This window comes from Bos grunniens, chromosome 13, assembly GCF_055505025.1.
Source record: "Bos grunniens cultivar Pamir isolate PY7600 chromosome 13, Bosgru_T2T1.0, whole genome shotgun sequence".
Taxonomy (NCBI): Eukaryota; Metazoa; Chordata; class Mammalia; order Artiodactyla; family Bovidae; genus Bos; species Bos grunniens.
The window spans coordinates 70,134,885-70,279,063 of NC_141177.1; the positions used below are offsets into that span (position 1 = coordinate 70,134,885).

The window sequence follows — 144,179 nt, forward strand, 5'->3', positions numbered from 1 at the left end:
CTCTGATGCTGGGAGGGATTGGGGGCAGGAGGAGAAGGGGACAACAGAGGATGAGATGGCTGGATGGCATCACTGACTTGATGGATGTGAGTCTGAGTGAACTCCGGGAGTTGGTGATAGACAGGGAGGCCTGGCGTGCTGCGATTCATGGGATCACAAAGAGTTGGACACGACTGAGCGACTGAACTGAACTGAGAGGAAACTACTAGACCATTCAGGCATGACCTAAATCAAATTCCTTATGATTATAAAGTCGAAGTGAGAAATAGATTTAAGGGACTAGATCTGATAGAGTGCCTGATGAACTATGGACAGAGGTTCCTGACATTGTACAGGAGACAGGGATCAAGACCATCCCCATGGAAAAGAAATGCAAAAAAGCAAAATGGCTGTCTGGGGAGGCCTTACAAATAGCTGTGAAAGGAAGAGAAGTGAAAAGCAAAGGAGAAAAGGAAAGATATAAGCATCTGAATGCAGAATTCCAAAGAATAGCAAGGAGAGATAAGAAAGCCTTCCTCAGTGATCAATGCAACGAAATAGAGGAAAACAATAGAATGGGAAAGACTAGAGATCTGTTCAAGAAAATTAGAGATACCAAGGGGACATTTCACGCGAAGATGGGCTCGATAAAGGACACAAATGGTATGGACCTAACAGGAGCAGAAGATATTAAGAAGAGGTGGCAAGAATACACAGAAGAACTGTACAAAAAAGATCTTCACAACCAAGATAATCAAGATGGTGTAATCACTCAACTAGAGCCAGACATCCTGGAATGTGAAGGCAAGTGGTCCTTAAAAAGCATCACTACGAACAAAGCTAGTGGAGGTGATGGAATTCCAGTTGAGCTCTTTCAAATCCTGAAAGATCATGCTGTGTAAGTGCTGCACTCAATATGCCAGCAAATTTGGAAAACTCAGCAGTGGCCACAGGACTGGAAAAGGTCAGATTTCATTCCAATCCCAAAGAAAGGCAATGCCAAAGAATGCTCAAACTACCGCACAATTGCACTCATCTCACACGCTAGTAACGTAATGCTCAAAATTCTCCAAGCCAGGCTTCAGCAATATGTGAACTGTGAATTTCCAGATGTTCAAGCTTGTTTTAGAAAAGGCAGAGTAACCTGAAATCAAATTGCCAACATCCACTGGATCATTGAAAAAGCAAGAGAGTTCCAGAAAAACATCTGTTTCTGTTTTAATGACTATGCCAAAGCCTTTGACTGTGTGGATCACAATAAACTGTGGAAAATTCTGTAAGAGATGGGAATACCAGACCACCTGACCTGCCTCTTGAGAAACCTATATGCGGGTCAGGAGGCAACAGTTAGAACTGGACATGGAGCAACAGACTGGTTCCAAATAGGAAAAGGAGTATGTCAAGGCTGTCTATTGTCACCCTGCTTATTTAACGTATATGCAGAGTACATCATGAGAAACACTGGGCTGGATAAAGCACAAGGTGGAATCAAGATCGCCAGGAGAAATATCAGTAACCTCAGATATGCAGAACGCAACCCTTATGGCAGAAAGTGAAGAGGAACTAAAAAAGCCTCTTGAGGAAAGTGAGAGTGAAAAAGTTGGCTTAAAGTTCAACATTCAGAAAACAAAGATCATGGCATCTGGTCCCATCACTTCATGGGAAATAGATGGGGAAACTGTGGAAACAGTGTCAGACTTTATTTTGGGGGGCTCCAAAATCACTGCAGATGGTGATTGCAGCCATGAAATTAAAAGACGCTTACTTCTTGGAAGGAAAGTTATGACCAACCTAGATAGCATGTTGAAAAGCAGAGACATTACTTTGCCAACAAAGGTCTGTCTAGTCAAGGTTATGGTTTTTCCAGTGGTCATGTATGGATGTGAGAGTTGGACTGTGAAGAAAGCAGAGCACCGAAGAATTGATGCTTTTGAACTGTGGTATTGGAGAAGACCTTGAGATTCCCTTGGACTGCAAGGAGATCCAACCAGTCCATTCTAAAGGAGATCAGTCCTGGGTGTTCTTTGGAAGTACTGATGCTAAAGCTGAAACTCCAATACTTTGGCCACCTCATGCAAAGAGTTGACTCATTGGAAAAGACTCTGATGCTGGAAGGGATTGGGGTCAGGAGGAGAAGGGGATGACAGAGGATGACTGGCTGGATGACATCACCAACTTGATGGACATGAGTTTGGGTGAACTCTGGGTGTTGGTGATAGACAGGGAGGCCTGGCGTGCTGCAGTTCCTAGGGTGACAAAGAGTAGGACACAAAGAGCCACTGAACTGAACTGACTGAACTGAAGTCAGTCAGTTGTGTTTGACTCTTTGAGACCCTATGGACCATAGCCTGTCAGGCTCCATTGTCCATGGGATTCTGCCAGCAAGAATACTGGAGTGGGTTACCATTTCCTCCTCCAGGGTATTGTTAAATAGGTACACAGCTTCAGTTTTACAAGATGACATGAGTTATGGAGATGGGTGGTGGTGATGGTTGCAGAACATTATAAATGTATATTGTACCAGGAACTGTATACTTAGAAAATAGTTAAAATAGTTTTATATATTGTGTATTTTACCACAGTAAAAACGTTAAAACAATATTCAAAGATACTAACAATAAAATATTAAAATCTCAAAAAAAATTTAAAAATAAACGTGTCAATTTCTCTTCACTCAGTGTCACATGAAACAAATTTATACTACTTTAGCCTAGTCATTTAGATATACATCATTGGTAAAGCAGATTTAATTTAAAATTCCTGATCTTTCATTTCAATTACATCATGATATTGTGAGGGTTCAGTTCAGTTCAGTCGCTCAGTTGTGTCCAAATCTTTGAGACCCCATGGACTGCAGCACACCAGGCCTCCCTGTCCATCACCAACTCCCAGAGCTTGCTCAAACTCATGTCCATCGAGTTGGTGACGCCATCCAACCATCTCATCTTCTGTCATCCTCTTTGCCTCCTGCCTTCAATCTATCCTAGCAGCAGGATCTTTTCCGATGAGTCAGTTCTTCACATCAGGCAGCAAAAGTATTGTGAGGGTAGCCTCCTGCATATTTCAGAAACAATGAGGCCAAGAGTTTGGTCATTATTAGAGAAATGTACACTGATTGAGACATCTTTGTCCCTTTCAATAATATAATTTTAATATAATGCATAATTTTTTTAAGAATTATGAAATCTGTGACCTGTACCCCAGCTAGTTTTTGCAGAACTGGTTATGTTCCACCTGCCAGTCACCTCAGGAAGTTACTACAATGGTTTGCTTTACTGTGTGTCTGTTATTAGGGTTGACAAGGCTAATATCCCACCATGGGTTCTTTCCCTGACCATGAGAGATTATAAAATAATCTGCAGCAGATTTCACATCTTAATATGCTGGTATTGTTATTTTCTTTCCCAGTCACACAGTTGACTGGATAAAAATTCCCAAAACCCTACTCAGGTTCCTACAAGGCAGTGAAATGGAATTTGTGCTCCCTCCACCCCATCTAATGTTCTTCTTCTTTTTAATCGTGAAACTATCCTGGGTACTGTTTCTCTATTTATAGCTCAGACAATTCAACTCCAGGCAGGTGGTTCTACTGAAAGATAAACAGACTTGTAACAAACCCCCACTGGTTCATAAATGGTCAGCTGTGCTGACATCCAGGCTGCAGGTGACTAAACCCATCTGGGAATGTTTGTCATTTACCACACAGTGCTGGGAATCCCACAGTGTCTTGGCCAAAGGACAGCTGATTCTCAGCATTTTTATCTCTAAGAAAAAAAAATCAAAATCAGTGGTCATATAAACTGGTTAAAAGTATCAGGTATGTATCAGTAGAATCTAATATACGAAATCCAAAAATTAACCTCATTACTACCTTTTCCTAAAGTGCTTGTTGATTGTGGAAGATATTTTAGAGGATCTTGTTAAACATTCTTGCCTTTGAAAATGTGGTTTGGTCCAGCTGGAGTAGCCTTAGGCATCCTTCCAGCCTTCTTCCTTACATTTTTTTTTTTTTCTGTCTTTCCCCATGCATGGAGTGAGATCTCATACACTGTTACATGAAGAGAGTAGATAAAGAATGACAGGAATTTCCCTTTCAGGAGTGTATTTCTGCATGGTGGTAGTTTAGTCGCTAAATCGTGTCTGACTCTTGCGACCCCATGGAGTGTTGCCCACCAGGTTCTTCTGTCAATGGGATTTTCCAGGCAAGAATACTGGAGAGGGTTGCTATTTCCTTCTCCAGGGGATCTTCCCGACCCAGAGATTGAACTCAGGTCTCCTGCACTGCAGGCAGATTCTTTACTGACTGAGCTATGTCAGCTCTCTATTTAGGGATTTCTGTATACCCTCTTTCAATTTCCCATTCCCACCACGGTCTCCTTGGATTTTATGCCATCCAGTTAATGAATTCATGTTGTATCTTCTTACCTCCTAGCTAATTAAATCTACCATGATAGTATGAGCTATTCTTTTGGTCACAAATGCATTCTTCTCTCTATATGTAATTGACACGCAACATTAGTTTCAGGTGTACAGCATAGTGATTCAGTATTTGTATATATTGAGCAGTGTTCACAATAAATCTAGTTAACATCTGCCACCATAGATAGTTACCCAACAAAATTTTTGGTGTGATGAAATTAAAAGATGCTTACTCCTTGGAAGGAAAGTTATGACCAACCTAGATAGCATATTCAAAAGCAGAGATATTACTTTGCCAACAAAGGTCCATCTAGTCAAGGCTATGGTTTTTCCTGTGATCATGTATGGATGTGAGAGTTGGACTGTGAAGAAGGCTGAGCGCCGAAGAATTGATGCTTTTGAACTGTGGTGTTGGAGAAGACTCTTGAGAGTCCCTTGGACTGCAAGGAGATCCAACCAGTCCATTTTGAAGGAGATCAGCCCTGGGATTTCTTTGGAGGGAATGATGCTAACGCTGAAACTCCAGTACTTTGGCCACCTCATGCAAAGAGTTGACTTATTGGAAAGGACTCTGATGCTGGGAGGGATTGAGGGCAGGAGGAGAAGGGGACGACAGAGGATGCGATGGCTGGATGGCATCACTGACTTGATGGACGTGAGTCTGGGTGAACTCCGGAAGTTGGTGGTGAACAGGGAGGCCTGGCGTGCTGCAATTCATGGGGTTGCAAAGAGTCGGATACAACTGAGCGACTGAACTGAACTGAACTGAGGCCACTTCAGATCTATTTTGTTAGTGACTTTCACATTAAAAATACTGTCTTATTAACTATAGTCACCATGCTGTATGTTACATCCCTGAGTTATCGTATATCAGGAAGTCTGTACCTTTTGACTACCTTCATCTATTTCCAACCCCTACCACCCCCTGCCTCTAGCAACCACCAGTCTGTCACTCTGTTCTCTTTATCTGTGTGCTTGCTATTTTTTTTTTTTTGTAAGATTCCATATATAAGTGAGATCATATGGTATTTGTCTGTCTTTGTCTATCTTATTGCACTTGGATAATGCTCTCAGGGTACATCCATGATGCAAGTGCCAGATTTCATGCTTTCTTATGGCTGAGTAATATTCCATTGATTACATAATATTACATTCTCTTTATCCATTCATCCAGCAATGGACACTTGCATTGTTTCTTTGTCTTGGCTGTTGTGAATGATGCTGAAACAAATATGTGTGTGCAAATATCATTTCAAGTTAGTGTTTTTGTCTTCAAATCATACCCAGAAGTGGAATTGCTGGATCAGATGGTAGTGCTATTTTTAATTTTTAAGGTACCTCCACAGAGTTTTCCATAGTGACTGCACCTTACATTCCCATCAGGATGAATAGCCACACAGCAAGTTCTAAAGGCTGTATTTATCCATCCTGGAAAAAATACATTTGACATGGCAACTTTTTTGGATAAGTATGATTGGTTAATTTTATGTGATCATACACAATGGTTTATGGTAGGGCAATATCAGTGAATTAAATTTTTGTGATGGGGAACACCATCCCTACATACTTTGACTGTAAGGGTGTTGCTGTTGTTCAGTCGCCCAATCATGTCCAACTCTTTGTGACCCCATGGACTACAGCACACCAGGCCTCCCTGTCTGTCACCATCTCCCGAAGTTTGCCCAAGTTCATGTCCATTGCATTGGTGATGCCATCCAGCCATCTCATTTTCTGATGCTCTCTTCTCCTTCTGCCCTCAGTCTTTCCCAGCATCAGGGTCTTTTCCAATGAGTCAGCTGTTTGCATTAGACGACCAGAATACTGGAGCTTCTGTATCAGTCCTTCCGATGGGTATTCAGGGTTGATTTCCCTTAAGATTGACTGGTTTGATCTCCCTGTTGTCCAAGGGACTTTCAGGAGTCTTCTCCAGCACCACAGTTCCAAGGTATCAATTCTTTGATGTTCTGCATTCTTTACACTCCAACTCACACAACTGTATATGACCACTGGGAAGACCATAGCCTTGACTGTATGGACCTTTGTCAGCAGAGTAATGTCTCTTTTTTTCAACACACTGTCTAGGTTTGTCATAGCTTTCTTTCCAAGAAGCAAACATCTTCTGATCTCATGGCTGCAGTCACCCTCTGCATTGATTTTAGAGCCCAAGAAGAGGAAATCTGTCACTACTTCCACCTTTTCCTCTGCTATTTGCCATGAAGTGATGGGTCCTGATGCCATTATCTTAGTTTTAATATTTAGTTTTAAGCCAGCTCTTTCACTCTCCTTGTTCATCCTCACTGAGAAGCTCTTTAGTTCCTCTTTTCTTTCTGCCATTGAGTGGTATCATCAGCATATATGAGGCTGTTAATGTTTCTCCTGCCTATCTTGATTCCAGCTTGTAACTCATCCAATCCGGCATTTCTCATGAGGAGGACCATGATGACATTTTGTATCGGTGTCATTTCAGATCATCTATCCAACAAGGCTCAAATGATCTTGGTTATCCCCCTTTCCTGGGTATATGCTATTAAATGGCCTTAGAAGACTGAGAAATGTGCACCTGTAACCATGTATACTTTCTGTGACATTTCAGAAATGTGGCACTTCTGTTGGGGGCCAGATTCACTTTCAATAGATGGGCTCTGGGTCTGTGAATTTGCTTAGGTCTGGAACGGAAGGAAGGCGTCGTGATTTTTCCATAGCAGCAGTTGACACCTGCCTTCTGTTTCCTTGCTCTTGATCTCTTGTCAATGTTATAATCAAGTCATATCCTTGCTGCTGGCCTAGTTATCTCACACCATAGGTCTTTGCAAGTCAAGACCCCCTGGTTGTCAATCTAGTTTTGCTCTATATTACAGTGTTTATATCCAACTTACTTCCAATGGTTAAATGCTGTTACTTGGGTCTGAATATTCTAGAATCCTCTTACCTCAAAAGCACAAGGAAACCCAGTTTCAAAGCAGCTTCTTCCACTGTCAAGATGGACTTACAGACGATAGTCCCCATTAAACTTTCTCCACATGTAAAATGAGATTGGCAATCAAAAGAGGCTGATGTTTGTTTTACAAAAATAAGAGTGAAACACTTGACAGCCTAAGGAGAAAGCGATTCATTGTCCATTACAAAACGAGTTGGAGCGCTTCTAATCCATGTCTGGCATAATGAAGAGAAAGGGTCTTAACATATGCTCCCTACTGAAACCGTGAAGAAGTTACTTCTTACTCTCTTCATTTGCTAGCTGAAGAATCCCATTTTCCTTCCCAAGTAGCATCTAACTGGTAGCGTATATGGTGATAAAATTGGTTTGGTATGGAGCGTGAATGCAGTTTTAGTACTGAATTTATTTAAACTAGGACATTTCTTCTTGTACATGTAAGTGTAACTTAAACAAATCAATTCCATCTGATTAAACTCACTTTACATGGTTAATGTACCGTGGACACTCTTTCTCCTCTGGTGCTTTTCCCAAAGATCACAGGAAGAACATTTAGATGTTCGTTTTGCATGTCACCCCAATGCATATAAAATCCAATAGATTCAAAAGGAAACATTGCATTAAATTAATTTGGTTTCAAGTTCAAAGACTCATCATGTATGATAAACAAAACCAAAGGAAATGATGAGATGCAGTGTCACATTTCATTTAATATCTAAATCCACTCAGAACAAGGTAGTATTTAATTCACTGTAGCCTCACTGTGTACTCATATGGCACAGCTCCTTAGGGAAAGAAAAACGCTCCAGGAACTCAGAGTTGGCAAATATAATGTGAAGTTATAAATGATTTAGAGCAGCAGTTCTCAACATTGGTTGTACATTAGAATCACTAGGGGAGCTAGTACAATTCCCAATTCTCTGGCCTCACCTTGGACTAATTAATTCAGGACTTCTGTGGTTAAGACCCAGGCAACAATATTTTTTAAACCTCCCCAGATAATCCCAATGTGTAAGTAAGCCTGAGATCCTCTGATTTGGAAAATGGTTCTCAAAGGTTGACATGGCTCAAATCATGTAAAAGTCTTATTAAGACTCAGATTCCTGGGCCATACCAAGAGTTTCTCAATCAGTAGGTCTAGAATTTGCATTTCCAACAAGTTAAGGAAATGACAACCCACTCCAGTATTCTTGCCTAGAGAATTCCATGGACAAAGGAGCCTGGTGGGCTGAAGTCCATGGGATCACAAAGAGTCAGACACGACTGAGTGATTTCACTTTCTTTCTTTCTCAGTTTATGTTCTTGCCATTGGTCTAGGAACCACACTTTGAGAACCACAACTAGGTGCTGTTTTCCTGTGTTATCTTCTGGGAGCTTTATAGATTTGTGTTTTACATTTAGGTCTATGATCTAGTTTATGTTCATTTTGTGAAGACTGTAGTGTCTTTGTCTAGATTCATTGTCTACCTGTCCTAGTACCATTTGTGAAAAGCATCACCTTTGCTTTATAGTATTGCCTTTGCTCCTTTATCAAGCAGCTGTGTTCATTTGGTCTTTGTGTAAACTCTCTCTTCTGTTCCCTTGATCTGTTTGTTTCTTCCTTTGCATATGCCACAGTCTCGATTACTGTAACTTTTATAGAAAGTCTTGTAGTCAAGTGGTGTCTGTTCCCTAACTTGGTTCTTTTCCTTCAACATTATATTTAGTATTCTGTCTTTTGCCTAACCATATAAACTTTAGAATCAGTTCATCAATATCCACAAAATAATGGGATTTTTATTGGGAGTGAATTGAGACTATAGATCAAGTTGGGGAGAACTGACATCTTGAAAATATTGTCTTTTTATCCACTAACATGGATTTTTTTTTATTGTGGTTAGATATTTTGTTCACATTTTTGTAGTTTTCCTCATATAGATCATACTTTGTTAGGTTTATACCAAAATATTCCCAGGTGGCACAGTGGTAACGAACCCACTTACCAGTGCTTGAGACACAATCCCTTGGTTGGGAAGATCCCTTGAAGTAGGAAATTGCAACCCACTTTTGTATTCTTGCCTGGAAAATTCCATGGACAGAGAAGCCTGGCAGGCTACACTTCACAGGGTCCCAAAGAGTCACACATGACTGAGCACACAGATATTTCATTTTTTGAGGGTTGCTAGTATAATTGGCAATGTGTTTCTAATTTTAACATATACATGTTCATTACTTGTATACAGAAAAACAATTGACTTTTGCATTTTAATCTTGCAAACTTGCTAAAATTGTAAATTAGTTACAAATTTTGTCAGTTCTTTTTTATTTTCCATATAGATGATCATGTAATATGTGAACAAAGACGGTTTTAGTCTTCTCAATTTGTATACCTTTTATTTCCTATTCTTGTCTTAATGCATTAGCTAGGACTTCCAGTATGAGGTTGAAAAGCAGTGGTAAAAGGAAAAATCCTTGCCTTGTTCCTAATCTTAGTAGGGAAGCTTCAAATTTCTCACCATTAAGTCTAATAGTTACTTTGTCTAAGCTCTTACTGCTTGCTGCACAACAGGCCAATAAATCAAGAAATGGCTTACTGGGGCGATTCATGATGCCAGCAAACCCAGAAGATGGTGGACTCTTATCCCCAAAGAGCCATCTTGCCTGAGTTAGAATGCCAGCTTCTTTTATACTAAAAGAGGAGAGTGTGAAGTCAAGCATTTCTGTTTTTGGTCAGCCTCCAGAGGGGATGTGTTCATTTCTTCCTCCCTGCAGTCATTCACAGGTGGGGCTGGCCTCTACATTTTCTCTGAGCTTAAAAGGTATTTTAGCTTCACACTCATTGCCTGGGAGGCAGGGTTCCCACTGATGGGCCATTATGTGTAATTTAAGCTTATAGACAACATCCCTTTAGTGACTGAATTGTTTTTTTTTTTTTTTTTCACATGTTTTAATGACATTCTCCCAAATCTTCCCACCCTCTCCCACAGAGTCCATAAGACTGTTCTATACATCAGTGTCTCTTTTGCTGTCTCGTACACAGGGTTATCGTTACCATCTTTCTAAATTCCATATACATGCGTTAGTATACTGTATTTATGTTTTTCCTTCTGGCTTACTTCACTCTGTATAATAGTCTCCAGTTTCATCCACCTCATTAGAACTGATTCAAATGTATTCTTTTTAATGGCTGAGTAATACTCCATTGTGTATATGTACCACAGCTTTCTTATCCATTCATCTGCTGATGGACATCTAGGTTGCTTCCATGTCCTGGCTATTATAAACAGTGCTGCAATGAACATTGGGGTACACGTGTCTCTTTCCCTTCTGGTTTCCTCAGTGTGTATGCCCAGCAGTGGGATTGCTGGATCATAAGGCAGTTCTATTTCCAGTTTTTTAAGGAATCTCCACACTGTTCTCCATAGTGGCTGTACTAATTTGCATTCCCACCAACAGTGTAAGAGGGTTCCCTTTTCTCCACACCCTCTCCAGCATTTATTATTTGTAGACTTTTGGATCGCAGCCATTCTGACTGGTGTGAGATGGTACCTCATAGTGGTTTTGATTTGCACTGAATTGTTTTATAATAGAATACAAAAGGTTGTTCCCCATTACAGATCCCCACTTTTAATGCCCATTCTACAGTCTTATGAGAAAAGGGATAAGACCACTCTGGCTGGCTACTCCCTGATTAAAAGAGGTGATGACTATTCCTCAGAATCTTTAATCAGACCTTTTTTATCTACAACTATTTGAACCCAGTTCCAACTATTTGAAACCTCCTAGCACTTTGCTGTCTAATTCGTAACTAAACTTGAGGTTTTTGTTTCAGTTGCCAATACATATACTAAATTCCTGTGCTTTTTTTTGGACAAAATTAAACAAATCAGTTGACCCTTCTGAGGCTACAGTGGAGTTACTTCAGTTGGATAGGCAGCCCTGTTGTAGGCAAACCCATGTTCAAAGATTAGTATAGTGCCCAAGTGTCTTTCCAAGGTGGAGACAGTGGTGAAGAAACTGCCTGACAACGCAGGAGACATAAGAGACGTGGGCACAATCCTTGGGTCTGGAAGATTCCCTGGAGAAGGAAATGGCAATCCACTCCAGTATTATTTCCTGGAGAATCTCATGGACAGAGGAACCTGGTAGGCAACAGTACATAGGGTCAAAAGAGTTAGACAAGACTGAAGCAACATGCACACATTCATGCATAGTGCCCAAAGATTTAATGTAATTTGGCATCTGCTAGGTCTTTTTGCATTTATACATTCTCCTGCCTGGGAAGACACCTGTAATGGCTTTTACCATTACAACATTTTAAAGGGGCCTAATTGAATCCTGCTTCTGGGAGCCACTGATCTGTAGCAGGCCAATTGGCAAGGTCTTATCCCAAGTTAAATTAATCTCTTAATATTTTAGTGACATTCCTTTTGAAGGTGTGAGTCCTTCTAGGTGAATGTAGATGAATGTAATTTTAATGTCTTCATCCAAATCAGAGGATGATTTCCCTAATGGAGGGCTTTAACTGCATCAGAAAGTTTCTGTCCAGGTAGGATTTGTTTCCACTCATCCTGAAAATACTTTGGCCACCTGAATAGAAGAGTTGACTCATTGGAAAAGACCCTGATGCTGGGAAGGTTTGAGGGTGGGAAGAGAAGGAGACAACAGAGGATGAGATGGTTGGATGGCATCACCAACTCAATGGACATGAGTTTGAGCAAATTCTTGGAGATAGTGAAGGACAGGGAAGCCTGGTGTGCCGCAGTCCATGGGGTCACAAAGAGTCAGCCATGACTGAGCAACTGAACAACAAAAACACCCTGAAAAAGTGTCAGCACAAACATTAGCAGGTTATCTGAAATTTCTTGCAGGTCAAGGCATTTGAATAGAGTCTGTTTTTCAATCCTCAATAGGGCAGGTTCCTCTGTGTTGACACCCCATCTGGGGAGGTCTGATGTGGTCTTTGGGTTATTCTTAAGACCTTGTGGGAAAGAGCTGGGTCTTCTTTTCTGGGGTTTGCAGGAGAGCCATCTGAGGCTTAAAGCATGTTCTTGTGGGCCTCTGTTATCAAGCTGTTCTGGTGTAAAATTTCAGGGGGAGATCTGTCCGAACTTAATCAGTTCACTCTCCACTGTCAGTTTTACTCAGGGCTCTTGTCAGGAATTGGGCATCTCATGTCCAAGGGAGTCCCTGGACCTCCTCAAAGTATTCCTCTTTCTACCATATTAGAGGCTCTATTCTTCAGTCTCAGAGGGCAACCCGTTTTCCAATGTTCCTCCTCCTTACAGTAAGTGTGTTGTTCCTTTCCCAATGGTGACTTAGCTGTTTTCAAGTTACTTGCCTTCCAGGAAGCCAATGCCAAATAAATGACACTTTTCTTTGCATCTTCTTTTTTCTGCTATTGCTCCCTGTTGAATACTTTAAAAGAAACATCTACCAATTGAGAAAAGGTCATTCCAAATATACTGTCTAATTCTTTGCAACTTTCTCCTGATTCTGAGGTACTTGGCCTGAAAGTCAAATTCACCATTTTAATATTGTCAGGAACCTTAAGATCTGCATTGGTACGATGTGTGTAGGCCTGATAAATCCTTTCCAGAAATTCAGAAAGGTCTTCATTTGTTTTGCTGGATTTCTTGAATACTGTTCAGACTTTCTTGCTTCGGTTTCCCTTTTCAAAGTTCTGCCAAGATGCCCCAATAAGCAGTGCTCTAATAGGGCCTTCTTCCCTCACTGGGGTCCCCATTTAATTCCAACCTTTCCAATTAAACAAATCTGAGAAACCCAACCAGTGATTTGTTTGCATTTAGGTGGCATCTGATATAATGGTGGAAGGGAACTTGCCTTGACCTGGAAGAGGCTCCTGACCCAAACTGGGTGCCCCGTCAGGCTTCAAATTGCAATATTAGGCCAAGTCCCTGTGCCCTAGAGCTAACAGAGGATTTTCTAATTGAGTTCTGTAAGGAGGGGAAGTCCAGAACCCAGGGTCCAAAACTGGGGCAGAATAAGAACAGAAGGTGGTAGAGGGGATGCACATACTGGCATAAGTGTCCAGAGAGTCTGGGGCAGCTTGCTCAGCCAGAGTTTTTAAGGTTTGAAGCCACATAGTCTCACTTTCATTCCCTTCCTTTTCTTATCTCCCTGATAGTAATACAAATGCTTGCATAATAACATATTATCATTCTTCCTTGCTTCTTCACAAAATAGTTAGAGTATTCAAAAGCCACCATAAAACCATACATAGCAGTGAATCATCTAATCATTGTAAGGATGCCTTTTTGCTTTGCTATCAACCAACTGGGATTACAATGCAATTGAACAGAAACTTGATTACTGTTGTAACAATTTAAGATAATTACTAAAATCATGACTGATATAATTTACAAGGATATATCAGAATTTTAGGAGTTCCATATAATTTATAAAATGTGTATTAATGACATTTACCATATGATAGCATCTAAGTTTTATCACCACTTATTTGACAAAGCCTCCCATAAAATTCAATATGACAAATGAGCCCAGTTAGTTTAATAGTCCCCTCTCTGTGATGGAGAAAAACAAATAATTTGGGGGGTTTCAGGGACCCTTGCCTGGCAAATCCCATGGACGGAGGAGCTTGGTGGGCTGCACTCCATGGGGTCGCTAGGAGTTGGACATGACTGATCGACTTCACTTTCACTTTTCACTTTCATGCCTTGGAGAAGGAAATGGCAACCCACTCCAGTGTTCTTGCCTGGTGAATCCCAGGGACGGGGGAGCCTGGTGGGCTGCCGTCTCTGGGGTTGCACAGAGTCGGACATGACTGAAGGGACTTAGCAGCAGCAGCAGCGACAGGTACCCTTCAGAGCCAATGAAATAAAGCTCTTGTACAGACTAATCTTGGCAATGCCACTCATGTATAACACATGTACAAACACAGAAACAGGGACCTCATAGTTCCCATTCAGAAATTTTAGCCATGAAGCAGGTACAACAATATAAAACCCATCAGTTACAAGAGGTTGTATTCAAGTGGGAGTTTCTGGCAGGTGGGACAAATCAAGGTCACCTGTCTAGATAGCTAACCCCTTTTTGCTAATATTTATGGAAAAAACATACTTCTATTTCTCTTTGTAGCTTTTGATGATTTTGGGACTAAATGGAACTTTTATCTTCTTCCTCAGAATGTCCCACTCTTGGGCAAGAACAGACAGGTTTTGTTCCGATTCCTTTTTTCCATTTGACATCAGTAAATGTTTCAAGTATCACAAAGCTAATTTGGCTATAAATGGAGAAACAGCACCAAAGAAAATGAAACAAAAACTCAAAAGAGCAAACAGAACATCCAAGCATTCAAGTTTGGTCTTGAGTTTTTACATATACCAAAGACACAGGAGACCTTAAACAACATAATTAACACAAGATAGCAATCTATGGGTTTTGGGGTCCTGAGATAACCTTGCCTAACCCCCCGGGGAGATCCTAACAGGTACTGTGGTCACACCTTGCTACAATAAAATAGTTTCTTCCTCTTACCCAGGGGTTCATAGATGTAATCAGATCCCTCATCCAAACTGTGTGGCAGAAGACTTTCTTTAGGGCTGGTTGAAACATGCCCCATTTTTAAAGACATAAATTCAAGACAAACACACAAATGACACATACAAATGCTGACATCATTTGGTTCACAAGTTGAGTAGAAGTCCAATAACACTTGGCTCTCTCCAACAAGGTGCCCTACTCAAATGCAAAACAGATTGGCTTATTCTCAAGAAAAAGCTCCAAATGGAGAGGAAATAAAGTTTCCAGCTATACACACTGAGTGAGCGACTTACCCTACTGCATGGTAGCTCCCAAATGGAGATTCTTTGCTCCAACTGGCAAGCTCTGGGGCAACGGGTGCTGCTTCTGGGAAGTTTGAAGGGAAGGTCCTCAGGACAAATAATCCCAGCAGCTTGCTAGGGCTTTGTGTGAAAATTCCTCAACCGGAGCCTGTTGGCCATGAGCAGTAAGACTCCTGGATGGCTTCCCAAAACCTGTTGCTGAGTCCAAGCTCATACAACTCGCCACATGACAGGCCAATAATCAAGTGAGGAATTGTTGGGGCAAAAAATAGTGACTTTATTTGGAAAGCCAGAAAACTGATAAAATAGTAGGCTTAGACCGCAAAGAACCATTGCTTGAGTTAGAATTCAGGCTTTTTTATACTAAAAGGGGTGGGGCTAAAGTCAAAGTTTTCCTGTTTCCCGTCAGCCCCTGAAGGAGAGGTGTTAATTGCTTCCCCCTTGTAGTCATTCACAGATGGGCCAGGTCAGGATGTTTCCTGCGAGCTAAGCAAAGGTATTTTAACTTAATGCTCATTACCTGGGAGGCAGGGTTCCCAGAGAGGGCCATAACTCGTAAGAGAATACAAAATATTCTTCCCTGTTGCATAATATTACCTGTTGTTTTTTTTCAAGATGTTCTTTAGTGAGGAGGGCATGTCAACCCACTCCAGTTTTCTTGCCTGGAGAATTCGCATAGACAGAGGAGCCTGGCAGGCTGCAGTCCATTGAGTCTCAGAGAGTTGGACATGACTGAGCAACTAAGCATAAAGCAAGTTGAGTAAGTCCCCTCCATTTCAGCTTACTGAGAGTTTTTACCATGAATAGGTGTTGGATTTTGTCAATTGCTTTTTCTGAATCTCTTGATATGATCATGTGATTTTGTATTCTTTATCCCGTTGATGTGATGGGTTACATTGTTGTTTAACCAGCCTTGCATACCTGGAATAAGACTCATTTGGTCATAAAAAATATATGATGCTCCTTATACATGGTGTTACATTCCATTTGCTAATGTTTTTAAAGGATTTTTGCATCTGTGTTCTTGAGAGATACTGGTCTGTAGTTTTCTTTTATTGCAATGTCTTTGCCTTGTTCTGGTATTACAGTGATGCTGATCTCATGGAATGAGTTAGGGAGTATTCCTTCTTCTCTTTTCTGAAAATTAGTATAATTTCTTTCTTAAATGACTGGTAAAATTTACTTGTGAACCCATCTAGGACTGATGATCTATGTTTTGGAAGGTTATTATACTTATTGATTTATTTTCTATCATTGCTATTGTCTATTCAGATTGTTTTCTTCTTGGGTGAGTTTTGATAGATTTTGTCTTTCAAAGAATCGATGCATTTCATCTAGGTCACCAAATTTGTGGGCACTGAATTGTTCATAGTATTCTTTTATTACCGTTTTAAAAAGTGTCAGCAGTATCTATACTGATATACCCTGTTTTATTTTTGGTAGCATTAATTAATGTCCTTTCCCTTTTTCTCTTAAGCAGCATGGCTAGAGGCTTATCAATTTTATTGATCTTTTTAATAAGCAATGTTTGCTTCCATTGATTTTTTTCTATCAATTTCCTTGATTCCTACTCCATTATTTCTTTGCTTCTTGCTTTGAATTTTCTAGCAAAAAAAAATTTCTCTTTTTCTAGTTTCCTGAGGCAGAAACTTAGATTATTTTTAGGTAATATATTCTAATATACACATCCAAGACTATAAATTTCCCTCTTAGCACTGCTTTTTACTGCATCTTACAAATTTTGACAAGTGTTTTTGCTTTCAATTAATTCAAAGTATTTTTGAATTTCTATAGAAAATTTTTTAAATTATATGTTATTTAGAAGTGTGATATTTAATCTCCATGAATGTGGGTGGTTTTCAGTTATCTTTCTACTCTTGATTTCTAGCTTGAGTTCAGAGTGCTCTGAGAACATTGTATGATCTCTAATATTTTGCATTTTTTAAGGTGCATTTTATGGCTCAGAATGTGGTCTATCTTGGTGAATGTTCCATGTGAACTTGAGAAGAATGTGCAGTCATACCTCAGAGATATTGCACATTTGGTTCTAGACCATCACAACAAAGCAAAAATTGCAGAAGCAGTAAAGCAAGTTGCATAATTTTTTTATTCCCAATACATTTAAGTTATATTTATACTACACTGTAGTCTATTAAGAATGCCATAACATTAGATCTTAAAAAAACAATGTACATACCTTAATTAAAAATACTTATTACTAAAAAATGCTAACCATCATCTGAGCTTTCAGAAAGTAATCATCTTTATCATAGTGACATTAAAGAGGACTGATCACAGATCACCATAACAGATGTAATAATAGTGAAAAAGTTTGAAATCTTGTGAGAATTACCAAAATATGATATAGAGACATGAAATGAGAAAAATCCTGTTCAACACAGGATTGCCAAAAGCGTTTAATTTATAATAAATGTGAAATGCAGTAATGTGAACCATAATAAAACAAAGTATGCGTGCATGTTCTGTTGTTTGGGATGATGTAGTCTATTGATGTGTTATATCCAGTTGATTGGTGTTGGTATTGGGTTCAGCTGCATTCTTGCTGATTCTGTGCCTGCTGGATCTGTCCATTTCTGAAAGAAGTGTAGTGAAATCTCCACAGTGACAGCAGATTTATCTATTTCTCTTTGCTAGTCTATCGGTTTTTGCCTCCTGCACACATGTTATTTTTGGGCACATAGACATTAAGGATTGTTACGTCTTCCTTGAGTTTTGACCCCTTAATCATGATATAATGGCCCTTTTAATCCTTGATAACTTTTCTTATCTTGAAGTCTACTCTTTAGTTAAAATAGCTACACCTGCTTTTTAAAATTAATATTATTGTGGAATATTTTTCTTCACTTATTTTTACTCTATTTGTGTTTTTTTAAAGCAGCATATATTTATATCTTGTTTATTGATTGACACTGACATATCTTTTAATTCATAAATTTGGACCATTGACTTTAAAGTAACTATATTTTGGAATTATTGAGTTAATGTGTATAATATTTGTGACTGCTTTCTCTTGATGGCTCTTGTGTTTTGTTTCTAATTTGTCTTCCACTTTTTTCTGTCTTTTTTGTTTTTAATTGAGCATTTCATATGATTTTATTTTCTCTCCTTTCTTAGTATATAAGTTTCTTTTTTTTTTTTTTATTTTACTTTTTTCAGTGGTTACATAAAAGTCTGTATAATACATTTTCAGCCAATTCAGGTCTACTTTCAAATAACTGTACAGCATGTCATGAGTAATGTGAGTACTTTATAATAACAAAATAATGAAAATTCTTCCCAATTGTCTTTTGTATCATTTTGTCCCTCATTTTACTATATAAATATAACATACGTTTTATATTTCTGATGCTTGCTCTATTGCTTCAGTTTGTCTTTTTTGCTTTTTGTATGTCTTGTAACTTTTTATTGATAGTTGGATATGATGCACTGGGTAAAAGGAACTGTTGTAAATAGGGCTTCAGTAATGTGGTGGTGAAGTGTGAATGGAGGGGAAGTGTTCTGTGTCTTATTGTTAGGTCTCAGTCTGTTAGTGATCCAATACCTCTGGACTATGGACTTTATTAGGGCTTCTCAGAGTTTTCTCTCCCCTCTTAGGTAGAACAGGATGACTAGAGTGGGCTGCTGCTGCTGCTAAGTCACTTCAGTCATGTCCGACTCTGTGTGATCCCATAGACGGCAGCCCACCAGGCTCCGCCGTCCCTGGGATTCTCCAGGCAAGAGTACTGGAGTGGGTAGAGTGGGCTAGAGTTGGGCATCTCCTTTCTCCCACATGAAAGGCTGGAGGGGCCTGGGTTTAGGTGCTTCCCTTCCCCCCAGGCTCATTAGGCCCTGATAATTGCCCAGCAGGTTGGCTCTGGTTAACTAATTTTCCCTGACAGCAGGCCTTGTTGAGAAGGACACATTCTGTAATCCAAAGTTGTTCTTTTCTACCCACTCCCATAGAAGAATGAGGGAAATTTTGTCCAATATTTATTGTGAGAACCTGGTTAAGCTCCTAGAGGTAAATCTCAGGATTTCAGGGGTGCCTCTATGACGAGGTCCTCCTGGATTATTTTTTAACTCCTAGACTTGTCCACACTAAACCTCTAGTAATTTTTCAGTTGAGGTTGCCATTAAGGTTTTCCTACACCAGCCTGGTCCCCACAGTAGTTTTTGCTTATCAAGCACTACTTGGTAAGCCACAGTCACTTGTCTGTCTCTCTAATACTGGGAGCCATGGTTTGCCTGTGCTCTTCCCCATCTAATGGATTCAAGAAGGGATGTTGATTTTTCAGTCAGTTCAGCTTTTTACTTGTTAGTGGGACACAGTGGTGACTTTCAAGCTCCTTACTTGCAAAACTAGAAACTAGTAACTGGGCCATGTCTTTTCTTTACTCCTTCCTTCTTCTAATAATGCAGATATGATGTCTTGATCATGAGTAGTTAACCAAGACCATGAAACAAAAACCATATAGAAGATGGGGGGAGATACAACAGATAGAAAGAAACTTGGTTCCCAATACCATGGAGGCCATTCTAGCCTGCATTTCCTGATTCCAGACTTCTAGAACATGAGAAAAAAACAAACTTTATTTGCATTCAGCTACTGTTTATCTTCAGGTTTTGCATCACTCAGAACTGAACCATATCTTAAATGTTATACCAAGGAGGAAGAAAGTCTGTATTTCAAATCTTGATTTCTAGGAGATGTTGATGATATGAACATGATATACAAAGTTATCACAACTAGAATATGGCTTCAGGAAGAGAAAATAGACATCTTATGGTAATTTCTGAAGTCCTGGCAGGACTTTGAGGATTTTATTACTGTTTAGTTTACAAGGAAAACAAAATTCCTGCTGATATCATGACAGGAGAAGTTGGAAAGACTTCTTTTGAAGCTGTCTTCCAGATGCAGAAAGTGAATCACACTTCTCTGTTCATTAAACAAGTTGTATTAACTTCCTAAAAGACCAGAAAATTAATACAGAATGGAGGAAACTACCTCCCAGTGAAAAGACATTTGATTAATAGACATTTAAAAGTAACTTTCCTAGCTTTAGTTTTTCAATTTAGAGCTTTTCTGAACTGCCATTACATCACCAACAAGAATGTACAGAAAATCAATAAACTCAAAAGTTCAATGTAGTGTAATATGATTAAACTTGAAAATATTGTGCAATATGGTATTATCATGAGTTAATCGTACCAGATTTTTTTCTTGTTACTAGAATCCCTTTTAATGCATCATAGTCCTCAGATAATGTACTTTTTATTTTTAAGTTAAGTCATTTCTGTACAGTGAGGAGTGATCCCTTGAGAGTTCTTTTTTTTAAAAGCAAAATGAATGTCAGGTAAAGTTTCTAGATAACCCCTGAAAATTCAGAACTTATCCACGGTAAATTCTCAGTGTGCAAAATCAAGAATTAGGGAAAGCATGGAACAAAAATACGGTGGGGTTTTTTTCAGATTAGCAAACAGGTTATACAATGCTAGTGCAATTGTGAAGTACAGCAATGTGTAAATTTCCCATTTCTTTGGGGGAAAAAAAGAGATATGATCTTAAATTTGGGGTGAATGGTATTTTTAAAATTTTTTTAATTTGGGAACTATCAAATTTAACTGGCTTCTAATCATGTTCTGAATTTTAACTCATGAATTACTCTTCAAATAACTGGACATACAAATATTCTCAGTTCTAAGCCATTTTCTTCTTGCTTCTCATTATCAACATAACCCCCTTCCAAAATATTGAGAAAAATTTTAACTACTCTATTTAAAATGCTCAACTTTATTTTTGCAAATTAGCCCAGCTGCTCATAGTCCATGGTATCTCAGGTGTGTCCAGAGCTCCTCCATATTATGCCCCTGGGTATGAGGTGGGCAGAGAATGTGGAGTTTCCTAGACTCACCTAGTAGGGTGAGTTAGGAACTAAATTGGCTGTTTTCCCCTTTTGGAACTGACAGCAGAGAAGCCAGGAGGGCAAAATGCATAATGCATGGTAGACAGTTGCCTCAGGACATGGTCATTATTGGAGTCTTTAAGTCAGCAAGCAGAAACATCTGGAAGCTGGGTTCTAGCAAAGAAAACCAGAAGATTAAGTGTGCCTAATACAAAGTGTGCAGCTCTTCAGAATCATGATCTTTGCTGGAAGCATTCAGAAGCATGACTCATGTGTTTGAGGCTGAGTTAGTTTTCCAGGGCCTGGAAAGTGGAGAGAACAGGAGAGCCAAGGCATAGGAGACAGGAGTTTTTAGGCAGCTATCAAGCAAGTGCTCTGTAACAAGGACAAAGACAGTTCCTCATTTGAACTCAAGTTGAAGAAATCTGCTCCAGAAACCCCAATATCATAGTTGAGGTTCACTTTGGCTGGAAAGCAGGGAAGAACATATATGGAAACTGAATCATGAGATGTAGAAATAAATATAGATATTAGTGGATTTAAAAACAATGTAAAGAAGGAAAAGGTAGAAAAAGAGAAGGAAGAGGACAGAGTCAGAGGAGAGAAAACAGAAATAGAAGGAGAAATGTTGAATGATCTTTTATTCTGTGCAAGGAACTGTTGTAGGCATTTTACCTGTATTCACTCACTGAATCCCCACAGGCCCATTCTAGCGGATTGAGTAGATGCCTCTGAAAAGATACATCATGTCCTAATCCCCAGAACCTGTGAATGTTACCCTATTTGGGCAAAAGAAAGGTCTTTGCAGATGTAATTAAGCATCTTACTATGAGGTCTTCCTGGATGATCCAGTGGACCCTATATCCAATGACTTTTGTCCTTTCAATAGACATACAGAGGAGGTGCTGTAACAGTGGAGGCAGAGATTGGAGTGGAGTGATACAGACAGCCATCAAGGATGCCAGTAACCCCCATAAATTGAAGGTATTAAGGAACAGAAGCTCCCTTAGAGTGCCTGGAGGAAGTTCTGACACCTGAAATTTAGCTTCTGGCCTTCAGAACTGTTAGCATAAATTTCTGTTGTTTGATGCCACCAAGTCTGTGGTGATTTCTTATGAAATCATAAGAAAGCCAATATACCCATGAAGTAGATGCCATCATTATTCACATTCTACAGATGAGGAAGCTAAGCCTCAGGAAGGTTGAGAGAGACATACAAGGTTGTCTTATCAGTGGCAGGGCAAGGATTGGAATCCGAGCCATCTACCTTCATAGTCCACACCCTCACCCCTACATAACATCATTGATTCAATTGCTTAGTATATAATTATGTATGTATCAGGAAGCTGAAGTTGCTCTCCCAAAAGTTCAGATAACAGTGCAGGCTGCAACTTATAAGTTCCCAATGACTTTAGCTGTGTATACTGGGGAGGTAGATGAGAAATGTTGTAGGAGTGAACCCAACAGCTGCAATAACTTAACATCTCTTGCACTGTGGGAGACCTGGACTTGATCCCTGGGTGGGGAAGATCCCCTGGAGAAGGGAATGGTAACCCAATCCAGTATTCTTGTCTGGAGAATTCCATGGACAGAGGAGCCTGGTGGGCTACAATCCATGGGATCACAAAGAGTAGGACATGACTGAGTGACTAACACTTTTAAAAAAAGAGCTCTTATATTATCTGAGTTGGCTAACAGTCAACAAAGATTATACCAGTAAGCATGATTTTAGGCGTGTAATATAAGGTTAGAAAATGATAAAAAAAATAAATCTATGAGAAAGTTTTTAAAATACCATAAAAATAATGTAGTTACAGAGATTTATCATTTCCTTTGTCAAAAATATAGTGTGTCTGAGCATCACTGAATTGACTCAGGAAGGGATGAAAATAATGTGTTATTTCATTTCCAAAATAGAAGTCAAATTTAGAAATGTGACATTTCAGTAGAATCTGGACTTGTATTTATGTGACACTAAGAGCACAGACTTCTAATTGTGTATCCAGTATTCAGGTGCTGTGGACGAAAGTGCAGAGTGAGGTCATGAAATTCACATGTAACTTAGACTCTATCCAGGGGTTCCCTGGCACCTTGAGATTTTTATTCCTCCTGTAATCTCTCCCCCAACACGTCCTGGGCTGTCTAACTTAACCCCTAGTCTCTTGAAATTCTGAGGGTTGGGGAGTGGTTCCTGGTAAACACTTAACCATCAGACTTTCCTCAAAAATGTCCAGATTATAACATTTGCCAGTGTCCGTGATGTCCACATTCAGACCAGCTCTGGACACTGCAAAGGAACTGTATTGTCCAGCTTCAGTGATACATTTAAGTGTTAGTAAGGTCCATCTAGTCAAGGCTGTGGTTTTTCCGGTAGTCATGTATGGATGTGAGAGTTGGACTATAAAAAAGCTGAGCGCAGAAGAATTGATGCTTTTGAACCGTGGTGTTGGAGAAGACTCTTGAGAGTCCCTTGGACTGCAAGGAGACCCAACCAGTCCATCCTAAAGGAAATCAGTCCTGGGTGTTCATTGGAAGGAGTGATGTTGAAGCTGAAACTCCAATATTTTGGCCACCTGATGCGAAGAGCTGATTCATTTGAAAAGACCCTGATACTGGGAAAGATTGAGGGCAGGAGGAGAAGGGGATGACAGAGGATGAGATGGTTGGATGGCATCACCGACTCAATGGACATGAGTTTCGATAAACTCCGGGAGTTGGTGATGGACAGGGAGGTCTGGCATGCTGTGATTCATGGGGTTGCAAAGAGTCAGACACGACTGAATGACTGAACTGAACTGAACTGAATGTGAATGGCAACCCCAGGCATGGCGCCATTCATCATATTAAAATATTATAAAATAAAAAATTAGCATCATATGTCATTTTATTGCCCTTACTGTTATATATAACTGTCTCTGTTATCATAAATGATAACAATATCTCTGATGTCAGAGAACATAAGTCTAGAGTAATTCTACACTAAATTAAGTAGCTGATCACTTATATTTCAGCCCAAATTCTTGTTTTCCATGATACAATTTCAACTACACGCATCTTGTGTCACTGAGTGCAAATGAGTGCATGTTGTCTTGTCCAACTCTTTTGTGACCTCGCAGATTATAGTCTGCCAGCCTCATATGTCCAGGGAATTTTCCAGGCAAAAATACTGGAATGGGTTGGCATTTCCTACTCCAGGGGAGCTTCCTGACCCAGGGATCGAACACTCGTCTCTTGTGTCTCCTGTATTGGCAGGCAGATTCTTTACCCAGTCACCTGAAAAGCCACATGTCATTGAGATAGCATCAATTTTTTATAAAAATAAATTAGTAATTCTTAAGATGTGTATGTACGTTTCTGTAATCACAAAGACTATTACAGAATATAAGCATACTTCCGACTTCTGTGAAAATAATCCTGTCTTATTGTATTTCATATAACAGAAGAACAAGCTATATTAGACATGGCATAATAGGCATATTAGCTTGAAATCCATTTCAGGTAAAATTTCTATTTTACCAAGCTTGGTTGGGTATCGAAATTGCTACAGGGTAGTCAAACATCATCAAAATAAGAGTTTATTTCTAATGCACACACAGGGGAGACTATTGTTTATTGAGTCTTTTCTTATTTGTTTACAAAAAGCAGATGTTTAATGCACATTCTTTTTACAAACAATAACACCTCTCTACCTCTGTTTGGCTCTTTACACAAAGAGGAGCATATTGTGGACTTAAAAACTATATGCCCTAGGAGTAAAAATATATTTGTGCCTGTGTGGATTTAATTTTCTCGCTTGTATTTGAGTGAGGTATGAGAGAGTCTTGATGAGATTTAATATTATCCAAAATGTGCTCTTGGTACGTCTTCTTTTATAATGAGCCCATTATTTGAATTCATTCTTATAAAGCAGGCTTTTCATATTTGACCCTAGGTTGTGAGCTTTTTGAGGGCAGAAATACATACGATTTCCCTTTGTATCCAAGCAGATCTAGACATTTAATAGATGTTCTTAAATGTTTGTTGAATAAGCAGGATTGCAATGAGTCTAACCTTGGGCCCAAATGTCAAAGCTATTTAGTAGAAAACTGAAATAACTGGTAGGGCTATAAGGTCAAAATCCAAGACCATTGGTAGAGGCAAGAAGAATAAGGGTATGTAGCAGTGGGCTTTGGATAGAAAATCTCGAAGCCAAAGTGGTGCCAAGTGGAGCATGTATTAGAAGGTGCAGCTCCCAGTTAGAGAAGTCATGTGGACCAGGAGGAGGCCATAAGAGACGAGACTTCTCCCTACCAGTTTCTTGAAGATTTAGCCTTACTCCAGAGCTGGCTTCTCGTAATTCTGTTTCTCCTCAGACCTGCTAGTCACATTCTTATGTGCTTGGAGAATTTTATCCTCAGTCTTGTGGATCCCCATGTCTCTGCCTCCCTCGTTTATGTCCTCCCACTCATATCTTCCTGACTTATAACACCCTAAGACCACAAGCTCACACAGATGATTAGTCAAGTGAAAACAGAAGTATCACTAGCCTGTGAAACAACAGATTCTCTTCCCATAGCTAGTACTTTTATTCAAAAGAAAAGATGGAGGGCGGAAGGAAAGAGGGGCATGAAGAAGAAAAATATGTTTATTTCCTCCTCCTAAACAACAGTTTGGGTAAAAATGTAGATGCAAAGAATTTTCAGTATCTTATAGTGAGAACGCTTATAAGTTTATATATAGAAATGATGTAGGAAAAGAAAACCTTCAACTTGTTTTCTGCTTAATGACCAGAGATTTGTAAACACATTAATTAAACAGAATTTTCATTGTATCATATGACACATGTCACCTCTTTAGAAGTCTGATATTATTGATTTTCTTTCAGACACAATTTTATTTTAAAATTCAGTGGCACTTAAATTGTCAAGTCTAAATAAATTATCATGCATTCTTAAAAACAAGGGCAATTAAGCATAGCATTTTTAAATTCCCAAAATACATTGCCCACCTTAAATGTTAGCAAACGTACTTTATATCTTCAATTGCATAGTGCTGAATTTTTTAATTATAATTATTACTGATTATGGGGTATATTCAGTCATTTTTAATTATGAAACTAAAATGATAGATCATGTCAGTTCTCTTGAAACTTCAATTAAATATCACTTTTCATCCATATTATTTAATTCATTCATTAAACATATATTGAAGTTTAAGTTCCTGGCAGTGAGCTCAGCATGAGAGTTACAGAGATAAATGACGTAGTTCCTGCCTGGGATGAACCTACAGTCTAATGAGGAAAACAAAAAAGCAAAAGACAGAGCTCACAGCCTGAAGGAGTCACGGAACATTTCCTGGGAAGAGATGATGTTGGAACGACCTCTTGTGTGTGTAGAGGGGAGCAGTAGTGGTTCAAGCCCAGTGGCTAAGCTATCATGAAGAATCTTGCACATTCTGTTGTGAAGTTATAACCATTGGTCATGTTTCAAGAGGGAATTACTGTTTTACGCTTGCTCTTTAGAAAGATGACTATGGTGCCATGATAGAGTATGGGTTTGAAATGAGCAAAAACGGAGTCAAGTTTTGTATCATCTGAGTGAAAATCATGGGTTTCTGAATCAACTTAGCATTGCCTGTGCATTGCTTTATTTCAGACAGTAGGAGCTTTACAAGTTCAAGTGCAAAGTTATTGTATATTCTGAATGAAATACTGTATCTATTGATGGGATATTAACTACAACTGTATTTTGTGTTTAGAGTGTGTTTGCCTCTAGTTCATCCTACATGTAATTTCAGATCAATACAGGCTGCTTAATTAGCAGCTAGGTCAACTAGTAGAATTACTTTGCAATTCCACTTTGATAGTTGTAACACTGTAATAAAATTTCCTACAACTGGCCCATAGAAATAACTGATAGTATCTGTCTCAACTTTCCACCCAATGCAAAAATTAATTGGCAAATGGCCATTCAACTTCCAGCTGACCACAGTGAAGGGGACTTCACTATCTGATGAGGTCTTACGGTTTGACAGCTCAATGTTCTAGACTGTCATACAGCATTTAAATACGCAAAATTCAGCAGATTTCTTGGCCATTAACTCTTACAGCAAAGATAAAATAATTGGTAGCATTAAAGTGACAATAATTTATATTAACTTAAGAGACTTGTAGGAAATGCATGTTCAATCTCTGGGTTGGGAATGTGCCCTGGAGAAGAAAATGGCAACTCACTCCAGTATTCTTGCCAGGGAAATCCCATGGACAGAGAAGCCTGGTGGGCTACAGTCCATGGGGTCGGAAAGAGTTGGACACTACCGAGCACACACGCACACACAGTTCCCTTTCCATGTAGAGTGAATTTTACAAGAGAGAACATAAGCCATATAAACAAAGGTTATTCTGTTTTTCTCATTGAGAATGAAAAGGGCTCAGTTATTAATCTGAGTATTAAAACCAATAAGCACTGCTCTCTCTAGGGTATTTCAAGGGTGTGTGCTTAAATCCCAATACTTCCAGCCTTTAACTGCTTATATCCTTGTCCCTAAACATTCAGATGTTCAGTTCAGTTCAGTCACTCAGTCATGTCTAATTCTTTGTGACCCCATGGACTGAAGCACGCCAGGCTTCCCTGTCCATCACCAACTCCCAGAGCTTGCTCAAACTCATGTTCATCGAGTTGGTGATGCTATCCTCTGGTGATGCCAACCATCTCATCCTCTGTCATCCCCTTCTCCTCCTCTGTCATCCCCTTCTCCTCCTGTCTTCAATCTTTCCCAGCATCAGGGTCTTTTTCCAATGAGTCAGTTCTTCATATCAGGTTCAGCTTTAGCATCAGTCTTTCCAGTGAATATTCAGGACTGATTTCCTTTAGGATTGACTGATTTGATCTCCTTGCTGTCCAAGGGACTCTCAAGAGTCTTCTCCAACACCACAGTTCAAAAGCATCAATTCTTCGGTGCTCAGCTTTCTTTATGGTCCAACTCTCACATCCATACATGACTACTGGAAAAACCATAGCTTTGACTAGATGAACCTTTGTCAGCAAAGTAATTTCTTTCTCTGCTTTTTAATATGCTGTCTACATTGGTCATAACTTTTCTTCCAAGGAGCGTCTTTTAATTTCATGGCTGCAATCACCATCTGCAGTGATTTTGGAGCCCAAGAAAATAAAGTCTGTCACTGTTTCCATTGTTTCCCCATCTGTTTGCCATCAAGTGATAGGACTGGACACCATGATCTTTATTATTTGAATGTTGAGTTTTAAGCCTGCTTCACTCTCCTCTTTCACTCTCATCAAGAGGCTCCTTAGTTCCTCTTTGCTTTCTGCCATAAGGGTGCCATCACCTGCATATCTGAGGTTATTGATATTTCTCCCAGCAATCTTGATTCTAGCTTGCACTTCATCCAGTTCAGCATTTCATATGATGTACTCTGCATATAAGTTAAATAAGCAAGATGACAACGTACAGCCTTGATGTACTCCTTTCCCAATTTGGAACCATTCTATTGTTCTAAGTCTGTTTCTAACTCATGCTTCTTGACTTGCATTCAGATTTCTCAGGAGTCAATAACTCAAATGTTATTTGCCACTATTATTCATGATAAACTGAATTGCCTCACCCCTTAATCTTTGTTCCCAGTTTGGTGGCATGACCCCTTCTGGATTGTTCTTTTTCAGTATTCAAATTTGCCATCCTTGGCATTATAATGTATTCTAGTTTTAATTGACTCAACTCCTGGTTTTACATGAGAGACAGGCCTTTTTCTGACCATGCTTGTAAGCAGCCTATTACTGATTTTACAAACAGAGAAAATCCTTCATCCAGCAAGGATATTTAGAGCAACACAAGGAGAAGGACAGAGAAGGTACATCAGCTGATCAGCCTCGTGGACCATGAGTAAAAGATGAGTGGTGATAGAGAGCCAGTCTCACTGTTTTCGTTGAAATTTGCCCCCTTTCTCCTTAAATGAGCCAACTTTAGATTAGAATTGTGTAGAAGGAAAAGCAGTATGTGTGGAAGATGATGTGTGCTTCTCATGCTAATTCCATGCCCTTCATCTCTCTTAGCTGGAACTTCAGTTTCAGAAATAAAGATCAAGCATGCAGCACCTTGCATCAAGTCCCACTGAGGCATGGGCGGCCCTGGAGCAGGTGGGTGTCTCAGGAGATCATTATCTGGCTAGAAGTAGGTGAAGAAGAATGTCTGTGGCAGAGATCTAAGGAACTCACAGAATTCAAAGCCAAGTGTTTGGATCTCTATTCGAAAAATTTTGACAAATGCCGCAAGGTGCAGAGGCAAGAATTACAAAGATCCCATTTCTCAGCTTCTCCTTCTCCCCTGCAGAGCTCCCATTGATTTCAAAGACACACCAGGCTTGGATCAGCTCTGTGGGGCCTGGACCCAGGTGAGGAATGGACCAAAGATAGGAAGAAAGAAAGGCTAAATAGGGGAAAAGGAAAGTTCTGTGGATGAATTTTAGTACAAAAGAGTACCCTTTTCTTCTGACCCACATGAATGCTCATTCAGCTGATATAAGCCTCCATCATGTATTTATAAAATATATTTCTAATGGAAACTAAATTATATATAAGATTCAGGTACACATGATTATGTACCATATACAGAATAGATAAAATAGAAATGCTCTTTTTTCAGAAAAAAAGCCTGAGTGAAACATGGATAGCAGAAGTAAGTCAGTCACTAGAGAATGCCACCATAAATCCTAGCTGTTGGTTTTTTTCTTACCAATTAATCATTGATCACTGTTTTTCATCAGAAAGACCATCGTAAGGGATACTATTTTATTCAAATCAATTTCGAGACTGAGCAATGAAAGTTCAGAGAGTGAGAGATTTTTCTGGAGAAAAGGTATTCATATGAAGATTTTAGAAAATAGTTAATGTCTATTTCTCCTGTAGGTCTTGAATTTTAATATTTTACATTTAGGCTTTTTATCCATGTGGCATTTATGCTTGTGAATGCTGTGGTATGATAATCTATTTTAAAGTATTTTAGAGTAACTTTATGTAGGTGACTATCCCAAATCTTTTATGAAATGACTCCATTTTCCTGGTAATGTACAGTAGCTGCTGCTGCTGCTGCTGCTAAGTCACTTCAGTCGTGTCCTACTCTGTGCGACCCCATAGACGGCAGCCCACCAGGCTGCCCCGTCCCTGGGATTCTCCAGGCAAGAACACTGGAGTGGGTTGCCATTTCCTTCTCCAATGCATGAAAGTGAAAAGTGAAAGTGAAGTCGCTCAGTCGTGTCCAACTCTTCGCAACCCTATGGACTGCAGCCCACCGGGCTCCTCTGTCCGTGGGATTTTCCAGGCAAGAGTACTGGAGTGGGGTGCCATCGCCTTCTCCAAATGTACAGTAGTACCTGGAGCTTATTAAGTTCCTGTGTAAGCTCAGGTCCATTTTCCCATCAGGGGTCATTTGTCTGTCCATGCCTACGTGCATACCCAACTGTCTTAATTGCTATGGCATTAAAATAAATGTTGTTACATGGTAGTAAAACACACACACTCACATACCTCTCTGTTCAAAATTGGTTGGTATTTGTTTTGTCAAGTAAATTTAAAATCAGATGGTCAAATTCCACTAAAACTCAATAAGGATTTTACCTTAAATTACATTTTAATTATAGACTAATTTTGAGTGAGCTTACATCTACACAGTGTTTAGTTTTCCTACCTGTTAAATGGGCCTCCCTGGTGGCTCAGATGGTAAAGAATCCACCTGCAATGCCGGAGACCTGGGTTCAGTCCCTAGTTTGGGAAGACCCCTGGACAAGAGAAGACTACCAATTCCAGTATTCTGGCCTAGAGAATTCTATGGACAGAGTAGCCTGAGAGCCTACAGTGCATGGAGTCCCAAAGAGTAGGACACAACTGAGTGACTTTCACTTTTACCTGTTAATATAGAATCAGAAGAGAATTTACATAGATTCCAGACAACATATCTATTCACTACTGATGTCTGCCTCAGTTTACTCTTTGTGCTGCTGTCAGTGAGCTATCCATGCTCCCATCTGAAGTCAATCCTGATGATTTTTTACTCTTTTTATCTCATCAAGCACATCCCTCTAGTAATTCTGTCCTTTTCCCTTACATTCCTACCAGATTATTCCCTCCAGTGTATAAATATAATGCTATTTCTGCTATCTTAAAGAAGTATCTTCTCTTGACCTCATTTCTCTCTCCATTTACCCTTTATTCCTACACCACAAAATTATTCAAAAGCACTTTTTAGCTCAGTTCCTCTCCTTCTAACCTCCCTTAAATGCCTTTGAATCAAGATTTCTTCTTGTTGTTACTTAGTCACTAAGTCGTGTCTGACTCTTTTGTGACCCCATGAACTGTAGCTTGCCAGGCTCCTCTGTCTGCTGGATTTCCCAGCCAAGAATACTGGAATGGGTTGCCATTTCCTTCTCCAAAGGATCTTCCTGACCCAGAGATCCAACCCGCCTCTCCAGCATTGGCAGATGGATTCTTTACCTTCTGAGCTACCAGGGAAGCTCCAAGATATCTTACCAATCCACTAAATCTGCTCTTATCTGCATAACTAATGATATATTCAATGCTACATCCATTTGGAGCTCTATTTTTCTAGGAAACAGTCCAATTCACCTGATTTTCAAATCTATTGGCAAATAATTATGTATCATGTAATCTTATAATCTTTTCAATGTTCCCAATATCTATAGAGGAAGGTGTCATCTTTTATTTCCACCTTGTCCCTTCTGTTTTTTCCCACAAATAATTAGTATTTGTTGTTGTTGTTGTTGTTGACTTCTTTTATCAGTTTCTACGCTTGCTTCAATATTTTTGTCTAAACTTTCTTTGGACTCATTTTTCTATTCTTTTCCTACCTTCTTGAGTTTGAAACTTAGATCTTTTTTCATCTTTCTTTTTTTTTTCTAATGAAAATGTTTATGCTTCTAAAACCATTACATGTGGCATTTTATCACTGTTAATTTCAAAATATTTTCTAATTTTCAGTGTTATTTTTTATGACTCATGATTTACTTAGACACGTGTCTTGCAATTTCCAAACATAATTTTTGTTACCCTTTAGAACTTTACTTAATTGCATCCAGATCAGAAAAATGCTCTATCTTATTTAATTCCTTTAAATTCATTGAGACTTGGTTTGTAACCTAGCATATGATCAGTTCCCTTACATCTTTCATGTGAACTTGAAAGACATGTATTAATATATTCTGCTTTTTCTATGTACAGAACTCCATGTAGTCATAGATCAGGTTTGACAATTATGATATTCACATTTTCTGTATTTCTGCTTATTTTTGTCTACTTGTTCTGTCAATTACTGAGAGTTGTATTAAAATTTCCAATTGTGTCTGTGAATCTCTCTTTTTATCCTTGTAGTCCTGCCTTGTTTTTGTCACATATTTAGAGTCTGTGTATTAGAGGCTTATAAATTTAAAGTTATAGTTTTCTGGTAAATTAGGCTTTTTACCATTATGAACTAACCCTTTTATGCCTAATAATGCCTTTGCCTACAACTAGCTTCTTTTCAGAAGAGTTAATCTTGTATGTCTTTCTCTACCCTTTTAATTCAACCTTTTTGTGTATTTTAGATACATCTCTGGTAAAGCATATGTAGTCAGATCTTATTTATTGCTGTTTTGTTTTTCAGCCTAAAGTATCTTTGATTTTCTTTAATTAAAGCACTCAATCCATTGCCATTTAATATAATTAATGATATTTTTGGATTTGTGCTTAGTTTTCTTTCCCCACCTGTTCAGTATTTGCTCTTTATTTCTCCTTTTCTGCTTTCTTTTTAAGAGCTTTTTTTTTTTCTCTTTTTTCTGTTTATTAATGCCTATTAGATTGGAATTTTATACTTTGTTTTTAAGGAACTTACTTTTTCCGTTGGTTTAGTGTTATAGGTAGAGTCCTCAGATGATCTCAGTGACTTATGCCTTTGGGTAACCCTCTCCCCTTCACGGTGAGCAGAATTTATGACTATGATGAGGCATCATTCACATGACTGTAGTACTTAGTATGGCAAAAGAGAGTTTGCAGATGTCATGAGAGTCCCTAGTCATTTGACTTTGAGTTGCTCAGAGGGTAGATTATCACAAAGGGAAGGGAGATGCTGATGTAATGAGGTGAGCCCTTAAAAGAGAAAAGAAGCAGCAACACAAAAAAGAACATGTGTTAATAGGAAAAGAATTTAAAAGGCAGATTACTGGCTGACTTCACAACAGCAACAATGAAAATCAGAAGTTAGTGGATTCCTGTCTTCAATGGCTGGGAAAAAAAATCCATCTAGAATTCCATACTAGATTTTTAAAAAACTTTCAACAATGAGAGGATGAAAGAAATGAAATTTTTCCAGGCAAGCAAAAACTGAGTTTTTCACTAAATGAAGTCATGAAAAAAATTATAAATACAGATCAGAAGTGATATGTTCCAGGCAAATAGTATGAGATGTAAGAATATATAAAGAACAAAGAAAATGATAAGTTTGCAAGTAACCCTGAATGAGCACTGGTGGTATAAACCGTGAAAACCATATCTTATGGCACACTAGAAGTGTAGCAAAATAGATTCAAAATGTATTAAAATACTACATTTTATTATTAATAAAAATCTACAAATGAAATGTTAGGATTTATAAGTGAAATTCATGAGGTTATCAGATATGAGGACCATATACAAAACAATTTTTTATATAGAAGCAGCCAAATAATTTTTTAAGATTCAATTTATAGCAGCTACAAAAACATTAAATAAACATAAAACATGTGCAAAAATTCTCCACTAAAATTGGAAAACATGGCTGAGTACATTTAAAGAAAATCTAAATAAATACCTTCAGTACTATGTTTGTGGATTGGCAGACTAAATATCTCAAATTCTTCCCTAATTTATCTACAGATGTAATGAAATCCTGATCAGCACCAGAATATTTCTTTTATTTATCTTTCTTTTTTTTCATAATGTGAAAACTGATAAGTGTATTCTAAAATTCACATGCAAATGCAAAGAGCAAAGAATTTCAAAGAAGATCTTAAAGAAGAAAGACAAATTCGAAAGTGTTATGCTAATAGCTGCCAAAACTGATTTTTAAACTACAGAATTTAAATTATAGTGTACTACTGGGGCGAGGACACGTACCTAGACACATGAAAGGCAAATATACAGTTAATTAACTTGTGGCAAATCGTCACCATAGTGTGATAGGGAAGGATAATCTTTACCATGAGTGTATGGATCAGTTGGATATTTCCCATCCGGGAAGAATATTATGATCCCTGCTTCCTACCATAAACAAAAAAATAAGTTCCAGATAGATTATATATCCAAATGTGAAAGAGAAAAATATTACAGTACTAGAAGAAAATATGGGAGAATCTCTTCATCATCCTGAGGTTGACCATGAGTTCTTAAGACATAAAACATGAACCATGAAAGGGAAAAACTTGATAAGAAGGAATATATTAAAATTAATAGTTTCTGTTCTAAAGAAAACAATAAGTAAAATAGCAAACTATAGAATGAGTATGTGCGTGTGGGTGTGTGTTCAGTTGCTCAGTTGGGTCTGACTCTTTGTGACCCTGTGGACTGTAGCCTGCCAGTATTCTCTGCCCATGGAATTTTTCAGGCGATAATGCTGGAGCTGGTTGCCATTCCTACTCTAGGGGATATTCCTGACCCAGGGATCAAATTTGCGTCTCTTGTTTCTTCTGCATTTACCACAAATGCACCTGTGAAGCCCCAGGTGGGTTCTTTATCACTTGTGCCACTGGGGAAGGCCACAGAATGAATAAAGTACACTTTATCCTCATTGTTCATGGATTTCACCTTTGTGTATTTGTTTCACACTAAAAAAGTGCAGAATAGCAGAAAACTTGAGTCACCTGAGGTGGGGATGTTTCCCGCTGAGGTCAAAGTGACACTGGCCTTCTTGTTTCAGCTCTTATGCTCTAAATGAGAATACTTTTTGCAGTATAGTACTACAAAAGTACTTCATTAATGGTACTAATTCTTTGCACTTTGAGCTTTTGAGGGTTATTTCACTGTTTCACATGGTGCCCAAGCATAGTGTTGAAGTGTTGTTAAGATATCAATATATCTAAACGTGAGACATCTAAACGTGAGAAGGCTGTTTTGTGCCTTGCAGAGAAAATACGTCTGTTAGAGAAGCTTCAGAGGCATGAGTTACAGGACTATCAGCTGTGAGTTTAATGTTAATGAGTCAGTGGTGTACATCAGATGGGTGTCTTTTTTATTTTTTGAGTTGAAGAACAGTTGACTGACATGTTATACTAGTTTCAGGTGTACAACATAGTGATGCAACAGTTTTACAGATTATACTCCATTTAAAGTTATCATAAATTTATTGACTGTATTCCCTGTGTGTACATTGCATCCTTGTATCTTATTTATTTTATACCCAACACTTTGTGCCTCTTAATCTCCTTTCCCTATTTTTCTCTTACGTCTACCCCTATCCCCACTGGTAACCACTAGTTCAGTCTCTGTATCTGTTTTTTTTAATATTAAATCATTTGCTTTATTTTTACATTCCACATATAAATGAAAACATACAGTATTTGTCTTTCTCTTTAGCACTTATTACTAAGCATAATACTCTCCAGGCTCATTTATGTTGTTGCAAATGGCAAAATTTTATTCTTTTACATGGTTGAGTAATATTCCATTGTGTGTGTATACATATATATGTGTGTGTGTGTGTATGTGTGTATATATATATATATATATGTATATATATATATATATATATATATCAGATTTCTTTATTCATCAAATCAGGTATATTTAAATAGAAAATGCATAAAATAAATTGATGTACTAATCATTTGAAAAAAATATGACCAGAAGCCTACAGGAAACTAACCCTGCATTTCTCCTAGGATAAGTGGTTCAGTGTTCATTAATCTAGTGTTCACAGTGATTTTATAGAACATAGTTATTACAACTAAGAAGAATTGACAGTACTTGCAATACATGTGCTTTATAAAGGACTCATGTACAGATTATACAAAGAAATCTTATAAAACAATAAGAAAATGATAGAAACCTAGTATAAAATATGGCCAAAGGACCAGGATAATAAAGTCCTACAGAAACTTCATGTAGGATACCCTAATAATCAATAAACTTATGGAATGGTAGACTGGGCTGTGGATGCCTTCTCTCTGCTCTGTCCCTCAATTTCACTCACAAAGATAATAGCCTAAATTTCCATAGTATAGTTATTTTTAAATTATGTGATTTTAGTTTGGTGGACTCCTAATGCCAAAATATTGTGTTGTCATTCTGGTAGTTTCCTTTATAAGCAGTAGGAAATCATGTCTAATAAAGTCTCAACTCACATGGCAAAAAAATAAATATATTATTTTAATCATCTGCTGCTGCTGCTACTGCTGCTGCTGCTGCTAAGTTGCTTCAGTCGTGTCCAACTCTGTGTGACCCCATAGACAGCAGCCCACCAGGCTCCTCTGTCCCTGGGATTCTCCAGGCAAGAATACTGGAGTGGGTTGCCATAATGCCAATCAAATATCACATGGTTTGCAGACCTCAACATTTTGAAAATAATATTTGCTGAGATTCATAATATATAGGGGTCTAACTGAGTGTCTCAGTATTTTCTCAGAAAACAGTGAAAATGATAAATTCTTGTGCAGAAATCACATAAAGAAACAAAAAAAAACTGGAAGATTTTAAGATTATAAAATTCTACCCAGACAATTTTGTCAAGATCTCTTTAAATCTGCTATTAACTTTGCCACTACTGGGTCTTCTTGCTTATGCATTTCCCTGTAGGGCTCTGCCCATTGCAATGTATGCTTAGTTATGTCTGACTCTTTGCAACCCTTTGGACTGTAACCAGCCAGACTCCTCTGTCCATGGGATTTTTCAGGCAAGAATACTGGAGTTCATTGCCATTTCCTCCTTCAGGGGATCTTCCCAACCCAGGGCTCAAACCCGTGTCTTCTATGTCTCCTGCATTGCAGGCAGATTCTTTACCCACTGAGCCATTGGGGAAGCCTGCCCATTGCAATACCAGCCACAATTCACTGCCCAGCTAACAATGTTCTCACTCCTTTTGAAGTCCTTTTTTGTTTTTTCCTCTAGGAGTAATCTCTCTGCTTCTGAGCTTCCACTGTACTTTTAATACCTTCAGCTCTTTCCTATCTGCTTGGCAATGTAGTTGTGTATGTGTATATTCTATGTTCCACCCTAGATTATAAATCCCATTCAGGATAGAGACAATGCATACTACCAGTTTGGGTCCACATAGCACTGATCTCACACAGCAGCTTAAAAGCTTGAGATGCAGTCAATAAATGCTTAATCATTTGAAGAAAATGTACTTATTCTATAAAGTAAGTTTTAATTGTCATTTTCTAAAGAATGAAAAATAAGAAGGTAGGAAATAAGTAGGGCAAAAACAAACAAAAATCCAAACAGCAACATAAAATATAGTTGACAAAAGTAGTTAAGGACAGAGAGTGACCAGGCAAATTCATTATACCTTTTTATTCTATTTCCAGTTCTTCCCATCTCTCCTGTGTTTCTGGTTTGCCTGTTTAGCTTCCAGTTTTCATTTTGTCTTTGACTGCTGAGTTCTGCTCTCTCCACTCCTCACTGCCCCACCTGGTTTAGGCTGATGCATGACTGTGGCCGTGGCCTGACCTTTGAATATTTGTGTTTCCATCCTTCTCTCAGCCACAAAATTTACAACCATGTTAGTTCCTTGAGTGCCCAACCACTGTGCCACGAGACAAGACATTTCCTGACTACCTTCATAGAGACATCCTTTTTAATTTTGGTTGCCAGTTGCCTGAAAAAACAATTCAGGGTGTCATATTACCACGTGTGTGTGTGTGTGTGTGTGTGTGCGTGCATGTGCTCAGTTGTGTTTGACTTTGCAGCCCAATGGTCTGTAGCCCACCAGGCTCCTCTCTCTATGGAATTTTCCAGACAAGAATTCTGGAGTGTGTTGCCATTTCCTATTCCAGGGGATCTTCCCAACCCAGGAATCAAACCCTCATCTCCTGCAGTCCCTGCACTGGCAGGTGGGTTCTTTACTACTGCCCCACCTGGGAAGCCCATAGGCTCTCTGAAATATCGCTGGGCATTCAGAGAAATCTGAATCAATTTTCTTATCTTTATCCCAGCAGATTAATAGTCTTATGTTCAGCACATATTCTTGAAAGTGTTACATTTTGAACTGTATGGGTCACTGGTTTGCTGGAATAGAGAAAAATAAATAAATACATAACACAGCACCTGGTAGAATGCCTGAAGCAGAGGATGATTAATGTTAGTGGATGATGATGTTTAAAGCAATGTGTTTCTTTTTCCTGAATCGTGAGAAAACATACCATCCCAACACTCTGGAGACAGCTGTTTTTCTCATGGCAACAGCTGTAGTGACGGTACCCTGTGGGCAACATCAGATCATGTTGTGGACTCTGGGTTTCCCCGGAGACACTAGTTAGAGCCTTCTCTACAAGCAAAGGACACATCAAAGGAAATGACAAAATAGAGAGAGCAAATAATTTAATGGAGCCATCCAAATTGTTTTAAGTCCAACCTCAGAAAAAATTCACTCTTACCTAAACTGTGTCATACGCTGATAAAGTACACATCTGATTAAAGATTCATCATCATTAGCACCATAATTACGACCATCATCAAAGAGCTGGAATGAATAGATGCAGTGCCAGGGCCAGGTGGTAAGCTTGGCGACACACAGAGGAAGAGACACACGCCAGCCTTCTTCCTGGAGGTCTAGAATCGACACTTCTGATGGCCTCCTGGGCAGTTGCCTCAAATTATCCCAGGAGCAGGAACATGCAGAACTTCAAAAGTCCCAAACAAGCTTCTTATTTTCCTTTCCATAGAGCTCTCTACCTTCCATTTCATCCTTTTCCTTGTGAGCAGCACCAGCATTCACTAAGGTAGACACTTAGGAATGATTCAGACGTCTGAGCATCCCCATCCCCCTCATTCATCGAATTCTTTAGCTTATGGCACTGAGATAGTTCTGTATGCCCAATTGCTGCCTCCTTCAACATTTCATATTGTTTTCTGCAAGTATGTACTGTCTTAACCTATTCAGGCTGCTATAACTAAACCACTGTAGACTGAGTGGCAGTTCTTGAGCTGAGAAGCTTAAGACCAAGGTGCTAGCAGTTTCTGTGTCTCATGAGGACACACCTCCTGGTTCACAGACATATTCTTGCTATATTGTCATCTGGTAGAAGGGGCAAGAGAGCTTCCCTGAGGTCATCACCATCCACTAACATTAATCATCCTCTGCTTCAGGCATTCTACCAGCGGCTGTGTTATGTATTGGAGAAGGCGATGGCACCCCACTCCAGTACTCTTGGCTGGAAAATCCCATGGATGGAGGAGCCAGGTGGGCTGCAGTCCATGGGGTCTCTAAGAGTCGGAAATGACTGCGCGACTTCACTTTCACTTTTCACTTTCTTGCATTGGAGAAGGAAATGGCAACCCACTCCAGTGTTCCTGCCTGAAGAATCCTGGGGACGGGGGAGCCTGGTGGGCTGCCGTCTATGGGGTCGCACAGAGTCGGACACGACTGAAGCAACTTAGCAGCAGCAGCAGTGTTATGTATTTATTTTTCTCTCTATTCCAGCAAACCAGTGACCCACACAGTGCAAAGTGTAGCACTTTAAAGAATATGTTTATTGACCTAATCACATGTGTCTTTTTATAAAGGCATCAATCCTATTCATGAGGGCCCAACCTCCTAATAGCACCTAATCCTCTTGGGGGTTAAGATTTCAACATACAAATTTGGGGGGGACAATACAAATTTGGGAGGACATAAAATTTCACTCTACAGTATATACCTTTAATTCATCCTCCTCCGATCCATTCTCCACAGTTTATCAAAAACTAATAATTTCTGTTGCTAGCCTATATAAACCATTGCTTAACTTCCTTTGGCCTTAGGATGACATCCAAGCTATTTTTTATATTTTTATTTTACATTGGAGTATAATTGATTAACAACTTTATGTTGGTTTCAAGTGTACAATACAGTGATTCAGTTACGCATACACATGTATCTATTCTTTTTCAAATTCTTTTCCCAATTAGGTTGTTGTAGAATATTGAGCAGAGTTCCCTGTGCTATACTGTAGGTCCTTGTTGGTTATCCATTTTATATGTAATGTAGCAGTGTGGACACGTCAATCTCAAATTCCCTAACTATCCCTCCCCACAACCATTTCCCCCTGGTAACCACAAGTTCATTCTCTGAGTCTGTGAGTCTGTTTCTATCTTGTAAACAAGTTTGTTGTATCATTGTTTCAGTTTCCTCATATAAGTGATATCATATGATATTTCTCCTTTTTGGTCTGACTTACTTCAATCAGTATGACCATCTCTAGGTACATCCATGTTGCTGCAAATGGCATTATTTCACTCTTATTAATGACTGAATAATATTCCATTGTATATATGTACGGCATCTTCTTTATCCATTCCTCCGTCAGTGGACAATTAGGTTGTTTCTGTGTCTTGGCTGTTGTAAACACTGGTGCAATTAATATTAGGGTGCATGTATCCTTTTGGACCATGTTTTCTCTGAGTTTATGCCCAGGAGTGAGACTGCAGGATCGTGTGGTAGCTCTATTTTTAGTTTCTTAAGGAACCTCCATGCTGTTCTTCACAGTGGCAGCACCAGATAGCATTCCCATCAGCAGTGTAGGAGGGTTCCCTTCTCTCCACACCCTCGTTAGTTGAGGGCGGATTAGTTCTTTGTGGATTTGTTGATGATAGCCATTTTGACTAGAGTGAAGTGCTATCTCATTGTAGTTTTGATGTGCATTTCTCTGATAATTAGTGATGTTGAACATCTTTTCATAAGCCTCTTGGCCATCTGTATTTCTTTGAAGGAATGTCTGTTTAGGTCTTCTGCCCATTTTTTTGATTGGATTGTTTGTTTTGATGATATTAAGCCACATGGGCCGTTTGTAAATTTTGGAGACAAACCCTTTGTCGGTCACATCATTTGCAAATATTTTCTCCCATTCTTGAGTTGCCTTTTCATTTTGTTTATGGTTTCCTTTGCTGTGCACATCTTTAGCATAGTACAGGAAGCCTTTAATCATCTGAGACCAAGTATCATCTGCTGATCTCCACTAATTGAAACGTTATGCTCTTTTGGTGCTGAACTACTTTCATTGCCCCAAATGTTACGTGCTCTAGTCCTTTGCACATGCATCCCTTCGGCCAAAAATACGTTTTTCCTTATGTTTCCCTTGCCTGAGGAACATCAGCTCATCTCTGAACCCATCACAGTTGTCACATCTCACAGGACCGCTTCCTGACATCTCTCCTTCAGTCCTGTGCCTTCCTGTCCTCTACCCGTGACTTGGCCACACTCTGTGCTTGCACTTACCCCCCTCTACTCAGGTTATGTGCCAGCCTCCTCATCTATACACTAAACTGTTTACCGGGGTATTTGTCACCAGCATCTCCAATAGTCCCTGATGTGTACTAGGTACAGAATAGATATTTTAAACTGAATGGGATTGGATTGAGCAGAATTACAATCTAGATGTTAAGGGAGTGCAGACAAATAAAAAGATTCAAATGCCAAGTGCAAGATGAGGGCTGAGAGCTGTTCAGAAGAGAGAGTGATTATTCCAGGCTGGGGAGATGTGGATGAGGCAGCACATTTGATAATATCATTTGTATTTCATGGGCACATATGTTCATTTCAGTCTCTCAGAGATGCAGTAAATGTGGAAGTGGTTGATTCAGAAGTGTTGGGATAGTATCAGGCACACTTCTGGTACATAATGTGTTCCTTAAAGCGCTTGAAAAGTCAAACAGTAGAGGTGTCCATGGATGCTTCTGTTGTTCAGTTGCTCAGTCGTGTCCAACTCTTTGCAACCCCATGGACTATAGCCTACCAGGCTCCTCTGTCCATGGGATTCTCCAGGCAAGAATACTGGAGTGGGTTGCCATTTCCTTCTCCAGGGGATCTTCCTGACCCAGGAATTAAACCTGCATCTCCTGCATTGGCATGCGGGTTCTTTACCACAGAGCCACCAGGGAAGTGAATACTTATGGGGGAGGGAAAGGTAGAAAACTAGATATTCTCACAATAATTTCTCTTCTGTTGCAATAACCATGGTTCCATCTCCACCATGGACCACAGTCTTGCTCAGATTAAACACAAACAAACTCCACTGGGGGGCACAGAGTTGCCTAGTCAGTGGTCATGTAGATCTCTAAAGAGTAATACAGGGTGAGATATGAGTAACATATAATATTAATGCACATGTGTATTATTCTATATACATATATAGCCCTCCGAGTTCAGGCTGCTATAGCAAAGTACCATAGACTGGGTAACTTATAAACAATGGAGACACATTTCTCACATCTCTGAAGGCTGGAGCATCTGGGAGCCAGCACCATCACATCTGCTGAGGACCTACTTCTGAGTTACAGACGGTTGTATTCTCATTGTGCCTTTACAGGGTAGAAAGAGGGTGAAGGAAAGTCTTTCATAAGGACACTAATCCATTCATGAGAGCTCCAACCTCATGATGTAATCACCTCCCAAAGATCCCCGCCTCCTAATACCACCACCTTTGGAGTTGGGATTTCAACATATAAATTTGGGGGGGATGCAATCAGTCCATAGACTTCCTGGTGGCTCAGACTGTAAAGAATCTGCCTGCAAAGCAGGAGACCTGGATTCAGTCCCTGGGTTGAGAAGAGCCCCTGGTGAAGGAAATGGCAACCCACTCCAGTATTCTTGCCTAGGAAATCCCATGGACAGAGGAGCCTGGTTGATTACAGTGCAAAGGGTTGAAAAGAGTCAGATTTGACTGAGCAACTAAAACTTTCACTTTTCTTTTACAATCAGTGCATAACAAGAGTGATTTATATTTTTTAGCTACAGAAGCTATATTTCGTTTATTACCTTCTACCAAGCATTAGAAGGGGCTCATACAGGGTTAGGTTTTTTAAGAAAGGTGCCCTCTTCTTAGGTCCATGGAAGGATGTGCCTAAATGCTCCTCCTCTCCACCAAGACCCTTTCTCCCTCCACCCCTCAGGTGTCTGCTTTATGGACCTGAGTTCTCCTTTGTGCTCTCCAGGTCTCACTGCAGCAAGCCTAGTGCTCGTTAACTCCTTAGCTGACCTACGGAGCCAGTGTACACCTCAGCAAAGCCAGTGATGTATTTCTCCAGAGACAGCACAGCCCGGTCTCACTTGAGACAAGTCTATCCCTCCTGTTAGCATGACACAGAAAGTACAACAGCATAATGCTAAGGAGTATTGATTCTTTTCTGGGCCTGCTTTACTTCAAAGAACCACCACGTACTTGTCAGTAGCTTTTCCCTTGACATTGGGACTGGGGGGATGAGCTCTGATCAGATTATTTTTATTTCATATATGACTCACTCGCATCCCATCCATCTCCAGTTGAAGGGGAGTGTCTAGATTATTTCACCACATTGATTTAGCACAGAAATATACTATTAAAAATACGTCTAAAGAATATATGCAGGCAGTGACTATATTTGAGATTGCATGCATGAGTCATGTAATGATTAGCATTTTCATCTTGTTCAAAAGCCATGTAATACTAGGAATTTTAGCTAAGGCTCCTACCCAGGGTAGAATGTTGTATTCCCATAGTCATGAATATGTGGACAGGTTAATTTAAATCAATAAAAATGGAGAGTCTGTAAGGTGAGATATGTCCAGTGCCCAAGGGGAGAAGTGACCTGAAGATCAGGACATGAGGAACACTATCGTCATTTAGTCATTAATGTCATTTAAAAGTTAAGAAACTTAACCCTTAGGTAACTACACTATGAATAAGAGGATAATCTAATAGGAAGGAATGTGTTAAGACTATTTTCTTTGGATGACTAAATGCATAGTAAGAAAAGGTTATTTAGTTAGTTATCGGCACACAAACCACTGCCTTGCTAAGAAAATGGTGCTTTTGCAGGGTACTGTATAGATGTTTTCTCATCTGTAAAGTATCACTTTGAGGAAGCAAGAGCATGAGTTTTATTTATTTTATTTTCTCCAAGTTTGGGGAAAAAAACAAAAACAGATCCTCCAAAGTTGAATATTTTGAACTGCAGATATTGCGCAGAACTCATGGTTATAAAAGTTGACCTTAGTATCTTAGGGGATAAAATTATTTTACCATAGAATCTTGACAAAATCTAGCCACTCTCAGATATATTCCATGAAATTCTGCAGCTGTTTTACTGCCAATTGGTCCAATGTCAACTTTGATTTCCAGTTATTTATTGTTGGATATTTTATGTTACTTTTATCCAAGAGCAAATAAATACACAAATAAATAAAGAGATTAGAGCTTTTTAAGCTGCTTCCCTAATTCTTCATTTATTCATTGGTTTAATAGACATTCACTGAATGTCTTTAAAGTTCCAGGTCTATATCAGAGCACCAAGAGAAGGCTAAAGGGTAAAAAAGGAAGAAAAAAGGAAAGAAGAAAGGCACTATTCCTGTTTGCAAGGCTCCTGCAATGTAGTACAGAGAATTAGAGGAGAAAAATAAAGAGTTAAAATGAGACAGAATGTCACACATGTTATGTGAAAGGTGCACACAGAATGCTATGGGGTTTAGTGAATGGGTCATTCATGTCCAGTTAGTGACAGTGAAGAAGACAGTGGAGGGTGTCATGTTTGAATTCGATCTCAAAAAGCAACCTGAGGTATATTGGAAAATGTAGATCACAGAATGGTCTGAAAAAAACATGTTAAGGGCAGAAGGTATAGGGTAATTCCATGCATTATCAGAGGGGCCACACACCCATCCCATAAAATTCTGTACATAGTTCTTCTGTGGAAAGATCCCCACTTTTCATCAAAATCTTATAAAGGGTTCATATTTTTAAAATGCTTAGGAGCTCGCTGGTTATATCATGTCAAGGGAATAGCAAGAAATTCGAGTTAATATGCAATACACATTTTATCTTATAAACAACAAACCAAAAAGAAAGCAGTTTAAATCAAGGAAATGGGACTCAGAGAGGTGATGGGTCTTGATAGAAGTTAGAATGAATTTTAGAAGCACTCCTTAAATATATGTGAAGAGTAGGCTGTATTTACTAGACAGATAAGAGTCATTGAATTGCTTTTGGACACGGGACACATATGGAAGTTATGTAGAACAGAGGTTGTTGTTACTGGAGAGGGCAGAGTCCAATTCCACAAGGCCAATTGGAAAGGTATCACTGTGGCTCAAATCATAACTATAGATAGTTGAAAATAGAGTGGTAGTAGAGGGAATTAAAAGGAGATGATAGAATCAAAAAGCTTAATAAAGGTGAAATCCATAGACTTTGGAATGGAGCAGGTATAAATAGTAAAGGAGAAGTGGATGTCTAATCTGTCTCAGAATTCACTCTTTTGAACTGGGAGATGCTATTGAAATACAACACATAACATGCAGGGAGAGCAAGTTTTGGGAGGTAGGTAATACTTGTTTGGACTATGAATGGTTTGATTAATGAAATAAATTATGCCAATGTCCTAACAAAATTTATGGCTATACAGTTAGTGTTCAAAAGAGAATTGGCATTAACCTAACAACAATTTCATGGTAAGAGCAGACATCCATTTATTGTCCTGATATTGACTTCCTACTAAGATATACACATCATGTGAAAGTAATAATAATACAGTCAATTGAGCCTGTTTTGTGGCCATTACATGGAATAGTAGGTGTAGAAAAAGTCAGAATAATTCTTATCCTGCCCATTTGTGTGTGCATGCATGTTAAGTTGCTTCAGTCATGTCCAACTCTTTTTGCGACCCCATGGACCGCACCCCACCAGGCTCCTCTGTCCTAGGATTCTCCAGGCAAGTATACTAAAGTGAGTTGCCATGCCCTCCTCCAGAGGATTTCCCCTGCGTCTCCTGCATTGCAGGAGGATTCTTTACTGCTGAGCCACTGGGGAGGCCCCATCCTGCCTGAAGGTTTATGAATATTGATTACCATAGTTGCATCAATCCCCATCACTTATAAAAATGATGCTATTGTTGTTCAGTCACTCAGTCATGTCTGACTTTTTGGTGTTCTATGGACTGCAGCACGCCAGGCCTCCCTTTCCCTCACGATCTTCTGGAGCTTGGCCTAGTTCATGTCCATTGCATTAATGATGCCATATAGCCCTCTCGTCTTCTGATGCCCTCTTTTGCTTCTGCCCTCAATCTTTCTCAGCATCAGGGACTTTTCCAGTGAGTCAGCTATTCACATCAGGTGTCCAAAATACTGGAGGTTCAGCATCAGTCCTTCCGATGAGCGTTCCTTCCAGTGAGTACGCTGGGGTGGTTTGTCATTCCCTCCTCCAGTGGACCACGTCTTGTCAGAGGTCTCCACTATGATCTGTCTGTCTTGGGTGGCCCTACATGGAAGACTCATAGCTTCATTGAGTTATGCAAGTACCTTTGCCATGACAAGACAGTGATCCATGAAGGGGGAAAATGATGCTACTGACTCAATTTAGTAAGTATTAAATGACATGTAATAGGAATGATATGTGACTGGCTGTTATAGGGACTTTTAAAGGTGAGGGAGGGGTTGCAAAAAAAAAAAAAAGAATATTGTCCTGAAGGTAAGCAACTGATAGTTTGGTTAGACTTGTCAGGAAAAACACAATCACTGGTTTCCCATTGACAGCGCATTCGTATCTAAACCTAAAGTGCTTGAGGGCTTCCCTGATGGCTCAGCAGGTAAAGAATCTGCCTGCCAATGAAGGAGTTGCAAGAGATGCAGGTTATACCCCTCAGTCTGGAAGATCCCCAGAGGAGGAAATGGCAACCCACTCCAGTATTATTGCCTGGAAAATTCCACGAACAGAGGAGCATGGTGGGCTACAGTCCATGGAGTCACAGAGAGTTGGACACGACAGAGCACACCTGCAAAGGGCTAGGAGCCTCATAAGATATGCATATCCCTTTTGCTTTTTCCTTGCAAATAGTTTTACTCTGGTAGAATTTGTAGGCAGATAAATTGTAGGATTTGTAAATTGTAGATAAATTGTAGAATTTGTAGGATCAGTTAAAAAGTCAAAAAACAAAACTTGTCACTATAGAATAGGAAGAAACACTTGCAAACTTAAATACTTACCTCCATGAAGTTGATGGTAGCCTTTGGATGCCAGAGTCAAAAAAATAATATTTCAAACTTCTGGGCATATCTTCAGAGTTTAAGCAGAAATCCACTGTGAACTGTTCTAGCCTCTGATTATTGTAGGTCTGAATCTGCCAAACACAGAAAACCTGACAAGTTCTCTCTACCTTAAACTCTAATTTCTGTTCTGTGTGTAAGGCACACTGCTTCAATATTCTTGAGTTTCTACTTCGTATGCTTCAATATTCTTGAATTTTCATTTTGGTTTGTCTCTCTCAGACATTTGTAACTTCCTGTCCTGTTGGCAATACAAGTTTTACTTTTCTTTCAGTTAGACTTTTGTTAAGGACACAGCGAAAATAAATGATTCACAGTGAAAAGACAAAGCCAGGACGCGTGCCAGTTACTGAGGGCTCTCCTCCCACCGTGCCTGTCATCCTCCTGCAAGCTGCTGGCTTCTCTGAAGAGGTTCCAGCCTTTGTTTGAGACCCTAGAGCTCTGGACCAGCAGCTGGCATATGTCATAATTAGTTTAGAGTTGGACGGTTCTGTGAGTGTTGAGAAATAATGAGATTTGCCAGAAAAATTATTAGCAGAACATCTTAAAGATTTAGATCAAGGTTTGCCTCTCCTTATTCTCAAGTGTTAAATATGTGAATGGCATGGCCTGCCATAAAAAGAGAATACTCTTCCTGCCAGTGTGAATGGCCCAGAAATAGACGACTGGAAGTAAGAGCATCTGAGCTGTGAACATATGTGGTGCCATTACCAGCAAGTGGAGTTGGATGGAAAGAGAAAAGGACCAGCCCCTGATAGCTGAACTGAGAATAGCAGGGCATCTCTCAGGGGCCTCCATGGCTTCAGAAGTCAGTCATTCCTAAAGCTGTATAGATCAGCCCCTACGTTTAAATCCCCCCATCTTCTTGAGGTTTTCTAGTGAAGTTATAGATTATGAAGGTTTTCCTTCATAGGAGCTGTAAGATCTAGTAGAAACAGCTTGGCCCATCTGAAGGCAGTGGAATACGGTAAAAAAAACATAGTGTTCTGAAGTGAGATGAATTGAACCTGAATCAAACTTCACTTGTCCCCTACTATCTGTGTGACCTTTCCTTGGAGTAAGTTAATTTACAATGTTGTGTTAATTTCAGGCATGTAGTAAAAGGAAGCATATATATATATATGATCATATATATGACATATATATGATCATATATATATATGATATATATAATTTAATATATGTATTAATATACAATAGTATATATGTATATATACATATAATTATATATATGTGTATTTTCAGATTCATGTCTCACATAGGTTATTACAGAATAGTGAGTAGAGTTCTCTGTGCTATACAGTAGGTCCTTGTTAGTTATCTATTTTATATATAGTAGTGTATGTATGGGAGACGGCAATGGCACCCCACTCCAGTACTCTTGTCTGGAAAATCCCATGGACAGAGGAGCCTGGTAGGCTGCAGTCCATGGGGTTGCTACAAGTCAGACATGACTGAGCAACTTCACTTTCTCTTTTCACTTTCATGCATTGGAGGAGGAAATGGCAACCCATTCAAATATTCTTGCCTGGAGAATCCCAGGGGTGGGGGAGCCTGGTGGGCTGCCATCTCTGGGGTCACACAGAGTCGGACACAACTGAAGCGACTTAGCAGCAGCAACAGCAACCCCACGTTTATCCTTTGATTTCAGTTCAGTTCAGTTCAGTTGCTCAGTGGTGTCCAACTCTTTGTGACCCCATGTACTGCAGCACCAGGCTTCCCTGCCCATCACCAACTCCTGGAGTTTGCTCAAACTCATGTCCATTGAGTCAGTGATACCATCCAACCATTTCATCCTCTGTCATCCCCTTCTCCTGCCTTCAATCTTTCCCAGCATCATGGTCTTTTCCAATGAGTCACTTCTTCACATCAGGTGACCAAATTATTGTAGTTTCAGCTTCAGCATCAGTCCTTCCAATGAACATTAAGGACTGATTTCCTTTAGGATGGACTGGTTGGATCTCCTTGCAGTCCAAGGGACTCTCAAGAGTCTTCTCCAACACCGTGGTTCAAAAGCATCAATTCTTTGATGCTCAGCCTTCTTTATTGTCCAACTCTTACATCCATACATGACTACTGGTAAAACCATAGCTTTGACTAGACAGACCTTTGTCAGCAAAGTAATGTCTCTGCTTTTTAATATGCTGTCTAGTTTGCCATAGCTTTTCTTCCAAGGAGCAAGCGTCTTTTAATTTCATGGCTGCAGTCACCATCTGCAGTGATTTTGGAGCCCAAGAAAATAAAGTTTCTCACTATTTCCATTGTTTCCCCATCTATTTTTCATGAAGTGATGGGACCAGATGCCATGATCTTCGTTTTTTGAATGTTGAGTTTTAAACCAGCTTTTTCACTCCTCTTTCACTTTCATCAGAGGCTCTTCAGTTCCTCTTTACTTTCTGACATAATGGTGGTGTCATCTGCATATCTCAGGTTATTGATATTTCTCCTGGCAATCTTGATTCCAGCTTGTGCTTCATCTGGCCTGGCATTTCACATGATGTTCCCAACCGTTTTGCATTTCCTATGGTCTTCCCAACCCAGGGATTTAGCCCAGATCTCCCATATTGCAGGCAGATTCTTTACCAGCTGAGCCACAAGGGAAGCCCCAAAATACTGGAGTGAGTAGCCTATCCCTTCTCCAGTGCATCTTCCCAACCCAGGAATCGAACCGGAGTCTCCTGCACTGCAGATAGATTCTTTACCAACTGAGCTATGAGGGAAGCCCATCCTTGGTTTATCCATGGTTTTCCTTTGGTAACCATCAGTTTGATTTCAAAATTTGTGAGTCTGTTTCTGTTTTGTAAAAAAGTTCACTGTGCCATTTTTTAAAAATTTCATATATAAGTAATATCATATGATATTTGTCCTTTCTCTTTCTGACTTCACATACTATAATTATCTCTAGATGTATCCATGTTGCTGCAAATGGCATTATTTTATTCCTTTTTTATGGCTGATTAAAATTCCACTGTATGCATGTACCACCCTTTCTTTATGCATTTTTTTGCCAATGGACATTTAGGTTGCTCCCATGTCTTGGCTATTGTAAATAGCGCTTCAGTGAACATTGGGGTGCATGTATCTTTTTGAATTATGGTTTTATCCAGATATATGCCCAGAAGTGTTGTGTGACTTAAGCATTACCTAATGGAGTCATTTAAGCCATGTTGTACTTATCTTCAAGGTAAGAGTAAGGATCAGTCCTGCTTTATAAATATTTGTCATGATAAAATGATAATACATTTGAATTGCTGAGCAGAGTGCCTGGCCCTTTGTAAGAGCTCAGCAATGTTGCTATTATTGTTATGATATATCCTCAGTTTTTTATAGGGTGTTCAGCCATCTCTCCATGAAATGTTTCCCCTCGTGACTCAGCTCAATAAGCTCTTCACACATCGATGAATCTTCCTTCTTCAAGAACCTGCACTTGTGTGTCCATCCTATCATCCTCTGGCCCTCCTCTCACTCCTTCCTGAATCCTGCTGCCATGACTGTGGGACATGTGATTTGTAATAAACCTATGGGCTCACCTTCTTCTCTGTTTCCAAGAGTCAGTTGTGTTTTTCTTGGAGCAGTGTCTCCTGTATCTCGTCCAACATCACCTTCTCACAAAGAATCATATGCATTCATGTTTTCCCTTACCAACAGGAATGATTCTATTCTGTCACCTTCCTCCTTTATTAAGTTAAAACTGACTAAAGAAATATAGTTACTTTAAGAAATATAATTAGAAGAGGAAACCTACAAAGACAGTGCATTGGAACATTTTTTTTTTTAATGTAAGGGCATAATTTATTATTTAGACTTACAGGGGAAAAAATCCCATTTTACTGATTCCTACTTTTAAAAAGGGGTATGATCAAGTCAATTTAGATCCCTGGGTGGGTCATTATCCAGAAAGTTGGATCATGAAAATTACAGTTCATTAATATGTTTACAAATATGGATTTCATGTTAAGCATATATTTTAGTAGAAGAAATCATGTATGTGTACATATTACATAAGGTAAAAAAATTAATCTTGTGGCTTAAATAAGTGCTATGAAAGCTCAGAGGAGAAAAAGTAAATTTCCCAATGAAGAATCAGGGTAAGTTTCTTAGTGAGAGAAGAGCTGAATTTTGAACGATTTAGGTGTGTGATTGTGGCTTTCTTGTTTGATGAATACACTGCAGAAGAGAGGCATAGGCAGGCAGCGTGTTTGCTTGTAGTTAACTGTTAGGCTCCCTTGTACCCTGTCATGTGGTATCTATTTTCTTCTTTGTACCCCAAATATTACTAAATCAACTGATGATGGCCAAAACATTTGGCTGCCTTCTTTGGTCTATAACAAATGTCAACAAGCTTTTTCTCTAAAAAGCCAGATAGTAAACATTTCCATCTTTGTAAAAGTCACAGGGTCTCTGCTGCAACTACTCAATTCGGCTGATAGCATGAAAGCAACCATAGACAACCTGTAAACAGTGTGCATGGCTGTGTTCAGATAAAACTCTGTTTACAAAAGCAAGCGACAAGTTTTGGCCTATGGGTGGGCAGGAATTTTCCAGTCTCTGATCCATAGGCTCACTGATGCATCAGTCCAAAGAAAATATTTCTGTGCCCTGATGTTCCGAGGAATGGTACTTTAACAGGTAAGGAATCAGCATTCCTCCTGGGCTATGCAGCCAGCTGTCAAGGGCAATAAGGGGTCTGGGGATGGTCTTATTCTGCTTGCAAGTGATAAGTTAACCTGACACTGTTTCAAAAACATTGCCATAAGACATGAGATTCCTGGATCAGAAACAAAGGAAATCATTGTAACAGCAAAGTTAGAGCATCAGCATTTCTTGTGTCAGTTCCTGGTGCCCTAATTCCCACGGGGGAGTGCAAAAAGAGCCAGACAAGGACTGCACATGTGGTGCTTTGTATTATGGGGGAAAACCCTGAGTTCAGAGAACTCAACCTTTTATAGCAGGCAGTAAGTCTGCTTGACCTGTATTACACTAGACAATAAATGTGCCTGCCCTTTGCTCTGGAGAGAAACTGTGTCTCTATTTCCCATGGCTGTTCACCCACCATACAGACATCCATGAACAGAGAGATATTCTAGAACAAAGACAGATAGTGCTTCTACCTGTAAGATGTGCAGAAATGCCAGAGATTCAAGAAGTGTCTGCCAGCCAAGCCTCCCAAACCATCCCCATGTTCTTGCAGGTCTGGAATGCTTTGAAAGAAGCACAAAGTTAAAGCAAATGCACTTAAATGTCTACAGAATTTACCAAAACATGTATAAAAAGAATCTAGGAAGTGGGCAGAAGCACTGTGTACGTTTTTAACACAAAATCCCAGCTAATCAATCAAGATGAACATCAGCCCTCTTTCAGTGCCATCTCTGGCGTATATTTCTTTAAAGAAGATTACACGAAGATCAAATGACTTCAATGCCACTTATTTACACTACAGGTTTTAGAAAGTTTTTACATGTATAAACATGGTCCTTGGAAGAAAAACTATGACAGTCTAGACAGCATATTAAAAAGCAGAGACATCACTTTGCCGACAAAAGTCCATATAGTCAAAACTATGGTTTTTCTAGTAGTCATGTATGGATGTGAGAATTGGACCATAAAGAAGGTTGAGCACCAAAGAACTGATGCTTTCAAATTGTGGTACTGGAGAAGACCCTTTGATAGTCCCTTGGACTACAAGAAGATCAACCCAGTCAATCCTAAAGGAAATAAATCCTGAATATTCATTGGAAGAACTGATGCTGAAGCTGAAACTCCAATACTTTGGCCACCTGATGTGAAGAGCCGACTCATTGGAAAATACCCTGATGCTGGGAAAGACGGAGGGCAGAAGGACTAGGAGCGACAGGATGAGATGGTTGGATCACTGACTCAATGGACATGAGTTTGAGCAAACTCTGGGAGACACTGAAGGACAAGGAAGCCTGGTGTGCTACAATCCATGGGGTCGCAGAGTCAGAGATGACTTAGCAACTAAGTGTGTATACACAAACATGTGTATACATGTTTGCATGCACGTGCACATTTATGGAAAAGTACCCTTTGTTTGCTATTCAAAGTTTACAAGGAAAAGGGAAAAAACTGTTGTTTACCTGAACATAAGGTGAGAGGCTTCAAGCTTCAAAAAAACTGACCAAAATTTTAAACATATTAATGAGTCACCCTCTCAGAAGTTTAAAATTAATCTCTCTGTGTGTTCAGTCGCTCAGTCGTGACCAAGTCTTTGTGGCCCCCCATGGACCGTAGCCTTCCAGGCTCCTCTGCCCACGGAATTTTCCAGGCAAGAATACTGAAGTGAGGTACCATTTCCTCCTCCAGGGAATCTTCCTGACCCAGGGATTGAACTCACATCTCTTACATCTCCTACTTTGGCGGGAATATTCTTTACCACTAGCAGCACCAAGGAAGCCCCTCAAGTGATCTAGAATAATTTTGTTATTACTTTTGACTCTATTCCACAATCCATATATCTCATCACTGTGACTCCTTGATTTTGACACTGAAAGTTTGCACCTCTTGACCTCCCTCAACTATTTTACTCATTCCTCTCATTTGGCAACCACCTGTTTTATCTCTGTATCTATGACTCTGTTTCTGCTTCATTTTGTTTATTAATTTTTTGGTTTCTTAGATTCCACATATAAGCAAAATTATACAGTATGTCTTCCTCTGTCTGACTTCTTTCACTTTAGCATAATATGCTCCAGGTCGATCCATGATGTTGCAGATGCCATGAAGTCACCCTTTTTTATAGCTGGTGACTGCAGCCATGAAATTAAAAGACACTTATTCCTTGGAAGGAAAGTTATGACCAACCTAGACAGCCTATTAAAAAGCAGAGACATTACTTTGCCAACAAAGTCCATCTAGTCAAGGCTGTGGTTTTTCCAGTGGTCATGTATGAATGTGAGAGTTGGACTGTGAAGAAAGCTGAGCGCCGAAGAATTGATGCTTTTGAACTGTGGTGTTGGAGAAGAGTCTTGAGAGTCCCTTGGACTACAAGGAGATCCAACCAGTCTGTTCTAAAGGAGATCAGTCCTGGGTGTTCTTTGGAAGGACTGATGCTAAAGCTGAAACTCCAGTACTTTGGCCACCTGATGCAAAGAGTTGACTCATTGGAAAAGACTCTGATGCTGGGAGGGATTGAGGGCAGGCAGAGAAGGGGACGACAGAGGATGAGATGCCTGGATGGCATCACCGACTCCATGGGCATGAGTTTGAGTGCACTCCGGGAGTTGATGATAGACAGGGTGGCCTGGCGTGCTGCGATTCACGGGGTCGCAAAGAGTCGGACGTGACTCTTTGAGCGACTGAACTGAACTGAAGTGAATATTCTACATACCACATCTTGTTTATCCATTCATCTCTCAGTGGGCACTTAATTTGCGTCCATATCTTGGCTACTGTGAATAATGCCACAGTGAGCATAGGGGTAAATATGTCTTTTTGAATTAGTATTTTTGTTTTCTTTGGGAAAATATACTAGAAGTGGAGTTACTGGGTCATTTGGTCGTGCTGCTTTTAATTGTGTAGGATCATTCATTCTGTTTCACACAGTTGCTGCACCAGTTTACAATCTCACCAACAGTGCTTGAGAGCTTCCTTTCTTTGTGTCCTCTCCAACACTCGTTATTTGTTGTCTTTTTGATGATATCCATTCTGACAGGTTTGAGTTGGTATCTCATTATGGTTTTTGAATTTCTCTTATAATTAGTGACGTTGAGCCTTTTTTCATGTGTCCATTGCCATCTATATGTTTTCTGTGGATAAATGTCTATTCAGACCCTCTGTTCATGTCTTCAATCAAGTTGTTTTTTATATTTAGCTGTATGAATTCTTTGTGCATTTTGGATATTAGCCCCTTATCTGATATATTGTTTGCAAATATCTCCTCCCATTTATTAGTTAGCCTTTTCATTTTGGTGATAGCTTCCTCTATTGTGCTTAGTTTATGGGACAATATGTTTATTTTTGCTTTTCTTTCCCTTGCCTGAAGAGACTTATCCAAAAACATATTGCTAAGACCAATGTCAGCAGTGTACTGCCTATGCTTTCTTCTAGGAGTTTTAGGGTTTCAGGTGTCCAAGTCTTTAATCCATTTTAAGTTTATCTTTGTTTATGGTGTGAGAAAGTAGTCCAGTTTTATTCTTTTGCATTTAGCTGCCCAGTTTTCCAAGCACCATTTATTGAAGTTGTTCTCTTTTCCCTATTGTATAGTCTCGCCTCCTCTGTCACTGTAATTATATAATTATGTTAATTATGAGAGATGACCTAGGCTGTCCCCAATATGCAATATTTGGAAATAGAATTTACTGTCCATGAAACTATTTGACCAAAACCAATAGACTAAATTAGAATAAAGCCCATATTTTAAATGGTCTATTTTCAAATAAAATATCTCATGTAGCTATTACTGAATCAGTCTACTAGCAAAGAGACATAAAAACAAAGAAAAAAATAATTATTTTCTCAATAAAATACGTTCAACTGTGCAGATAATGGTGGCTTTTTTCAGTCTGACATGGCAAAATACTAGTGACCTAGTATAGCGTGAATTCCTTGTAGAGACACCTTGGTTCTTCTCCAGTGTCTCCTTTGGAGTTGTACTTGGTTTTATCATCAGTTTTCATTCAGATCCATGGGTACATGGAACAATTCTGCTTCTGTTTCTTGGCCAGGAGTTGCTTGAGCCTGAACATCTTATGAGAAGACCTGGCGAGGAAGGGGGAAAACCACACATGCCATGATGGCAGACAAAAGGAGGGGCTTGATCATTTTTTAACTGACAGCTATAAAGTTTTTGAAGTTCAATGCCCCATTTATTTTACTGAAATGGAAGATGTGTTAATTTTGCTCTTGCTCCTGCAGTCACTTTTTAAGCCTTTACGTATTGCTACGACAGTAGTGCAGGTTCCGTGGAGGAAGCAGGATGTAGGATCATCAGTCTTTGTAAAGGCAGTGTGTGATTGACATCAGGGCACATGTGGTACACACATGTGTGAGCAGAATGCATGAGCATGAGGGCAGCCTGGTCAGGGCAAGCAGGATGTTGATGGCTAAGAGCTGAGAGCAAGACACCTTGTGCTGCACAGCTCCCCCCCCCCCAGAGTACATCTGTGCCTCTCTGAGCAACTGAAGATGAGAAGGAAGATGGACACAGGCAAACAGCAAACAGATGTAGGTATCTGTGCGTTTTCACTTCAGAAGACTTGTTCCTTCCTTTTACCCGTTGGCGTGTCTGGAATCATGTATCTAGACCTGAATCATTTTTAACTTGGACTTCTGGAACTACAGATGGCCGATTCATCTGACGGATAATGACTTATGTACTTTCTTGAGTATAGACATCTTTCAAGCATGTCCCTATTTGTAGATGTGGACTCAAGATTCCTGGGAAATGCTGTTGACATCTCTCGCTCATGTCTCATGGAAATGGGAGAGATGGTTTGGCAGTGAGAAGACAAAGCTGTGGCAGGCATCAGATTTCACATTTTATTTTTGCCATGCTTGTACTTTGTTCCACTCTCAGTAGCAGCATGATGTCAGTCACATTTCAATCAGGTGAAAACCTGAATTTTTCATATTAATTAAAGTTCGATGGATTCTTTATAAAGAATACATGAAAAGATCAGCAGTGGTGGGGTAGGGGAAAGTCATATGGGGTGGATTTTCTGCAGATTAGCTGATTTGAACTTCCCCCTGGGTTTTCTGGATGGATTCCAAATATAGGAAGAAATTGACAATGTGACTTCATCCTGCATGATTTTCTTCCCTGGTGAAGAAGACCACAAGGAAGAGGGAGAAGAAGTGCTTTAAATGAGTAGAGATAGAGACAGATTCATGTGCATGTGTGTTTGTGGGTGTATGTGTGTGTGTGTGTACTGTTGTTCTCCCCTGAAATAATACAAAATTGTGCAGGAAAAAATAGAGTAATAAAGCTTCTCTGTGTGCATGTGTCTCTAGCAGCATACGACAGGCAGCATACTAAGGCCTGTGCCCCTCAAGCTCCCTTATCCCGGTTATAACAGGTACCCAGGAAGGCATCTGAAAATTCAGCTAAAGTGGACTTGCCCTAGTCCCTCGATTATTACCATGTAACTAGTCAAATGCATCTGAGTTCAATATTTTTTTTTAATCTTCTAACTCAGCGATCCCCAGCCTTTTGACACCAGGAATCTGTTTTGCGGAAGAACATTTCTCCATAAACCAGGGGAGCAGGTGATAGTTTCAGGATGATTCAAGTGCGTTGCATCTGTTGCGCACTTTATTTCTATTATTATTGCGTCAGTTCCACTTCAGATCATCGAGCATTGGATCCCCGAGGTTGAGGATCCCTGTTCTAATGCGTAAATGCAGGTTTTTGTTGGGAGGAGCGGCACTGCTCCCCCAGTGCAGCTTTCTTTGTTGTTGCAGGAGGGTTTTCCCGAGTTGCGGCATGGCGGGGTTACCCTTTAGTTGCAGTGGGTGGGCTTCTCACTGTAGTGGCTTCTCTTGTTGCAGAGCACAGGCTCTAGAGCTCGTAGGCTCAGTAGTTGTGGCTCACGGGCTTAGTAACCCCGCAGCATGTGGGATCTAGGACCAGGGATCCAACTGGTGTCCCCTGCACTGCAGAGTCTTAACCACTGGGCCACTAGGGAAGCCCCAGAATGCAGATTTTCGAAGCATCATTTGACAAAGACATAGATAAGAAAAAAAAAAATCAACACTGTGGAGACATGTATAGTCTAAGTGAAGTCACTCAGTCGTATCTGACTCTTTGTGACCCCATGAACTGCAGCCTATCAGACTCCTCTGTCCATGAGATTTTCCAGGCACAAGTACTGGAGTGGGTTGCCATTTCCTTCTCCAGAGAATCTTCCCAATCCAGGGATCGAACCTGGGTCTCCAGCATTGTAGGCAGATGCTTTACCATCTGAGCCACTGGGGAAGTCCTTCATGAATAGCCTTACTAAAACTAAATTCAAACTTAAATTCATAAACATCACTCTAGTGGAACTGCCTGTTACACATTCTGAAGGTTCATAAAATCTGTCCTGAGTAAGAGAGATAGTCTTCGTCCTTATTCTCAGGTTCAGTCAACCTCCTGTCAGCTGTCTTCTTCCCATAAGGTTTCTGAAAAGATCCTGACTAAAGGAAGTTCACAGACACTCTGTGCCCTTACAAGCTTCAGATTCCTAATGTCTGGGGCTTCCCACTGTAACAGTTACTGCTGTTACAATTCCTGCTATGTTAATACTATTAGTCTGCCTGCTTTATCCATCTCTCTCTTCATATCTGTCTCTACTTAGGAAAACTTATGTTACTCTTTTCATCTTTCACACTTCAGTTTTGGGGCTCTGCATCCGTCTGTGATAGTACCCATTTCCCACATGGAAGTAATGTTTCACATGATCCCATTGAAACCTTTCTCAAGACTTCACTTGTTGTTTGATCAGTTGCCCTGGCCGAAGTGGAGTTTAGGATATTCACTCCTGAGGACCCAATATATCTCTTGACGGTGATTCTCCAGTCATGGGACATGAAGTGGTGGGGGTAGGGGAAAGTCACTTGGGGTGGATTTTCTGCAGATTAACTGTGGGCTGACTTGAACTTCACCCTGGGTTTTCTGGATGGATTCCAAATGTAGTAAGAGATTGATAAACAATGTGACTCATCCTGCATGATTTTCTTTTGAGTGAAGTGGTAATAGTGCACGAAGTATGACAGAATTTATTTAGCCATTATTGAGGCATTAACAAAAATTGCATAAACATACTATTATACTGATCATTCTTTAAAAAGCAAAAACAGGTTTCTCTCACAGTGGGACTGACTCTGTTATAGTGATTGGGTGATAGAAGACCTATAAAAGTTAGCAACAACAGCTCTGGTCCCCAAGCAATGCAGTTTCTCTAGATCCACCCCCTTCCTTACTATGACCATAACATCATGATTGTACCTCTGATGTCAAATACCAGGTGGAATAATTTACCCCTTCCTTATGTTCTTTATAAGAATGAATAACTTCCAAGGACAATGCCTCTGTGAAGTGCCTGCCCCCTGGAAACCACATACGTTTATCTCTGATGCTTTTTGCTTTCTTTTTTAATGCCCCAGCCCTCCCAGCAGTGAGGCAAAGGGTACAATGTGAATATGCATTTGAAGAGCTCTCATAATACCATGAAATTGCATTTTAAATACTTTATCTTTTTCATGCCTCTTCATTGTTATAACACATTACTGACTTGCAATAAGTCAACTATTGGTTATGTTTAATGTAGCATGCTGATATCTACAAGATCTTTAAGTTGTTGGGGAGAAAAGCCTTTTTATAAATGAAATGAAACATGGTATCATGTTATATGAGTCAGAGAAACCAAAAAGAAAGAAAGGGAAAGTGCAGTAAAGTAGGAATGAAGGTTGGTAGGGAATATGAGGATGAAATGAGTAGTATAAATATTTTACAATCAGGCAACTTAGTTGAGATTAATTTAAAGAAGTCCCATAAACAATCACCTGATAAAAAATTTTATGCATTAAATGAATAGAGAAAATAAACATTTTATGACACTTGATCACTGGTATGTATTATTTGGGAAATAATATGCAAGCCTATTTATTCTCTCCTTCTCTTGGTTGCAACTACCTTTTGTTCACTACCCTCTTGGTTAGAACTTAGTGAAGCAAGCAAGTAAATACCATAACTAAACCAACTGATAAATTCTGTGGAGATGTTGTCAAATGCTGAACGTCACAATATACATTTCTAATATAAAAATAAATAATTTTGAGTGCTTTCTCCTTGCCTGTCATTGTTGTAGACTGGCACACTCTTAGTGAGCAAAATAAGGGTTAAGTCTCCAATGAATAATAAAATTAAAATGTGCAGAATGGATATTTAAAATGAATGCGTGAGCCTTTAAAATTCATGATGATTTGTTTGTACTGATTTGTAATATGAAATAGAAAATTTGTCTTCAAAATTGTTTTTGAATGCTTGATGATAAGTTTGAATAAAGCCAGCCATCACGAATCTGCTAAACTCACTATGAATCACAACAGGACACCAATGCCTTCTTTGACTTTAATAGTGAAAGACATGACTCAAATGTTTTATTTGATAATAATTGAAAACCTTGGTATTGAGCAAATTTATTTTCTACCATGAGACTATTTTTTTATGGAATGAATGCAATACATTTTCTAATCCATCATTCAAAGGTTATTTTCATTCATCAATTTAGAATGTACTTTCTTTTTAAACAGCTTTTTTTTTTTTTGGTAAGGAGAATGAAAGAATAGAAAAGTCTTCTTTAAAATTGCATATGTGGTTTTTCTACTTTCTGATTGACCAAATGAAAATATGATGTTTTTTATATCTTTCATTTTTTGAGAGAGGAAAAATGCTATGTAGTTTTATCATATTTCTTTCCTAGTATATACACTGAATGTTATGTCCCCTCAAAATTCATATGTTGAAACACTAACCCCCAAGATGATGCTATTAGGAGATGGTCCACCAGGAGGTGACCAGATCTTGAGGGTGGAGCTGTCATGAATGGGATTAATGCCCTTATATGAGACACCATGGGCTTCCTTTGTGGCTCAGTTGGTAAAGAGTCTGCCTGCAGTACAGGAGACCCAGGTTCAATCCCTGGGTGAGGAAGATCCTCTGGAGAAGAAAACGGCACCCACACCAGTATTCTTGCCTAGGAAATCTCATGGGCAGAGGGGCCTAGTGCTATACTATCCAAGAGGTCGCAAAGAGTCAGATAGGACTCAAAGACTAAACCACCACCACCGTGAGACCCCACAGAGCTCCCCTCCTCTTTCACCATGTGACAGCACAGGGAAAAGACACTGTCTCTGAACCAGGAGAGACCACATCTGCTGGAGCACTGATCTTGGACTTCTAGTCTCCAAAACTGTGAAGAATAATTGGCTGTTGTTTAAGCCACTCAGTGTGTGGTATTCTGTTATGGCAGCTGGAATGGACTAGGATACTTCCTTATTAATACATACATAGTAATAGAAAGTCAAGACAGATAATAAATCAAAGAATTAAACCCTGCTGACAGAGGATGTTTTTAGAAGGAAAGCAAGGTGACTTTCAGCAAATCTCTACAGGACGAGAAGATAGGAGCCTTTTGATGAAGCCTTCTTTAGTGGTACAACTTTAAAAAGGAGAGGCTCCATCTCTCTATGTCCTCTGCTCTCAGAGTGATAGATACACATGAAAAGATGATCACTCATAATGCAAATCACTGATTTGATGGAAATATTTGGGGAAGGAGAAAAAAGTTTCTTCTATTTTCACTGAAGGAGTAATGCTCTTGGATATTAAGAATGGAATGAATCAATTCACTTATGAAAACTTTTGTGGGAGCCAAAGAGAACTCCTATTCTGGTTGAAGACAACAGTGACAGTGACTAATAATTGAAACTGTTTGTTTATTGCCTATTGTGTATCTAGAGTTTTGTGTCCTTGTCTTTAATTCTGCAACCACCTTTCATGTCAAATTTTACTACCATCATATATATTGCAGATGAGCAAAATAAGATTTGAAGAGGTTAACTGATATACCCAAAGATAAATAAATAGCAGTTTCTTAAGACTGAGTTCCAACACAAAGCTTCATCTTAAAAGTAGAGACCATTCATTGCCTTGTACTACCACCTGGATGAAAGAGATCCTGAGTTAACACATTTGGGAAAGGTCATGTTCCCTTAAAAGGGATCTACAGTTTAAAATAAAGCAAATTTAATGGAAGAAAAAAAAAACAGAAGAAAAATTTAATAAAGGCATAAGCAATCACTAAATTTTATTTTAAGCTCATTTCTCACAACATTCTTGCATTCCATTCCGAATTTTGCTGTGGGTTTTTCTGGCATACAAAATGAAAACTATAACAAGCCTTTTGGGTAAAAGTAACTCATAAGAATTGTAAGATTCTTTTAAGAAAGTTTGACAGTAGTTTATATTAAAAGAGAAAAAAAAAATCAAATGCATACCAATCTCTTATCCAATGAAATACCCAAAGCCCAGTTTAAAGATGAAAATATTTCTCATGATTCACTTTCCAGAATCTAAATATATGGAAAATATGTACTATTTAGATAACAGGTAAATTATGAAAATTGTCATCATTTGAATAACCTTTCCTAAAGAAAGAACAAACTTCCAGATGATTGAAATTTTATTTTTAATCTGAATTCTTCTGCCACAATTAATATTTGAGTCAAGCCTCCCTCATGTTGACCGGAAAAAAGCTAATTTTTTCCCTCATACATAAACATTAATATTTAATTTGCAAATAATAAGGCTTGCTTATGCAAAAAAGGGCGTGGTTAATTTTTGAAATTGTTTAATAGCTCATGGAATTTGAGAAGAGAAATACATCTGAACCAATGAAAAACCAGAATTACAAATGATATCAAAACTCAGTTTTTATCTTACCATTTCTGTTCCTCTCTATTTTCCCTTCTATCCATTTCTCTCCATCCCTCCCTTTCCCTCTCTGTCCCTCCCTTCTTCCACATCCATCTTTCTCTCTCTCCCTCTCTTTCTCTTTCCCTCCCTCCCCTAAAAGAATGCTACCTTTCATTTTCTAATCCATATGACAAACTTATGATGACCTCTAACACCCAAGCTGTTTTTCATAAAGACACCATCTGGGTTCTACATCCACCTACCTCCTGGAAGAACTGAGCTTGAGCCAGCATGAGTCAGACACCCTCTTCAGAACCAGTCAACTGTGTCTCTGTGTGCACAGTGTTATGTGTACAAAAGGGACCACGGTGGTACTTACATGGATAGAGGTTATAAATCCAAAAATTGAGGCATTGACCTCTGAGAATAAAATCCATAAATGTCACTATTCTATAACTTAAGTAGCCTTTTCAGTGCCATTCGAGGATAATGATCACATTAGCTTATCCTTTGGATCTTCCAGACCTTAAGATATATAGTCCAGTGTTTCTTGACTCACCACAAATCAGCCATCATTTTAAGATGAACACCGCTTGATTCAGTTGCTTTCTGAGTCTGGACTCATGAAGCATTTCAACTGTACTTGGCATGAGTTATTAGTACACTTAGGGAAGCTGCCAAAATATGCAGAATGTCTTTGGCAGAAGGAAAAAAAGACAGATGGTCCCATCAAATGGATCACGTTCATGGGCATTAAATTAGATTCAGAGAGAAAAAATGATATCTGCTGGGGGAATGTTTAAAGGGTTAAGTAGTTCAGTTATCATAAGCTCAGACATAAAGCTTTGGAAAACTGACTGTGAATTTGAGGATATAGGCCAGATTCCAGATATTAAAATGGTAATAGGAAAGGATGCTTCATGATCTGAAACTCTACAACAGAGTTCCTAGGGGCTAGGAAGCGCTTGATAGTTCACACTGGCCAACAGAGTCAGACATGACCAGAGTCAGTGTGTAAAACACGTCAGTGTGAACGACAACTGCACAGGAGAGCAGGATGCTGGGCTGAATGAATCACAAGCTGGAATCAAGATTGCAGGGAGAAATATCAACAATTTCAGATATGCAGGTGATGCTAATCTAGTGGCAGAAAGTGAAAAGGAACTGATGAGCCTCTTGATGAGGGAGAAAGAAGAGAGTGAATGAAAAAGCAGTCTTAAAACTCAACATTCAAAAAACTAAGATTATGGCATCCAGGCCCATCACTTCATGGAAAATATAAGGGGGAAAAGTGAAAACAGTGACAGATTTTATGTTCTAGGGCTCCCACATCACTGTGCAGGGTGACTGAAGCCATGAAATTAAGATTCTTACTCCTTGAAAGGAAAGCTTATGACAAACCAAAACAGTGTATTAGAAACAGAGACATCACCTTGCTGACAAAGGTCATATAATCAAAGCTATATTTTTTCCAGTAGTCATGTACAGATGTGAGAGTTGGACCATACAGAAGGCTGAGTGCTAAAGAGTTAATGCTTTTGAATTGTGGTGCTAGAGAATATGCTTAAGAGTCCTATGGACTGCAAGGAGATCAAATCAATCAACCCTAAAGGAAATCAACCCTGACTATTCATTGGAAGGACTGATGCTGAAGCTGAGGCTCCAATACTTTGGTCACCTGATGGAAAGAGCCAACTCACTGGAAAAGACCCTGAAGCTGGGAAAGTTGAGGGCAGGAGGAGAAGAGGGCAACAAAGGATGAGAAGGTTGGATGGCATCACTGACTTAGTGGACATGAATCTAAGCAAACTCCAGGAGATAGTGAAGGACAGAGGAGTCTGGCACACTGCAGCCCATGGGGTCACAAAGAGTTGGACACGACTTAGTGACCTAACAACAATGACAACAAAAGATGTGTAAGCAATATGATAGGCTTCCATCAAACTCTGCAGTAATTTTAGAGCATAAAGAGAACTTGGAGGTCATTCCATCTAAGTGCTTCATTTTGCAATGAAGGAAACCAAAGTCAAAAAAGGAAGCATTCAAAAGGAAAAAGGAAGCGTTTTCTTGTTGTCAAGGAAAATTATCAAACAGGTACTTTGAGTTAGTAATCAAAAAGGGTAAAAAATCTGCTGAGGAAGACATTTTCATAAAAGTTCATCCAGGACTGCTTTATCTGATAACTACTTTGCTTCTGGCATGCCTTTGTATTTTAGTAATGAGTGTAATGGGAGAAATACAAGTCATAAGTGGAGGAATACTACCATCAAGGTTGGGACTGGACTCAGCCAAAAATCCAGTTTATGGTTTAATGAAGTTGGTAAAAGTTCATGTGTGGGTGGTCACTTAACAAAGACACATAGTGACCTGGGCTCTAAAGGACAGCTCTAAACACAAGCCTTCTAAGAGTAATTGATACATTGGGTGGGGCAAAGATAGCTGTCAACATCCATGCTTTTCCTTCATAGCACAAAGTCACTCTGGAAAGAAACTACCCAGCCAGGAATTGGCATTTCCCCTTCATTATGACCAGAAATGAGAACAGAAGTGACGTGTGTGCCTCCAGTCTAAAGGGGTTAAGAAATGGTATGCTTTCTCTATACTTTTCCCCCCTGGCTATTGGTTGGAAGCAATGGCACCCCACTCCAGTACTCTTGCCTGGAAAATCCCATGGATGGAGGAGCCTGGTAGGCTGCAGTCCATGGGGTCGCTAAGAGTCAGATACGACTGAGCGAATTCACTCTCACTTTTCACTTTCATGCATTGGAGAAGGAAATGGCAACCCACTCCAGTGTTCTTGCCTGGAGAATCCCAGGGATGGGGGAGCCTGGTGGGCTGCCATCTCTGGGGTCAAACAGAGTCAGACACGACTGAAGCGACTTAGCAGCATTGGTTGGAAACAGAGGACTCTACAAACCTGAAGACTGATGTAGCTACAAGTGGGAAAGATGTCTCTATATCAGAAGAAAGTTTTCCAGAGTCCAGGAACATCTACTTTCCATTGCTACTTGAGTGAGAAATAAACCTCAGGAGAACTGAGCTACTGAAAATTTGTTATTCATTAAAGCAGCTAAAATTCTCCCAATTAATACAGTAGACTATTTCCTTATATAGATGCCATGTTGGTTATGTCTGAAAATGTGTGATAATAGGTCATGTTCCTAAAGGGATATGTTTGAATGAAGTAAGTCTATTAGAAATGCAGAATGCACAGGAATTTCCAGCCTGAGCATTTTAGTTACACCAGCATTTCTTTAGAGCTTCAGAGCAGATCTGTCTCTTTGTATAATAGAAGATAAAGTTTTATGCTGAAATAATGACTTATAATTTGTTGCTATGGCTTGATTCAAAGAATATTATTTGAGTGAAAATTTCCAAAGAACTATTGGGAATTACATAAGCTTCAATTTCTAACACAGTTCTTTAACTTATCTCTGTTAGGGCCAAAACAGCCTAATCTGTTTGTGTCAACAAGAAAATCTCAAAGAAGATGACTGAGGCACTTAAATATCCCAACAGATAGAACACAGCCTCAAGGGGTATTAACATAGTAAAAGGCACATGGAATATTGTAACAGGACAGAACCCTAACAATCGCCTGGCCCAATTTCTTCATTTTACATAGGAGAAAACTATCTTTAGTTTTTAATATCACTCAGCTAATAAATTATTTAAGACCTCTGAGACTTTTGACTTTTTCTAGAAAACTGTAGTTTCCACTAAGAAACATTATATCCAATTGAATTACTGGATTCAATAATTATATCCAACAAGAATTTATCACAAACCCATATTTTCTTTTACTTCTCTCTTATCTCCTTTGCATCTCAAACTGGTTTCATGTGCTGATCTGTAAAAGCAACTTGACTTAAACTCACCCAACACTGAGATCTTTTCTGAGGATTTAAGCTTTACATAGTAATGTTTACTTCTTTGAGTCTTCAAAGCCATGAGTAGGCAGTATAACTTTCCTTTTGGCTATGTATACCTGTGAAAAATGTAAAAGCATGACCTTAGTATCCACATCATAACCAGGAAAAAAATGTAATGGTAACAGAAGAATGTGTTAGAAACTTCTGCCAGTTGCTTCTAATACACACTCTATGAGAAATGGGGTGATTTGCACAAAAGAATTTTCCAATGGGGCAGTTAGCACTAACACCCAGATTCTTGATTCTATGTCCTATACTTAAAGCTTAAAAGACTAGTTACTTGAGTTCTAACCATTTCATTCAACAAGTTTTTTGTTAAATAGAATGGATCTGAGGATTGATAATATCACCTTTTGCATTGAAGGCTCCAAATTAGTTGTAGTGGAAAACATTCAGTTTTGTTTAACTTCTCAAGTGAAAGATAACAAGTTCTTAACATGCTCCCATGGAGAAGTAAGAGAAATCAGAGTTCTGCTTTCTTCCTCCTGATTGCTTTTCTAATCATTTTTTTTTTAAGTCTTAAGCAAAGATAACTGCAGTGCTAATGCATTAAAACCAGGAGGATTTTTGTTTTTCAGGGGAAGAAAATCTGTAGTGAATTTTACGCCAGATAATTTTATTGTGTAGACACTGTGTGATATCCCGTAAAGCATGACCACATGCATGGCAAAAATAAATTACTCCATTGGCAAAACACTGGAAAAGAATGAAGATTTATAATCCCAGTTATTGATCACTAAAATGGTAGGAGTGTCATTCTCTGCCAAGAGAAATTGTTAAAGAGGAGAGAAACTGACAAAAGAGAAAAGAAACTCTCAGTAATAGGAGCCACAAAACATATAATCAGGTCTTCTTCCTCTATACAAATAAAGAAATTATATCAAAGCAAAAGAAATAATTAACTTATATTACCTATCAGGGAGGCCAAATAACCCAAGAAAAAACAAATCCTTTAGACATCTAGCTTAGGGAAGATAAAATCACATTACACCAAACACATGTACAGCTCTTTGTGTGCATATGTGTGATTATGAACAGTGATTCTTAAACAGACTAAAAACTGGTTAGATAATAACATCCACTAATGCTCTCATCACAAAAATCATTCTTCAGGCTTACACATATGGAAATAATGCTCTTAGCTTTTTTTTTTTTTAATTAATTTTATTTTATTTTTAAACCTTACAGCTCTTAGCTTTAAATAACAAGATGAGAGGTCAATGAAAAAGAATTTTAAAACAACATGAAACAATAATCCAAATGAAAATGATTGTGAATCACCCAAAGAACTCTGATTATTTTATAAATTCTGTTTTTAAAACTTTTTAAATGTGTATACAAATTTTAAGACTTTTATCTAAAATATTGAGTGTTATTTTTACCTGTATAATGGAAAAGATAAACATAAAAGTGTTAGCACCGGTAGTTACACCGTTCAATCTTCAGGAGTATCTCTTTTTTTATTTCTTTGTGTTAAATTCCTGGCAATTCAACCACAGAGCAATTGGCTGTGTATATCTTTAACTCATAATAGACTTTAGACTGTATATTTCTTTTCTTCTAATATCCATGTCAGGCTTTATACTCCTCCATTTTCAAAACACTTTGTGTAAAAATGGGCATTATTCATTTGATGATTCACCAGTGTATCTGGGTTTGGACTTTGCAGAAAGATATAGTATTACAAATCTAGTTATTTTAATAAATAAATAGTTTTCATATGTTCTGTTTTTTCTGGTGTCAGATGAATACAAGCTTTCAAGGACTGTGTAAACTTTTACCTGATTTCTTACTGATCTGCGGTTTTAGACAATGCTCCCTTATTCTTACAGGGTCTGACAGTATGTAGCAATGCTTCCTCTTCTATTCCTGATGTTGGTCATTTGTTTCTATTTTTTCTATCTTTTAAAATTTATTAATGCTTGATTTTTGGCCCAAGATACTATATATCTGACTGCTTCATGTGCACTTGAAAAAAAAAAAAAACAAACAGTGTATTCTTCAGTTACTGGGTATAATGTTCTGAGGACAGATCTTCTACATCCTTATTGATTTTTTTGTCGGCTTGTTCAAACTATTTCTGTAGGAAGAGTCAAAATCTTCAACTTTATCTTTGAATTTGGTCTCTTTCTCTCTTTAGTTCTGTCTGTTTTGCTTCATTTTTGGAAAATTCTGTTATTAAGTACATACATGCTTAAAATTATGTTTTCCTGTTGAGATTATCCTTTATCAGTATAAAATTCCCCCTTCTATATTTGCTATACTTATCTGAAAATCTTAGTTTTATATGTGTTTAACTTGTCATATATGTTCATATTTTTCATGGTTTTCATAAACTTAATATTTACATCATATACCTCTGTATCATTTTACTTCAAACCTAATTGTCTTATATTTTAAAGTGAATCTTATAGACTGCATTTTGTTGGTTCTTACTTTTTATACAGCCTGATACCCTCTGCTTTTTAATTGGCATGTTTGATTCATTTACATTTAATGTATTTATTGATATTGTTATTCAGTCACTAGGTTGTGTGTGACTCTGTGACCCCATGAATTACAGCACGCCAGGCTTCTCTGTCCTTCATTATCTCCATGGGTTTGCTCAAACTCATGTCTATTGAGTCAGTGATGCCATCCAACCATCTCATCCTCTGTTGCCCCCTTCTCTCCTTGCCCTCAATCTTTCCCAGCATCAGGGTCCTTTCCAACAAGTCAGCTCTTCACATCAGGTGACCAAAGTTATTGGTATGTTTGGAATTAATTCTGCCATATTTCTATTTGCTATTTGTCTCATTTATTGTTGTCCTATTGTTTTCTCTTTTCTTGCCTTCTTTGGGATAAAACACACACACACACACACACACACACATATCAGGCCTATTCTAATATCTAGAGAATATGTAAGAAAGCTGGTTAATATGGGTAATCAGTTGTAATAAGACTAGATTAATGTCTTTTTTAAAAGAGTGTTAAATTTTTTTGCAATAGCAAGTTAATTAACTGGCATCTCTAACTTGATTTAGTTGAAGTTCAGTTATGGGTTTTGTAAGGAATATTGCAGTAACTTTTGGATATGATGTTACTTCTAAAGTGTAACCATGCTAGTATATCAGCTGAATGCCCAGGGTATTAACAATGTCCTTCCATTATGATTGGGTCAGAACACCAGCCTCTCCTAAAACTGTACAGTCTCTTGGTTCCACTTTCAACCTTGTAGCAGTCACTGTCTGCTAGACAACGTGGAATTTCTCCCTCACTTTAGGCAAGGAACACATGCTCAGGAGTTCCTCTCTCCATTGCCTCTTCCCTTCTGGCAACCTGTCCTGCAAATCTGAGCTGCTTGCACAGCCTGAAATGTGTTCTCAACCTTCTTGTGTCAGTGAGACTAAGATGTTCTGCTTTAGCTCTACTTTTCTTTGCTGCATTTAGGAATCTCTTTCCTAGGTTAGGAGCTGGGGTGAATATGCTGCTAACCTCACAGGTTTCCCTTTTCTCAGGGATGACCATCCTGAGCTTTCTATGGTTTAATATCTGTGCATGATTGTTTCTTATATTTTACCCAGTTTTATAGTTATTCATGACAGGAAGGTAAGTCCAATAGTTAGTTCTTTCACAGTAGCTAGAAACTGAACCCTTTAAAAAACACCAACAACAACTTTTTCTCTTCCTTATGTATCAATACAGATTTCTTTTTATTCAGTTTTTAGATGTTTGCTGAAGTTATTGCTTTATGTTTTTCATCATGAATTAATGGGAATTTTTCATTAATTACTCCTCCAAATATCACTCCTCATTTATTCTCTTTATTCTTACCTTCTGGAACTCTTCTGATACATTTGTTTAAATCCCCTGCTCGCATCCAATATTTCTGCCAACCTAGGTTGCGTGCTAGGTGAGGGGTACCAATACTTTCATTCCTGAGGGATCTGGGACTTTTGTTGCCTTACTTTCATCTTGCTATGGTTATGGCAATTATCTGTTTACTCTATTGTAGACATGGAAGTACATATTTATGAGATTTGTAACCAACAATATAACCCTTTGTGTATAATGTTTATAAACTAAAAGAAATAAATAACAGAGAGCATATACTTTTCATGTCAGCAAAACAACCAGAAATGCGCAGCAGATGGTATATAATATGCACACTTTTTATAGTAACCAAAACGAAACAGACAAAAATTTATAAATAACCCAAATACCTATCAACTGAACCGTGAACAAATAATTTATGTTGAATTAACAATGGGATAGTCCACATAAGTGACTCTTCGTTATCTACAGCTACAACATCGACATGCTTACTAGAAATCTAACATTAAGTGAAACAACAAATTTCAAAAGACCAAGTATAGCATGATATCATTTATATAAAAGTCAAAACTAAGAAGAAATAACATTATATTTTAAGAAAGATAGGATGGAAATGTTCATAGTACAACAACCTCATATTGAGAAAAATGTGAAGAACCAGATGCATTCTAAAAATAGAACAGTCTTATGGACTCTGTAGGAGAGGGAGAAGGTGGGAAGATTTGGGAGAATGGCATTGAAACATGTATAATATCATGTATGAAATGAGTTGCCAGTCCAGGTTCGATGCACTATACTGAATGCTTGGGGCTGGTGCACTGGGACGACCCAGAGGGATGGTATGGGGAGGGAGGAGGGGGGAGGGTTCAGGATGGGGAACACATGACTACCTATGGCGGATTCATTTCGATATTTGGCAAAACCAATACAATATTGTAAAGTTTAAAAATAAAATAAAATTAAAAAAAAGAAATTGTGTTAAAAAAATTAAGTACTGATAGATATGTGCAAAAAAAATAAAAATAAAAATAAAATATTTATACACACCATAGGCATATAGATGCAATAAGGATTCAGTCAGTTCAGTTCAGTTGCTCAGTCGTGCACAACTCTTTGCTACCCCATGAATCACACCACGCCAGGCCTCCCTGTCCATCACCAACTCCCGGAGTTCACCCAAACTTATGTACATCGAGTCGGAGATGCCATCCAGCCATCTCATCCTCTGCCATCCCCCTTCTCTTCCTGCCCCCAATCCCTCCCAGCATCAGAGTCTTTTCCAATGAGTCAACTCTTCGCATGAGGTGGCCAAAGTATTGGAGTTTCAGCTTCAGCATCAGTCCTTCCAATGAACACCCAGGACTGGTCTCCTTTAGGGTGGACTGGTTGGATCTCCTTGCAGTCCAAGGGACTCTCAAGAGTCTTCTCCAACACCACAGTTCAAAAGCATCAATTCTTTGGCATTCAGCCTTCTTCACAGTCCAACTCTCACATCCATACATGACCACAGGAAAAACCATAGCCTTGACTAGACGAACCTTTGTTGGCAAAGTAATGTCTCTGCTTTTGAATATGCTATCTAGGTTGGTCATAACTTTCCTTCCAAGGAGTAAGCGTCTTTTAATTTCATGGCTGCAGTCACCATCTGCAGTGATTTTGGAGCCCAGAAAAATAAAGTCTGACACTGTTTCCACTGTTTCTCCATCTATTTCCCATGAAGTGATGGGACCGGATGCCATGATCTTCATTTTCTGAATGTTGAGCTTTAAGCCAACTTTTTCACTCTCGACTTTCACTTTCATCAAGAGGCTTTTGAGTTCCTCTTTACTTTCTGCCATAAGGGTGGTGTCATCTGCATATCTGAGGTTATTGATATTTCTCCCAGCAATCTTGATTCCAGCTTGTGTTTCTTCCAGTCCAGCGTTTCTCATGATGTACTCTGCATATAAGTTAAATAAACAGGGTGACAATATACACCCTTAACGAACTCCTTTTCCTATTTGGAACCAGTCTGTTGTTCCATGTCCACTTCTAACTGTTGCTTCCTGACCTGCATACAAATTTCTCAAAAGGCAGATCAGGTGGTCTGGTATTCCCATCTCTTTCAGAATTTTCCACAGTTTATTGTGATCCACACAGTCAAAGGCTTTGACATAGTCAATAAAGCAGAAATACATGTTTTTCTGGAACTCTCTTGCTTTTTCCATGATCCAGTGGATGTTGGCAATTTGATCTCTGGTTCCTCTTCCTTTTCTAAAACCAGCTTGAACATCAGGAAGTTCACGGTTCACATATTGCTGAAGCCTGGCTTGGAGAATTTTGAGCATTACTTTACTAATAGAAGGTAATAATTTTGTCCAAGAAGTTCTTGCATAGTGTGATAGTATTAGGTGCTCAGTCATGTCTGACTCTTTGCAACATTATGGACTATAGCCTGCCAGGCTCTTCTGTCCATGGAATTCCTGAGGCAAGAATACTGGAGTGGGTTGCCATCCCCTTCTCCAGAGGATCTTCCTGACCCAAAGATCAAACCCAGCCCCCTGCATTTACCATCTGAGCCACCAGGGAAGCCCAAGATCTTACCTATCTTTTGTGAAATCTATCTTTCAAGGATTCAGTTTTGTTCCGAGTATATGGAGAGTTGTGTTTTCCACTAAATTTTTTATTGCTTAAGTATAGAAATATTCTTGAATTTTGTGAATTTATTTTGTATCAGTAACCTAAATGATCTACTGCTGATTATAACCATTTACATGAAAAGCCTCTTGAATTTTCTATACACATAAATATGTCATCTGAAAAAAGAAATGACGAACTATTGAATTTGTCTCTTCCTTCTGAAAAGAAATATTGCTTATTTATTTCCCTCCTGTCTAATTATACTGGCTAGAATCTGCAAGAAAATATTGAAAAACAAGGATAATATAAATCATTCTTGTCTTACTCCTGATTCTAATGCAAATGCATTAAATACAAGGAGTGTGCATTAAATGCAATATTACAGGTAAATGACATTAATTATATTAATTCAAGTCTGAATTTTGCAATAAGGAGTTCATAATCTGAGCCACAGTCATCTCCCAGTCTTGTTTTTGCTGACTGTATATAGCTTCTCCTTCAGCTGCAAAGAATATAATTAATCTGATTTTGGTATTGACCATCTGGTGATGTCCATGTGCAGATTCGTCTCTTGTATTGTTGGAAGAGGGTGTTTGCTATGACCAGTGCATTCTCTTGGCAAAACTCTGTTAGCCTTTGCCCTGCTTCATTTTGTACTTCAAGGCCAAACTTGCCTGTTACTCCAGTATCTCTTGACTTCCTCCTTTGGCATTCCAATCCTGTATGATGAAAAGGACATCATTTTTTTTGTTGGTGTTAGTTCTAGAAGGTCTTGTAGATCTTCATAGAACTGTTTCACTTCAGCTTCTTCAGCGTTAGTAGTTGGGGCATAGACTTGGATTACTGTGATACTGAATGGTTTGCCTTAGAAACAGAGATCATTCTGTCGCTTTTGAGATTGCACTGAAGTACTGCATTTTGTACTGTTTTCTTGACTATGAGGGCTACTCCATTTCTTCTAAGGGATTCTTCTCCACAGTAGTAAACATAATGGTCACCTGAATTAAATTCACCCATTCCGGTCCATTTTAGTTCACTGATTCCTAAAATGTCAATGTTTAGTCTTGCCATCTCCTGTTTGACCACTTCCAATTTACCTTGATTCATGGACTTAACATTCCAGGTTCCGATGCAGTATTGTTCTTTACAGCGTCAAACGTTACTTCCATCACCAGACACATCCACGGCTGGGGGTTGTTTTTGCTTTGGCTCTGTCTCTTCATTCTTTCTGGAGTTATTTCTCCACTCTTCTCCAGTAGCATGTTGGGCACCTACCTACCTGGGGAGTTCATCTTTCAGTGTCCTCTCTTTTTGCCTTTTCATGCTGTTCAGGGGGTTCTCAAGGCAAGAATACTGAAGTGGTTTGCCATTGTCTTCTCCAGTGGAGTATGTTTTGCCAGAACTCTCCACTATGACCCATCCATCTTGGGTGGCCCTTCATGGCATGGCTCATAATTTCATTGAGTTAGACAAAGCTGTGGTCCATGTGATCAGTTTGGTTACTTTTGTGTGATTGTGGTTTTCAAAAGGCAAAATATTTGTCTGAGGAGGCCTTACAAATAGCTGAGAAATGAAGAGAAGTGAAACGCAAAGGAGAAAAGGAAAGATATACCCATTTGAATGGAGAGTTCCAAAAAACAGCAAGGAGAGATAAGAAAGCCTAAGTGATGGATGGCAAAGAAATAGAGGAAAACAGTAGAATGGGAAAAACTAGAGATCCTTTCAAGAAAATTAAAGATACCAAGGGATTATTTCATGCAAAGCTGGGCAAAGTAAAGAACAGAAATGGTATGGACCTAACAGAGGCAGAAGATATTAAGAAAAGGTGGCAAAAATACAAAGAACTATACAAAAGAGATTTTAAGGAGCCAGATAACCATGATGGTATGATCACTCACTTAGAACCAGACATCTTGGAGTGTGAAGTCCAGTGGGCCTTAGGAAGCATCAGTACAGACAAAGCAAGTGGAGGTGATAGAATTCTAACTGTGCTGTTTCAAATCCTAAAAGATGATGCTGTTGAAGTGCTGCAGTCAAAATGTCATCAAATTTGGAAATCTCAGCAGTGTCCACAGGACTGAAAAGGGTCAGTATTCACTCAAATCCTAAAGAAAGGCCATGCCAAAGGATGCTCAAACTACCACACATTTGCACTCATCTTATATGCTAGCAAAGTAATGCTCAAAATTCTCCAAACGGAGCTTCAACAGTATATGAAACAAAATCTCCCAGATGTGCAAGTTGGATTTAGAAAAGGCAGAGGAACCAGAGATCAAATTGTCAACATCTGTTGGATAATAAAAAGAGCAAGAGAATTCCAGAAAAACTTCTACTTATGCTTTATTGACTATGCCAAAGCCTTTGACTGTGTGCATCATAACAAACTGTGGGAAATTCTTAGAGATGGGAATAGTAGACCATCCAACCTGCCTCCTGAGAAATCTGTATGCAGGTCAAGAAGCAACAGTTAGAACCAGACATGGAACAATAGACTGTTTCAGATTGGGAAAGGAGTACATCAAGGCTGTATATTTCAGCCTGCTTATTTAGCTTATATGCAAAATACACCATGCGAAACGCCAGGCTGGATAAAACACAAGCTGGAATCAAGATTGCCAGGAGAAATGTCAATAACCTCAGATATGCAGATGATACCATCCTTGTGGCAGAAAGTGAAGGGAAACTAAAGAGCCTCTTGATGAAAATGAAAGAGGAGAGTGAAAAAGCTGGCTTAAAACTCAACATTCAAAAAATGAAGATTATGGTATCCGGTCCCATCACTTCATGTCAAATAGATGGAGAAACAATGGAAACAGTGACAGACTTTATTTTCTTGGGTTCCATAGTCACTTCATATGGTGACTGCAGCCATGAAATTAAAAGATGCTTGCTCATTGGAAGAAAGTGATGACCAACCTAGACAGCATGTTAAAAAAGAAAGATATAACTTTGCCATCAAAGGTCTGTCTATTCAAAGCTATGGTTTTTCCAGTAGTCATGTATGAATGTGAGAGTTGGACCATAAAGAAAGCTGAATGCTGAAGAATTGATGCTTTTGAACTGTGGTTTTGGAGAAGACTCTTGAGAGTCCCTTGGACTGCAAGAAGATCAAACCAGTCCATCCTAAAGGAAATTAGTCCTGAATATTCATTGGTAGGACTGATGCTATACTGAAACTCCAATACTTTGGCCACCTGATGTGAAGAACTAACTCATTGGAAAAGCCCCTGATGCTGGAAATGATTGAAGATGGGAAGACAAGTGGACGACAAAGGATGAGATGGTTGGATGGCATCACCAACTCAATGGACGTGAGTTTGAACAGGCTCTGGGAGTTGATGCTGGACAGGGAAGTGTGGCATGCTGCAGTCCATGGGGTTGCAAAGAGTCAGACACGACTGAGTGGCTGAATAACAAGAACATATTAAGCAAGGGTTATTCTCTGAACAGTTGTTAAAAATTGTTTTTACTTAAAAAATTGTTAAGATTTCTCTCTTCTAGGTACTGTGATTAAAATTTTTATTTCATTTGAAAAAAAGTTGTCCACTTCTTTGTTCCTTGTCATTGTGGCGATTTCATTGATTCCCATGTCTCTAGTCCCTTCTTAGTTTCTTCAGGATGCTATACAGATGGCAGTTCACTTGGAAGCCATGTTCTCATAGGTTTCAGATGGAGCTCACCTTTCTTTGTTTTACTTTCTACTTTACTTTCCTCATCCTTATACTCATCACTCAGGACTGCAATTGTCTGTTAACTAGTCTTCACCCCCAACAGTCTACACATAAATATTGTCTTGTTCCTCACTGAATCTTTATGACCAGGTCAAAACCTGGTGTAAAGTAGGTGCTTATGTATGTGGTTAGTCATTCAATCATGTTCAACTCTCTTTACCACTCTTTGGACTGTAATCTGCCAGGCTCCTCTGTCCATGGGATTTTTCAGGCAAGAATACTGGAGGGGTTGCTATTTCCTCTTCCAGGGGATCTTCCTGACCCAGGGATTGAATCTGCATCTCTTATGTCTCCTGTATTGCAGGTGGGTTCTTTACCCACTGAGCTATCTGGAAATTTCCTAAAGTAAGGTGCTTGATATTTGCTTTATTGATGAGTTAATTCCTTACTATATTTTCCTAATTTGTTTTTAGGGCCAAAGTAGAGCATTGAATTATTTTTCAGCTAAAAATTATAATCACTTTGAGCTTTGATATAAGAAGTTTGTCTTATTTATAGGCAAAGTCAGGCCCATTGTACATAAAATATAAATGTTTGTGTTGAGAAAGCTGTTTCTTTTTTTTTTTTTTTTTAATTCTTCCAATTTTATTTGATTTTTAAACTTTACATAATTGTATTAGTTTTGCCAAATATCAAAATGAATCCGCCACAGGTATACATGTGTTCCCCATCCCGAACCCTCCTCCCTCCTCCCTCCCCATACCATCCCTCTGGGCCGTCCCAGTGCACCAGCCCCAAGCATCCAGCATCATGCATTGAACCTGGACTGGCAACTCGTTTCCTACATGATATTTTACATGTTTCATTGCCATTCTCCCAAATCTTCCCACCCTCTCCCTCTCCCACAGAGTCCATAAGACTGTTCTATACATCAGTGTCTCTTTTGCTGTCTCGTACACCGGGTTATTGTTACCATCTTTCTAAATTCCATATATGTGCGTTAGTATACTGTATTTATGTTTTTCCTTCTGGCTTACTTCACTCTGTATAATAGGCTCCAGTTTCATCCACCTCATTAGAACTGATTCAAATGTATTCTTTTTAATGGCTGAGTAATACTCCATTGTGTATATGTACCACAGCTTTCTTATCCATTCATCTGCTGATGGACATCTAGGTTGCTTCCATGTCCTGGCTATTAGAAACAGTGCTGCGATGAACATTGGGGTACACGTGTCTCTTTCCCTTCTGGTTTCCTCAGTGTGTATGCCCAGCAGTGGGGTTGCTGGATCATAAGGCAGTTCTATTTCCAGTTTTTTAAGGAATCTCCACACTGTTCTCCATAGTGGCTGTACTAGTTTGCATTCCCACCAACAGTGTAAGAGGGTTCCCTTTTCTCCACACCCTCTCCAGCATTTATTATTTGTAGACTTTTGGATCGCAGCCATTCTGAGAGAAAGCTGTTTCATACACCATGCTGGGACCTCTCTCTGAGAACCTGTGAGAGAAATGCCCATCTAGTTTCCCTTCTCAAAGACCTGTATTTCTCCTAAACAACTGGTTTGTTTTTATCTCACACAGGATGACAGATGAAGCTGACTGTGTTTTCTATTTCACATTGTTTGGAAAACTTAGAATCAAATTGCAGCTTACTTCTACCAAGGATATAGAACATTATAGCATCTTTTTTCACATAATTTCTGATTTTTTTTTCTGTACTCTTTTTTTTCCCCTCTCCTCTATGTCATTAAATTTTATTTTTTAATGGTCACATTATGTTTTCCTATAAAGTACCTTACATCGTTTTTCAACCAAGCAAAGTAAAACTTTATCAGGGTAATAATATTACTGAAGACATTCTCACCATTTTAGTCAGTTTTAAGTACTGCTAGTAGACATGTCTTTCAGCAATACATGTATAAATATGACTTGCTCCTGCATAAAATACTACCAGTGACTTCCTATTGATTCTAAGATGAAACACAAAACTCTTAGCAAGCTGCACATGGATCATCATGCCAACTTTTTTCAGTGCACTCTTGACACGTGATCATTTAAGTGCATCATGTCTGCAGTTGACAGAACCATTTGGAAAATAAAATATACAAATAAATGTACTTGGCAATACACTGGCTATTCTTCCCACCAAAATTATAGAGTAAAACATTTTCTTTTCACAATAGTGAACACAAGGATATTTAGCTTTATTTTTGTTTATTTTATTTTTTGTTTTTTCCCCAATAATATATATATATATATTGGACTATACTTGGCAAAAAATGGAAATTCCAGATAGTGTATGTGATAGTACAAAAAATGAAGAAGAAGAACGAGACCATAAGTATCAATTGTTCAACTGTTATCTATATAAATAATAAAATCTTAACATGCTGCACCCTATGGAGCAACATAAACAAAATTAATTGTATAAATTAACGGAAAGTCCAGGAAAACTTGTATCTGTTATCACCAAGTTTGAATTGGCTTTAAATTAAATGAAAGTGTTAAATTGTTACAGAAAAAAAAAAAAGACTAAAGAATATTTTCAGGATTCAAATCTATTTCCCCACTGTATCATTCTTTTTATTTTTCTCCCTACAACTTAAACATGAGAATTATGTCAATTCTGATAAAAATAGCAAATCATGATTTGAGAAAAAATAATAATTCTGCCCTATTGGAGAAGAGTAGAGAAATAGCTCCAGAAAGGAAGAAGAGACGGAGCCAAAGTGAAAACAACACCCAGTTGTGGATACGACTGGTGATGGAAGTAAAGTCCGATGCTGTAAAGAACAATATTACGTAGGAAGCTGGAATGTTAGGTCCATGAATGAAGGTAAATTGGAAGTGGTCAAACAGAAGATGGCAACAGTGAAATCAACATTTTAGGAATCAGTGAACTAAAATAGACTGGAATGGGCAAATTTAATTCAGATGACCATTATATCTACTACTGTGGGCAACAATCCCTTAGAAGAAATGGAGTAGCCCTCATAGCCAACAGAAGAATCCAAACTGCAGTACTTCAATGCAATCTCAAAAATGACAGAATGATCTCTATTCATTTCCAAGGCAAACCATTCAATATCACAGCGATCCAAGTCTATGCCCCAACTACTAATGCCAAAGAAGCTGAAGTTGAACAGTTCTATGAAGACCTCTACAAGACCTTCTAGAAATAACACCAAAAAAAGCAATGTCCTTTTCATCATAGGGGACTGGAATGCAAAACTAGGAAGTCAAGACATACCTAGAGTAACAGGCAATTCTGGCCTTGGAGTACAAAATGAAGCAGGTCAAAGGCAAATAGAGTTTTGCCAAGAGAATGCACTAGTCATAGCAAACACCCTCTTCCAACAACACAAGAGATGACTCTACATATGGATATCACCAGATGCCGCTGCTGCTGCTGCTAAGTCTCTTCAGTCGTGTCCGACTCTGTGCGACCCCATAGACGGCAGCCCACCAGGCTCCCCCGTCCCTGGGATTCTCCAGGCAAGAACACTGGAGTGGGTTGCCATTTCCTTCTCCAATGCATGAAAGTGAAAAGTGAAAGGGAAGTCGCTCAGTCATGTCTGACCCTAAGCAACCCCATGGACTGCAGCCTACCAGGCTCCTCCGTCCATGGGATTTTCCAGGCAAGAGTACTGGAGTGGGGTGCCATTGCCTTCTCCGATATCACCATATGGTCAATACCAAAATCAGATTGATTGTATTCTTTGCAGTAGAAGGAGAAGCTCTATACAGTTAGTAAAAACAAGACTGGGAGAGCTGACTGTGGCTCAGAATATGAACTTCTTATTGCAAAATTCAGACTTAAAATGAAGAAACTAGGGAAAACCACTAGACCATTCACATGTGACCTAAATCAAATCCCTTAGGTTTCTACAGTGGAAGTGACAAATAGATTCAAGGAATTAGATCTGATAGACAGAGTCCCTGAAGAACTATGGACAGAGATTCGTGACATTGTATAGGATGGTGATCAAAACCATCCCCAAGGAAATAAATGCAAAAAGGCAAAATGGTTGTCTGAGGAGGCCTTACAAATAGCTGAGGAAACAGAAACCATTTAAAGATACACCCATCTGAATGCAGCGTTCCAAAGAATAGCAAGGAGAGATAAGAAAGCCTGCCTAAGTGATCAATGCAAAGAAATAGAGGAAAACAGTAGAATGGGAAAGACTAGATATCTCTTCAAGAAAATTAAAGATACCAATGGAATATTTCATGCAGAGATGGGCACAATAAAGGACAGAAGCGGTATGGACCAAGCAGAAGCAGAAGATATTAACAGGAAGTGTCAAAATACACAGACAAACTACCCAAAAAAATTTTAATGAGCCAGATAACCACGATTGTGTGATTACTCACCTAAAGCCAGACAACCTGGAGTGCAAAGTCAAGTGGGCCTTAGGAAGCATCACTATGAACAAAGCAAGTGGAGGTGATGGAATTCCAACTCAGCTAGTTCAAATCCTAAAAGAAGATGCTGTGAAAGTGCTGCACTCAAAATGTCGTCAATTTGGAAAACTCAGCAGTGTCCACAGGACTGAAAAAGGTCAGTACTCATACCAATTCATCCCAAAGAAAGGTAAAGGCAATGCCAAAGAATCTTCAAGCTACCACACAATTTCATTCATCTCACATACTAGCAAGGTAATGCTCAAAATTCTCCCAAACGAGGCTTCAACAGGATGTAAACTGAGAACTCCCAGATGTGCAAGTTGGATTTAGAAAAGGCAGAAAAACCAGAGATCAAATTTCCAACATCCATTGGATCATAGGAAAAACAAGAGAATTCCAGAAAAATATCTACTTCTGCTTCAATGACTTCACTAAAGCCTTTGACTTTGTGGATCATGATACACTGTGGAAAATTCCTAAAGAGATGGGAGTAACAGACCACCTTACCTGCCTCCTGAGAAACCGGTATGCAAGTCAAGAAGCAACAGTTAGAACCGGACATGGAACAGTGGACCGCCTCCAAATTGAAAAAGGAGTACGTCAAGGCTGTATATTGTCACCTTGCTTATTTAACTTACATGCAGAGTACATCATGCCAAATGCCAGGCACAAGATGAAGCACAAGTTGGAATCAAGTTTCCCGGGAGAAATATCAATAACCTCAAATACGCAGGTGACACCACCCTTATGGCAGAAAGCAGAGAGGAACTAAAGAGCCTCCTGATGAAATTGAAAAGGAGAGTGAAAAATCTGGCTTAAAACTCAACATTCAAAAATGAAGATCATGACATCCAGCCCCATCATTTCATGGCAAATAGATGGGGAGACAGTGGAAACAGTGACAGACTTTATTTTCTTGGCTCCAAAATCACTACAGATGGTGACTGCAGCCATGAAATTAAAAGATGCTTGCTCCTTGGAAGAAAGTGATGACCAACCTAGACAGCATATTAAAAAGCAGAGACATTACTTTGTCTATAAGGTCCATCTAGTCAAAGCTATGGTCTTTCCAGTAGTCATGTATGGATGTCAGAGTTGGACCATAAAGAAAGCTGAGAACCGAAGAATTGATTCTTTTGAACTGTGGTGTTGGAGAAGACTTTTGAGAGCCCCTTGGACTCCAATACTTTGGCCACCTGATGTGAAGAGCTGACTCACTCAAAAAGACCCTGATGCTGGGAAAGATTGAAGGCAGGAGGAGAAGGGAACGACAGAAAATGAGATGGTTGGATGGCATCACTGACTCAATGGACATGAGTTTGGGTAAACTCTGGGAGTTGGTGATGGACAGGGAGGCCTGGCATGCTGCAGTCCATGGGGTCGCAAAGAGTCAGACATGACTGAGTGACTGGACTGAACTGAACTGGACTGCAAGGAGATCAAATAAGTCCATCCTAAAGGAAATCAACCCTGAATATTCATTGGCAGGACTGATGCTGAAGCTGAAGCTCCAATACTCTGGTCACCTGATGCAAAGAACTGACTCATTAGAAAAGACCCTGATGCTGGGAAAGATTGAAGGCAGGAGGAGAAGATTACGATAGAGGATGAGATGCTTGGATGGCATCACCGATTCGATGGACATGCGTTTGAGTAGGCTCCAGGAGTTGGTGATGGACAGAGACGCCTGGCATGCTGCAGTCCTTGGGGTTGCAAAGCTTTGGACACAACTGAGTGACTGGACTGAACTGAATTCTGCCCTAAAAAAGACTTTCTCATATGAGTTTTGTAATGAAATACTATATTCTTTTGCGAAAGTGCCAAAAGAGCAAATTATTTAACTCTGCCTTATTTACAGTATCAGAAAATAGAAGTATGTCAAAGAGTATTTTGCAGAGCAAAATGAATAGTAGGGCTAAACTTCTTTAGCCCTAAATTGATTGATAAAGATTCTTATTTGAGAAAACTCAAAAGCAACAAAACTAATATCCTGAAAAGGGGAGTTAGGTATCCCAGTTCAAACCTGAATAAACAATCACTTAATCTCACCATTGGAGGCAACATTATACTTTTAAACGTATGTGGATTCCAGAATGTTTAAATATAAAATGTGTTACAGTGTACTTCATATTTAAGTACTTATTCAACAAATTTTTCCTCAGTCTTGTTAAAAGTGCCGCAAAACCATTTCCTTTGAAATTATATATATGTATACAGTCCTCCCAAACTGAACACCAAGTATCAGTACTGTGTGACTGTGTGTACTTGTGCTCAGTAGCTCAGTCATGTCTGACTCTTCTGCGACCCCATGGACTGTGGCCCGCCTGGCTCCTCTGTCCATGGGATTTTGTAAGCAAGAATACTGGAGTGAGTTGCCATTTCCTCCTCCAGGGGAATCTTCCCAAGCCAGGGATCAAAACTGCATCTCCTGAGTCTCCTTACAGGGACAGGTGGATTCTTTACCACTGAGCCATCTGGGAAGCCCACAGGTAGCATAGTTATTTATATTTTTTATTTTCTAATACAATTTTCCCTACATGAGACAGTTTTCTAGTAAAACTCAAAATGTAATTGTACATATTCCAAATGCATTATCATATATTATTATACAGATATATCAAGAGTTAAAAACCTTGAAATCTAGTTCCTCATATCCTTTGTGTGTGTGCTCAGTTGCTCAATCCTGTTCACATCAGATGGCCAGAGTATTGGAGCTTCAGCTTCAGCATCAGTCCTGCCAATGAATATTCAGGACTGATTTCCTTTAGGATTGACTGGTTTGACCTCCTTGCAGTCCAAGAGACTCTCAAGAGTCTTATCTAACACTACAGTTCAAAAGAATCAATTCTTTGGCACTCAGCCTTCTTTACGGTCCACCTCTCACATCCATACATGACTACTGGAAAAACCATAGCTTTGACAATACGGACATTTGTCAGCAAAGTAATGTCGCTGCTTTTAAATACACTGTCTAGGCTTATCTTGGCTTTTCTTCCAAAGAGCAAGAATCTTTTAATTTCATGGCTGCAGTCACCATCTGCAGTGATTTTGGAACCCAAGAAAATAAAGTCTGTCACTGTTTCCACTGTTTCCCCATCTATTTGCCATGAAATATTGCAACTGGATAACATGATCTTCGTCTTTTGAAAGCTGAGTGTTAAGCCATATTTTTCACTCTCCTCTTTTACTTTCATAAAGAGGCTCTTTAGTTCCTCTCTGCTTTCTGCCATAAGGGTGGTGTCATCTGCATATATAAGATTGTTGATATTTCTCCCAGCAATCTTGATTCCATCTTGTGCTGCATCCAGTCCAGCATTTCACATGATGTACCCTGCATGTAAGTTAAATAAGCAGGGTGACAATCTACAGCCTTGACGTACTCCTTTCCCAATTTGGACACAGTCCGTTGTTCCATGTACAGTTCTAACTCTTGCTTCTTGACCTTCATACAGATTTCTCAGGAGGCAAGTAAGGGGTCTGGTATCCCATCTCTTTAAGAGTGTTCCAACAGTTTGTCATGATCCACATAGTCAAAGGCTTTAGTGTAGTCAGTGAAGCAGAAGTAGAAGTTTTTCTGGAACTCTCTTGCTTTTTCTATGATCCAAAGGATGTTGGAAATTTGATCTCTGGTTCCTCTGTGTTTTCTAAATCCAGCTTGAACATCTGGGATTTGTCATTTCACATACTGTTGAAGCCTCGTTTGAAGAACTTTGAGCATTATCTTGCTAGCATGTCACTAAGTTGTGTCTGACTCTTGATCCCATGGACTGTAGCCTGCCAGGCTTCTTTGTCCATGGGATTCTCCAGGCAAAAATACTGGAGTGGGTTGCCATTTCCTTCTCCAGGGGATCTTCCCGACCCAGGAATCGAACCCAGGTCTCCTGCATTGCAGGCGGATTCTTTACTGACTAAGCTACGAGGGAAGCCCTGTGACAAGGGAAGTCACTGCTAGCATGTAAGATGAGTGCAAATGTGTGGTAGTTTGAACATTCTTTGGCATTGCCCTTCTTTGGGACTGGAATGAAAACTGACCTTTTCCAGTCCTGTGGCCACTGCCGAGTTTTCCAAATTTGCTGACATGTTGAATGCAGCCCTTTCCCAGCATCATCTTTTAGGATTTGAAATAGCTCAACTGGAATTCCATCACTTACACTAGCTTTGTTCATAGTGATGCACCTAAGGCCCACTTTGACTTTGCACTCTAGGACTGGCTCTAGGTGAGTGATCACACCATCATGGTTATCCAGGTCGTTAAGATCTTTTTTGTATGGTTCTTCTGTGTATACTACCTCTCAAAACCTAAACTAAACTATGTTGTCAGAGAGAACCTCAGGAAGATGGCTAAAAAGTTGTAATTAAATTTAATCATCTTGTCATTAACTCCATGAAATCTTGCTTTTGGCAGTTCCCTTTTTCCCCAAATACTGTGTGGCAACTGACTCTACCACTGCAATGAAATCACTTTGCAAATCGCCTTTAACTGCTATTTCCAATCAATATTTTCTAGTCTATTCCAGTCCAGATTATAAATATTTGTAATCTTTGCAGAATTTGATACCCTGGAGCAGTCTAAATGATCTTACTTCGATTCTTTTATTCCCTCTTGTTCCACATTCCTTACCTCTCATGCCACTTCTCAGTCTGTCACTTGAGCGCTTCTTCGTTTGCCATCCCCGGAATTCTGCTAATTTCTTGGCTTTCTCTTGAAGAGCTCATCATTATGTGGTTTCTGTTACCTGCTCCTGACTTTCATCATTATCACTTCTCCACTGATCACTTTCTGGAGAGCTTGACTGGGTCCTGGAGCTCTCCTCTACTTTGTCCCGTGAACGTGTCTCAGACCAACCACATCATCACACACTGTGCAAAACTTGCACCTCTCTACAGCCCCCACAGGATAAGCTGTGCTGCCATCCACTGCAGTACCCAAGCAAGATGTCACCCCTTCTTTCAAACACAGATGTTTTCTATGGATCCTATTCTCTAAACACTTTGTCTTTTTTTTTCCCCTCTCCTTGGTCAGTATATTAGTTGCTCAGTCATGTCCGACTCTGCGATCCCATGGACAATAACCTGCCATGTTCCTCTGTCCATGGGATGTCCCAGGCATGAATACTGGAGTGGGTCACCATACCCTTCTCCCTTGGTCAGTATAGGGATTCAAATTTCTTTGGGGTTTCATCTTTGCACATACTATCTCAAAATACCATCTCTTATCCACTGATTTGTAAGGAAGCTTTGCTCCTTAACAATATGCTCTGCAAAATCTAGCTGCCAGTTTAACCAGGTAATCTACATTTCTGAAAAGCACTATAGTTCTGTATATGTCTAACTTGGGTGTTCTTTTTATTTTCTGTAGCTTACTGTGTTCTCTGCTTGTATCTTGAATGTTTACTCTATCAGAGGAAAAATGTATACTTTGAGTTTAGAAATAGAAATTAATATCATCTCCCATTATAAAGTGCCACGATCCTTGATGGATCACAAGTTCCTGGCGCCACTAGCAAAGGGACGTTATGCTGAATCATTTGAACCCACTCTCATCTGGACTACCTCACACTTCAGAACTGAATTGAATTTAAAAACAGTTCATTTTTAGCATGTATGCCCATCTTGGCATCTTTCTATCTTGGCAGCAAGATAGAAATGGCCTATGGAAGTTTAAAGCATCGGATAGGCTTTGTTCAATCTGGGTCAAATATTAGTTTCCAAGCTGATCCCTTTATAATCTAAATTCCCAGGCTAAACTCTTCATAACTCTGTGTGTATTTGGTGATACCAAATAAATCATTGTGAAAATCCTGTTAAAGTCAGGAATTCTGACTTTCTGTGTAAGCATACACTTAGAAACTCAAGTTAAACTTCATAAATTTGATAAAATTAGTTTAACATTGGAAACTTGGGTCAAAAGACAACCCAGGGTCAGTTGGCCATTTTAATGAAGGTAGAGAGATATTTTCTGGTTATTAAGGTTTAAAGGGGTTAATTATGGTACTGAAGTATAGCAATAAATGTACACAATTTCTCAGAATTTTTTTTTAAAGAAATTGTTCATGGGCTATTGTAGTCAATAATATAGTAGGGTCATAATAATGTAGTCAGGGTCATAATATATCATTCATTAAGAAGTGTTTTGCTGTTCCAAAGACAAAACAGTAAAATCACACTGAAGATAGTTGATTCAGAATTAGGGAGATATTTTCAAAAAGTAATAAAGTTATTTTAAAATCTGCAGTAAGTTTGAAAAGTATTTTATTGTCATTTATAACTGAAAAGGTAAAAATGTATTAATTTGAAACACATCAAAAAAATAAACCAGCACTTCCTCCCCTAATATTGTTTCCATGGGCGTGAACATTTAAACCATATATCACATTGCGGCTGCTGCTGCTAAGTCGCATCAGTTGTGTCCAACTCTGTGCAACCCCATAGATGGCAGCCCACCAGGCTCCACCATCCCTGGGATTCTCCAGGCAAGGACACTGGAGTGGGTTGCCATTTCCTTCTCCAATGCATGAAAGTGAAAAATGAAAGGGAAGTTGCTCAGTCATGTCCAACTCTTAGCGACCCCATGGACTACAGCCCACCAGGCTCCGCCGTCCATGGAATTTTCCAGGCAAGAGTACTGGAGTGGGGTGCCATTGCCTTCTCCGATATATCACATTAAACCTACTCTTTGAAACACATTCAATGTATTTCTTTAAGACACATTTCCACAATTTGAAAGCTATACAATGTATATCACCACACAGAGTTCCCTAACAATTTAGTAGGATGTTTATGAAGTGTTTTTTTTTTTTTTTTCCCTAGATTGGCTACGAGACACATGATAAGCCAGTACTTGGTCCCTCAGCACCAAGTAGAAACTTCCAAAGTAACAAGCTAAATGTCTAGTGGAAACATGGGGCTCATACATTTCCTAAATACTGCTCCTGCTCTAAAGTTAAATGTCAAGATTTTTTATTTGATTAAGACTAATATTCTGCTAATTGTATCCAGGCAGCACTGGCAACCATAAAAATACTCTTTCTTCTTCATTTAAAATAGAGATATTCAGAGCACAAGACAACATGTGCTGATCTGTGTCTATCTGTATTTTATCTCACATGTTCTCAGTGTGTGCTGTTATCCACCATGATACCAAAGTATTTCGTGTTGGCATATTAGTTATAAAAAACATGTATCTCTAAAATAAGAAACCAAACTAAAAAAGAATCATTTATTTTTTTCCAGTTCTATGTGTTTGTCTCTTCTGTGTGTATCTTCAGTTCTACGTTGCTTTCTAGAACTCTTTAAAATGAAAGGGTTGATAAAAATCCCTTGCATTTACAGAACGCTTCAGGAAAATAAAATCTCTCTTCAATTAAATCTTTTGAAAGAAATCTATGCATGACACTTTCCAAGCCAAAGCATGGGTTGGTTTTATTGCATTTGATGCTGTGACAAAGTACCCTAATTAGCACATTGGTGTAATTTACCACTGTTTCATTAAAGCTGATTGCCTAACTACCTGGGAAGTTAACATGGCTTCTTGAGTACTTGACCTGCCTTATTTTTCTCCACTACAGCTGTTTGTGGGAATGGAGCAAAAAGCATTTATTACTACTGGAGAAAAAATTCTGATACAGATTTCACTACAAGAAAAAGATGTCATTTTGTTTTGAGACACCTCAACCCTTTCCACTTTTAATTGGGTTTGAATTTATTATGAGACCTCAAATGACAACATGAATTCCTGGCACTCAACTAAATTTTTACCGATTTGGAAAACTAAATCATGTTCACTTAATTTATACTTGTATTCATTTCAGATGTGAAAATCTGACCTTAAAAAGTGAAGTATGTTAAAGTCCACTAAATTAAGCCCATTTTTGGCTTTCAGGGATTGTATGAGTTATGAAAAAATATTGAAATCCTTCGAAAGGGCTTGAGGTAGGGATAAGGGGGAAATATTTTTAAAAATAGGAAAACTAATAAGCAAGGGTAGATTAAATGCTATCATGTTGGTAAGAGTAATTTTCTTTCATGTTTTTAGCCACTGGCGAAAATCTACACACATTTTATCTTCTATTCTTAACCACCCTGGCCCCAACTATATGACATGACACTCATCAGCATGGTACTCTTTCTGACGTCAGAGCAGTAGAACGATATAAGGAACATCCATAGTTTAACAGGAGAAACAACGTTATCTTCCATTTTAGAAGCAATGCTTCAGATTAAGAAGCAAACCTGCAGATAATTCATACTCCATGGAGGTTTGTAATATCGTCATACCAAAATAGCCCATAATAGCCTCATCTGAAAAGAGCATTTAGAAAACAACAACAAAAAGGCTTGTTGTAAATTCTGGATAAGCCATCAAAATCCTGACAAAAGAAGTATGGGTTTCATTATCTTTCATAACTCCTCTGCTACAGACTGACAATCTGCTGTGCATTAAGTAACCATTTTATTTTTGGTGCTAAAATTAAAGCAGTTTTCTATAGAAGACACCTCAGGTGAAGTCTGTAGTGGAGACCAAATTTATCTGTACGATTTTTAGCTCTTTGCCCAGTTCATGAATATGAATAGGAACTTTTTGGATCTGGCTGCAGACTTCTTACATTAATATTTCATCCTTCTTAGAAGTTGCTGGTACTTATGGAATTTTCTTCCTGGGCCCTTCTGTCCCTGGAATTATTCTCAACATTTCAACATTACATGCTCAAAAAAAAAAAAAAAAAGTATTAGAAGAAAAGTAGAAGCCCTAGTAATCTTGGTATTTCTATCATTCCTAGAAATTACAGTGTTGACATGTTAAAGGAAAAGACAGGAGAGAGTATTTCTTGGAGAGGTGAAGAGGACAGTGGGAGATGTACAGGATGGCAATAAACAGATATAATAGTAAAATATCAATAATAGTAATAACTCATTATTATACAGATTAAGAAAAAAGGAAAGACAAAAAAAAAAAAAACAGTAATCAAACCCCATCATCATGAGCTATGGTGTATCAATTAAAATGGAAGGGAATTACATGCAAATGCTTCAAACAGAAAAAGCTGAATACCTTTCCACTGATGATTTTTAGTTGTCAGGACAAGTGAGACCCAAACAGCAGACAGAATGGTCCCAGCATGCTTGTTGCCTTTTTTTGTTTGCACAGTAGCTGTCAATTTCAGCCTTGCAGGTAGGGGAACCCAGCGGGAGGCAGGGGCGGGACCCAACCACGCAGGCTGAACTGAGAGCAAATTTAAATTACTGAGCCTTTTTTTTCCTTTTTTATTTTTCTACTCTGCGACAAACTGAAAAGATTCCAGCACGCTAATTTAACCACCCTGCTTCTTCTTTGCCTTTTTTTTTTTTTTGTCTCCCTGCTTCCAGGATAATTAAAAGAGAAACCTGTAAAGGCAACATTCCTGTGACCGAGTTGGTGCTGCTACGTGCTGGTAAGAAAACACATTTAATTTTTTTTTAATTCTTTTTTTTTTTTTTTTGCTTTTCATTTTTTAAAAAGAAAAAATAAAAAGAACTGAAGGCTTTGTCTGTCTAATGCAGTCATAAGCGTGGCTTCCCTGCCGTGAGGGGTTAGCATGTAATGAAAAGGTGTAATTGCCTGATATGTGACCTTCGCGTCATACTTAAAATGGGTAATAACAGCATCCCTATGTACCCTGATGATGCTTCTCTCTGGGAATTGATGAGTCGCCCAGTTGCAACAGGGCTAAGACTGTCGCACTATGGCAATGAGTCGTTGATCGTTTAAGGTTGGCGTTTCAGTATCCTGTCAGGGAGAATTCTTGACTTCTCCAAGTTACTAGCTTCTGCAAAGTGTCATGGGTTTTAATAGGTGCCTTACAGACCATAAATGTTTTATTATTTACTCGCCAAACAGGAAGTACAATGATGAAACTTTTTTTTTAAAGTAACACTGTAATTATCCTAGACTTCCTTAGTCCGGATAATGAAACAGCCTAAAGTGAGTTCTGAGCAGTGTTATTTTAATCTCTTTCATCTACAACTCGTCAGGAGTTCATTAGACAGTCAGCTGTGGACAGCCTAGATCATCAGGGGACCTTGAACTTGAGATGCCAACTTTATTCTTTAAAAGGACAAATTTTAATTCAGCCCAATTAAATTCAACAAGTATTTCTTTATACCCTGCCTGGGGCTGGTACTGAGAGTGTTCTTGCCTGTTTTCTGGTATGGGGGGCTAGAAGATTGAACCTAAATAATGTGAGTTTTCAGCAATTGGGTCTTCATTCTGCTGTTGGGATTGATCAGATCATTTAAGACACATTTCAAAATGCATGATTGTTGACTCAAAGTTCCCAAGCTTACGTCTCTTATAATCAGTGTACTTCTGTTCCTCCTACGCATGTAAATTTTGTTTACATCAATTTGCAACTCTGGTCAGTACATTTTAGACTTCATTTTAATAGTATAAAGAAAGAAGAAAACATAGAAATCTTATCTGTCTTGCAAACTATGTCATTCGTGCATACATCCATGGGGCAAACTTAGAGCTTTGAGCTAGCTCAGGTGCTAGCTTCAGAAGCCAGAATACTCAAGGAAAGGTTGAAGTTGGTCAGGAATGTCCTTGGATTTGGGTCAAGAAACTTAGGAAATATTCTCTTTTATTGCCTTAAAAAAACCATATAAAATATCAAGGGATATATTTGTCTGTTCTTCATGGTTGTTTGTAAACTGTGGTAGTTTTTGTTTTTATACTTTTTATTTTTAAGAGATAATTAAACATGCAGTAGGGAGATCTTTAAAAAGAGGATGTAGTTACCAAATGTCCATTAAGAACTTTTTCAAAGAAAAACATCTCTTGTGAAAGCTTGAAGACTGTGTGCCATTTGCATCTGGCAGAGAACGTGGCATTCTGTACACTGGTAACATTCTGTCCCTAGTCTCTGTAGCTTTTCTAATTGTGTCATTTCCACATTTAACAGCTCTGAACCGTGCCACCCCATGAGTCCTCACCGATGCCCCCCAGATCACTTGAAATGTCTAAAAAGACCTTGGAACATTAGAAAATGTCAATTGTTAGAATAATTTCTGCCTCTTACAACAAGAGAAAATACTATGGATTTAATAGTTCATTTTTAAAATCTGTTTTTATCCACCAGTAACTGTCTATTAGGAACATTTCAGTTATAATTGGAATAAATTGTTGCTCGGTAACAAGCAACTAACTCTGAAGCTACTTTCCATAGAAATCAGTGACTGGAAATAGCTACAAAGAGCTATACGCAAGTTAAACCGCAGCACTTGCATTTCTTAATTTTCTAAGAAAATACTCGTTTTTTAGTAGTTTTACTATTCTACTAAATTCTTGAAATTTTTAAAATCAAGGTACCTCTTCTATGAAAATTTCTAACTGATCAAAATCCCCGATATGAAAAATAAAGGCCAGAAGACCTTTGAAAAAATTTTTCTTCTTGATTCAAAATAAGGAACGATAAGCACAACCTCTCAGTCTATGAGCATTAACAAGATTCTGGGCTAGCAATACCATTATATGTGAAGAACTGCTATCATCTCTTGCAGAACGTAATGTAAAATTATGGGTTTCATTGTAGGACTCTGTCATTTGAACTAGTAATCAGTCCATAATTCTATAGATTGCTGCAGTTAAAATGATGCTTCCCTCCATTAATACGATATTGAATAACACTGAAATTACTTTAGTTAGAGTTTTACCCTATCCATTTTTTTTCCAAGAGAAACAGAGCCAGTAATAACCCTCAATCCGGATATCTAACCATACACAATATAAGAATGTCTTGTCTTCTTCCCTGGCTGAAGTGATATAACATTACAATTTCAAGAGAAAAATTCTTCAACAGTGTTTCTGCTGTAGCTAAATTTCCCATTTAGCTCTTGTGGCGATTGGAAATAGTTCTCACCTTATAGTTGTGCAGGTGTTGAAACAAATTACCTTATGGAGAGGGCAAACACTGTTATTGACACACAGACATTTGAACAGATAAAATTATATATGATGCTAGAATGAAAATGTCCAGCCCACATAAAAGTATAAGTAATACTTTCTGAAAATATGACATTTGCTTAATTCATTATAAATATTTAGTGAGTATTAACAATGTTAGAATATATGGGAAATTGAATAATGACAAAGCCATATCATGGTCATGCAGGGAATTACAAAGTAGTAGAAGTTTAACTGGTGTTTAAAAAAAAAAAAGATGTAATTTGAGCAATTAGCCTACAACCAACTTAACATCGTGTTAGGTTCTTGAGAACAAGGAAAATTATAACTTATTGTTTCTGACCTTTTGGAACCATTATATTCTTCATGTCCCACTTTTGCTTCAGTTCATCTTCTATAATCACATATGTTTTCCATGTCTCGTGTTTTTAGAAGATTATTATTATACATATAGTTTATATCTGTATTTTTTCCACTATATAAGAAAGCAAGCAAGAAGCAGTAAACTGGGTATCAGGAGATAGCCATTCCAAACCCTAAATACCCACTGATTTTGTTACTGAATCTTGTTGGGCCTCTGTCTCCACATCGTTACAGAGAGGAAGTGGCCTCACCCAACAGGAGACATCTTTCAGTTCCACCAAGGTGAAGACGGGTAACTTCTAAGGCAGAGAAAAAGGGCTGCCAGTTACGGACCACAATGGCCCAGCTTTTTAAACAAAGTACAAGAGAATCATCACCAATGAGTAAGCTACAAGGCCTAGCCTCTGTGGTTGGGCTGAGTCGATGTGTGCTTATGCCAACCCCTTGATTTCATTCTGTGTACTCTCTTCACTGACACAGTGATGCCCGCAGGACTAGAGAGAAACGTTTCAACAGAACAGCAAGTGTATATAAAAACCACTGTTCCACCACCTACTGAAATGATTCCTACATGGTTCCCAAGAAAATAAAGAGAATATCTCTCTCCTTAAAACTAAAATATAGAGCAATCCTTTTCTTAAAGACATAAAAAATTATTATGTTTATACTAGTACTTTTGCCTGGAAAATCCCATGGACGGAGGAGCCTGGTAGGTTGCAGTCCATGGGGTCGCTAAGAGTCAGGCACGACTGAGCGACTTCACTTTCACTTTTCACTTTCATGCACTGGAGAAGGAAATGGCAACCCACTCCAGTGTTCTTGCCTGGAGAATCCCAGGGATGGGGGAGCCTGGTGGGCTGCCATCTATGGGGTCACACAGAGTCGGACACGACTGAGGTGACTTAGCAGCAGCAGCAGTATCCATCCTAATAACACTTTAGTCATGAAATAATTTTTGAAAAAGTCATAGTTTACAACCTATACATTAATAATAGAAAATATATGGGTAAAATTGGAATATTTTTTAAAGCCGGTTTCTTAAATATCCATCTTATACTTCTTGCATAAATATATAAATGCTTAGGCATACTAAATCTCATAAGCCTTTGTTTTCTCCATGCCTCCTTGGTTTCCTATTGTTTGTATAAAAAGAAGATGAAAAAAATACTTTGAATGTATACATATTAGAAACTAGTTTAATTTTTTTTTCTTTATTCCCATCCAACTATGAATTAATCTTTTAGAAACTCGAGTTTGGAAGGAGATAAAAAGAAATTGAGTTGCTCTTAGATTATTTCTATTGGAAGAGTAGCAAGAGAAAAGGACTTGTAAGTTCTTATTTCATTCAAAATTTGTTCTTAAAGGCATTGATATACCCTTATTAAAGAAAGAGATATGGTTCCTATCCTCAAGAAGCTCAAAATATAAGATGTTTTGAAACAAATGATCATAAAATGTATCCTTACAAGTGGTTTTAAACATTATGAAAGACAAATTTCAAGTGCTCCCATAGAAACTAGGGAGCAGACAAGTAAGATTGGTGGGTTCCAGAAAAAACTGTTTTAACCCAAAGAGAGACTAACTCTTTCTAAAGTGAAAAAATATACTTTTTTTCTATTTCTTCCTGTCTTTGGGTAGTGGAATTAAGGAAGTTCTTTGCTTACCTGGAATTTTGTAATAACTTCCTGACTGGTCCCATGCTTCTACCCCAGTCTTCTTAACACAGCAGCCTGAGTGTCCATTAGAGATGAGAGCTGTGTTGTATCACTCCTGTGTCCAAAGCACTGCAGTAAAGATACCTTGGAAACTGATAATAGCGGTTGTGTCCAGGACAGGAACACACGGGTGGGAGAAAGGGCACAGGGTGAGAGAAAGGCTTACATGGACTATGTAGCCTTTTGTACTTTACAAGTTTTCATATCATCTACACATTTTACTCATCTGATTTTTTAATTTTTTATTTTTAATTGGAGGATAATTGCTTTACAAACTGATTTTAATTGTCACTTTTAGAAAAATCTCTTCATGTTTCCCTTCTCATTCAGAGAAGTCAATTCCTTATAAGATTATACTAGGGTGAGCATGTAATTTTTCACTTTAACCTGAACACTTTTAGTAGTAAAAGGTGGTAATGTACAAATCTATCATGGCATGAGAATAAAATAGAGCTGTCCAGGGCCAACAAGCATCTACCTAACCCCACACATCCTGCTGGCTCTCCCATCATCTCCTTTTGCCCAGTGTACTTCAAGTACATTCATGGACTTATACACAGAGCACACCACATATGCTCTTACCTCAGGATCTTTGAACTTGCTTTTCTCTAGGTCTAAGTTGGATAAGGCAGTGGCACCCCACTCCAGTACTCTTGCCTGGAAAATCCCATGGACAGAGGAGCCTGGTAGGTTGCAGTCCATGGGATCGCAAAGAGTTGAACACAACTGAGCAACTTCACTTTCGCTTTTCACTTTCACGTATTGGAGAAGGAAATGGCAACCCTCTCCAGTGTTCTTGCCTGGAGAATCCCAGGGATGGGGGAGCCTGGTGGGCTGCCGTCTATGGGGTCGCACAGAGTCGGACACGACTGAAGCGACTTAGCAGCAGCAGCAGCAGCAGGTCTAAGTTATTCTTGCAAATGTCTTTATCAGTTACTTGCTCACTTCATGTTTTGCCCAAATGTCACCCTGTCTTATGACCCTATTATAAATACAACTCATCCTCACCTTCCCTGTCCTCCTTCACTGCTTTGTTTTTCTCCATAGGATATATCACCACCTACTATAGAGTATAGTCTACTTTGTAATTTGTTTATTGTTAGACTCTCTCCATTAAAATAAATATTTTATAAAGGCAGACATTCTATTCTGTTTATTGCTGGCATCTAGATATACCCAGCACATAGCATGCACTCAATAAATATTTGTTTAATGAATGTTGAATGTTATCAAAAATGTCAAGATCATCCTAATCAGTAGACTTAGGCTGAGTTCCAGACTGAGTTTCAGAAGCTGGGTCTGAGTGCAGAAGTGTAGGATAGTGGCTCAGAGATGTGGGGAACACAGTCAGGGAGGCTCAGAAAGACAGATTGAGAAACAGATAAGGTCAAAAACTGAAATAGAAGAGCCAAATAAGTATCAAGTTCAAGGGTGCAGATGAAGACACAAAGACAGGTAGAAACATAAGACATAACAGAGGTGACATGAGGCAACAAGGAAGTTTCATAAGACAGATGGCACATGTGGGCAGTACTTGATTTCTACATGTGTGTAGAATTTATTGGACTATGGATCAGATCATCAGGAATCATTTATGTATTTCTGTACACTGTACATGTGGCTTTGCTCGAATCTCCAGAGGACTTTCCTAAGGAACATCTGTAGTTGACTTGAACAGGAATGAACTGATCTGATAAGTGACAGTCATAGAAAAGAAAGCCAAGTTTGAAGGAGTTGGGAACCACTGTCCTAAAGTTGTTTTTATAACCACAACACTCAGTCTGACACTTTCTGTGTACTTTTTAAGTAGCCCTTGAGTAGTATGAAGAACATACCTGAGAATCTACCAGTCATACTATGATGGAAGCAGGTCACAGAGAAACTCATGAAACAAGTTCTTTTGTTCAATTTTGTTTGATGGGGCCATGCTGCTGCTAAGTCACTTCAGTCGTGTCCGACTCTGTGCGACCTCATAGATGGCAGCCCACCAGGCTCTCCCGTCCCTGGGATTCTCCAGGCAAGAACACTGGAGTGGGTTGCCATTTCCTTCTCCAATGCATGAAAGTGAAAAGTGAATGTGAAGTTGCTCAGTCGTGTCTGACTTTTAGCGACCCCATGGACCGCAGCCTACTAGGCTCCTCCATCCATGGGATTTTCCAAGCAAGAGTACTGGAGTAGGGTGCCATATTTGTATATTAAAACAGTCCTGTGTTCTGCAGATGACATTATAAGGAGATAATGCTCTCTGAACATTCATCTTTTTAAAGGTTATTATAAAAAATTAAGGTGAGATAGCATTCTTTTCTGGCAAGGAGATAATTTGCAGGTAAATGATTCTCTGAGTATTTTTATCACACTATGCGTATTATCTAGAGGAGTAATGTACGTGAGGAATTGAGGGGTGAATCCCCAAAATTCTGGCCTCACTTTAAAAGATATTTGGTAGGTATTTCAATCAACTGAATTGATACGTAATTTGCATACAGTAAAATGGATCCATGTTAAGTGTACAATTTGATGTGGTTCGGCAGGCAAAGAATCCGCCTGCAGTGCAGGAAACACAGATTCAATTCCTGGGTTAGGACGATCCCCTGGAGGAGGAGATAGCAACCCATTCCAGTATTCTTGCCTGGGAAATCCCATGGACAGAGGAGCCTGGCGGGCTACAGTCTAAAGGGTCACAAAGAGTCGGACACGACTGAACAACTAAACATACACACACACTGATGTGTGCACTGTGGAGCCACCATAACAATTAAGATATAGAACATTCCAGCCACATAAAAGTTTTCTATGTCCATTTGCATCAGCCCTGTCCTCCACACCTAGCCTTTAGGCCACCACTGATTTGCTTTCTGTCACTAGAGATTATCTACATTTTATTAAGTTTTATAAGTGGAATCATAGAGTGTGTCCTCTTGTGTCTGGCTTCTTTCATTCAGCATCATGCCTTTGAGATCCATACATATCGTTACATAGATTTTTAATTGGTGAGTGGCATTCCATTATACCAATGTCTGACATTTTGCTCATTCATTCCTCTGTTGATGGACATGTGGGTAGTTTCCATTGGGAAGCTGTTATAAACAAAGCTCATGAGCGTCCATGTACAAGTGTTTATGCTCTGTGGCACGTGGGATCTTCTCAGATCAGGGATTGAACCCATGCCTCCTATTGGCAGGCGGCTTCTTTGCCACTGGATCACCAGGGAAGTCCTCTTTCTGTATTTTCAATGGTGTCTTTCAAAAAGCGTGATTTTAAAATTTGAATTCATCCAATTTAAACATACCATACAACCAATGTACCAGTTTTTTTTTTCTTTTATAGTTATACTTTTTGTGTTCTAAGAAATCCTTAATTGTTAGAAGATGACAAAGATTTTTCTTCTGTGTTTTCCTCTATATCTTCTATAATTGTACTTTTTATGTATAGATCTCTTATTCATCTCTATTTTTATGTTTGATATGAGGTAAAAATCAAGGTCTCTTTTTAGTGTATAGATACCCAATTGCTGTAGCACCATTACTGAGAAACTTACTCTGTTTGCCTTTTCATTACCTTGGACTATTTGTCAAAAATCAGTTGACCTCATATGTGTTAAAATAGGTAATATAATTACTCCAACTTCCTCTTTCTCAAAATTGTTTTGTTTTTTTCCTCAGTCGTTACCATTTTCATATGAATTTTAGAAGTAGCTTATAAAATTTGTCCCCAAATAAAATTCCTGCTGAAATTTTTATTGCATTTGCATTGAATATATAGTTCAATTTGTAGAACTGACATTTCAAGTACACTGATTCTTCCATCCATGAATATTAATTTAGTTGTGCTCCATTAATTTAGTTGTTCTTTAGTTTGAGCAAAGATTATAGTTTTGAGCATACAAGTATTTTTCTAGTTTATTAAAATTATCCCTAACCCTAAGTATATAATATTTTTGAATACTATTAAAGTGGAATTATATTTCACTTTTAAACTTCTGTTGCTTTCATATATACACACACACACACACATATATATATACACTACTGGTGTTTGTATTGTGACCTTCTATACTGCTATCTTCACAAATTTACTTTTAGTTCTAGTGGTTTTAGCAGATTTTTCTCACTTTCTGTTTATCCAAAAATGTTTTAATTTCATTTTTATTTTTTAAGATAACTTCATTAAACATGGAATTTATTATTGACAACCTTGTATTTGTTTCAACACTTTTATTGTATCATTGCAATATCTTTTGGCCTCCACAGTTCCTTAGAGGGGGCTATAAACTATATTTTATTCTGCCATCTCCAATCTACTGTTGAGCATATCTAGTCAATTTTTTAAATTTATCAAATTTTTAAGTTGTCAGATTTCTATTTTTCTGTGGATGCGTCTCTTTTGAGACTTTCTTGTTTTTCACTCATTGATGTTATACTTCATTTAATTCTTTGAACATATTTTATAAATCTCTGCTTTAAAGTTTTCGTTTGCTAAATTCAACCTTTGGGACCATTGGGAGTCAGTTTCTACTGATTGTCTTTCTTCCTGTTTATGAGTCACACTTTGCTCTGTCTTTGCATGTCTAGTAATTTTTGGTTGTAAATTGAATATTTAAGATAACACATTGCTGTGACAGTGAATTCTGTAGTGTTCTGGAAATTGCTTTTTTTCCCCCAGTGTTCAGTTAATCCACTTGGACATGAACTGCAACATTTGCTTCCTCTGTAGTATTTAGCTATTGGTATCTCTGGTCGGTTCTTATACCTTCCCAATGCTACTTTACTAGCTTGACCTCCTGGAGGTCTCCCCTGGGCCTGTGTAATTTGGCAACTAGGGACTTTGGCAAAGATTTTACTCATATTTGGGGGCTTACCCTTTCGATGGTTTCTTTGCTTCTAGGAATTTCCTTCTAAATCTAGCTTCCATGGCATAGCCTTAGCATCTCTCTTCTGACACTTTAAATCCCTGAGGCTACAGCTTTCTCCTGGCTATGTTTTATATAACTGGAAAATGTATTCAACTTTAAAAGCAGCAAAAGCATATATTTGGGGCCACGCGTCTTTCATCTCTCAGTAGTAGATTCCTCTTTGACCTCTTCTTGTTTTATTGTCAGGCCCTATAGAATTTCTTTTCACCATGCATAGTTTATCTGTCAGCCAGACACTATGGATTTTTGGTTTCATTTCTCTACAATTAACCTGCTCTCAGCACTTTATCTTTACATTTCCAGTGTTGAACTCTGATCTCTGCAAACATTTGCTGACAAGGCTGTGTTTTTCCACAGCCATTTTCTTCCACAATAGCCATGAGGATTGGGAAACCCCTTACATTGCTTACCTTTTATAATTATGAGTTGGTTTTTTCTTCCCCCCAAGAATAAACAGTCTCTAGTTTTTGTATACTTACAGACACATTCCAGTATCAATGAACTATTAAAGTCTTTTTATGTGTATCCAGTCGTTATGATTTTATCTGGAAAGGGTTTGCATAACTACTTAACTCCCCTGCCATAATTATAAACTCTTTTTATAAGCATATTGATATATTTTCTGTGTCTGAAATAACAGGGACTACAGTATTTAAAAAATAAGAAATAAACTAATCCAAAGAGTAAGCTCTTTGGCTTTTTCATATATATCAGTTTTAAACCTACACTACAGTCATTACATTCTCTCATTAAATGGCTAATACATTCGCATCTCACTCAGTTTAAGAATTGGCAGCATTGAATTTTATTAAAAAGGGTATAAATGAACAGCATTTTATGGGATTTTTTTTTTCTACTTTAGAACAAACTAACAAGATTCCAACCCACTAATCTAACAACTTCAAGGTCTTATTGTAGCTATGAGGCTTTAAGTGATGGTAATAAGTGTGTTAGCTCCACGTGGAAGATAGACAATTAGGTCATCAGTTATTTATTCTCAGGCTTCATTTCAGTTCAGTCAGTCAGTTGTGTCCAACTCTTTGTGACCCCATGGACTGCAGCATGCCAGACTTCCCTGTTCATCACAAACTCCTGGAGTTTATTCAAACTCATGTCCATTGAGGCAGTGATGCCATCCAACTATCTCACCCTCTGTCGTCTCCTTTTCTTCCCACCTTCAATCTTTCCCAGCATCAAGGTCTTTTCAAATGAGTCAGCTCTTCACATCAGGTGGCCAAAGTATTGGAGTTTCAGCTTCAGTATCAGTCCTTCCAAAAAATATTCAGGACTGATTTCCTTCAGGATGGACTAGTTTGATCTCCTTGCAGTCCAAGGGACTCCCAAGAGCCTTCTCCAACACCACAGTTCAGAAGCATCAATTCTTCAGCACTCAGCTTTCTTTACAGTCCAACTCTCACATCCATACATGACTACTGGAAAAACCATAGCTTTGACTAGACAGACCTTTGTTGGCAAAGTAATGTCTCTGCTTTTTAATATGCTATCTAGGTTGGTCATAACTTTTCTTCCAAGGAGTAAGTGTCTTTTAATTTCATGGCTGCAGTCACCATCTGCAGTGATTTTGGAGCCCAAAATTACAAAGTCTGTCACTGTTTCCACTGTCTCCCCATCTATATGCCATGAAGTGATGGGACAAGATGTCATGATCTTAGTTTTCTGAATGTTGAGTTTTAGGCCAGATTTTTCACTCTCCTCTTTCACTTTCATCAAAAGGCTCTTTAGTTCTTTTCGGCTTTCTGCCATAAGGGTGGTGTCATCTGCATATCTGAGGTTATTGATATTTCTTCCAGCAATCTTGATTCCAGCTTGTTTTTCATCCAGCCCAGCGGAAGGATAACACACAAATCTGGACCTTTAACACTACTTATCAGAAGAAAGCCAATACCACCAAAAGAAACTGGGCAATCTCAGTATCAATTTGTTAATACTCTCCCCAAAATGAATGCTATTTACAGTGAAAATTGACAGATACACATAAAAGAATATGCTTTGGTGAGAACAAGGAGTTCACGTGTATCTGTGAAGATATGTATTAAAGTGGAGATCCTTGCCATTGCACTGTGGGATGCTATTGTGGCTTGTATTGTGTCTCCCCACAAAAGAGTAATATTGATGTTTCGACCCTCAGCACCTCACAATGTGACCTTAGCAGAAAAAGAACCATTACAGATGAAATTGGTAAAGTTATGATGAGATCATTCTGGCATAAAGTGGGCCCCCAGTCCAGTATGACTGGTGTCCATAAAAACATAGTCATATGATGACAGAGACACACAGATACAATGCCCTGTGATAGCCAAACCAAAGATTAGATTTCTGTAGCTGCAACCCAAGGAACATCAAAGATGCTGGTGAGGCACCAGAAGCCGGAAGGAGGCAGGAAAGAATTCCGTTATAAGATTCAGAAGGAACATGGCTCTGCTAACACCTTGATTTTGAACATTTAGCCTCCAGAACTGTGAAGCAATAAATTTCTGTTGTTTTAAGCCACTCAGTTTGTGGTACTTTTTAAAGACAACCCTAGGAAACTAATGAAAGTGCCATTGCTAGATACGTAATTTGAAAATTTTAGTAAAGATAGTTTTCTTTTTTTTTTATTTTATTTTATTTTTAAACTTTACATAATTGTAGCCAAATATCAAAATGATTTCTAAGGAAAAATCTTAAGAATGACATCTTGGTAAGGATGGCATTGTATGTTGAAGAGATGTTTGGTTGTTCCTGATGCTCTTAAGGCTTTTCTTAATGCAGTGGTTATATGTCTATGTTTATTCATCATATTTGCCGTATTGCTCAAGGGGAATAACCATTAAGTCATTGAAGGGAAAACTGAGATTCCTTATGCCAAATTATTTGTGCAGAGTCACAAACTAAGCTCTAGGAGAGCAGGAAAAAAAAATAGAGAGAGAAGCATGTCATTTTCCACTCCCAGTTTGTCCTCTAACCTGTATCTGGTTCATTCATATTAAATATCTGATATTTAATATTAACTTTTAATTATTAAAGAAGTCAACATCTAAAACAGAAAGAGTTTGAACTCAGAAAAACTAGAAACTATAACTTAAATGCAAATTTTTTGGGTGCTGTTTTTAATTTTATAACAGTGCTATTTTCTGTAAGATTATCAAGGAAGAGCTCTCTGGGGGAGGTACCAGATTCTAGAGTGATGTGAAAGAAGAAGGTGTAGGAAATTGAGGGTAATAGTATCCAAGGGCGAAAGGAAAAACAGCATATAAAAAAGCACTGTAGCAAGGACTAGTGTGAAAGAGTGAGCTATCAGCATGACTAGAGAAGAGCAGCAATGAAAAGAATAGTAGGAAAGAAGAGAGGTCATACCCTGTGGACAGAGGTTGACGAAGTTTTTCTGTAAATTTCTAGATGTGAACATTTTAGGCTCTGTGGGCCATAATATGTAGGTAACAACTCAACTCTGTGTTGTGGAATGAATGAAAGCAACTATAGACAGTATGTAACTAAATCAACATGACTGTTCCAATAAAACTTTATTTGTGGACACTGAAATTTGAATTATATATAATATTCATGTGGCATCCATTAAAAAATATAAAAGCCACGGGTGCAACAAAAGCAACAGTTTGCCACTGCCTACTCTGGGGCGTTGTGAGACATGGTGAAGGCTTGTGTGAGAAATTCTCTGTGTGAGAGGAAGTCATCAGGAGGGCTTTGAACTGAGGAGTGACAAGATTTGACTATTAATTTCAAAGGACTGTTGTGGCTACTCTGTGGAGAGTGGACTGTTGGCTGAAAACTCATGGCGGCAGGAGAACAATTGGACTAGTCCTCTAAGAGAGGATGCGACCAGGACTACGATGTTAGCTGTGGAAGTGATGAGAAGGGGGCAGCCTTACGACGTGATTCAAAAGAAGATCTGAAAGATTTCTCTGATGGACTGGGAATGTTGTCCCTAACATAGAGGTCTGTAGAAGAGATAGAGAAGAGGATTGACAAGATTTCGGGGTCAGAGTCTCCAAAATGGTGTTACAAAAAATAGTTCAGGAGCTTTCATAGAGGAAAGGATCATTATGGGCTATATTTTGAACGTTCCCCGCCTCCCCGACCACCAGTTACATTTCTAGAGCACTTTGCTGTGAACACAGGTAGTGACTTCCCTCTGCATCTCTCTGATCTGGGTAGGGCAGTTGTTGTTACCATCACTCTAAAAATGAGGCAGGTAGACAGAAAGGGAATACCGAACTCAGAAGCACGCAATGGGCTCCTTCTTAATGATCTCATCCTCAGTTCCATGTTCTCTGACACCTTGACTGGGACCCACACCAGTTTCCCTCTGACTCACTTATATATATATATATAAGTTACCATATTGAGTTACCCATTGAGTTACCCATATTGCGAGTCAATTATTGGCAGCATTTTTCAAGCTCTCATGCTTGGCCACTCAGAGAAAAACAGTTGAAAAATTAAGCAAGGTGAAAAGGCAATGTTCAGAATGGGAGAAAATAATAGCAAACGAAACAACTGACAGAATTAATCTCCAAAATACACAAGGAGCTCATGCAGCTCAATACCAAAAACGAACAACCCAATCAAAAAGTGGGCAAAAGAACTAAACACACGTTTCTCCAAAGAAGACATACAGATGGCTAATAAACATGAAAAGGTCCTCGACATCACTCATTATTAGAGAAATGCAAAACCACAAGGGGATATCATCTCACGCCAGTCAGAATGGCTGCCATTAAAAAGTCCACAAACAATAATTGCTGGAGAGGGTGTAAGGAGAAAAGGGAACCCTTTTACACTGTTGGTGGGAATGCAAACTGGCACAACCACTATGAAGAACTGTGTGGAGATTCCTTAAAAAACTGGAAATAGAACTGCCTTATGACCCAGCAATCCCTTTGCTGGGCGTATATACACACTGAGGAAACAAGAGTTGAAAGAGACACATGTACCCCAGTGTTCATTGCAGCACTGTTTACAATAGCTAGGTCATGGAACCAACCTAGATGTCCATCGGCAGACAAATGTATAAGAAAATAGTGGTACATATACTCAATGGAATACTACTCAGCTATAAAAAGGAACACATTTGAGTCAGTTCTAATGAGATGGATGAACCTGGAGTCTATTATACAGAGTGAAGTAAGTCAGAAAGAGAAACACCAATACTGTATATTAGCACATATATATGGAATTTAGAAAGACAGTAATGATGACCTGATATGCAAGGCAGCAAGAGATGCAGATGTAAAGAACAGACTTTTGGACTCTGTGGGAGAAGGCAAGGGTCGGATGATTTGAGAGAATAACATTGAAACATGTATATTACCATACATAAAGTAGATGACCAGTGTAAGTTTGATACATGAAGCAGGGAACCCAAAGTCAGTGCTCTGGGACAACCCAAAGGGATGGGGTGGGGAGGGAGGTGGGTTGGCGTACAGGATTGGGGGGGTCACATGTGTACCCGTGGCTGATTCACATCAGTGTATGGCAAAAACCATCACAATATTGTGAAGTGATTATCCTCCAATTAAAATAAATGAATGAACTGTGAAAAATCACAGTTGAAAAGTATTTCTCTTTCTTTCTTCCAGATCAAATTTCAGGATGGCATCATTATCTAGGAAGAAAAAAACTGCAATTATATAATCTGGGGGTCTCTTTCTGGGGAACAAGTGTAATTTAGTTCATTGGTAGTACAAGGACCAAAAATATATTGTCCCATAATGAAAACATTTTACTCCCTAACTTGTATGCTCAATAGATTGATACATTGTTCTTGTAGGTAATTTAAGGCTAGCCAAAAAAAAGCAAAAATCTTCTTGGTTACTTGATAACACTTGGTTCAGATCCTGTCTATCTTTATGGAGAAGAAGCCTTGACTTTTAAGTAATGAACCCTTAAACTCTCAATTTGGGCAGCTATGATCAGAAAGTGCATTTTTCTGTGAGTGGGCAGACATTTTCTTCCTTTTCTTCTTTGGTATATTCCACTGTTAAAATTGTTTGGCTCATTGCTTTGTAGTGGTCGTTGACAATTCCCTTTCATTTTGCATACTGTGACTTCTGAGTTACTTGGGCACCTGTTGTGCTAAAGTTATCTATGGATTGTGCTTTCCAGTACCAAGACTGCTTGGGTTTTGCGCTCTTCAGAATACCTATTCCAAGGCAGAGAGTTGGTTAGCAGAGATTAGCAAGAAGCAATTGAAACAATAACTTGGTAAATTTCTGCAAATTCAAGAATGCCTTTGGTAAAGTCCCATGATGTCAACTCGATTCAATTTCATGCCATTCACATTGGCTAGTAAAGAGGTTTGGTTTTTTGGTTTTTATTTTTTTAATAATTCTACCACTCTCAATTCTGGTCTAACTAATCATCCAGCCCTTCCCCTCTGTCTCATCTCACGTAGGTCCAGTCACATGATAGGAAATATTCAACTTTGTGTTTACTCTCAGAAAGGTACTCAAGGGACTTCCCTGGCAGTCTAGTGGTTGAGACTTTGCCTTCCAACACAAAGGGTGTGGGCTTGATCCCTGGTTAGGGGGCCAAGATCCCACATGCTTCGCAGCTAAAATAACCGAAACATAGAACAGAAACAATACTGTAACAAATTCAGTAAAAATGGTCCATATCAAAAGAAATCTAAAAAAAAAAGTTATTTGAGAAGTAAGTTTGATGCTGAAGCCAAGGGCTAAGTGTATGTAAATGTCATCTTTCATTACCAAGTTAAGAACATTAACAGTGTTATTATATCAATAAACATCTCCTCTGGGGAAAGGGCATGAGCTCCAGAATCCAGGAAGAGAGGGTAAAAATGTCATCCCATCTGGCTGATGCTCTGACATCAGTGTTTGAATGGGTACACTCTCATCCTACTTTCAAATATCTTTAACCTAGAAGTTTTTATAGCAAGTAAAAATCTGCACTAAATGTATTTGCTAGCATGCAAGTTTTGAAAAAGAAAAGCATCAAATGCCCTAATACATAACCAACTTCAGGTGGGAAAGTATTTATTTCTCATCAGAGTGTTAACAGTATAGAATGATTTTTTAATGAGAATCTTTGGCGTTTCTTCAATCACACTATTTTTTCTGAGTTTTTATTTCCAGAGTGATGATTTCCTACATTCCCTGTGTTCTTTTTCATAAAGTTAGTGAACTGTGGTTGCCCTATTTTAGCCTTTAATGTTTAGGTTCTCTTCAACCATGGACAAGCCCAACATCCACCCATACCTCTCTTCTTAAGTAAGGATCTTAGCTGTTTTTCCTTTCCTGGCCCCACCTGGAGACCAATATATTTTTTAATATGTATTCCTTTAGTAAATCAGAATACTTTGAGGACAAACAAGATAATGTAGTTGAAATTGTTTTCCAAAAAAGAAGAAATTCCAGAAATTTAGGTAATTTAAACAAATACATTTTTCTTTAATTTCTTTAACAGTCAGCTCAAGTATCTGCACAAATGCAAGGGATCAGAGAAATAAAAAATTAAAATAACTAGCCTTTTTCTTATATTTTAAAATGGAGAACTACTGTAAATTAAACCATCATGCTGGGAATAGTGACCACTCCACAATCCTAGGTCAGCCTCATGATTGGACATTTCCATAGCACATCCCATAACACTGAAAAATAAAAGCATAAATTCAACATATTTAAAAATGAAATTATCAATTCAGCAACAGTACTCCTTGGTATTTACCCAGAGGAGCTGAAATCTTATGCCCTAGGAAAAATCTGCCCAGAGGTGTTTATAGCAGCTTTATTCATAATTGGAAAAACTTGGAAGCAACCAAGACTTTCCTCAGTAGATGAATGGATAAATAAACAGTTGTAGATGCAGACAATGTAATAGTATTCAGCATTAAAAAGAAATGAAATATCAAGCTATGAAAAGACATGTTGTTGTTTAGTCACTAAGTTGGGTCCAGTTCTTTGTGACCCCATGGACTGTAGCACACCAGGCTCCCCTGTTTTTCACTATCTCCTGGAGTTTTTTCAAACTCAGGTCCAGGGAGTCGATGATGCCGTCCAACCATCTCATTCTCTGCCGCCCCGCCCCTACTACTCCTTTTGCCTTTAGTATTATAGTTTCAGCTTTAGCATCAGCCCTTCCAATGAATATTCAGGGTTGATTTTCCTTTAGGATTGACTGGTTTGAAAAGACATGAAGGAACCTTAAACGCATATTACTAAGTGAAAGAAGGCAATCTGAAATGGCTACATACTGTGTGATTCCAACTAGATGAAGTTCTGAGAAAAGCAAAACTACACAAATAGCAAAAATATCCATGGTTGCCAAGGACTGGAAAAGGGATGATTAGGCAGATCACAGAATATTGTTTAGGACAGTGAAACTAGTCTGTGATGCTATAATGATGAATATGTGTCATTATACACCTGTTCAAACTCATCGAATGTACAATATCAAGAGTGGACCTTGAGTGATGCTGACGTGTCTTCGTAGGTTCATCAGTCGTACAGACCTACCACCCTGAAGGGGATGTTAATAATGGGGAAAGCTATGCATGTGTATGGGGTTCTCAAGGCAAGAATGCTGAAATGGTTTGCCATTCCCTTCTCCAGTGGACCACAATTTGTCACTTCATGGCAAATAGATGGGGGAAAGATGGAAATAGTGACAGACTTTATTTTCTTGGGCTCCAAAATCACTGCAGACAGTGACTACAGCCATGAAATTAAAAGATGCTTTCTCCTTGGAAAGAAAATCTATGACAAAGCTAGACAGTGTATTTTAAAAAAAATTTTTTAATAAAAAGCAAAGATATCACTTTGCTGATAAAGATATGTATAGTCAAAGCTATGGTTTTTTCCGGTAGTCATGTACAGATGTGAGAGTTGGACCATACAGAAGGCTGAGCACTGAAGAATTGATGCTTTTGAATCATGGTGCTGCAGAAGACTCCTGATACTCCCTTGGATAACAACAAGATCAAGCTAGTCAATCCTAAAGGAAACCAACCCTACATATTCATTGAAAGGACTGATGCTGAAGCTGAAGCTCCAATATTTTGGCCACCTGGTGTGAAGACCTGATTCACTGAAAAAGACCCTGATGCCAGGAAAGATTGAGGGCAGCAGGAGAAGAGAGTACAGAGGGTGAGATGATTGGATGGCATCATGACTCAATGGATGTGAGTTTGAGCAAACTCCAGGAGATAGTGAGGGACAGGGAAGCCTGGTGTGCTGAGTCCATGGGGTCACAAAGAGTCAGACACGACTAAGTGACTGAACAACAGCAATGCATGTGTACAGGGGAGAATAGCAGGGATTTTATAGGAAATCTCTGCTCCTTCCTTGCCATTTTGTTGTGAACCTAAAGCTAGTCTTTAAAAAGTTAAGCTTAAAAAAAAAAAGGTTGTCAGAGATAATGGACAATTAAAATTATGACTCTGTCCACCCTCTATTGATGCAGCCTTTGATTCAGAGGGACTTTCTGTGACTGATAAAAATATAATAGTTGGCTCAAAAATGTTCGATCCCTCTGGTTTGCCCGAGACATTCATAGCAAGGTAGGTAGAAAAAATGAAACCACTTGGTTGACATTCAGATATTCAAAGTTTGGGAGATTATCCTTTCTTAATTAAAGCCCTCGTCCATCAAATCTGCATCCCCACCATGTCCTGTCTTCTTGACTCAGCAAGTTTCTAGCAGAGGATTATCATATATATAACATCCCTAAAAAGTAAATATGATTTTTTTAAAGTAAATATGATTAACAGGCCCATAACCTGCTGTAGTCATAGACCTTGAGCTAAGAATGTTTTTACATTTTTAAGGGTTGTACAATAAAAGAAAGAAAAATAGAAGAAAGGAAAGAAGGAGGAAAGGAGGAAAGAGAAGAGAAACTGCGTGTGACCTGCAACACCTAAAATAGTTATAATCCGACTCTTGATGGGAACTATTTGCCCACTGCTGACCTACCAGATTTATGATATTTTAAACTCTATAGCATAGCGTCTTTGCCTTCCTCATCTTATTTTAGTAAGAATATCAATAACAGCTCCCCAGGGAAAATAGATCCTCCAATAACGTGACAGGTTACTTATTTCTGCCCGACAATGTCTGTAATACAATTTAATGTCACAGACATAGGATTCTTTCAGAAGTTATTTTGACTCTGTCTTCTTATGGTTGAGTCATTGCCAAACACACTGGGATGACCCAGAGGGATGGGATGGGGAGGGAGGTGGGAGGGGGGTTCGGGATGGGGGACACATGTACAGCCATGGCTGATTCATGTCAATATACACCACAATATTGTAAAGTAATTAGCCTCCAATTTAAATAAACTAATTAATTAAAAAAAAATCACTCAGACACCAGTTTCCATGTTTCTTATCTATCCTCCAAGAACAAAAACTAGCCATCAGCTTTTCACCCTTTTGTCTAATAGAAGATTATGTTTTGTGGGATATAAATTGCTTTTGTCAGTAAAGCATCTGCCTGCAATGCAGGAGACCTGGGTTTGATCCCTGGGCAGGGAAGATCCCCTGGAGAAGGAAATGGCAACCCACGCCAGTATTCTTGCTTGGAGAATCCCATGGACAGAGGAGCTTGGTAGGTTACAGTCTATGGGTCGCGAAGAGTCGGACACAACTGAGCGACTTCACTTTCACTTTCACTTTCAAACCATGACTTGGATAGGAAAAACTATAGACCCCAATACTTTTGAGTTCTCAATTACATTATGGGTTTCTACCCACCAAAAACTGAAATCAGGCCAGTGTTAGGCTTTTTTATTTATTGACGTTTATAACCTTAGATACATGTTTTCATCATGAAGCATATTAAACATCTTGTACATTTGTGTGCCTAATGAAACTCAAAAAGCTACCAGAAAATTCTGAATTCAAGAGAGAAGGTCTAACGTATACATTCTCTTTAGTGCAGTTAGGACATTGTTACTATATCTAATTTTAGATTAGGAAAAAAAATATGTTTTGCGAGATAAAGCCTTCTCTAAATATGCCAGCATATAAAAATTGAGTTAAGTCATTAGAGGAAAATATTTTTCACTTTTATTTGGGCTTACTGGGTGACACTAGTAGTGAAGAATCCACTTGCCAGTGCAGGAGGCATAAGAGACATGGATTCAATCCCCGGGTTGGGAAGATCCCCTGGAGAAGGAAATGGCAACCCACCCCGGTGTTCTTGCCTAGAGAATCCCATGAAAGAGGAGCTTGGCGGGCTACAGTCCATGTGGTCACAAATAGTCTCGGACACGACTGAAGCAACTTAGCACAGCACCATGAATATAATGCATGAGAGAGAATTCTAAATAAATTATTCAGTCAGAATGACAGACATGACTGCTGGGTAGACTGGGGCTGTAAGAAATTAGTACTCATGAGCACAATTGTCCATGCCTTTCTTTAACCCCAGACATTTCTCAAAATAGATGTCCAACCGCCATCATTTCTAGCTAGGACAATTTTGGCTTTAAAATCATTCCCAGTAAAGTGTAAATCACTGGCAGCAACTGAATATTTTATCTGGTTTGGGAGCAATACGAAAGTAAAAGCACCAAGAATAGGTTAAAATGATTGATTTTGTTTAGCATGATTTGGTGAAACTGGAAGGATTTCTTAATCTTTCTTTCTACCATATGTAGAATTCTTTGGGGTAAGAAAGGAAAAATTCTCTCAGCAATAATTTACTCCAAAGCTGAGGTTATTAAATTTTCTAATGTCCTTTTCCCTTCTTTTAAGTTGGTTGTTTTAGACTGAAAGTTATCATCCCAGTCACAGTGACATTTGCCATTCGGGTTTATATAATACTACTGGAAAATTTATAATTGGGTGAACAACACATAAGTAGATGAAGAAGAAGGGAAACAATATCATTCCTTTGTTTTCAGAGTTCACCATTTTGTGTGTTGAATTTTTTCCCCTTTTAATTGTAAATTGTCAACTCAGTTCTCTAGTATGGGGGGAACTGTGCTAATGTTATGCTCCATTTTCCTTCGAATAACTCAAAATAATTATTCACGGGCAGAAACACAGGGTTAGCAGTACATGAAATAATACAGCATCAGGCCTCATTGCATATGCAGAAGGTCCATTTTAGGCAAAAGTTATTTCTAGCAATGCATGATTCTGAATCCTCAATGGCCACGTTTTAAATGTCCTTAAACTTATTAATGTTAAGAAATCATTTTCCTATCTTTTAAATAGATATAAGAGTTAGCATTATAGGAATTGCTGTAAGTGATTTGTACACATACTTAGTGTCTGTGAAAAGCACTGTAAATGGTTTGCATAGTAAGTGTTTTTGAGATGATTCCCTTTTGGAAATTGTTGGTTGTATTAATATCTTTCCTTGCCTGGGGAAAAATTCTATCCAGGAGGATAAGTGTTCCTCAGTATCCCAATGCAAATGGTAATTTGGGACAACCTTAAAAAGTACTGTCAACACACAAAGTGTGTGAAATGTACATTGTGATTAATGTTCAACATGAGATTGATAAAAATCACTCAATTTAAAGTATGAAAAAAACTGGTTAAAAAACTTGTTTTGTAACATTAATGTTCTGCTAAATGTTAAGAAGTGTCGGCTGCAAGGGGTCAAATCAATTTAAGGAACTGTGGGTTAAACGGAGCGGAAAAGGTCACTTTACTGAAGGACTTCATGCAAACTTATATATGGTAATAGATATTGTGAATATTCATGCCAAGTAAAAAGTCTGTGTGATTTACCACATTTATACCAAAGACAGTTTTCTTCTTCAAACAGCGGTGTACTGGTTTTCTGTATTTTATGTTATTTTGACATCTTGAGGGGCTTGCTAATCCTTGACAGATGACCCCTTCAAGGGCTAAGTCCTAAAGGCAGTAAACTTTCCTCCCGTCTTAATTCATTCAGCTGCTGTAACAGAATACCACAAACCAAGTGGCTTATAAACAGCAGGAATTTACTTCTCACAGCCCTAGAGGCTGGTAAGTCCAAATTCAAAGCCCCAGCCTGGTCCCATCCTGGTGAGGGCCCTCTTCGTGGTTCATAGTTGGCGGAAGGGGCAAGGCAGCTGTCTGGGATCTATTTTAACAGCACTAACTCCATTCATGAAGGCTCCATCCCGACTATCTAAGCATCTCCAAAGGCCTTTCCTCCTAATCTCATAGCACAGGGGATTTCAACATGTGGTCATCCCTTGATACCTGTGGGGGACTGGTTCTACAACCCACCATAGATACCACAGTCCTCAGATGCCCAGGTCCTATAGTGGGCCCTCCTATTCATGAATTTTCTATCCATGGGTTAAGATAGGAATCTTAAAATCCCATGGATACAGCTGAGATAAACAGTTTAGTCAATAATGTGGTCAACACTGGCAGAGTAAAGAGGGACATAAACTTTAGTAGAGTCAAACTGGGGGTCCAAGCCAACTCTATTTCTTACTACCTAAAATAACAGGGGAGAACTTCTCCAAGCATCTGTTTTCTCATTTGTAAAGTGGGGACAATAGTAATAATCTCTCAGAAAGTACTTCAAAGATTTGGTAATCAGTTCAGTTCAGTTCAGTCTCTCAGTCATGTCCGCCTCTTTGCAACCCCATGAATTGCAGCACTCCAGGCCTCCCTGTCCATCACCATCTCCTGGAGTTCTCTCAAAGTCACATCCATCGAGTAGGAGGATGTGTAAATCTCAGCTCCCGTTAGCAAACAGAGAGTTGTGTCTGTGTATGTATATGCATTCAGTCTGTAGAGGAATGCCCATACCTAACAGTGAATAAAGTCTTATATCACTCAGTTATATCCCCAAGATATGAAGTCATATTTATTTGTTTGTAAATAAAATCAACCAGCTCTGACAATTTTAAGATTGCTATTGATGTCTTTGGTTTTGCTTTACCTTACTTTGGTAGCAAAATGAAAACAGAATCAATTGATCAATTTCATTTTTTATACATTCCACCTACTAGACTAGTCCCTAGACTTGTATTTGTCCAACAAAAGAATGAAAAGACTTAGAAAATATAGCAAAATAATTGATTCAAATTATTCTATTTTTTAATTTATTTTTAACTTAAGGATAATTGATTTACAGAATTTTGTTATTTTCTGTCAAGCCTTATGTTTCTCTTGAGCTCTAAAAGTTGTAATATTGCATTCCTCTCAAGATAGCTGTCATCTTATATAGTCGTGGCCTTTGAGTGGGTTAGGAATATAAGCCATTTTTCTGTCTATATGCAATTGACTAACCATGCTTATACATCTTAATGATCAAAAAATTAAGTCAACTCCCAACAGGTGAAGAATCTAAAAATTCAATATACCAAATAAAATAATATCATAAGCCATATAATGTTGTACCTAAGTGGCACACCTATTAATTAGGCAGTCAGTATATCTGCTTTTTCAGATATGGGTTTTATTTTTAAATCATGCATTCCAAATCAATTATGAGGGAAAGAGTATTTTCCACACTAAATATGATCCTTTTTGTTGAATTTTTCTTCTTAGATGGCTTCTTGATGATGCTTTATGGGCAGTCTGTACTTTATATCTCTTTATGTACTCTTTGATGCTACTAAGGATTGCCTTCTAAGGACACTATGACATTTCACTGGGGCATTTGAGTAATAATTTTTATGTCTCTGCTAAAGGGACTGGCCTCACTAAGTGTCAACTTCTTATTCAGTCATTGATAATAGATTTAATTACACTGACTTCCACTCCTGAGCCTTATGGCCTTGATAAAATTCATACCATTACAGCATAATCTTTATTAAAATGTTAAAAACAATGATGAGTAATGCCAAGGACCTGCATTTATAAGGTGTGACTGTACACAGGGAACATGTATTCATTTCCTCTTTCAATAGATGCTCTTCCCTACCAACAAGTCTATACATTTTTATTTCAGTATGCTGTATTAACCTCTTCCAACTGGTTTGCAGTGGGAAGCACCTGCATAGGTATAGACTTTTAAGCTTGGAACATTGCTTTTCTACCAAACAAGTCTTCAGGTCACATTTGTGAGTGATCAGATACACACACATAGGCTGGCATTCACAAAGCAATCCAATGGATAATTCCCCTTAAGAAATGAGGGGGGAAAACAAACAAACCAACCAACTGTCATCCCTCAAGCAGTGAGAGAATATCATCTGTTTTATTTGTGGCACTGAAAGATCTGTATTAACAATGTCCGCAGCACACCCACTTCAAGATGTTATGAGGATAAATGTGACTGTTTTTGCAGAGTGCTTTGTGTTCCTCTAGCACCTCTTCTTAGAAGACTTAAGAAGTTGGTGCAGTAATTGTCACTGAACTTAGCTGTCTTGGTCCTGTTCTTCTCCAAAAGAGGTGTAAAAGTACAAAGCCAAATTTCAGAACATCAGCATAATCAAGATGAACAGGAAGCTTATTTGTGCAAAAAAAAAAAAAAAAAAGTTTGAAGATTCCAGTGTAGGGAAATACAGGAGAGTAAGTGAATCATCCACGTGTTTGTGATCAGAAACTTTTAGATTCTACACTTGACCATCATGTGAAGAAAAACACCATTTTAAAATGAGTTAATTGCAATCATTAGAGTATGGAGTAGAATTAGAATCATAGAAATGTAGAACAGCAGGATCTAGAAATTGAAGAAACCTAACATCTTCTAAGGGATTATCCTCTTTATTCTCCTGCAAAGGTCAGAGACTCCAAGAGCTGGTAGTGGAGAATTGAGGGTCCTACTCTTTTTGTGGCTAAGTCTGGACTGAACAGCAACAAGAAAAACAATGAACAGTAATTATGATCACAGAAGAAAAGAACCCAGATCTTGTCATTTTCCCACTGATTAATTAAACACACAGAGGCACATAAATAGAACATAGACACAGACACACATATACAGAAAAGCTTAGCACTGGCCTCTATGATGAACCTTTAGTACCATAGTTTAGTTACTTGTGATTTAGAGGCCATGACTGCTAAACATCAGAACTCATGAGTCTTTCATAATACATAGTATTTTCTGTCTTCTGTTCAAAAGTAACTACACACTTCAGTCCATCACATGCTATTTTATTTTTTGTTTACTGTCTTTATACTATGGTATTTTAAAAAAATAATTTAGGTAAACACCTCTAGGTTTGTTGTCCTGGAGTTAGTACATCAATTTAGGAGGAAGTTGCCAGGAGGTCAAAAGCAGAAGGATACAACAAAGATGGGGAAGAATTCGTCAGCTGAAGGTCAGTTAAGTGGAAAAACAGAATAGAGAGGAGTTATTATAAAGAACTTAAGGCAACAAGTTGATAACTGGATTGACTGTGCTTTTCTACCTCATCCTCTTCTATTCTCCCCAGTATAAAATGAGATTTCTCTTTCCATGGTGTATGTCTAGGGATGCTCTGCATTGCCTGGAGAAAGTGTAAGCACTTTACAGTTGCAGTCATCATGGTGAGACTGCTTCAGAAGTAGATGATTTCTCCCTGATTTCTGGAAGGGCTCTCGGAGAACCACATGTGGGGTGCTGCAGTATTTTATTTTGTTCATTCAAGTCACCTCCTTGTGGCTTGAATTTTTAATTTCTTTATCATTATTATGCATGAGTTGTCCATGTCTCACTCATAGCACAGAGGTAAAATCTAAATTTTAGAAGGGCCAAGTGACCATGTAAGAAGTAAAAACCTCATAAAAGCTCAGTATTTATAGTCAAAACTTCCCTCTCTGAAGACTCAGCTTTTAAAAACCCAAACTTCACTTCAGCCTGATCGGTTTAATCTCGCATGGATTGGATTGACTCTGAAAGTTTGTGCATTAGCCTCCAGAAATTTAAAATCAAACACACCAGAGAACATTTGTTTCTGTTATTATTCGGGTTAGTTTTTGACTGTTCTTTTATGATTTCTATAAATCCATCCTTCTATTGCTACTATCCTCTGAAGAAATGAAAATAGTTTGGTTCTCCCTTTAACTTTGGCTGTTTAATAAAGAAACAAAATGTTATACTTTAATATGTATTTGAGAAGATATTGAAATAACAATAGACTCTTTAACTGGTAAATTATAATGGAATCATTTAGAAATTATACATTATATCCACATTTTTACCAAATTAATACATCATGATTAAAGGTCTTATAATGAATACCAAATGAATTAGTAATGATGGTCTTTATGCATAACCCTTTAAATTATACAAAAGTATATTTTTAGCAAATAGTCCAACATGAGAATGAAAAATCGAAGGTAAGTTTTATTTATAATAAAAAGATTGCAGAAATTCTTTACTTTCTTTTCATTGACATATAGTCGGTTTACAACACTGTATTAGTTTCTGGTGTACAGCAAAGTGATTCAGATATAGTTTTTCCTATTTTTTCCATTATGATTTATTTCAGGATTTTGAATAGATTTCCCTGTGTTAGACAATAGGACCTTGTTGTTTATTTACTTAATATATGATAGTTTCCATCTGCTAATCCCAAATTTCTAACACCTAATTTATCCCTCCCCCACCATCTTTTCCCTTTGATAACCATGTTTATATTCTATGTCTGTGAGTCTATATCAATTTCATAAATAGGTTCATTTGTATCATTTTATATCATATATAAGAGATATCATGTGAAATTTGTTTTTCTCTTTTCGACTTCAGTTGTATGATAATCCCTAGGTTCATTTTGCTGTTATTGTTATTCAGTCACTAAGACGAGTCTGACTCTCTGCAGCCCCATGGACTGTAGCACGCCAGGCTTCCCTGTTCTTTACTGTCTCCATCTATGTTGCTGCAAATGGCATTATTTCAATCTTTTCTTATGGCTGAGTAGTATTTTATTATATATAGAACTGTGTGTGTGTGTATTTATATATACACACACACACATATATGTATATCTACACCACATCTTCTTTATCTATTCATCTGTCAGTGGACACTTAAGTTGTTTCCATGACATGGCTGTTGCGAATAGCACTGCAATGAGCATTGTGGTGCATATATCTTTTGAAATTGGAGTTTTCTCTGTATATATACCCAAGAATAGGATTGCTAGATCATATGGCAACTCTCTATTTTTAGGTTTCTGAGGAAACTCCATACTGTTTTCCATACTGGTTGCACCAATTTACATTCCCAGCAACAGTGAAGGGTTCCATTTTCCCTTTTCTCCACACACTTTCCAGCATTTGTTGTTTGATAGACTTTAAAGTCTATAAAAACTGCCATACAGTTGCACTCATTTTACATGTTAGTGAGGTTATGCTCAAAATCCTTCAAGGTAGGCTTCTGCAGTATGTGAACTGTGAATTTCCAGGTGTGCAAAGTAGGCTTTGAAGAGGCAGAGGAACCAAATATCAAATTGCCAACATTTGCTAGATCACAGAGAAAGCAAAGGAGCTCCAGAAAAACATCTACTTCTGCTTCATTGACTACACTAAAGCCTTTGACTGTGTGGATCAAAACAAACTGGAAAATTCTTCAAGAGATGGGAGTACCAGACAACCTTACCTGTCTCCTAGAAACCTGTCTGTGGGTCAAGAAGCAACAGTTAGAACTGGACACCAAACAATGGACTGGTTCAAAACTGGGAAAGGAGTACAACAAGGCTATATATTGTCACCCTGCTTATCGAACTTACATCCATTGTACATCATGGGAAATGCTGGGCTGGATGAATCATAAGCTGGAAAAGATTGCTTGGAGAAATATCAACAGCCTCAGATATGCAGATGATACCACTCTAATGGCAGAAAGCAAACAGGAGCTAAAGAGGCTCTTGATGAAGGTGAAAGAAAAGAGTGAAAAGGCTGGCTCAAAACAGCCTTCCAAAAACTCAGATAATGGAATCCAGTCCCATCATTTTATGGTAAACAGAAAGGGAAAAATTTGAAGTAGTGACAGATTTTTTTTCTTGGTCTCCAAAATCACTGTGGATGGTGACTGCAGCCATGAAACTAAAAGACAGTTGCTTCTTGGAAGGCAAGATGTGACAAACCTAAACAGCATATTAAAAAATAGACATCACTTGGCTGACAAAGGTCTGTATAGTCAAAGCTATGGATTTTCCAATAGTCGTGTATGGATGTGAGAGTTGGACCATAAAGAAGGCTGAGCACTGAAGAATTGATGCTCTTGAACTGTGGTGTGGGAGAAGACTCTTCAGAGACACTTGGACTGCAAGATCAAACCAGTCAATCCTAAATGAAATCAATCCTGAATATGCAATGGAAGGACTGATGCTGAAACTGAAACTCCAGTTCTTTGGCCACTTGATGTGAAGATCTGACTCATTGTATATTGGCACCCAGCTTATATAACTTTTATGCAGAGAACATCATTTCATCATCAGGGAATACAGTTCAGATGCACCCCAAACACCCAGTACTGTAAAATACCTTTTAGGAACTCCATAACATTTCAGTGATGTATAACTTATTTTCAAATCAACTTTTTCACCAAAAATCCCCTTCACATAATCCACACCCTGCAGAACATGAGTTCAGTTCAGTTCAGTTCAGTTGCTCAGTCGTGTACGACTCTTTGCGACCCCATGAATCGCAGCACGCCAGGCCTCCCTGTCCATCACCATCTCCCAGAGTTCACTCAAACTCACGTCCATCGAGTGGGTGATGCCATGCAGCCATCTCATCCTCTGTGGTCCCCTTCTCCTCCTGCCCCCAATCCCTCCCAGCATCAGAGTTTTTTCCAATGAGTCAGCTCTTTGCATGAGGTGGCCAAAGTACTGGAGTTTCAGCTTTAGCATCATTCCTTCCAAAGAAATCCCAGGGCTGATCTCCTCTAGAATGGACTGGTTGGATCTCCTTGCAGTCCAAGGGACTCTCAAAAGTCTTCTCCAATACCACAGTAATGAGTAATAAAGTATAATAGTAATTCAACCTAGTAAGAATGATATCCTCAGCCTGCAAAGCTCCTTTCTTACAGAGGCTAGATTTAATCTTTTTTTTTTTTTGGCTATTATTATTTTATTTTATTTTATTTTTAAACTTTACATAATTGTATTAGTTTTGCCAAATATCAAAATGAATCCGCCACAGGTATACATGTGTTCTATATCCAGAGTGATTAATAGCCCTAGGATTTCAGAATTTTGTTAGAACAACATATACTTTACAATACAGTAAGAATCCTCACCACTGATAATTTACAAATTAGGCACTTGACCAGTGTCTTCTCAGTCTAGGATTTATTGTGTTGATAGCATCCAATAATGTTGTATTTTTTTGTTGTTGTTCATTTGTTAATTCACATTATTTAATCATTTCATTGACAGCCCTTCAAATACATTATTCAGTGAGTATATAGTATATATTTGGGCTTCCCTGATGTCTCAGGCGGTAAAGAATCCACCTGCAATGCAGGAGACCTACGTTCAATCCCTGGGGCAGGAAGAGCCCTTGGAGTGAGGAATGGCTACCCACTCCAGTTTATTCTTGCCTGGAGAATTCCACAGCAGAAGAGCCTGGTGGGCTTCAGTCCATGGGGTCACAAAGAGTCAGACACAACTGAGCTACTAAGCACACATATACATATATTTTAGTATATTTTAGAAATGCGCTCAATTTCATTACATTTTGATTTTTATATAAGCCAGTCAAATAACAATAACAACAGTAGTTAAAGATTATCATCTAAGCATGAGAAACTAAAACTTTCCACCAATGTTTTTTGCAGTGCTTGAAATTTTCAATATTCAAAAGAAATTTTGTCATAAAATAGCCCATGAACTATTTGAGAATGATTTGCATTCTCAATATATTGAGAATGATTTCTGTGCCGTGTGCTTAAAAGTAAACTGTGGGGAAATTCAGCAAAATGACAAGATTTTAGGAGCAATGCTAACAATTTCATGAGCTCTATGAAAGTGAAAGTGTTAGTCACTCAGTCGTGTCTGACTTTTTGCAACCCCATGGACTGTAGCCCGCCAGGCCCCTCTGTCCATGGAATTTCCCTGGCAAGAATACTGGAGTAGGTAGCCATTCCCCTCTCCAGGGGATCTCTCAACCCAAGGATTGAACCTGGGTCTCCTGCATCGCAGGCAGATTCTTTTTTGTCTGAACTGCCAGGGAAGCCCCTATAATTTTAGCAAAATAGCTCTCTTTCATTCATTTTTCTTGCTTAAAAAGATTAATCTACATGAGCATATCACAGACTTGAAGGGAAAGTGTAGCTATATATATTATGATACACCATAATATATATAATATAATATATATATTATATATATGATACACCATTATTTAGAGGAAACTCATTTCTATAAATATTTGGTACCAAGATTCAATGCCCAGGAGGAGTATAGTATTTTATGGAATGATTAAATCTTATAAACTTTTGTTAGTTATCTGAAAAATCACATTTGATGATTCTTCCAGTAAAATTCTCTGGCATGTCAAGGGGAAAATCACTCCCGACATACTATCAAAAAGCAAAAACTATTAAAACATTCGACTTTAAATTAACTATTCACCATTTCTTGGTCTGAAGTCTATTTGATATGTACATGTGGGTAAGATGAGCTGTTTTGGAACTGTCTGATTACCAGATATTGGTGTAGGTCAATTTTGCCTAAGTTGGAAGCAATCCTATCATTCAAAGATATGTTAGGGTGGGGAGAATCTGTAGTTAGAAATGTGAATTTTAAGACTTGCAAAATTGTCATAAGCAGTAATCATTCTAATCCTTTATCACATGACATCTGCCAAGTATTCTAATAGAACTATTTTCTGGAAAATGACCTTGTCTATTCCAGAAAATTTCATTATGTTTACTTTTTTGGACTTTATTCAACAAACACACTAGTGGATGTTCACAATGGAGTCAAACCTGCCTTGGATTATTTGAGGGGAAGAAGTATCTTTAAAGAAATGATCCCTGTTGATCCAGAGATTATTGTCTGTGTTCCATCTACCCGAAGAGAGAACATGTACACAATAACTTGGGAATATTCATAGACACACATATGCACACACATATACACATTAATGTAGGGGAAAGCATATTACATGGAATAGAGAGGAAGGGCAGGATGGAGGAAGGAATATATGGGCAGACTGTGAATTCGTGCAGGGCTGCAGGCCGAGAACGGTCATTCCTTCCCCCTTTGAGTCCTGTCAGATAAACAGGTTTGTCATTGCATGGAAACTGAAAAGCAAAAATTGATATAGTTTGTCCAAGGAAATTAATAAAGAAAGTCTACTTGGGAGGGAAGATAAACTTCAATTTAAATGGAAGACTCTTAGAACCCAAGATATTTCACCTCCAAAAGATAACCTCCCAAACTGAAAATGAGAAGGTCACATAAAAATACAGCTTTAGTTGGGCAGATGGTTTGAAGTTATCACAAAATTAGTCATTATTTGCTCCCCGGGTGACTATTGTAAGAAAATCAATACTATTTAAATGTCTGTAGGGGGACAGGCTACAGAAAACAAAATCTCATCACAGCTAGAAAACCACTTGATTCCTCCTTCTCCAAGGCAGTTTTTATCTCCCAAGGTCAAGGTTAAAGAAACTTGCTTGGCAATGAGGCTTCCCCAGTGGAGCAAACAAGTGCATCAGGTCCTTCAAACCAGCCTCTTTCACTAATGTAAAGATTTACTCAATATATTTTATTCAATGTGTTTCAAAAGTTTCATCCAGACACATTCAATAAGTATAGAATTGTCTTGCACAGAAATTATACTTGTTTGCATAGCATATTCTTTCTAAAATATGACTAAATGAGGTTTCCAGTGGCGTCTGCACTGGAAATAGTTTTGAATTCATTTGGTGCACTTTTGCTCTTCTTCGTCAATATCTTCAGGAAGATAATCGTTCTAATCACTCTTAAAAGCGTAAGCTCACAGCTCTGTGTTTCCCTGAGCATGCATGGCTACTGGTCTTATTTCTACCCTTAGGATTTTCTCTTTCTTACTTTCCTGATGGGGCACTTGTGAATTCTTTTGGAATGTGAATTCCTGTCTCTAATCTCCAAAACTAAAATTTGTTTCATTTTCATACACAAAACTGGTGTGATCTTTTTATTGGTTACATAGGTACAATCCAGTGCTGCCACCATGATAAAAGTGATTGAACTAGTATTGTCTCCTAGAATTGTCTCATTTATATTTGGGGGAGAAAAAAATTTGTACCTTTTTTGTCCGTTGCTTTGCCAACCACTTCTCAAGTACATCTTAATAGATTTAAAATTTTTTCTCAGGTGCATATAAGCCTGTGTGAGCATATTTTCATAAACATATTCAGAGGGTCATTTTCTTTGAGTTTCTTTTCTTCTTTCCTTGGTTTCCTCCATCCCACTCTCTCATGCTTTCCTTTTATCCTTTCTCCTTTCCTCTCACTTCTTGTGCTATTCCAGTCTCCACCATCCCCATGTAATTCATTTGATAACTAAGGATGTATTTTTTCCTTAATTTTCTCCCCCATGGCAGGGACTGGCTATCAGTGATACCGTTATGCCAGAATTTCCTTGAGCACTTTTGCATCATGAGTGTTCAGTCACGTCTGACACTTTGCTACCCCATGGACTGTAGCCTGCCAAGCTCCTCTGTCCATGGAATTTCCCAGGCAAGAATGCTGGAGTGGGTTGTGGTTTCCTCCTCCAGGGGATCTTCCCGACCAAGGGATCAAACCCATGTTTCCTGTGTCTCCTGCATTGCAAGTGGATTCTTTACCACAGAGCCACTGTAGAAGCCCAAGCACTCGATTGCACTTCTCTCAAAAGCTCTAAAACTTACCACCTGTCATCATCCACACAGGGTCAGCTTTGGTTCACCTCTTCCTCATCTCTAAGCTGTTTACACGACAACCTAACTGCAGGCTTGCTGCCTCCCTTCCATTCTCTGCACAGCAGGCAGGCAGAGAACTCTCTCAACCAAACTGATGAGGCCCTTGCTAGCCTAAAATCCTTTAAAAATCAAACCTCATTTGGGCATGTAAAAGGGTGCGGCTGCTTTGGGAAACAGGATGGCAGATGCTCAAAAAATTAAACATAGAATTGCCATATCACCCAGTAATTCCACTCCTGATTATCCAAAAGGAACAAAATCATTGTCTTGAAGAGGTATCTATACTCCCCTGTTCACGCAGAGTTATTCATAATGGCCAAAAAAGGTGGCAGCCGCTCAAGTGCCCGTCAGTGGAAGACTGGAAAAGCCAAATGGGGTCTATGCCTACAATGGGATGTTGGTTACCCTTTTAAAAAAAGGAAGCTATGACACATGCTGCAATACGGATGAATATTGAAGACCTTGTGCTTAGGTGAAATAAGCCAGTCACAAAAAGATACATACCATATGATTCCATGTATATGAGGAAACTAGAGTAGTCAAAATCACAGAGATGAGACAGTACAGTGGAGGTGGTCAGGGGCTGGGGGACGGGGAATGGAGCGTTATTGTTCGATGGCTACAGAGTCTCAGTTTTATAAGATGAGAAGTTTTGGAGATGGATGGTGGGGATGGTTGCCGAAGAATGCAATGTATTTAATATCATCAAACTGATACTTAAAAAATGGTTGAAATGGTAAATTTTATGTTATGTATATTTGACCACAGTAAAATAAATCAAACCTCACTGTCTATAGCAAAAAGCCCAGATTCTTTTTTTTTTTAATTTTTATTTTATTTTAACAAGAAAAAGGAAAGCCTAGATTCTTTAACATCACTGGATACTCTGTGCCCGCTTTCCTCCAAGCCTTGGTCATGATGTTCCTTCTGTCTATAAAGTGTCACTTTGCCAACCTCCCTCCAACCTTTCCCTAACAATCCAGAGAAGAATAGACTCCTATCCCTGTGGGGATCCAGTGTTCTTTGTTCTCTCCAGCTTGCAGCGTTGCTACAGGAGAAGCTCTGAGAGACTCATGCCAGTGTCTTCCTCAAGAGAGGATGAGTGTTTCAGAAGTAGAGCAGTCTGCCTGGCACAGAGGCGATGCCTCATACGCACCGAGCTAATCATGGACGTGTGAAGTTTGAAATGCCAGTGACCCATCTAAAGGTACATTATGACTGGACCATTTGCAGCCCCTTCTTAAGGAGAATGAGAGACAGGGAAGCAGCATTGCTGAGTTAGGGACGGCCAGGGTCACAAGTACAGAGGTGGTTGGTCGGGGCCAAAAGCTGCAGATCAGCTCACAAGGGTGAAACTGGGGCCAGGTCTCTTGGGTTTGATGAACAGCAAACAATCTTGAGCTCAGTTAGTTAGGGCAGAACTCTGGATGCCAGGGGTTGAGAAAAGAGGAAAAAGTAGAGGAGAAAGCACAGACTAGGAAGACTGTAACTGGATGAACGAGACTAGATGGACATACCGTGTGGTGCCTTCCAAGTTCATGAGACAAGGCCTTTCTGGCCAGTGTAATTTTGCAGCATTTAGTCGAGGCTCCCTTCTCTCTCCCCTCTTGCTCGTCATGGAACTAATGGCTAGTTCAGAGCCACGCTGAAAAGACCGAGTAACAACAAGCTATGCAATGAGAGCGTTCCATTCATGAAAAATTAGGAGGTAGGGATTTGCAGCTAAAATTTGATTAACTGATTTTATTAAAAAGGACATTTACAGACACAAACATGTAACATAATTAATGGTCTCATTAAAATATTTACTCACAAATTAGAGAAGGACGACAGGGAGGTGGGGAAGAGTTGGAGACAGAAGAAAAGGGCAGGGCAAGCATACACTTTAGTATTTTTCTAGCCCTGCCTCATTCTCATGTACTAAAATGCAGATGGGAGAATTCAAAGAGAGGCTGTGTGTCCCTTCCCAGCTCCTTTACAACCACCAGCCCCACAAGAATAACTGTTCTTCCACAAGCATTTTACCAATAACAAAGTAATTTGTTAGTTTTGCTTCTTTTGAAATATGGCATCCAGAAGGAGGGTTAAAACCCACCTGCAATAGAATACTAAGATGAGTTTGCTTAGTAACTGGAACCGGCAGGTCAGGTTGAGACAAAAGTGGGAATGGAGGGGAAGAACAGTAATGTGTGCCTTCTAAGGCGAAAGGACTGGGGTGATGCTGTGCAGAAACAGAGATTCTTGATATGGTGGTACTCAGCAGCAGAAGCCAGGACCGAGGGCAAAAGACGTACTTGGAGATAACATGCTCAGTTATGTCATTATGTTTGCACTGGCTCCATGAGACATGAGGAGGAAAGACAACCTCACCATGCAAACTAGGAACATTTACACACGAGTCGTGGATAGGAATCGCTGTAAGAAGAAGCCTCTCAAGTCTGCTTTGGACACTACATAATAATGATTTGTCATTTGGGGGTAAGGTCTATTTTACCTTGTTGCCTGAGTTATTTTTACATACTCTATGCTCTTAGTTCTTTCTGTAATTTAACTTTGATTGAGATTGTTGTGAATTCACATACAGTTGTAAGAAATAATACAGAGAGACCCCATATGTCTTTTACTCAGTTTCCCCCAATGGTAACATCTTGTAAAACTACAGTATAGTATCCCCACCAGGAAGCTGACACTTCATCACCACCAGAAGCTCTCATGACGCTCTTTATAACCACACCCGCTTCCCTCTGTCTCCTCCTCGACCCCAGACCACTGTTAATCTGTAATCCATTTCTCTAATTTTGTCACTTCAAATGAACTTATATAAACTGACATCACATAGTATGTAACCCTTGAGGAGTGAACTTTTTTCACGAGCCTAATTCACTGCAGATTCCTCCAGGTTGCTGCGTCTATCAATAGCTCATCCTTTTCATTGCTGAGTAGTATTCCATGCCTTATACTAGTGTGTTGAATCATTCACTCACTGAAGAACATCTAAGTATTTGCCAGTTTGGGGCTATTCTGAATGAAGCTGCTGTAAGCAGTTCTGCACAGGTTTTTGAATAGTATTTTTCTCTGTGATGAGTGCCGCTACACGGCTGTACGGTATTTGCATGTTCACTTCATCTAAGAAGCAGCCTAACTTTTCCAGATTCGCTGCGCTATTTCACACTCACATCGGCAGTAAGTGTGATCCAGTGTCTCTGTATCCTTGCCAACATTTGATTTTGTCGTCATCTTTGTATTTCAAACATTCCAATAGATCTGAACTGATATTGCCTTGTGACTGTAATTTGCATTTTCCTGCTGGCTAATAATGAACTTCTTTTCATGTGCTTACTTGACATCTATATATCCTCTTCCATGCAGTGCATCTTCATGTTTTTTTTTTTTATTTTCCCCACTTTAAAATTGTTTGATTTTTGAGTTGTTTTTTGTTTGTTTGTTTTACTGTTGAGTTATGAGAGCACTTCATACATTCTAGACACTAGTTCTTTGTCAGATACGTGGTTTGCAAAGATTTTCTCACACGCTGTATAGCTTCTCTTATCCTCTTAATAGGATCTCCTACAGAACAAAAGTTGTTAATTTTGATAAAGTCCAGTGTGTGAGTTTTTTCCATGCTTTTGGTTTAATGTCTATGATTTTTTTGCCTAGCTCTAGATCCTGAAGATTTTATACTATGATTTTCTCTGAAACTTGTAAAGGTTTCTGTGTTACATTTAAGCTTGTGACCTATTTTGAGTTAATAGTTGTAGAATGGGACACAGGTCAAGATCCATTTTTTTTTTTTCCTTTGCCTATGAATGCCAATTACTCTAACACAATTTGTTGAAAAAGATATATCTTTCCCCCCATTGAAGAGTGTTGCAGCTCTGTCAAAAATCAGTTGTGCACTTTGTGTGGGTCTCTTTTGGGGTTCACTGTTCTGTTCCATTCATTTCAGTTCAGTCGTGTCCGACTCTTTGTGACCCCATGAACTGCAGCATGCCAGGCCTCCCTGTCCATCACCAACTCCCAGAGTTCACCCAGACTCACGTCCATCAAGTCAATGATGCCATCCAGCCATCTCATCCTCTGTCGTCCCCTTCTCCTCCTGCCCCCAATCCCTCCCAGCATCAGAGTCTTTTCCAATAAGTCAACTCTTCGCATGAGGTGGCCAAAGTACTGGAGTTTCAGCTTTAGCATCATTCCTTCCAAAGAAATCCCAGGGCTGATCTCCTTCAGAATGGACTGGTTGCATCTCCTTGCAATCCAAGGGACTCTCAAGACTCTTCTCCAACACCACAGTTCAAAAGCATCAATTCTTTGGTGCTCAGCCTTCTTCACAGTCCAACTCTCACATCCATACATGACCACTGGAAAAACCATAGCCTTGACTAGACGGACCTTTGTTGGCAAAGTGATGTCTCTGCTTTTGAATATGCTATCTAGGTTGGACATAACTTTCCTTCCAAGGAGTAAGCATCTTTTAATTTCATGGCTGCAGTCACCATCTGCACTGATTTTGGAGCCCAAAAAAATAAAGTCTGACATTGTTTCCCCATCTATTTCCCATGAAGTGATGGGACCAGATGCCATGATCTTCGTTTTCTGAATGTTGAGCTTTAAGCCAACTTTTTCACTCTCCACTTTCACTTTCATCAAGAGGCTTTTGAGTTCCTCTTTACTTTCTGCCATAAGGGTGGTGTCATCTGCATATCTGAGGTTATTGATATTTCTCCTGGCAATCTTGATTCCAGCTTGTGTTTCTTCCAGTCCAGCGTTTCTCATGATGTACTCTGCATATAAGTTAAATAAACAGGGTGACAATATACAGCCTCAACGTACTCCTTTTCCTATTTGGAACCAGTCTGTTGTTCCATGTCCAGTTCTAACTGTTGCTTCCTGACGTGCATACAGGTTTCTCAAGAGGCAGGTCAGGTGGTCTGGTATTCCCATCTCTTTCAGAATTTTCCAGTTTATTGTGATCCACACAGTCAAAGGCTTTGGCATAGTCAGTAAAGCAGAAATAGATGTTTTTCTGGAACTCTCTTGCTTTTTCCATGATCCAGTGGATGTTGGCAATTTGATCTCTTGTTCCTCTGCCTTTTCTAAAACCAGCTTGAACATCAGGAAGTTCACAGTTCACATATTGCTGAAGCCTGGCTTGGAGAATTTTGAGCATTTACTAGCGTGTGAGATGAGTGCAATTGTGTGGTAGTTTGAGCATTCTTTGGCATTGCCTTTCTTTGGGATTGGAATGGAATCTGACCTTTTCCAGTCCTGTGGCCACTGCTGAGTTTTCCAAATTTGCTGGCATATTGAGTGCAGCACTTTCACAGCATCATCTTTCAGGATTTGAAAGAGCTCAACTGGAATTCCATCACCTCCACTAGCTTTGTTCGTAGTGATATTTCTAAGGCCCATTTGACTTCACACTCCAGGATGTCTGGCTCTAGTGATCACACCATCGTGATTATCTGGGTCGTGAAGATCTTTTTTGTACAGTTCTTCTGTGTATTTTTGCCACCTCTTCTTGATATCTTCTGCTTCTTTTAGGTCCATACCATTTCTGTCCTTTATCGAGCACATCTTTGCATGAAATTTTCCCTTGGTATCTCTACTTTTCTTGAAGGGATCTCTAGTCTTTCCCATTCTGTTGTTTTCCTCTGTTTCTTTGTATTGATCCCTGAGGAAGGCTTTCTTATCTTTTCTTGCTGTTCTTTGGAACTCTGCATTCAGATGCTTGTCTTTCCTTTTCTCCTTTGCTTTTCGCTTCTCTTCTTTTCACAGCTATTTGTAAGGCCCTCCAGACAGCCATTTTGCTTTTTTGCATTTCTTTTCCATGGGGATGGTCTTGATCCCTGTCTCCTATACAATGTCACGAATCTCATTCCATAGTTCATCAGGCACTCTATCTATCAGATCTAGGCCCTTAAATCTACTTGTCACTTCCACTGTATAATCATAAGGGATTTGATTTAGGTCATACCTGAATGGTCTAGTGGTTTTCCCTACTTTCTTCAATTTAAGTCTGAATTTGGTAATAGTTCATGATCTGAGCCACAGTCAGCTCCTGGTCTTGTTTTTGTTGACTGTATAGAGCTTCTCCATCTTTGGCTGCAAAGAATATAATCAATCTGATTTCGCTGTTGACCATCTGGTGATGTCCATGTGTAGAGTCTTCTCTTGTGTTGTTGGAAGAGGGTGTTTGCTATGACCAGTGCATTTTCTTGGCAAAACTCTATTAGGCTTTGCCCTGCTTCATTCCGTATTCCAAGGCCAAATTTGCCTGTTTTGCCCAGTGTTTCTTGACTTCCTACTTTTGCATTCCAGTCCCCTATAATGAAAAGGACATCTTTTTTGGGTGTTAGTTCTAAAAGGTCTTGTAGGTCTTCATAGAACCATTCAACTTCAGCTTCTTCAGTGTTACTGGTTGGGGCATAGACTTGGGTTACTGTGATATTGAATGGTTTGCCTTGGAAATGAACAGAGATCATTCTGTCGTTTTTGAGATTGCATCCACGTACTGCATCACAGGCTCTTTTGTTGACCATGATGGCTACTCCATTTCTTCTGAGGGATTCCTGCCCGCAGTAGTAGATATAATGGTCATCTGAGTTAAATTTACCCGTTCCAGTCCATTTTAGTTCGCTGATTCCTAGAATGTTGGCATTCACTCTTGCCATGTCTTGTTTGACCACTTCCAATTTGCCTTGATTCACGGACCTGACATTCCAGGTTCCTATGAAATATTGCTGTTTACAGCATCGGACCTTGCTTCTATCACCAGTCACATCCACAGCTGGGTATTGTTTTTGCTTTGGCTCCATCCCTTCATTCTTTCTGGCTTTATTTTTCCACTAATCTCCAGTAGCATATTGGGCACCTACTGACCTGGGGAGTTCCTCTTTCAGTATCCCATCATTTTGCCTTTTCATACTGTTCATGGGGTTCTCAAAGCAAGAATACTAAAGTGGTTTGCCATTCCCTTCTCCAGTGGACCACATTCTGTCAGATCTCTCCACCATGACCCGCCTATCTTGGGTTGCCCCACGGGCATGGCTTAGTTTCATTGAGTTAGACAAGGCTGTGGTCCTAGTGTGATTAGATTGACTAGTTTTCTGTGAGTATGGTTTCAGTGTGTCTGCCCTCTGATGCCCTCTTGAAACACTTACTATCTTACTTGGGTTTCTCTTACCTTGGGCATGGGGTATCTCTTCACGGCTGCTCCAGCAAAGTACAGCCATTGCTCCTTACCTTGGACGAGGGGTATCTCCTCACTGCTGCCCTTCCTGACCTTCAATGTGGGATAGCTTCTCTAGGCCCTCCTGCGCCCGTGCACCCACCAGATCTATTCCATTGATCCATGTTTATTCTTCCAACAATATCACATAGTCTTGATTACCATGCTGCTGCTGCTGCTAAGTCGCTTCAGTCGTGTCCGACTCTGTGCGACCCCATAAACGGCAGCTCACCAGGTTCCCCCATCCCATAGGGGTGTAATAAGCCTTGTAATCAGCTATACTTATACCCCCTACTGAACTGTTTTTCAGAAGTGTTTTAGATATTGAAGTTCCTTTACCTTCCCACCTAAATTTTAAAATAATATTATCTATACATACAAAATCTTGAAAAAACTAGTTTTTGATGGGAATTGCCGTAAACCTATATATTAACTTGGAGTGCATTGAAATTTTTACTATGCTGAGTCATCCAATCCTTGATCATAGTATGTCTCTCCATTTATTTAGATTTTTTATAAAAATTTATTATTTTTATTTCTAATTTCAGTGTTTTCTGCTCTTACTCTCATTATTCCCTTCCTTTTGCTTGATTTTGGTTTACTTTGCTCTGTTATTTTTAGGTTCTTGAGGTAAAAGTTAGATTGTTGATTTCAGATTCTTCTTCTTTCCTAATATGTACACTTAGTGTAATAAACTTCCCTCTCAGCATTCCTTTAGCTGTGTCCCACAAATTTTGAATGTGTTTTATATTAATTATCTCTCAGTTCACTATTTTTTCTTACTTCTTTTGAGAATTCCTTATGACCAATGGATCATTTAGAAGTGGACTGTTTAACTTCAGTGTGTTTAGCTATGTTCTTATTATCTTTTCAAAGCTGGTTGTAGTTTGATTGCATTGTGACTGGAGAACACACTCTGTATAGTGTGAGTTCTTTTAAATTTATTGAGATTGGCATTATCCACAAGATATGGACATCTTAGTATGTGTTCCATGGATACACACAAAAGGTTTGTGTTTTGCTGTGTTGAGAGGGATGCCCTGTAAACGTCTATCAGGTCCTGTTGATGGCTGATGTTGCTGAGCTCGTCTACACCCTCGCTGTTTTTCTGTCTAGTTATTTTGTCAGAATCTCCATATATTTGCTTCACATAAAATGTCTAGAGTTTTCAGGGGGAAGAATAAAAATGGTACACTTACTCTATTTGCCTAGAAATGAAAGTCACTGTTGGCCTACCTATTTTTTAAAGATTTAATTCATGAGTTAATTGTTATATTTCTTGCCCCAGTAAAATCCAGGGAGGAAACCTCCTCAGATTGTCCATTCAGATAGAAAATAATCAATTCTTCACCCATGGGTTCTGTGGGGTTTTTGCTTTTCACTCAGCTGTTACCAAATCCTCAGGATGTTCATATTGGGTAGGGGTGTGTGTGTGTATGTGTGTGTCTGTCTGACAATAAATAATTCAAACTCATCCTGAATCTCTACCATGAACTGATTTTACAATGAGTAGGGGGTCCTTAAAAGTCTCATATTTGATGCTTCTCAAATAATACCAAAAAAGACTACCAGAAATCACTGAGCAGAGCTTCAGTTCCAGAGACAGTCATATTCATCCACTCATTCCCTACTCCATCCTAGTTTCTATTGAGGAAGAGAGCAGGCTCTAGAACTTGAAGGAATTTAGCCTTGAGAAGCCCAAGTTTTAACCCTGGGCTCTGGAAAAATACATGCAGAGCACACTGTCATTACCCACACCACTCCACGTCCTGTGTGGAATAAAGTCATTTCTTATGGTGCACAGACATGGGAGATGCTTTGTGGATTAGCTGAGATTTTTGGATTTAGATTTCTGGATTTTGGAGATTTTTGGATGTTTGGTTTTTAGTTCATAGAATTAAGCTAAAGGAATTCACTTTGAACCAGAAGCAATTTCCTTCCTAACTTCAAAGACTCCTGCCTCAAGTTTCAAGGACTTCAACATTACATTAAAATGAGCTCTTTTCCTTTTTTTATTGTCTGGATTCAATAACCTAGCTGTAGTCATTATATTTTCCAATTCTATAGCTCTCTGAGTCAAAAACACAAAAGGCAGCATTTCTCTATGTCTTATACTAACATCTAGAAATTTGTCAGGGGAACCACAATTTTGAGAAGCAAAATATCCACCAACTTTTCTCTGACACCACCACCAATTTGACAGGCTTATTTGTTTTGTTTGTGGTTTTCCTTCCAAGCAGTACTGTGCTAAGTAGAGGAGTCACTTTCCCTGTCCTCATATCCTTCCAGCACCTCCACCCCTACTGGGAAGGACAGCATGGACACCATTTGGCCAAATGCATGGCCAGGCACTGTATGTTTTAGAGGACCTGCTTCATAATCGCCAAGATGAAAGAGAACAAAGAGCCACTTCATCTTCTTAACTCAGTCCCTGCCTCTGCTATAACCCACTTCAGGATATGTTACAAGAAACATAGGGTATTCCTGGGTATCATCTTTTAGCAAATTTAAACTCTGAGTCTAAATGGGATAACAGAAATAAAATAAGCTGGGAAAACCCAATAAATTCTGGCCCAGACCCTCTCTTTGCCTAAACAGGAAAAAATTGCTCACAAAGTTTTAAGAGATGATATGCAAATGCAAAGAAGTCTACACAATGTTAGGGATTAGGCCTGAGAGTTGAAAGTTCTCATAGCTGCGTAATCCAGAAATTATGGTGTGCCTTAGCATAATCCCATGAAGCAGAGAGGCCGCAATAAGGAAGAAGAGGAGATTGATATTTTCCAAATAAGTGCATACCCAAACTTGCATTGGAAGGATGTATAATATTAATGTGGAATTTTTCTGAATGTCTTGGAATTCAAGTTTACTCTAGCCAAATGAAGGCTGACTATATGAAATAGCATTTGGGGCGAAAGAGAATTGTGTTTAAAATTAATGCAATCTAAGAGATCAGATATGGTCTATAGTGATGAACACCCTGAAATTTAGTAGAAGTTTGAAGGTGTCAAGTGTTCTTCTAGGCATACTACTTAGTATAGTCTATCACTTTCTGAATTAATATTAGACAGGCAAGGAAATAACTAGCTTTCCACAGCATTTACCATTGGTTGTATGTGTTACATATGGCTCCGGGGGAAAGAACGCTTGCAAAAAGTAAAATAAAAATAAATAAGCCAGAAAGACTTGGAAATATTTCCTAAGTCTTGCACTGGTCCAAACTGGAACTCCTAGGAGGTGTCTCTGCTGTCTCACACAGACAAATCAAAAATTCATGTGCTTTGCTATAAGCAGCCAAATTGTGCATCCTGCTTCCAGCAGATAAGCCTTGATGGTTGTGCAATGCTGTCTAGCAGGTAAAAGGAAAACCACTGACCCCACCGAGCGGCGCGTAATACTACTTGAACATGAAAATACCAGATGGATTGAAACTGACAGTCCTAATAAGCAACTTCCAGAATCTGCATGAACCTAATTGCAGAAAATCCTTAATGCAGCTGCTTCCATTTGCTTCCTCAAATCCTTAAGCCAAACAACCTAGATCAGAAAGCCTCCACGTGCTCTCGCACCGCCCAAGCCAGCTTTAATGTACTGTCGGATTTATCTGAACCACAGCTCCAATTAGGAATTATTTGAGGAGATTTCCCAATATTTCACAGGGATGAATGTCAGTGAGGCATAGTGGTTGTGTTGGGGTCTAATTTTTTATATTTTAAACCTTCACCTGTATTTCTTAAAAGGAAGGGAAGAAGATTTTCAATTAATGAAGTAATAATGGTCAAATGTCTTAAAATAGCTATGTGGCTGGGTGAGCCTGGAACATTCTTTCAACTGAGAAATATGTAGTTTCTCAGAATTAGACACTGAAGAATTAGAGTGTCTACTTTTCTACCATTTATTTTCTACAGTTTCGCCTGCCTGCTTGATTTCCTTCATACACAACTTCAGGTGCTGGAAGAATCAGGAGGAGCTTGTACAGAGGTGGAAAGGATTGGATATCACTTACTCTTTTTTGAGTAAACTGGTCGATTTCCATCATGCCTGCTTGTGACAGTCTCCTCCAGAATAATCCCCAGCCCACTCCAGGGAAAACCTTCACTTGAGAGAATGAACTCTGAGACTCCTCTGCCTTTCGTAGACAGACTTCCTTTCAGATTAACCACATGTCCTGCCAAGCCACGATTTCAGCTTTGGTGTAATCTTGGGAAAGTGGGTCAGGGACCACTGCAGTCGCACTGCAGAAAATCTCCATGGCATCTTAGGAACACATCCCCAGAGGACTTAAAGCTTTAGGCATCTTTCTCAGTTTCCCCATCAGCATGCACACTGGTGAGTTAGGCGGTGGAAGGGACGCAAGTGACCCTGCATGGCTCTTGCCAGTGAACTTGATTTGTGTTTCTATGGATGAGGTCCAGTATCTGCATAGGCATTTCTACTAACCAAGGGATACAGTACCTTCTGAACCTGTCTGCCCTTGCTCATGCATTATACTCCTAGATGGTGTTCCCGTTCTTCTGGAAAAGAAATTATACTCACCTGGATCATAATTGCCTTTAATATTAATTTATTGGCTCTTTGTGAAATGAGGCTTGATTTTAATGATGGCCCCTTTGGATGTGTGTTTCATCGTGATATTTACTTCCTGTTCACATACCACGAAGTGCTGTTACCGTGAATGAAATTTAGACACTTTCACTGATGACAAGTCATCCTTTAAGACTTGATTCAGGAAGGCAGTGGCTTCTAGCCCCTTATACAACTATGTATCGAGGGAAAAGATCTCTTTTAGCAGGGTTACTTTTAGATTGTGTTGTTTAGAAATGTGGTTCCGAAAACAGGATAATGAGGGAAGAGAGAAGTAAAATATCAAATCTTTTTGCATTTACTTTTCCCTTGACAGAAAGTTTATCTTCCCCTAGGTGACAGTTCATCCATTTGCTTATTTATTCATTCATTCATTCATTTACCAAATACATATCAGAACTGATAATATGCTGGACTGTGCTCTTATCACAGGGTTTGCAGCAGTGAACAAAAGGGATGTAATCCCTTCCTCATGGGGGTGTATATACTAATAGCAGTGACAGGAAACAAATACATGAATAATAAGTTGCCAAATAATGATATGTCATAAAGAAAATATAACAATGAGGGAGTGCAGAGGGCTAGTCAGTAGACGACCACTGTAGGGCCTGTCCAGGGAGGTGATATCTGAGTAGAGATCTGAATAAACTAGGAGGGAGCCATGTGCAGAGCTGGGATACAAGCCTTCTAGAAACAGGGATGGCACATGCCCAAGGCTTGAAGAGAGAAGGAGTTGAGACATTGCCAGAGTAGAAAGGCCAGCAGCACATAGAGGAGATGGCAAAGGTACAGGAGAGGATAGAGGAGCCCCAAGACGCGACAACAGCAGAGCCTGGGGGCACACCTATGCCTGCAGAGGAGTTTGAATTGGATTCTGCCAACAAAGGGTTTTCCCTGGTGGCACTAGTGGTAAAGAACCCACCTGCCAGTGAAGGGGGTGTGAGAGACATAAGTTCAATCCCTGGGTTGGGAAGATCCCTCGGAGGAGGGCATGGCAACCCACTCCAGGATTCTTGCCTGGAGAGCCCCATGGACAGAGGAGCCTGACGGGCTACAGTCCATAGTTTCACAGAGTTGGACACCACTGAAGCAACTTAGCATAGCACAACACAAACAAGTGTCTGAACCAGAGCATTGTACGATCTGTTTTATATTTTGAAGAAAATCTCACTCTGACGTTTGGAGAACAGATTGTAAAGGAGAAAAATAAAAATAAGAACAGTCTGATAATAATGTAAATAAACTCAGCATTTAAAGCCCCGTGTAGCATGGGGGTTTGTGCATGGAGTGACAACCAATGCTACAGACCTGGGGCTTCTCTCCAGAGCTGGGATGCTGGTTCTACAAGGAGACCTTCAATCAGGTCTGAGTTCCCCTATCTATGGAAAATGAACAATGAATAATAACATCACTTACTTCAAGGGTTATTGTGAGAATGGGTGAGTAAATATACATAAACCACTAAGAACAGACTACATCACACAGTAAGAACTACAGAAAGCTTGCTATTATTACTTTCTTTATTGAGGTTAATGCTTTGCGCTTATAGTTTCTCTTTTCATATTGATTGAAAGATTTTTGGAAAGCAAGAACCATGTCTTTTCTTCTGAAAAGTTTTTATAGAACCAACAAGAGATTGCAAGGGCTACACCTTCAATACAGAGATAGCTATTGAATTGAATTACGGGAACCTCAAAACAGAGGGATAGCAAAATGGGTATATTCCTGAAGGACTATGGGAATCTGGCAAAGTTAGCCTCATTTTTCTTTCTGGTTATTCTTTTTTTTTTTTAAATAAACTAACAAGCTCCTTCTCCAGGGTGTAAATAAAGCAATCAGTTTAGGAGGTTTCTGTAACTGAAGAGCATGCCTCCTCTCTAGTCTCTATTCCAGTGGTGGGAACTCAGTAAATCTTTGTGCTACTGGTGACAACATCTATGGTGACAGTATTTGGAATGCATGGCTCTACGTGTAATAGTTCCACACCAGGAAATATAAAACAATTTATCTACTGCCAGTGTACCTCTTACATGAGACCTTGCTTCTTCTGAAAAGCCCAAAGTAGACACCTCTGGGAACCCTTAACAGGATCGATAAAAGACATTTTGATTTCTGCTCCTTGGCAGTTCCTACCATCCTGTAAAACCACAGTTGACTCTATTTGCTTCTTTGAATTTTCTTTGGCATCAGAAGATAGAAAAATCCACTATTAGTCTTTATGGGTGATCAAGTCAACACATTGGCTTCTATCCCAGGCTTAAAAGAAACAGTCTTCTGACAATTTTAGCCTACTCCTTCATGTGAAGCTGCCTGTTGTCTAAAATTGCCTGTTGAAATCCAAGGTTTCGGTGATTGATAAGACACAATAAAAAAGGGTGTGAAGGTGGTTGATTTCCTCAGATACATCAGGTCATCCAGGACACCCAGTCTTTCATTTGCTATTGTATCTGTGTATGGCACAATGATAATAATCAGTGTCCATTAAATGACTCAGGTTAAGCATTCATAATGGCCCAAATTCTCTGCTACCTTAATTGTTCACAGGGCACTGGAGAATTTTGGCATTTTTTTCCCTTGTGAGTTGCAACGCCATAAGTAAGAAAAGATAACATCCTATTGACTCTGGTAATCCAAGGATGATGGGTCACAGCCAGATCATCCCCACACTAATCCTACTGGTCCTGATCTGTTGAAAGGCCAACATTTCCTTTAACCCGATATGATCAACTTAATAGGCTTCCCTGATGGCACAGTGGTAAAGAATCCGCCTACCAATACAGAAGATGCAAGAGACATGAGTTTGATCCTTGGATCTGGAAGATCCCCTGGAAAAGGAAATGGCAACCCTCTCCAGTATTCTTGCCTGGAGAATTTTATGGACAGAGGAGCCTGGCAGGATACAGTCCATGGGATCAAAAACAGTTGGACATGATTGAGCATGCACCTGCCCACATTGATCAACTTATTAGGCCCAGAAGATTTCCCTCTTCTACTATCTGTTCCAAAGCTTTTCTAAGAGGAAAATGAAGTCAGTCCATAAGAGCAAATGCTTTTTTCCTGTTAGGTGAAATCTTCCTTTTTCATTTAGTATAAAGTAGCAAAGAGAAGAAAATGGAACACCAAAAATAAAATGAAACCTCAGTTTATCCTAAGGTTTCAAGACTGTTTGAGCAGAGCTACTCACTTGTAATCTGTTCTGCATGCATGCCCAGATGTGTCCAACTGTTTGCAGTCAATGGACTGTAGCCCACCAGGCTCCTCTGTCCATAAAATTCTCCAGGCAAGAATGCTGGTGTGGGTTGTCATTTCCTCCTCCAGGGGATCTTCCCAACCCAGGGATTAAACTCACATCTTTTGTGTCTCCTGCATTGGCCAGCAGATTCTTTACCAATAGTGAGGCCTGGGAAGCCCTACTCACATGTTCAAATTATAGTAAAATAGTCAAGATGCTAATATCAAAAGATGTGTAGTTGACCTAAATCATAAAGTATTTACTTTCTTTGAAGATTTCTCACTTTTAAAAATAGGAATACTGTGATTCTACTTTGCAATGGACCCCACCACCTTCTAAATTAGCTCCAAACAAGGGGCAAAAGTAACATATGTCAGCAGAACCTAGATTGCTTCCCTAAACAAAGCCTAGATTCTTTCTCTTGCCAGCAAGTCTCCTTACTTTCCATCACCTACTCAAATACCCTAAAGCCTTCCACTCCTGATGGCTGCCAACCTGACAGCCTCATTCATATTCTTTGCCAAGTACACAGAACCCCTGAGGGTTTTAGTAGATATTATTCCTAGATCCTCTGGGCATATACACAAATGTAAAGTTCTTGATTGCAAGTGTTCTGGAAGGAGACATGGTAAAACTCAGTTTGGAAGAGTGGGAAAGGAGACAGTTCCAGAAGGAAATGGTCCTGTACCGTTATTGCACCCTGATCCATCCATGGAATTGGCTTTCAATCAGTTGGTCAACTGGCTTTCAATCAATTGCACTTCCCTGGTGGCTCAGACGGTAAAGCATCTGCCTACAATGCTGGAGACCTAGGTTCAATCCCTGGGTCGGGAAGACCCCCTGGAGAAGGAAATGGCAGCCCGCTCCAGTGTTCTTGCCTGGAAAATCCCATGGATGGAGGAGCCTGGTGGTCTACAGTCCATGGGGTTACAAAGAGCTGGATACGACTGAGTGACTTCACTTTCACTTTCAATTGGTCAAGAACACAATTGACCTACTAATGGATGATGAGTCACTGGATCAAGCATGCCTTTTATTGTGAATTTAATAGTTTTTGAGGACCATCTGTATATACAGCATCCTTTAGGTGAGATAGAAGATCAGAAAAATGACAGATAGGGCCCCTGCTCCTCTCTAACTTAAGAAAGGAACATCAACCCACGAAGCACCAAGTACAGAAGAGAGGACAATTAAGTGCTGGAAATTTCATGACCCAGAAAGCTTCCTGAGGACAGTATCTTGAGCCTCAACTGAGAGAACAATCCTAAGGTGAGCCCTGGAAGAAAATAGGAGGAACTTGTTGATTCCTTGCACAGTGAGGAGAGTAGCTGGTGGGATTGGGAGTCCTTCAGGGCTCAGAGGAGCTGTTGGCAAAAGAGGTGGTTTTTTAGAGTCCCTTTCCAAAGAGAACAAATAAAATAGATGGTTGTATGGCTTAACAGAGAACCAGCAAATCAATAACAGAAGTACTAATTCCGAAACTGCCGTTGGGTCACCATTTGGTGTGATTCAAATGATTGCTCCCCAGTAAATTGTATCCTCCGTTTCCTCTTCAGTCAAATGAGGACACCCTCTGGATGCCTGGCAAAGTACAGCTAATTAACATTTGTTTACAAAGACTTAACGGAAGAGGCCCTGGGAATGTGTACTAGCAGCAAGGACCAAAATGTTTGCCTGTGGCACTTTGACTTGAAAGGAGATCCAAAATTAAAAAAATAAAGCAAAAGCCACCAGGAATTGTAAGAGCTACTGAGGACAGCAAGTACCGAACACTCGAAACCCTCTCTGAGCTCTGTGCAAAAATCCTGAACTCTACAATAACATCTGGTCATGTTTGCTAAACCTTGAACTGTGTTCTCCCAGTCAATTCCATACATGTAAGGAAGCTGAGGTATACTATCCATGCAAATTCATGAAATCACTCGTTATCAGATCAGATCAGATCAGTCGCTCAGTCGTGTCCGACTCTTTGCGACCCCATGAATCGCAGCAGACCAGGCCTCCCTGTCCATCACCAACTCCCGGAGTTCACTGAGACTCACATCCATCGAGTGGGTGATGCCATCCAGCCATCTCATCCTCTGTCATCCCCTTCTCCTCCTGCCCCCAATCCCTCCCAGCATCAGAGTCTTTTCCAATGAGTCAACTGTTCGTATGAGGTGGCCAAAGTACTGGAGTTTCAGCTTTAGCATCATTCCTTCCAAAGAAATCCCAGGGCTGATCTCCTTCAGAATGGACTGGTTGCATCTCCTTGCAGTCCAAGGGACTCTCAAGAGTCTTCTCCAACACCACAGCTCAAAAGCATCAATTCTTCGGCGCTCAGCCTTCTTCACAGTCCAACTCTCACATCCATACATGACCATTGGAAAAACCATAGCCTTGACTAGACGGACCTTTGTTGGCAAAGTAATGTCTCTACTTTTCAATATGCTATCTAGGTTGGTCATAATTATGATATGTACTAAACCTGGTCATCTAAGTACAATGACATGTTGAAAATACTTCAGTGGAGTCACACCACTTATTGTCTTAATTGCTTTGACTAAAGATCACTCATTTGAGCTGGAATCTCTCCTACTACTCTTGTTTTCAAACATTAATCAATAGTAGGAAAACTAAGAAATTAGGAAAAATGAATATCATTCAATCTAAGGGGAAATAAAAAGGGAAATCAAGTGACCTTGAAGGGAACAAAGAGGATCCTTAGAATTCAAAGGATCTTTTTTAGCACCGTATCCCACTGTGCTTCACGAATACACTGTTATTATCACTGTTCACTTCACTCGAAACAAAGAAGGAAAGCAGGGTAGCATAAAGAGAATGTGTGACTACTCAAGGTCACAATGCTGAACAAGTGAGGTTGGAAAGACTTCTAGAGTCAGAAATTGGAGACTAGAGATTCCTGGGTTTGCTATTTAGTAACTAAGTGAACTCCATTAGGTCACTTGGCCAGTTTCTTCTCTGCAAAGTGGAGATGTCATTTTTCATAAATTCTAAGGTTACAGTTTTCTCTGATTGAACATCTCTAAAATGAAAAAACCTCTTAACAACATGGTCTGGTACAGTTCAGGGGAAAGTACTTTTTCTTAGTGTAAATGAAATAGCAGTGTGTTTTGACATCCCTGGAGTTTAGATTTGATAAAAGACAATTAGAATAACTAACTCTGATGAGGCTAGAATATGGTAAGTGCAGGCACATGGATTAGTAGAGCTGGAAAGTATGGCAATCAAGGAAACACACTTCAGTGACTGGAATTTACTAGGTGAATGTAACAAAAAGAAAAAACTTCACATCTTATCTAATACTAACTTTTGGAACACAGGCCTATTAAATCTGACACCCTTGAAATACCTGGCCACAAGTTAAGTGCAAACAAAACCAACAGAAGTTTCATGGAATACTTCTGAAGAGTCTATTATTTAAATCTGAATTCCATATTAGCTTGTCATCTTGATCTTCTTGACAAGTGCACGTAAGGGTTTTGACACTAGGGAAGTTTCCAATATACTTTTACTATATATAAAAAAAAAAAATGTAAAATACACAACTGTGTTTCTAAATTGCTACTGTTTATTTTAAGAAATAAAACATTCATCATCTTAAAATTCTGTACTTCTGTAGACTGATTGCTATGTGGTAAAGGGTGAGGGTAGCAGCAAATTATAGTCAATTCGGCAGCGCAGATAAACTGCAGCTGTTTTTGGTTCTGTTTCTGTAATATCTATAGCGGAATTCAGAATTTACTGAGAGCTGGCTTTTCTCATTTTACTGGCAAAGGAATTGCTGGCTTAAATTATGTCCATAGATCTGGAGAGAGAAGATGGCAGAAAATAAATATTCAGCCGCATTCAAAAAGAGAGATAGAGGACTTCACCTCTGCTGAGCATGCATTCTCTCCCCTAACACCTCTGAAGTTTGGAAGGTGACAATCCCCTCCTGGTCTTAGATGAATCCTTAGTTCTGCTACATGCTACTCATCTCAGAAGCATCTCTCTTAGCCTAGAATCTTCATTCACCAAGACCAAGTAAGCCTAGGCTTGGGTGGCTGTGTTTTGTCATTGTCATTGTCTTTTAGCCACCAAGTTGTTCCAGCTCCTCTGCAACCTCGTGGACTGTAGCCCTCCGGGCTGGCTCCTCTGTCCTTGGGGTTTCCCAGGCAAGAATACTGGACTGGATGCCACTTCCTACTCCAGGGGATCTTCCCAACCCAAGAATTAAACCCACGTCTCTTGCAGTTTCTGCGTTGGCAGGTAGATATTTTTTTCACCACTGCAACACCTAGGAAGCCCTGGCTGTGTTTACTTCTTCATTTATCCACCATGCGGCCAACGTTTCTACCCTTCTATAGAGCCTTTGATCTTATCCGCTCACGCTTTAATGCTGAAACTACTGGGAGAAATGCATGGGCACATAACATGAATTAAAGTGTGAATTAATTTATGTCTACCTGTGAAACAAAGACCGCTAACTTAATACCTAACATTTATTGAGAGTCACTGCTCTGCCCCGATCTCCTCCAAACTTCACAATCCCTGGGTCATAGGCAGGCTTTACGAGGCGTATTCTTAATTCAGTGACTGATTTTTGGTACAGCTTGGAGGGAACTGCACGTAGGTTCAGGAATCCCAGACAGAGGGGTAAGTAACTCTGGCCTGGAGTAGTAAGAGGTAGAGCCAGTTTTCATCCAAAAGCAGGCTGTCTGACTCTTGAGTCCACACTTTTAACCAACTAACTCATTTTTGCCTTCTTGGTATTGAATTTGGGGACTGAAGGAGGGAAGGAGAGTCTAGTAAGAAAAAATGCAAAGGCTGTCAAACCTCCATGCTGACCTCAGTCAGCTCAGCTTATATACTAAGAAATAGGAGGTTTTGACATGTGACTCTTGCCTGGAGTTCAGGCTGACACTCTAAACCTCTATTTTGCAGCCATAGCCTGCATCCCATCATCCAGCGCACTGAAGGCACCAGGAAGTGCTAATGTCAGATTGTCCCCTGAAATTAGTCCAGTTCTAGGGAGCGATCTGGATTGGCAGTGTTCAAAAGGAAATAGGTGGAGAGAGCAGTGGTGAGGTGTGGTCTCGCCAGGCACTGAAACGCTGCTGCAACTCCCAATAAGAGCTCTGAGACTTTTCCAAACACCACCCTACAGTGGAAATTATGTGGGAGAGGTCTGCACTGTGCCCAGAGCCTGTGAGCCTGCTGAGGAATTATGCAGTTAATGTGCTAGAAAATCCTTTATGAAACGGCGCTTCCTTTACCAGCGTCTCAACCGCCCACACCTGGGTTGTGCCTCTTGCTTGCGTCTGTGCAGCGACCTTC

At 39.0% G+C, this 144,179-nt stretch overlaps 2 long non-coding RNA genes and 1 pseudogene across 10 annotated transcripts; 1 reads left to right on the forward strand and 2 right to left on the reverse strand.

Moving 5' to 3' along the window:
* Positions 1 to 1,817: 1,817 nt before the first annotated feature.
* LOC147361188 (uncharacterized) lies at positions 1,818 to 15,485 on the reverse strand. 2 transcript variants are annotated; one of them, XR_015139890.1, is made up of 3 exons: positions 15,130 to 15,485; positions 3,679 to 3,743; positions 1,818 to 3,033 (listed from the first exon to the last, which is right to left on the reverse strand). It is a non-coding gene; the product is annotated as an uncharacterized LOC147361188 (long non-coding RNA). The 2 variants fall into 2 exon arrangements; XR_015139891.1 differs by having other exon boundaries at positions 3,597 to 3,743; positions 15,130 to 15,298.
* A 10-nt stretch (positions 15,486 to 15,495) lies between these two features.
* On the forward strand, positions 15,496 to 110,321 carry LOC147361189 (uncharacterized). 8 transcript variants are annotated; one of them, XR_015139883.1, is made up of 5 exons: positions 15,496 to 15,634; positions 15,754 to 15,898; positions 29,090 to 29,173; positions 90,488 to 90,552; positions 109,858 to 110,321. It is a non-coding gene; the product is annotated as an uncharacterized LOC147361189 (long non-coding RNA). The 8 variants fall into 8 exon arrangements; XR_015139884.1 differs by lacking the exon at positions 109,858 to 110,321 and adding an exon at positions 108,898 to 109,849; XR_015139882.1 differs by lacking the exon at positions 109,858 to 110,321 and adding an exon at positions 93,660 to 94,042.
* Positions 55,800 to 55,972, reverse strand: LOC147361190 (large ribosomal subunit protein eL39-like; annotated as a pseudogene).
* Positions 110,322 to 144,179: the final 33,858 nt, after the last annotated feature.